The 144,179-nt window shown below is 44.5% G+C and overlaps 1 protein-coding gene and 2 pseudogenes across 1 annotated transcript; 1 reads left to right on the forward strand and 2 right to left on the reverse strand.

Annotated features, from left to right (window-relative positions):
- Positions 1-19,207: 19,207 nt before the first annotated feature.
- LOC121139023 lies at positions 19,208-36,078 on the reverse strand (annotated as a pseudogene).
- Positions 36,079-47,822: 11,744 nt separating this feature from the next.
- Pmaip1 (phorbol-12-myristate-13-acetate-induced protein 1) lies at positions 47,823-55,017 on the reverse strand. The gene is made up of 3 exons (XM_005074714.4): positions 54,772-55,017; positions 52,236-52,394; positions 47,823-50,200 (listed from the first exon to the last, which is right to left on the reverse strand). The coding sequence occupies exons 1-3, from the start codon at positions 54,821-54,823 to the stop codon at positions 50,094-50,096; spliced, it is 318 nt and encodes a 105-aa protein (XP_005074771.1). The 5' UTR covers positions 54,824-55,017; the 3' UTR covers positions 47,823-50,093.
- Positions 55,018-55,065: 48 nt separating this feature from the next.
- On the forward strand, positions 55,066-85,039 carry LOC101826801 (annotated as a pseudogene).
- Positions 85,040-144,179: the final 59,140 nt, after the last annotated feature.

Here is a 144,179-nt window from a genome sequence, read left to right on the forward strand (position 1 = left end):
CCACCCCACCCCTACCTCACCCCCACCCCACCTCACCCCATGCCTGCCCAGATGGGAGCCCGGCTGCTGGCAGTTCAGGCCTCAGTCTCTGGGCCTGTATTTAACAAGGTGGCTCCCAGCCGCCTGTCTGTCTTGATCCCCTCTAATAACCTGATGCTTGAGTAGGAATTTGCTCACTGGCATTGGTAATGGTGGCTCTAAGCTGTAGTTTTGTTATTTACACAGCCCTGCCCAGCTTTAGCTTCCTCACTTAGGAAATAAGAGTGGTGAATACAATGCCATCTACTTTACAGAAGAGCAGCAAATACTAGCTGAGGTGACTCCGGAGGTAGAAGCAGGCTGATCTCTGTGAGTTTGAGGCCAGCCTGGTCTAAAGAGAGAGTTCCAGGACAGCCAAGGCTACAAAAAGAGACCTGTTTTGAAAAACCAAATACCAAAAACCGAAAATTAAGACCAAAGGGAGAGTCATAATTAGATTTCCTCAGTTAATAATAATAATAATGTGCTTTACACGCATTATTTAGAAAACGAGTCTAAGTATGTAGTCTCTTGAAGGATGAAATCTGGAAGGCGCATCTGCGTCTCGGCTAGAACACGACGCCAGTCTTTAAATTGTGCTATTCCAGAATCCAGGTCTTTCAAACTTCAGAAGCCATCCGGTGAAGCGGGAGACACAAAGTCTAATCACCAAGACCCATTTCCCTCTTTGTGGCTCTGCCATTTTAAAGGCTGTTTACACCCCAGGAGGGAAATTACAGAAGCTATTACCAAAAGGTTTCTTCCGGACCCCCTGCTCGGCTGGCCCTATTTCCGGTCAGCAAGCAGCAGCTGCTCTGGCGATCCAGTTGCCTTCGTCTTTGGCACCTGCCCGCCTCCGGCCAGCGGAGAGCCCTGGCAACCAACCAGCTCTGGCTCAGAGGGAGCCTGGCAGCCTTCCAGGACCCTGGTATTTTGACAGTGAACACGTTCCTACCCCAGCAGATGACATTCAGTACAGCCCGTACAGGATGTTAATGAAGCCCCTCAAAAGGAATTTAGGAAGAACAGCTTGGTGCAAGGAGTGGGTGTTAGCAGACCCCGAAAAAGGGAGGCTGAAGCCATCGTGCCACGAGCTCGTCGTCCTTCGCACACTCTGACCACCGCAGTGTGTTTTACGCTATCCCAAGTCTGTCATTAATGTTACTCCGTCAAAAGTAAAGAAAATTTTATACACGTAATCATGTGGACGGACTGAAAACAGTCGTAAGTGAAATAAGCAGAAACAGAAGGATAAAAGCCATGTAGTTTCGTGTAAATGAAAACCTAAAAAAAAAAAAAAAAAAAAAGAGGCAGAGATTGAAGTAGAATAGAGGGTCCCAGGGCTCATGGGAGAGGGTAGTTATTGTCTAAAAGGGACAGAGTTCATTTGAAGAATAATCAAAGAACTCTTAATATAGTTAGTGATGCTGGTCAGGCAACATCATGAACATGTGTGATGTACTCGTCTGCTTACAAACTATTACATGGTATAATTATGTTGGGTCTAATTTGCCTCAGTTTTTAAAAAGGCAGTGGAAGTGCAATGGACAGGGACAAAGAGAGTTTGTTAAATTCAGTTACTCAGAGGAGCAAGCAGCTTCAAACCCAACTGGATCTGAAGCAACATGGCCCTGTGCATGCTTGTCACACATTAGCCAGCTGTGACAGACAGCTCCAATGTGTGTCTCTAACACTCAAGTGGTGGAGACAAGAGGAAAGTGAGTTCAAGGCCAGCCTGGTCTACATGACAACATTACGTCTCGAAAGAAAGGAGGAGGAAAAAAAACCCAACAACCACACACGTCAATATCAGTTTTCATAAGGATAGAGAGCAAATGAGCAATAAGAGTTTCTTTGACAGCCGGGCGTTGGTGGCGCACGCCTTTAATCCCAGCATTTGGGAAGCAGAGGCAGGCGGATCTCTGTGAGTTCGAGGCCAGCCTGGTCTACAGAGTGAGTTCCAGGACAGCCTCCAAAACAATACAGAGAAACCCTGTCTCGAAAAACCGAAAAAAAAAAAAAAGAGTTTCTTTGACTATTCTTGTCACTACTTTTGAAAAAAAATCTAAACAAAATAGGGCAAAATGTAGTCATTTAATCTCCTGGATGTTTGCAAGTTTTATATAACTTTTATCTAGTTTAATTTTTCACATCTTCAGTTCCTGCCTCAAATCTTGATCCTTCCTCCCCTATATTCACTCTTTCGGCCTGGTTTCTTAAGCCAACAACAGAGACACTTTCAAAAGCCCCCACCCCCTCTCCGCCCACCTGCCCATCAACGTCCGTAGCGCATGGAGTCGCCCACTTGTGTAGAGGGCTGGCAAAGCAATCAGTATTTACATGCAAGACCCATCACCGTTGTGTACACAAGACCATCTCTGCGGTAACCCTTTGGTGCCTGTCTTTTCTACTACAACATGTTTTCCTTAAAGCCAGGGATTGTACCCACATAGTTAGTTCTCTGACATGTCCCAAACACGGAGATGATGCGGACAATCAGTAGATGTTTGCTAAATGAGTGCATGTGTTTCTTCTCTAAATATTTAGAAAGTTTCAGTATCTTACCAGTTAATATACTAATGATATTGATAACTAATAGTCTCTGAACAGATAAATATAACCTGAGGCCTAGAGATACAGTGTGACAAAGTGCTTATCTAGAATACAGGAAGCCGTGGGCTCAGTAAGCAGCAATACAAAAACCAGGAGTGCTGGCACCAATCTGAGATTGCAGCACTCGGGTGGAGGGAGGAGGATCAGAACCTCAAAGTCTCAGCTACCAGCAAATTTGGGGCTGGTTTGGGATAGATGAGACCTTGTCAAAAAGAAAGGAATTTTAAAAAGGGAGGAGGTGGGGGAAGGGAGGGCAGAAAGAAAGAAGGAAGAGAGGAAGGAGGGGTAATAAAAAGGACTTGAACACATGAGATATCTGAACTAATTCTGCTTTATTTTTCCCATAAACCATTCAAACGGCACCGAAGTACTAGTATTTCAACGTCTGAGCTGGTAAACAAATGCATGTTCCCATTGTTGTTTTAGAAAGGGAGCTGGAGAAACGGCTCAGTAGCAGAATTCTTGCTACCCTTGCAGAGAACAAAAGTTTGGTTCTCAGCATCCACGCCAAGTGGCTCACAACCACCGTTAACTCACGCTCCAGTGGGTTTGACACCTCTTCTGGCTTGCAGGCACCACACAGACACAGACACAGACACAGACACACACACACACACACATATATATTTAAAAATTAAATCCTAATGGGCTGGAGAGATGGACCAGTGGTTAAGAGCACTGGTTGTTCTTACAGAGAACTTGGGTTTGATTCCCAGCATCCACGTGGCAGCTCACAACCATCTGTTAACTCCCATTCTAGGGGATTCCAGGTGTGCTGCTGGCCTCCGATGATATCAGCATGCAAATGGTTCACAGACATGCAAACAGGAAAAACACCCACAGTCAGAAAGTTAAAAGAGCAAAAAGAAAAAAATTCTCCCCATTCCTGTGGCAAGTAACTCTGAGTCAAGAGACTCAGTTTACAAGGTATCTATTCTAGTCTCAAAAAAATGTGGCCGGGCGTTGGTGGCGCACGCCTTTAATCTCAGCACTCTGGAGGCAGAGGCAGGCGGATCTCTGTGAGTTCGAGGCCAGCCTGGTCTGCAAGAGCTAGTTCCAGGACAGCCTCCAAAAGCCTCAGAGAAACCCTGCCTCGAAAATCAAAAAAAAAAAAAAAAAAAAAAATGTGAATGTATTCTCAGAGCAGACAAAATGAGAACCAGCAGAACATAACAGGTCAAAGCTCAAATCACCTTTTACCTGTTTTGATTCTTGACTCTGTGTAACAAAGTCTTGTTACATAGCCACAGACTCTCAATTCTCTTGTCTCCTAGGCGCTAGGATCCCAGGTGTCACAGTGCCCCACTGGACGTTGCTTTTTATTGTTGTCCTTGGATGGTTGTCATTTTAAGACAAGGTCTCACCATGTAGCTCTCCTGCCCTAGACCAGGCTGTCCTGGAACTCACAGAGATCTGCCTACCTCCTGAACATTGGATTTAAAAGTATCAAACCACACCTGCCTGGATGTTCATGTTTAGAACAGAAATTTTTAAATTCAATTCTGCATGGATAATTGTAATATTAGATATCTTTATTCTAAGTTAAACATACATGTTGTTTCTTAAAACGATAAAGTAAACCTCCACTTATAAGAGGACTGAACATGGTCTCCACCAACACACTGACTGCCGTCCAACCAAGGGACAATTATTTTCCAAAATACTTTTCACCAAAAGATTTTTCCTTATTACTTCCTTAAGAATACTGAATTGACTTCTATATAGTATTCTAGAACTGCCAGTGTTTACTATTAATCACGAAGATAAACAGAGCACACATCCAGGGATATCTACTCAGCTACACCGAATAGGAGCTTTTTCTTCTAGAACCTCTGCTGTAGGAACAGCCGACATGTCTTAGTGAGCCAAGGTGCTTGCCACGAAGCCTGATATCCTGAAACTGATCTATGGGAGACAAATGGAGGAAAGAACTGATACCTACATGCTATCCTCTGACCTCTACATATCTGCTGTGGCATATCCCCACACATATACTCACAAAAATAGTAATAATAAACAAAGAAATGTCTTAAAACGTTAAAGCATCTCTACTATAATAGGTGGCTTGATTAGCGTTTATTCCTGAGCTAGTCTTTTATAATACACTCTAATTACCATTAAGAGCCTTCATAGGCTGAACTATCATACCACAAATCCGAGAAGCATAGTTATCAGGAGAAAAATTTTAAATACTTCTTCCCTTTAAATCACAATATAATATTTTGGAGTCGGGCAGTGGTGGTGCACACCTTTAACCCCAGCACTTGGGAGGAAGATGCAGGCAGATCTGTTAGTTCAAGGTCAGCTTGGTCTACAAAGCGAGTTCCAGGACAGGGACAGCCAGAACTGTTAACACAGAAACCCTGTCTGGAAAAACCAAAAATAAATAAATAAATAAATTGCAGTGTTCTGATATTATAGAAGTTGTGTGTGTGTGTTTTGAGAGCAAGTATAAAACTAAAATTAAAGAACAGAATGTCTTTTCCAACCGATATGTTCTCTGACCTAATTTAGGGGAAAACCAGACCCAGGGGCCACAACAGCTTGCTAAAACTCAAGAATTCTAATAATTTCTCTGGGCTTATCCTCAACCTACAGCAATAACACTTCACTGGGCTCAGTTTCTGTTTCTAAAGAGGGAAGCACAAATATCTCTATGTATATATTAATGCCTCCATGTAGATACTAATGCTTCTATGTAGATACTAATGCTTCCATGTAGATACTAATCTTCTATGTATATATTAATGCCTCCATGTAGATACCAATGCTTCCATATAGATACCAATGCCTCCATGTAGATACTAATGCCTCCATGTAGATACTAATGCTTCTATGTATATACTAATGCCTCCATGTAGATATTAATCTTCTATGTACATATTAATGCCTTCATGTAGGTACTAATGCCTCCAGGTAGATACTAATGCCTCCACATATAGACTATTGCCTATCTGTATATACCTAGGATCTCCTTAGGGATACAGCCAATGTCTCTGTGTCTCTGTAGCCACTCAGCCCTACAATAATGCTCAGGATTGACATCAAAGCTGAGGTCAGGAGTGGAGGAGGCAGGTAGCACAGTGGGCAAAGTGCTTGCTTCCTACGCATGAGCAGTGTGTTTGCACACCCAATACCCACATGAAAAGGTGAGTACAGCCCTGTGGGGGCAAAGGTAGGCAGAGCCCAGGGGCTCACTGGACAGCCAGTGTGGCTGAAACAGTGAGCTCCAGGTTCGAAACACACCCTGCCCAGCATTGACCTCTGACCCCCACACACACACAGGGGTTGAGGGGGGGTGGAGATTGAAGTCTGTCCTTATCTATGTCACCAAAAGGATTTATGTTCATGAACTTCCTTGTTCTGAAAACAAGAATGAGTAATTTTTATTGCTCTTTTATTGGAGCAAGTCAATATTTACAAAGCACATTTTCATGTTACACTCATTGCAGCATCAAGCAGAGAAAGTAAAAACAGTTTCTGTAGATGATGGCATTCCGGTTTTTTTGTTTTGTTTTGTTTTGGTTTGGTTTTTCGAGACAGGGTTTCTCTGTGGCTTTGGAGGCTGTCCTGGAACTAGCTCTTGTAGACCAGGCTGGTCTTGAACTCACAGAGATCCTTCTGCCTCTGCCTCCTGAGTGCTGGGATTAAAGACAAGTGCCACCACTGCCCGGCTACCGAAATTTTCTTTTCAAAGTGCCTTCAAAATCAAGTGTTTATTTTCATGCACCCAACTCAAGTGAGACATTAGAAACCTCCTCAAGCTTGGTTATTTTTGTCAACTGCCACAAAATAAACACTTACCATGCTTTCATAAATAATTAATAGATGAAACAGGACACTAAAATTAACAAGTTAATACTGCCTGTTAAGTTGACAACCACTTCAGATGGGTGATTCGATAAATCATCCTATGAAAGCTGTAATGAGTCATAAGCAGACTTTGTGTTTACAGTAGTACATTTTCAAACAACGATTGCTAAAATTACTACTAAAATTCCCTGCTCAGGTTGACACAGATCACATACATTCATTTTCATATCCCTGAAAATTAACCAGGCTTGGGGCATCACACTCAACAGTAATATACACTCACTGGGTGAAAATGTAGGCTCTCATTGACATTGGCAAACAATATGGGAACCCTGGGGGCCTGGGGATGTAGCTCTGGGTAGAACATTTGCCTGACACGTTTGAGGCCCTGGGTGCAATCTCCATCACTGGAAGAAAAAGAACTACGTCTTTCAAGGCTGAGGACTACAGCTGGGTGGCAGATTATTTAACTAGTATGCCTGAGGCTCTGGGTTTAATTCTTGGTATTTAAAAAAAAAATCTAGCTGGGCATAGTGGAGCACACCTTTAATCCCAGCACTCCAGAGGCAGTTTGGAGGCTAACCTTATCTATGGAGTGAATTCCAGGACAACCAGAGCTAAATGGTAAAACACAGTCTCAAACAAAGAAAAAAAAATCTGCCCCACTTCTTAGCTTGAAATGCAGTTTCAACACCAGTTTAATTTTGGAAACTTGGCCTTTAACACACTTCTTTTCAAACCATTTGTGCTGTTGCTTTTGATGAGGGCCACTGGTGGATTCTGCTTTTCTTACCTTTCTCCTTATGCTACCTAGGTCTTCCTCAAGGACCACTCTCCCACGGATTGCCTTCTCTCCATAGCGGCCTATTCCAGTCAGAGGTGTCCCCAGCCTTCTAGAAATACAACAGCAGAATGGGTATCATCATTCCTGAAGAGAAATGTGGGCCCAGAGCCTTCTCAGCAGAGGCAGGACTGATGGAAGTGCGGAGCTCTTGTGAAGTGTCAAGACACTTTCTGCTTCTCACAGTGCGAGAAAGTACCTCCCTCTCTCCAAAGGCTGAGGCAGGAGTGAGTGAGTATAAGGCCAGCCTGCCTAACTTAGTGTCCAAATTGAGAAGCAAAGAGAAGGCTGAAGGAGAGCTCTGGGGATGTTGCTTAGCAGGAACAAGGCCCTGGGTTTAATCTCAGTACAAAAGAAAGAAGGAAAGACAGACAGACGGACGGACGGACAGGCAGAGACAGATAGAGACAGAGACAGAGAGGGGGTAAGGAAGGAGGGAGGGAGAGAGCCCAGCTTAGTAAATAAACCTTAAAAAAAAATAAAAAATAAGCAAGGTGGTGCAAGCCTTTAATCCCATCACTCAGCAGGTAAATCTCTGTGAGTTCCAGGCCAGCCTGGTCTACTGAGTCAATTCCAGGACACCCAAGGCTACACAAAGAAACCCTGTCTTGAAAAACAAAAACAAAAAACAAAAGACAAAAAAAGAATAATAAGAATTACTCAACGGCCAAATTTTCCCTTGGCACCTCTGTCTCTGAAGAGATAAGCTAACATTATATTTTAATGTGTGTGATCTCACAAACTTCTCAAGATTGCATTTCAAATGACCCTAAAGTCCCTTCCCTTCTGTCTTGCCTAGAAAGCGAGGCACACTGTCAGCTGTTCATTAGAAGCGACACTTTGTCTGAGCTCTCCACCTCAGAAACTTCAAGTGGACTCTTTCGATTTTGCCTCAGAAGCATGGCTTTTTCAAACCATCTGTTTCTAATAGCTTTTCCCAGAGTGGTCTCTGTGTGTGGAGACATTAAAATCTACTGTCAAATCAGGCGTCAGTTTCAATGAAGAAAAAGAAAACGTATTGACCTGCTTCTGAGAAGAATATTTAAAATCCACATCTTGAAGAAATTAAAACATTCTATGACCTGCTTTCCTGCCACATATGGTTCAATCGTTTGCATTCATAAAAAAAGCAAATTCATCTAGAACCATGTTTTGTAATACAAATAGGAAGGATCAATGTGGTTAAACACCAGCGAGTTCTTGAAAACCCTGTGTGAGTCAATCTGAGAACTGCCAGTCATGCATTCTAAATGGAGTTGTCTGTCACCGTTGCACTTGAAGTTCTGAATGTTCCAGCACCAGTCCCACAAGGGGGTCAACAGAGAGTCCCCAGCAAACTCCTGCCCAGAGTTTGTAAGGAGTAACAATAAAGCTACTGCCTGAAGCCATCCTGCACAGTCACACTCACTCTGAGTGTTCACAGCCACTTCCTCCAGAAAAACCTTTGACATAGTCACTAACATTTACTATATTACACTTTTATAAGTATAGACAGCCACCTAAGAGGAAGGGGGTAATGAGGAGCATACTGGACAACAGAGAGCATGGAGGGAGATGGATATTATCAAAGCATATTTTATACATGTATAAAGATATTGTAATGAGGAGTTGGAGAGATGACTCAGTGGTTAAGAGCACTGACTGCTCTTCCAGAGGACCTGGGTTCAATTCCCAGCACCCACATGGCAGCTCACTGCTGTCTGTAACTCCAGTTCTAGGGGACCTGACACTCATGGCAAAACATGAATGCACATTAAAGAAAAGAGAGATTGTAATGAAATCCACTACCTTGCATAATATATATATATATATATATATATATATATATATATATACAGTGACAGGAAAGAAGAAAGAGACATCCCTTCCATTGCTTCTAGGACTAAAGATCTCAACTATAATTATGAGGGTTGACTAGTTAATTCAACTCATTGTAACATGTAACACTGTAATACTGTGCACACATATTTCAAACATTTATCTATTTTATGTGGATGTGGATGTGCCTAAGTCTATGTGTATGCACCACAGGCATGCTGCGACCATGGAACCAGAGATGGGGTGGGATCTCCTAGGACTCTAGTTACAGGCACTGGTGAGCTGCCTGTGGGCTCTGGGAATTGAATCCAGGTCCTTTGCAAGAGCATAGGGGATCTCAACTGCTGAGACATCTCTTGAGCCCTAAACAATTTTTTTAAGGGCAGGGTCTCACTGTCTGACTCTGACTGGCCTGAGACTCATTAAGTGGAGAAGTATGACCTTGAACTTCTGATCTTGCTGCCTTCCCCTCCTAAATACTAGGACTAGAGGCCTATGCCAGCATGCTCTGTTGATGTAGAGCTGAGAGTAAAATCCCTGGGGTGTTGTGCATGCTAGACAAGCTCTCCACCAACTGAGCTATACTCCCAGCCCCACTATATTACCAAAAAAAAAAAAAAAGAAGAAGAAAAAAGAAAGAAATCAGACTTCCTGAACTATTTAAGTTTAATCTAATGAGATATATTTAAGTATGTTATGAAATACGACTTCCGTTTTGAACTTGAAACTCAGTTTTGTAACAGTTAACATATGTTCTAATCTCTCAAAGATTTTGACCTAGGTTGCCTGGGCTCTCTTGTTTGGTTCATTAATGATTATTACATCATAGGCCAATTTAAAGTTTGAGACTCCTTTCAAGATAGCAGCTAGATAAACTGTCATAGGCTATTTTAATCACCTAATCAGCAGTTCCTACTTACTGGTCCCTTCAAAAAGTAATGCCACCTAATATTTCCGTTGAACATGATTACTATAGCAAACCCATCTGTTGCTGCACAGCCCACAGTGGTGCACAGGGCCTTTATTTTGATGAGAGGATCAAGACTCAGATTGGAAAGCACAGAGCTCGCCCTTACTCCTTGGTCTCCTAACTCCTGATTTGTGATCTTCCCATCCTACCAAACTGGTTTTCAGGTCAATGAAGCCTCCCATGAGGAGACTTGCAGGACTTACTCCCCTTGACTTATGCCTTTGTTCCTGTAAGTAAAACCAGGCAAAGCCAGGCCTGGTGGCCTAGATCTGTAATCTCAGCACCTGAGAGAATGAGGCAGGAGAGTCAGGAATTCACGGCTAGCCTTGACTGCATAGTGACTATGAGGTCAGCCTGGCTGAATGAGGTCTTGTGGGGAAGGAGTGGAGAAGGGATGTGGGGAGCAAGAGGAGGAGAGAAAAGAGAGTCAAAAAGAAAAAAAGGCTGAGTGGTGGCGGCACATGACTTTAATCCCAGCACTTGGGAGAGGCAGGTGGATCTCTGTGAGTTCCAGGACAGCCAGGGTGACACAGAGAAACTGTTTCTTAAAACAAACAAACAAACAAACAAACAAACAAAAAAGGCTAAATACGCAATGTATTATCACTCCACATAACTGATTGTGAAATTTTTCAGGTCAGTAAGCAACATTTGTACCTGTTATTAAAATATAAACTGCCACAGTGGTTTGAAGAATGTAACCATGGGCTTGGCGTCTGTGCTCTGACTATATCACCATATTGTTTGACACTTAGCACTACTCCAGTCAGTTCTGAAGTGGGACTATGGGTGACCATGCAAACTTCATCAAGATCATGTAATTAGATGGCATAGAAAATTTACAATGAATAAATTGTCTTATGCCTATAATCCCTGTAGGGAAAAGGAGCCAAAGAAACACACCCTGAGCAGAGTCAAAGAAACACACTTTGGCCCTGCAACCAGAACCAAAGAAACGTACCCTGACCCTGAAACCAGTGCCAAAGGAACACACTTTGTCCCTGGAATCTGAGTCAGTGAAAGAAATGCACCCTGGCCCTAAACGACTGAGCAGAGGCGACCCTGGGCAGAGCAGAGCAAGCAGGGCTGTAACACTTGCCCGGGAAACCTTCCCTTGGCAAAGCCGAGTTGTTACACTCCCCTTCCCAGGAGCAGAGCTGAACTGGAGAAACCTCCTGCCGGAGCAAAACTGCTACACTAGGCGAACTTTCCCAGCTGGAAGACCCTGCCCTGTCAGAGCAGAGCCAGAGCTGACACACTGGGGAAGCCTTTCCCTGAGGCTGGGCTGTAAGCAGCTAAGCTTACTGGACCTGTGGTGGTCCTTGGCTCCCGAGCTCCAGGATACCTTTCTACCTGAGCTGTGTAACACTCAGTATCCTGTGGCTACCAAGTTCCAGGATACCTTTCCACCTGAGCTGTGTAACACCCAGGATTCTGTGACTCCCGAGTGCCAGAATACCTGACCCACTCCTGTCCCATCCCGATCCGCCCGGAGACGCTTACAATCCCAGCGTTCGGGAAACCGAGATTTGAATTTAAAGACAATCTGTGCTACATAGTAAGATGAAAGCAAGCCTGCACTGCAGACCCAAACGCTGTCTCACAAATAAAACTGTACAGGAAAGGAGGCTCTTTCTTCTATTTGCTAACAGTGGAAAGGTCTTGTTCCAATGTTGTGTCACTGGGACATGGCATGGTTCAGTGAGATCCTGAAATGACAGAGAAAAGTGGAAGTGAAATTATTTTTTTAATTAATTTTACTTTATGTGTATGAATGTTTTCCATGCGTGTCTGTGCAGCACGCACATGCCTGGTGCCCACAGAAACCAAAAGATTCCTCTAGAACTGGAATTACATATGGTTGATGTAAGATTCAGGCATTATGCTGGCCCGCCCTGTCACCTGGCAGAATGCACTCAGGCGGTGCCCTGGTCAGCCCAGGGTTCCATGAGTATCAGTCTGCATGCAGGTGCAAAGGACCCCTTTAAAAGACAGGACCCCTTTAAAAGACGGATCCCCGCCCACTCCTGCTCCCTTCCATTCTCTTTCCTGCTATTCCCCGGGGGTAGACAGACTTTTCTTGTCTCCCTCTTCTGTTCTGTCCTCTCTCTGTCTCGGTGTCTCTTTACTCTTTCCTCCCCCCTTCCCCTTCCCTTTCTAATAAAACTTCTCATTAAGCTCTATCTGCCTGGCATGTTTGTCCTCCACTTCTGTCACCATTGCCTGCCATGGATTTCCGCCAAGGTTTCCCTCGGGCTTTATCACAACAGTTGTGAACCACCATATGGGTGCTGGGAATTGAACCCTGGGACCTCTATATAAGCGTCAAGTGTTTTTTTGTTTGTTTTTTTGTTTGTTTGTTTTGGTTTTGGTTTTGTTTTGGTTTGGTTTGCTTTGGTTTTTACGAGACAGGGTTTCTCTGTATTGTTTTGGAGGCTGTCGGTCCAGCCCGGCCTCGAACTCACAGAGATCCGCCTGCCTCTGCCTCCCAAGTGCTGGGATTAAAGGCGTGCGCCACCACTGCCCGGCTGCGTCAAGTGCTCTCTACTGCTGAGCATCTCCCCAGCCATGTAGATGACTTGGGAGCAAGGCAGGAGATAGCAGGCAAAGAGACACTTCCCTCACTATGGTGACATCAGTTTCACTTCTAACATTACCTAGGACTAGCAAACAGGACTGGCCTGACATTCCTGAGGCTGTATTTACCTACCTGCTCTCTGGAGATTCCATCCTTATCTCCTAGTAGATTTCTTGTGACATAATTCAATCAGCTGATACCTGATACGACCTTGAGGGAGAAAGGAAAAACTTGAAGATTTTTCACTAAAACACAAACCATTTGCTAATTTTTAGTGTTTAAGTCATTGCTAACTTTTTTTAAGCTCCTCTAAAATATTTGTGTTAGCTACCGGATGCTTATGTTATCTACATTAAAGTTGTTCTTTTGTTTGTCTGCTTTTTGTTATTTTTGTTTTTTGAGACAGGGTTTCTCTGATACCCTGGCTGTCCTGGAACTCTTGCTGTGGACCAGGCTGGCCTCAAACTCAGAGATCCTGCCAGTCTCTGCCTCCAGAGTGCTGGGATTAAAGGTGTGTGCCACCACACAGGGCTTCTCTGAGTAACTCTATACAGTGTAACTCTATGAGGTTGAAGAAGGCTAGATTTTATTTTCATCTACCTCCCAGACAGAGTTTCATTCATTTTAGGCTTTGCTAGAATGATGCCTTAACTTCCTGTGTTGTAGTGCCCCGCCCATTTTTTACTTATATAAGCTCATAAGCATAACCTGGAAAGGGCTACATAGCTTAATGTCTTTCTGTGTTTTTAGAAGATTTAGAACTATTTTTCCCAGCACTGGGAAATTATTTATAAAAATTTTATAGGCCAAATCCACTTAGTAATTATTTTTAAATACTTCTCAAACCAGTCACTGAACAGCTAGCTGATAGCTAAGAGAGTATGTCCCTGAGGCACAGTCACTAGATGGGCTTTCCCTATAGAAACAAGTCAGAAGAAAGGTCACCTTTGTTGGTACCACTCCTCACTTTCCTGACCACAACCCGATTAACTTGCAGTGCACCCCTCTTGGATGGCACACCTCACCTCTGCCTTCTCGTTCTCCTCATCCGTATTTCTTCTTTGCTTTCAGTCGTTGGCCGGGCCTATGCACGCCTTTATCTGAATGCACCTTTGCAGGCTGCTAGATGAACCTCCCTTCCCCAGTGCATTGCAACTTGACATCGAGACGACGTGGCAGCCTGATTTTGCCCAGGTCATCTGTTCCCCTCAAGCTCAAGTGGCCACTGTCAATCAGCTCAGTTTTTCTGGACCATCTGCTCCAGTAGAGCAGACACTGGAGCCAACCACCCAACATCTTCTTCTGGGATGCACAAGGAAGCCACATTTCTCAGCTTCTTTGTGTGTGATGCAGTCAACAAGTTCTGTCCATGGAATGGTATAAGCCGAAACAGCATCCCTCTGGGGATGGACCAGAGCTGCCTAGGTAACTATGTGCTCTCTTCCCCCTCAGTGCAAGGGGATGCTGATCCTGTGCAGACTAAATAAGCCACCACAGAGGGAATCATAGGCGCTACAGGCATGTGCCAGAGAAAGTCGTGAAGTAACTCCTCAGGACCCCCAAACACTCATACCTCAAGAGACATGCGTCCCCCGCACACACACAAGAGAACACAGTAGCTACAGTTACAAGTCACTAACCCATTAGCTATGCATGGCCTTACTTTCTGATCTACTGAAAAAGAAAAGACATAAATGCCCTTGGCTTTATCCTAAGTGACTGAGACTGACTAAAGCACCTGAGTGGTTAGGGTTTAACAACTAGGCTTAATTACTTAATTCTTGGGAGGCTAGACTTTCCTAATTTGAGAACACCAGCCACTGTGCAAATCCACAATCTCTAAAACTTAACATCTGCAGAGAGAGAGGAGGGACCAGGACAGGACCTCCTCCACAGGGTGCCTTTCTATGCACCCCAGAGAGTTGGACCCTAATGTGATTGATGCATTGTGCCTGAAAGTCTCTGATCTTTCTTGATTCTATTTTAAAAATAAAATAAAATAATTCCTTTGATGATAAATTTTGTATTTATTTTCACTTGTTTTATAGACCTGTGAAAATTTTGGTCACATAAATAAAAATAGAAGGAATTCAGGTATAGAAATGCACCTAATCTCTGCCTAATTTCCCTGATAAAGTGATTTTGAATGGTTTATTATTTAAAAAAAATAAGTCATACCAGTTACTCTATCCATCTATTACTAGACAAACCATTTTATATAATTTATTTTTATTTTATGTGCTTGGTGTTTTGCCTGCATGTATGTTGCAGACAGTTGTGAGCCACCATGTGGGTGCTGGAAATTGAACCCAGGTCCTCTGGAAGAACAGCTAGTGCTCTTAACCTCAGAGCCATCTCTCCAGTCCCATACCAAACCATTTGTTAGTTATGAAATTAAAGGTTAACAATGATTATTTCCTCCTGCAAATGAAAACTCTCTAATTTGCAAAGGAGCCCATTAGCACAATTGAGCCATTCACTCACAACAATTCCACCTTAACTTTAGTTTGCTTTCATATACAAAGTGGTTACACCCAGGAACCATAACCTCGGAAGGGTTACAAAAAAGGGACTAGGAGAGTAGATACAGAGGCAGTCCTACAAGTGAAGCTTGAAGGTGAAAATTTTAGGAAATATACATATGAAAGTTGAGATACCGCACCCCCCAAATCATCTCTTAAGACTATGCAAACAAGCTCCTATGTGCCCTCTTGGCCAGACTTTGCATGCCTCTAAACTGACCCCTTAGAACGAACTGTGTTCTCCTAAGTATGTAAGGCATCCCAGTCTTACATACATGGATGGGGTGAGGTCTGGAAACTGTGGAGTTATAGCCAGTCAGAATCAAGGGAGTGGCATCGTAGGACTTTCAGGTGATGTCTAAAGTAGGGACAGTCTTATAGGATGTATAGTAACTCAATGTCAGTGCTTTGTTGTAGAACTGATTTGGATTCTAGATCACCTATTCGGTGTCCAGAGACCTGGAGAATTTATGTGAAAATGGGGTGTCAGCATGCTGTAAATAAAACTGTGACAGAAGCCAGCCTCTGCAGATATCAAGTAGCTGTGGAAAGCGGTTCATTTTCCCAGGTCATTCCACAGGACCAGGTGAGGAGGAAGACAGCCAGGCCCTGGTTCCCCACCCTTCACTCTCAGACTGAAGGCAGCATGCACACTGCTCGTTTTTACTCCGGCTACCACAAGTTTTTCTGTAAAGAAAGGGAGCAAGCTTGCCTCTATTCTACCCCTGGAACCAGCTCTACCGGGATCCACACATTTTTCTCCACACCTACTTTTCACAGAACAACACTGAGACTGAGGAATCACCCATTTCCCCGTTATCCGGCACCACAGTGTCCCTGTGTAGCGCATCGCGGAAGGACACCACAATGGTTACATGCACGTGTTCACATCACAGTGAAACTGGGGATGATGCTGGGTCGTCACATATGTAGGACCCTCCACCACATCTCCACTCACAGACATAGCTCATATTTCATGAAGGAGACTGAGCCGTTCCTCCCACGCAGTCCGGTTAGAAGACAGGAGGAAGGAGTCTGCCCTGAGGAAGGAAAACTTCCAGTGACTGGGAAGGAAGAACGGAGAGTTGGCAGGACAAGGTGGCCTTCAGTTTTCGGTCTCTTAGATATGTAATCCACATCATGCCAGCATTCCTACTGTGTCTTCTCTCCTGCCCTGATGTCCGCCACCTCCCACTGTGACCAGCCTGGCAGGAATGAAAATGTTCCTTCCAAAGAGAAAACTGTCTCTCCATCTATCAGGCTATTGAAGTAACGAACCCCACATAAATGGGAATTCCCACCAAGAATCTCATGCTGGCAGAAGGAAAAGGTGCCAGCCAGAGGGCATGTTTGTCCTTGAAAGGAGATTTACACCTTGTAGCTCAAACAAGGTGGGTGGTGGGCAGGCCCACAGCTTGATGGATCAGTGGTGGGAGGGGCCACAGCTTGATGGATCAGTGGTGGGCGGGGTCACAGCTTGATGGATCAGTGGTGGGAGGGGCCACAGCTTGATGGATGATCAGTGGTGGGAGGGGCCACAGCTTGATGGATGATCAGTGGTGGGAGGGGCCACAGCTTGATGGATGATCAGTGGTGGGAGGGGCCACAGCTTGATGGATGATCAGTGGTGGGAGGGGCCACAGCTTGATGGATCAGTGGTGGGAGGGGCCACAGCTTGATGGATCAGTGGTGGGAGGGGCCACAGCTTGATCCCCCTGCTTAGATGAGCCTATCCCTAGCCCTCTATTTAAACGTTAATCTCACCTCAGGACCCTGATGATGAACTGGAGTGGGGTCACTGGACTTCTTTCCAATATGGCTGCTTCAACTGACTTTTAGAGGCCAGATAGCTGAGCTTGGTTTCTTGGGATACAGACTGTACCCCTAAGTTTGTTAACACCCCAATGCACTTTACTCTCAGTCCTAGACTCGAGGTCATAGACACTCCCACATGTACCTGGGCAAACCTTGACCTCAACCTTATCTGCTCGAAGATTAAGCTTAGTCTTTCTAGCCAATTACAGTGTCCTTTCTCTGGTTAAAAAAAAACAAAACAAACAAACCCTCCACTTTTGCTCAGAATGGAACTTCAGTACCATGTTCCAGTCTTTCCCGTTGATCAGGTTTGAAGCCTTGCTGATTAATGGCTAGCTGCATGGCATCCCTGGATTGTAAGTGTAAGTCTTCCCTGAAGGAATAGCATTCTGCAGCAACTGTTAGGAGACATGCCTGGGCTTGTGGTTCTTATTTTCTTATTTCTACCTCTTGTTCACTTGTCCCCTGATGGAAAATAGTATTCTTGGTATTGCACAAAGAAACACATAAACAACGAATTGAAGGTAACCCCACAAAGCAGTTTCTTTTTGTAAAAAAAGAGTATACTATGACCCAAACCAGGCTAGCAAGCAACATACATGACCAAGATGGCATCTGCCTTTTAGCCCTAACGTAAGTGGGAGGACCTTGGCTGTTCCTCATTGGTGGAGACTCATTTCACAGTCGATCTCTGACTGGCTAATTTATAAAACTGCTCAAAGAGAATGGGGAAGGGGCCTGCAGCTCTGGGAATACAGCAGGGCCTTTCCATACACAAAGTTTTAAAGGGTTTGAATTCCTTTGTATACAAGTTTTCACGGGTGTAGGGAGATTTATGGGATATTGGACCAGCTGGGGCTGACTACGTTTGATAAAAAGCAAACAAAACAAAACATTTCTCATGTCCCCATTAGTTCTTATTAGCATGCTAGCTTTCTTCACACTGATAGTTTCTGCCCTTCCTGGGAAATACAGAACTCACACAGAAAAGCGGGAGCAGGAGTGTGTTCTTGGGAGATGATAAAGCCTCTGTGTGGGGCTGGAGAGATGCTCAGTGGTTAAGAGGTCTCCTGTTCAGTTCCCAGCACCCACAAGGTAGTTCACAAGCCCCTGTAACTCTGGTAATTCCCTGTAATTTCAGGCGATCTGATGCCTTCCTTGGGCTTCCTCAGGATCCTGCACAAATGTGGTGCGCATATGCATACACAGACATAAAAAATAAGCAAACGGGCTGGAGAGGTGGCTCAGCGGTTAAGAGCACTGGCTGCTCTTCCAGAGGTCCTGAGTCCAATTTCCGGCAACCACATGGTGGCTCACAACCATCTGCAGTTCAATCTGGTGCCCTCTTCCGGCATGTAGGCAGAACACTGTATATGTAATAAATAAATAAAATTTTTAAAAAAGCAAACAAATATTAAAAAGAAAGAACTCTCTATGGGAATTGATCGTGTGATTGGCAAATGCAGAAAGGCATTACTGTGTACCAGGCATGGATGAGATCCCTTCCCACGTTAATTCCATGTACCCACACCGCATCCCTGTGAGATCAGCTCATGAATAGGAAAAGCAACCACACCGAGATAAAGAAGCATGCCCAGTAAACACATGACAGATCTGAAACAGAATCTGCCATTGGCTACCACAGCGTTTTATTTTCCATTAGTGTGTTTCTAATGGGGTTCAATGAAAACAACAGTGTCAGTGCGAACCTTAATCCAGACTCCAAGAGCCTTTCATTCCCCTAGCAGGTATGTTAGACGTCCAAATAGGACATAAAAATATGAAAAGAGTTCTTTTATTTGTTTTGTTGTTGTTTTGTTTTGGGGGGTTGTTTGTTTTTTGAGGCCAGGCTGGCCTTGAACTCTGCCTCCAGGATGTAGGATTAAAGATGTGCACCACCTCCTGGCATGCTCTCTCTCTCTCTCTCTCTCCTCTCTCTCTCTCTCTCTCTCTCTCTCTCTCTCTCTCTCTCTCTCTCTCTCTCTCTCTCTCTCTCTCTCTCTCTCTCTCTCTCTCTCTCTCTCTCTCTCTCTCTCCTCTCTCTCTCTCTCTCTCTCCTCCCCTCTTTCTGTTTCAAAAAGCTTTATTTTTACTTGGTCCAAGACCTGGGAGGGGCTCCAGGGCGGTTACAAAGCTGCCTAGTGGCTTGAGAGGTTCGGGTGAAGGTCCTGAGGCTGGCTGGTGCAGAGCAGAGGCAGCCCCTTGGAAGGTGAGACCTCCTAATCATGCCTGAGAGTGAGCCGCTCAAAGAGATGCTCGCCCAGGGACGGCTGGGGGCACGCCAGTCTGCACTGGCTGGGGCTCTGCCACCCTACGGATGTCACAGAGATGAGGATCTGTGCGACCAGAACCCAAGGACTGAAGATCCAAGAGGGCCCGGTTCAGGTTCTTCTCCAGGGCCAAGGCAGCTTCCATGGCTTCCTGGGTTTTACCCCACTCATCCTGAGGTCATTGCTTCTGCACATCCTGGAAAACTGTGCGGCCCCACGGACATTCTGAAACTTGAGGAGACTCTTGGCACCCTCGTGCTTCTCCTCAGCCAACTCGCGGAAGAAGCAGCCTACACCCTCCAGAGCCACGTCATCCCGATCAAAATAGTAGTCCAGAGAGAGGTAGGTGCAGGAAGCCGGCAGGTGCAGGTTGGCCAGGCGGTTCACAGAAGTTTCCACTTCAGTGGAATAATCCTGACGAATCTGGGAGGTCGTGGCTGATCTGCTGTATGGAGCTAACCACAAAGGGAAGGTGCTGGCTGGTCCTAGGAGCCCAGGGCGGCGAGATGATGGTCCCAAAGACTGTGACCAGAGAGTCTGAAAAGCGGCTGGAAGCTAACAGAGAGGGAGTCCCCGGGTCTGTTCAGTCCAGACACTGTTGAAGTAAGACACAGATCCACGGAACCTCCAAAGCTGCTCCAAGCCTACTTTTTTAATGATCACAGTACCACCAGCCCAAGGATGACACCACCCACAATGGGTTGGGCCCTCCCCCATCAATAACTAAGAAGAAATGTCCACAGCCAATTTTTTAAAAGATTTATTTGTTTTTATGTCCATGTACAGACTACATTTATATCTGTGTGAAGATGCCAGATCCCCTAGAACCGGAATTACAGGCAATTATGAACTGCCAGGTGGATGCTGGGAATTGAAGCCAGGTCCTTTGGAAGAACAATCAGCGTTCTTAACCACTGAGTCATCTCTCTAGCCCTATAGCCAGATCTTACGGAGGCATTTTCTCAAAAGAGGTCCCCTCCTTCCAGATAACTCTAACTTGCCTCAAGTTGACGTAAAACTATCCAGCACAGACCACGTCAAAAAGAAAGAAAGAAAGAAAGAGAGAAAGAAAGAAGAAAGAAAGAGAAGGATTGTGCTCCCCTCCCCAACTCTGAAGAAGGACTAGACACCATAGACAAGAAGGCAGCTAGCCCATTATATTCTGTCACAGCTTTTGAGATACTGTAGTATGGTTCTATTTTTTTCTTTAATTTTTTTAACAAATGTGTTTTTTTAAGATTTATTTATGTATTATGTATACAGTGTTCTGTCTGCATATATGCCTGCAGGCCAGAAAAGGGCACCAGATCTCATTACAGATGGCTGTGAGCCACCATGTGGTTGCTAGGAACTGAACTCAGGACCTCTGGAAGAACAGTCAGTGCTCTTAACCTCTGAGCCATCTCTCCAGCCCCTTTTCCTTAATTTTTAACTTTAATATTTTCTTCACTGTGATAGATACTACCTATACCATAGTGATTAAAATATACATTAACAACTCAAGAATAGTTATATCTGAACTCTTACCAACCTATTAGGACTGGCCACTGGATGATGGACAGGGGCTCTAAGTGGGAAAGAAGCACACCACACAGTCCCTAAAAGTTAGTAAGTGGAATACTCCCTCCCGTCATCTGTTTCTAAACAGAGTCTTGTGGATACCCAAGGAAGACCTCATACTTTTGATCTTCCTGCCTCCTACTTCAACTGGTAGGAATCCCAGCTTTCCTGGTGCTGCCTTTGTAGACTCCAGGCAATCGTGCCTAAGCTTTAAGCATATCTTTAAAGAAAACACTCACACCAAGTGGCGGCGCACACCTTTAATCCCAACACTCTGGAGGCAGAGACAGACAGGTCTCTGTGAGCTGAAGACCAGCCTGGTCTACAGAGCAAGTTCTAGGACAGGCTCCAAAGCTACAGGGAAACCCTGTCTCAAACAACCAAAAACAAACAAACAAACAAAAAATAAGCAACAACAACAACAAAAAAAAAAAAAACACTCATGTCCTGAAATATTGAAAAGCAGAACTAACATGAGTTTGTGGGGAACATAGTTCAGCATAGTGTTCGTGATATAAAAATATGTGGGTACCACTGTATAAAAGGATCATAGGCTTTAAAGGGGGTAATTGGATTCTATTTTTTTTTTCGGTTTTTCAAGACAGAGATCTGCCTGCCTCTGCCTCCCGAGTGCTGTGATTAAAGGCATACACCACCACTGCCCGACTCTGTAATTTGACTCTTAATCAAAGTCTTGATATGCAATTTTCCATGAGCCAGAAAGGCACTTTTAGCTTTTGTAAGCCAGTTACATTTTAAGATAGTTTATAGAAGCTAGCCTAGGGGACTGGAGAGATGGCTCAGCAGTTCAGAGCACTTGCTGTTCTTCTAGAGGCTCGGGGTTCAACTCCCAGCACGCATATGTTAGCTCACAGCTGTCTGTGGCTCCAATTCCAGGGACTCTGGCACCTTTACAGACATGCAGGCAAAACATCAACATCAATGCACATAAAATAAAAACAAATAAGTCTAGAGAAAAAACAAAAAAACCCACAACTTAAATAAAAAAAGTTAGCCTAAACTGACTAAGAAAAACTCATTCATCTCCCTACTCAGATCATCACATTGGGGTTGGCTGGGATGAGAAATGGCCCCCACAAATTCACATACTTAAACACTTGGGCCCTGTTGCAGGATCCCAATGGGTTCCCCTGGGGGTGGGGGAAAGTAGGTACAACACTAACAACACAAGCATTTAGAACAAGTTGAAACACCAACTCAGTTTATTCCAGGAAGAGATAAGCCTTACATACTCCCCAACCCTGCCCAAAGGAGGAGATCCACTGAGCTGGCATCTGCTGAGGTGACATTGTTGCTGTCCATAGGTCCACGTCATCTCTTGTCTGCTGTTCTCAAGGCCCTCTGGTAGACCCAGGCCGGCTGTCAGGAGATATCTACTGGGCATGCTCTAGGCCAGCTGTCAGACCCATGAGGCTTAATTTTCCCATAGGGCTCCGGTTGGCTGTGCTGTTTAGAGAGGCTATGGAACCTTTAGATGATGGAACCTTGTTGGAGGGAATACACCACTGGGATCCAGATTTGAGAGTTTACAGCCTTGATCCACTTCCAGTTTACTCCCCCTGCTTCCTGTTTGTGGCTGAAGACGTGATCTCCCAGCTTTCTACTCCTGCTGCTGTAGCTTCCCACTGTTACGGACATCTAGCCCTCTGGAACCGTGACCCCAAATAAATCCTTTTTTAAGTTGCCTTTGACCATTGTGGTGATTTGAATGAAAATTTCCCCCATAGGCACTACTTGGAGGTGTGGCCTTCTTGGAGGAAGTGTGTCATAGGGGGTGGGCTTTGAGGTTTCCAATGCTGAAGCCAGGCCCAATGTTGCTCTCTCTTCCTGCTGTCTGCCAGTCCAGATATAGAACTCTCAGCTACCTCTCCAGCGCAGTCTGCTGTGTGCTGACATGCATCCCACCAAGTACTACACCTCTGAAGTATAAATCGCCCCAATTAGCCAGGCGTTGGTGGCGCACGCCTTTAATCTCAGCACTTGGGAGGCAGAGGTAGGCAGATCTCTGTGAGTTCAAGGCCAGACTGGTCTACAGAGCGAGTGCCAGGATAGGTTCCAAAGATAGACAGAGAAACCCTGTCTCGAAAAAAAAAAGTCACCCCAATTAAATGTTTGCCTTTGTAAGAGTTGCTGTGGTCATGGTGTCTCTTCACAGCAATAGACAGTCATGGTATTTTGTCACAACTGCCAAGCGTGGCTCACAGGCAACCTCCTATAAAGGACCTAAAGAGAGCCTGCCATCTATAGAAGCTCCATGAAGGCCCCTTGGTTGCTTCCAGGCACAAGGGAGGGTTATTGCTGACTTCAACTGAAATCCCTGGCCTGCTTGTCCCCAGAGTCACTGAACTTTCCCTGTCCTAGAGTCTTTTTGATCTTGGATAGTTCATCTAATCTTCAATAGTGGGAAAACTAACACTATCTGACCTCCTATCCTCTTGAATCTTTTGCATCTTAACACCAGCTGTTGGCTTTTGAAATTCAAAGCAAACTGCATCAGTCTCACTTGGCTAGGACAATTTTCCCTGGAGGTTGTTTTTTGTTCACTGCACAGCAGAAGGTGTGTAGAATTAGTGGCACTATCACTTATACCTAAAACCCAGCTAAGGTAACACTGCCAAGATAACCAGCTGGAAGAATGTTACCTTCATTTATGTAAGGTTGAAGAAAAAAAAGAAAAGCCTTCATGTTACCTAAGACAATAAGGAGAGTCAAAAGCAAGCTGGCCCCTATGGGAATCATGAGCTAAAAACTAGGCAGGGTGATGCTGTCACACTGTAGGCCACACATGTGATCAAGCAAAAGGAAACACCCTTATAGACAAGCAAGTTTCGTGAGTTACTATACAGTCACTGGTTTCCCCTTACAAACAACACAACCACCTTTGGAGATACTCCAAAGTCATATGTCATCTGGCCTGTTGAGGTCATACCTACAGCTATAAAAAGGGATTTTCCCATTCAGATTACAAGAAAATATAGAATAAGGTGGGCATGGTAGAACTTGCCTGTAATCCCAGAACAAGGGAGGTTGAAGCAGCAGAATCATCAAGAGTTTGAGGCCAGACTGGGCTAGAGGGCAATAATTTTTTCCTAAAAAAAAAAAAGACGGTTCATTTGGTAAACACACAAGCTAAACAGTCCTGATGGTCTGGACTCCAACCCCAGAACCCATGCAAAGGTAAAAGAAGAGAATGGACTGCACAAAATGGTTCCCTGATGTCCATACCATGTGTCGGTCCCCTGATGTCCATACCAGGGCAGTGGCACAAATCTGCCCTCCTCCACATCATCATCATCACCACCATCATCATCATAGTCATCATCACATGCAGCACGGACTCTACAAAGTGGTCCCTTGCCCTCCACACCATGTGCTGGTCCCCTGATGTCCACACCAACGCAGTGGTACACATGTGCCCTCCTCCACATCATCATCTACAACAACATCAACAAATAAAATTTAAATTTACAAGGATGAAGAGAAATAGAACACATGTTTAAGCCTTAGCCAGAACTAACGTGTTTCCCTGTAAACAGAAGGTTGAACTAGAGAAATGTCAACCTCATAGTTGCTTTATTTGTTGGTTGATTTGGAGATGTTGGGGATTAAACATATGCATGCACACTACACTCTGTGAATGACCTCCGAATGCAGTTAAAGCATTGAAAACTTAAAACCATACACCGCTATCAGCAACTGGCTTTACTTCGAGAATAGAACATGGCAGGTGGTGATGGCGGTGGTGCTGCTGGTGGTGGTAGCACCGAATGCCTTTAATTGCAGCACTTGGAGAGACAGAGGCAGGTAGATCTCAGAGTTTAAGACCAGCCTGGAGCCGAGCGGTGATGGCACATGCCTTTAGTCCCAGTACTCAGAAGCCAGAGGCAGATGGATCTCTGTGAGTTGGAGGCCAGGCTGGTCTACAGAGTGAGTTCCAGGACAGCCTCCAAAGTCACAGAGAAACCCTGTCTCACCTTCCCCCCCAAAAAAACAGCCTAGTTTATGGAGTTTCATGACAGCCAGGTTGGCACATAGAAACCCTGTCTTGAAAAACAACTAAATAAGCAGAACATTTGAAAAAGTTCATTTGTGTTTACATATAGAAGCCATTAAGCAACTACCTATATTTGACTCCAGCTCTGTGGAATACTTGTATATTGTATGAAAATGTATTGCTCTGATTGGTGTAATAAACAGCTGAACGGCCAATAGCTAGGCAGGAGGTATAGGTGGGTTTTCCCGGCAGAGAGAGAACTCTGGGGGGAAGAAAGGCAGAGATGCCATTGAGACACAGAGAGGAAAAAGGAGGTGCAAGATGGAAGAGGGTAACGCCATATGGCAGATATAGATTAATGTAAATGGGTTAATATATATAAGTTATAAGAGCTAGTTGAAGGTTGAGCGTTCATAATTAATAAGAAGTTTCCGTGCCACTATCTGTAAGCTGATGGCCCAAAGAAAGTCCGACTACACAACTCAGAGTATTCTGCTTCATAGAAAGGGTGAGGCCTTCTATGGAGGATCATCAGAGTCTGTCACATCATTTGGGGCTGGGCCTAGGCACTTCACCATGTGTCTAGGCTGAGAGAATATCCCTCTATGGGGAATGGGTTCCCGTCCATTCGTACTAGGGATAAATGCTGTTCTATTACCAGAGATCCCATAGACTGCCCAAGCCTCCTAACTGACACCCACGTGCAGGGAGCCTGGTTCCATCCTATGCTGGTTTCTAAGCTGTCAGTCTGGGGTTCATGAGCCCTTTGTTCAGGTCAGCTGTTTCTGTGGGTTTCTCCAGCCTGGTCTTGACCCCTTTGCTCATCACTCCTCCCTCTCTGCAACTGGATTCCAGGAATTCAGCTCAGTGCTTAGCTGTGCGTCTCTGTTTCTGTTTCCATCATTATTTAAGGTAAGTTGAATCCTCAGATGCTATACCTTTTGTACAGATGAGATATTTGAGAAAAAACTCTTCTTTGATTCCTAACTATCCAGAGACTGACGTGAGTACACAAATGTCCAGGGTAGGTTATCTGCTGGAGTACCAGGGAACAAGAACAGAATACAGGACAGGTTGCTTTTCAGTGGTTAGGGCAACAGGTCTATTCTACTGACAGGTGGCTAATTTGGTTTAGTTCATGCTTACATTCAATTTACAGAATATGTACAGTGAGGACTAGTTTGGAACCTAGTACCCATGTTAATACTGGGTGAGTGCAGTGGTCCGTATGTAATTTCAGTACCCAGAAAGCAGAGATAGGGGATTCCCAGAGATGACTGCTTATGTACACTAGTTATATCACTGAGCTCTAAGTCTAACTAAGAGGCCCTGCCTAAACAAATAAGATAGCAAGAAACCGAGGAACACATGTACACATGTAGCATACCATATACACAGATACACACAAAAGACTATGAGATAAAAAAAGAACATTGGCTCATCCTTGCCATTAAAACACTCTTTAAAATCACACTAAAAACATCCAAATTATGTGATGGTGCTGGCTGTTGTGACACTACTGGGACTACCAGCATGAAAAACCTCTCTTTAAATACCTTCTTTATTTTGAGTCCAACACACACAAAATGTAATTAATTTAAGAAGGGTAGATTGGGTAATGAACATGTCAAAAGAGGTCAAGTGTGGAGTGGCGCCTGTGTCTGCTAGGTGTTAGGCCCTGGAATTCACAGAGCATAGAAGAGTCAAGACGCTTAGGGAGATCAGGCTGTCAACCAACCAGCAACTCTGCCTCGGTTGCTGCGGAGCAGCAGCGGGATGAGAAATGAGTGAGACTGGGTGCCATCTACAAAGCAATGCTCAAAAGGGGCTTCTCTGACGGGTGGTATTTGGGCAGGGTCATCAGACAGGAGGTGAGGGGGCTCTGAGTGGGGTGGAATAGATACGGGGAATAGTCTGTCCATATGTGGAATATGCCGCTGTTAGGATTTGGTCACATGTGAGGCTCAGGGAAAAGTGGTATCAGACAGGCATGGTGGCACATACCTGTAATCCCAGCATTCAGGAGGGCAGCTTGAGCTGTGTACGTTCATCTGGAAAGAGAGGGGGAAGAATATACAAAGAAGAGAAAAGAGAGGAGAGAGAAGGGGAAAGGGGAAGACTTGAGGATTGGGGAGGGAGGGGATAAAAAAGAAATCCCAGCAGGTTGAAGGTAGAAACTGAAAGATGAGGAGTTCAAGGTCATTCTCAGCTACTTAGAGAGTCTGAAGCTAGCCTGGGCTCCATGAGATTAGGAGAAAGGGAGAGAGAGAGAGGTGAGTGATATGGAAAGGCAAAGGAAGGAAGGAAGGAAGGATGGAAGGAAGGAAGGAGGAAAGGCATCAAGGAAACCTCCAGAAGATCTGAATTTGCTCTGAGCCTGTTGAATCTGAGTCAGTCTGTTCTACTAAAATCCATACTGAAAGATGAGCAAAGCTTCTGCTTTTGGGTAAAGTAGCACGTGGGACTTTTCAAGACACGGTCTTCACTCTTTCTTGTAGACTAATAAGAATCTTGTTATTTCTGTTTCATAACTACACATATAATGACATGGCAGGATTAATAACCCTGCCACGGCCACAGCACTCGCCAGAGAGATCTGGGTGCCATGAACACTTCCCAAGTTATCTGGGGACTTCTCGAGGCTCTTGACTCCTAGATAACATCAGTCATTTATTTCAGGGTTATGTTCTCTGCCAGACCCAGCGAAGCATGTGGCATGTCTTGGACCCTCCGCAGATGCTTCCTGGCTGAAGTCCTCACAGCATCTGTATTCTGAGTGTGAGAACACAGGCTTTAGAATAAGACCCATCTCAGTTCTGTCCTGACTGCTGGTCCTCTGACTTTGAAAGCTTCTTTGATTTCAAATTTTCTCAGTCTTAAAAAGGGAAAGGAGGCTGGGCGGTGGTGGCGCACACCTTTAATCCCAGCACTTGGAGGCACAGGCAGGTGGCTCTCTGTGAGTTGGAGGCCAGCCTGGTCTACAGAGTACCAAGACAGCCTCCAAAACAATACAGAGAAACCCTGTCTCGAGAAAAAAGAAAAAAAAAAAAAGAAAAAGAAAGAAAGACAGACAGGCATAGTGGCACATGCCTTTAATCCCACCACTTGGAAGGTAGAGTCAGATGGATCTCTGTGAGTTGGAGGCCAGCCTGGTCTACAGAGTGAGTTCCAGGACAGCCTCCAAAGCAACCCTGTCTCAGAAAAAAAAAAGGGTGGGGGACAGGGTGACTCAATGGTAAGGCATATGTTGGGCATGCTCAGGAGACCTGAGCTCCATCCTTAGCCCCACCAAAAGAGAGGGAGGGGGAAAGAAAGACGGGGAGGGAGGGAGGAGGAGAGAATGAGAAATAAGAGAAGGGTAAAAGAAATCCAGGAAAAAAAAAGGAAAGAAGATAATCATACTTAGTCCTCAGAGATGTTAGAGAGATTTTGTGAAATTACACTTATAAAGCACTTAATCCGGGAGCTGGCATCCACTAGATAACCAGAAAGTATAAAAACCAACACTAGTCAGCCGACTAGTCAGACCATCTTCAGTTGCTACAGGTTAGAGACCCTGGAACTTAAAATAGAGCCCTTGGGGGAAACTGTGTCCGGGTCCCACACTGCAGGCAGCTGTGTTGGCAGAGAAGCACAAGCTGAGTCATCACAGCTGCCCTGGGGTAATTTTAAGTCCCACTGGGCTGCGGCCCTGATCATATCCCCAGCACACCCACATCTAGCTTTCCTGTCTGTGGAGAGAAAAGGGCAAGCAGAGGCGTCTGCGTACTCAGCTCAAGTGTCGGTCTTATCTGCATCCATCCATCTTGTCTGCTGTCCCTCTAGCCTTGACTTGTGGGTGTGTCAGTGCCAGAGAGACACTGGATTTTGTTGTCAACAAAGGTGGACAAGTGGGAATCCAATCACCTTGTTATTTTGTGGATAGTTAAGGAAAAAAAATATTAAGTGATAACTTAAATCCTATGTCTAAACCTGATATAAAGAAACTAAAACTTTTTTTTTCAAATCCCCTCACTAAATTCCCTTCACAGTCACACTGAAAAAAAGAAAAAAACCAGAGCAGGCAGGATGGTTCAGTAGGTAAATGCATTTGAGATTAATTCTTGGAACCCACATGGCAGAAAGAAAATTGATTTCTAAATGTTGTCCTCCAAACTTCCTCTCTCTCTCTCTCTCTCTCTCTCTCTCTCTCTCTCTCTCTGTCTCTCTCTCTCTCTCTCAATGAATAAAATATATGTAACACACAAATAATAAAATATTTACTGAACATTAACCAGAGGAGCTCCCACCCTCCAAGACAGTCTTAGCTGGCTCACTCTCCTGACTCACAGTACATGGCTCTGATCTCACACTACTCACTGGCGCCATCTTTGCCTTTGATACCAATCCAGTCACCCGAAAGGCTTGCCTCTTCTTGCATTTTCTCTTAAAAAGCCCCTGGGAGCTATGTAGCCTCTTCTTTGTTTGATGACTCTTCCTAACAACTCTTCAGGAGCCAGCTACCTATCCCAATTCGGGAAAAATTTCTACCCAAAGTTTACACGAAGGTCAATACATGCCACATATACCTACCAGAAACTTCCTTAATTGTAACAGTCATGGTCTACACACACTCTCCCCCCCTAGGACATGAATGACAGTGACTGTTTGATGGATGTGTACTTTTTGTTCCAAGAGCAGAGGGCATGAAAGTCTGAACTTCAGTGCTCAATACTGGTGGGGGGGGGGGGGGCAGGGTCCAGGAATCTTTTGGTGTTAGGGTTCCTAGCAGCCACATACTATGATCTCCTGGAAAAATAAAAGTACGGAGGCCCTGTGTCAAACCAGCGGAAGAATCTCTGGGGCTGGATCTCACAGTTTAAGTTTTCTCATTGCAATGTGGAGATGTAGAAAATCCTGTTCAATGGCACTTAAACATTACTTTATAAAAGACTCCCTCAACAGCTGGGCTGTGGTGGCACAGGCCTTTAATCTCAGCACTCAGGAGGCAGAAGCAGGCAGATGTCTGTGAGTTTGAGGCCAGTCTGGTCTATAGATCAAGTTCCAGGGCAGCCTCCAAAGCCACAGAGAAATTCTGTCTCTAAAAAAAAACAGTACAAACTGGGACTGAGAGAATGGCCCCATGGTTAAGAACACTTGTTGCTCTTCATAGGACTTGAGCTCATTCCCAGAATTTATATCAGGCAGCTCACAATAATCTGTAACTCCAGTTTCAGGGGATCCAATGCCTCTGGCCTTGAGGGCACCTCCACTCATGTACATATAACTTACACATAGTAAAATAATAATCTAAAACAAAAAAGCAATAAGATATGACCCCTTTCCTCTGGTGGGAGAAATCTTAAACTTAATTTCAGAGAAAACCCTGAGATTCTTTTATCCACATAGTCCCTTTTCTTTCTTTTTCTTTTTTTTTCCTTTCCTTTTCTTTCCTCTCTCTGGCAGAGTTTTCATGCATCCCTCCCAGGCTAGCCTCAAATCCTTTATATAAGTCAAGCTGACCTTCTGCTTCCATTTCCCAAGTGATGGGACTGCATGCACGTGTCCTCTCATGCAGCACTGTGCTCGATCTCCTCCCTCTGCAGGTAAATGACACCAGGAGCACTTAAGGCACCCCAGTCCAGCTTTATCGGGGAGCACGGGGCAGCAAGGGCATGACCATCCTAGTTTGCTTTCTATTGCCCTGATAAGCACTGTGACCAAAAGCAGCTTGGGAAGGAAAGGGTTAATTTAAGTTTACACTTCTCTGTCACAGTCTATATTAAGGGACCTGGAGGCAAGGGACCGAAGTAAGGCCCACAGAGGAAAGTTGCTTACTAACTTGCTTTCAGAGCCTGCTCAGGTTCCCGTCTTACATATTGCAGGGCCATCTTCTAAGGGATGGCACCACCCACAGTGGGCCCTCCCACATCAACCCTCAATCAAGAAAGTGTGCCCTCAGACTTGCCCACAGGCCAGTCTGCTGGAGACAATGCCTCAATGAAGGCCCTTCTTCCCAGATGACTCCAGCTTGTGTCAGTTCATGAAAAACAAAAACAAAACAACCAGAACCAGCCAGGACACTGAGTAGTATTCTCTCTCTTTTCTTACTGAAGAATACGGGACAGGAATACTTTTGTCTGACCAAAAATAACGGGAAAGGAAATGACTGCCATGTGTCTCACCAGTGCTTTTTTTTTTTTTTTTTTGGTTTTTTGAGACAGGGTTTCTCTGTGGCTTTGGAGGCTGTCCTGGAACTCGCTTGTTAGTCCAGGCTGGTCTCGAACTCACAGAGATTCGCCTGCCTCTGCCTCCCGAGTGCTGGGATTAAAGGCGTGCGCCACCAACGCCCGGCTCACCAGTGCATTTTTAAGGCATGTCTCAGACAAATCACCCAGTATCACTACAATTCACAGCCTGATAAAATGGTCTTTAGTGATCTTGCTAATTTTCCTAAACATTTCTTAGAGTGGGTTGAATTGTATTCCCTTCCCACACACCCACCCCTGCAAAGATAAATTAAAATTCTAAGTCCTAATACTTAGGAATATGACATTAATCAGAAATAAAATCTGTGTAGCTAGAAACCAGTTAACATTAGGATGGACCCTAAATCCAGCATGAGTAGTGTTTTTGTAAGAAACACGTAGGACCACTTGAAGACCTAAATTCGAAAGAGAGTTGGCCATGATAATGGGAAAACAGACTGAAATTATATGTCTAAGAGCCAAGGAATGCCAGGCAAGACCAGCAAACCCCTGGAAGCGAAGCACAAGGAACAATCCTCCCCTACAATCTTCAGAGGGAGCATGGCCCTCATGGTATGAATGAAAGGAACCACCAAGGGCTTGAGGACACAGAGCAAGAGGGGGAAGGCTGCAGAAAAGACTACATTTTCCCTTCAGTTCTTCTGCTTGAGGTTACCAAAGACATTTTCATGATTCTCTGCTGTATGACAAAACTTTTCCTAAGAAGATGCAACACACATGTCTATTCACCCCAGATAGGAACCCTAGACAGACCAAAACACAAATACAACCAAAGTCCAACTTGGTGAACTGCTATAGAATAATCTTTCTGTACACTGTGTGAATATATGTTGCTATGGTTGATTTAATAAACATGCTAGCTGGCCAATAGCTGAATAGGATAAAGCTAAGTGGGAAAGCCAAACTGAGACCGATGAGCAGAGAAAGGGCAGAGTCAGAGGATCACCAACCAGATGCACAAGGAGCAGGACGTGTACAAAATGAGGTAACAAGCCATGAGTCACATGGCAACACATAGGTTAATAGAAATGAGTTAATTTAAGTTTTAAGAGCTAAAAAAAAAGTTTTAAGAGCTAGCTAAAAACCAGCCTGAGCTATTGGCCAAGCATTTATAATTTTTATTAAGTCTCTGAGTCAGTTATCTGAGAGTGGCTGTGGGATGGGAAAACTTGCCTACAATGAACCAATGAGTTTGTTTTGAGTCAGGAGTTACTTACTGGAACAGAAATGACTCACAGACAGCTACATGGGTGACTGCTGACAAAAGCTGGGAGAAGCACACTGCACAACCTGCAGGTAGCTCAACAGGCTAGACAGTGTCCTTTTCAGGTGTCTGAGTTCGTCTAAACATCAGCTGATTCTGCTTCTGGTCTAAGAGTCTTCTTTGCAGCTCAGCATCACTCAGCTTTTGTTACTTACCCTGGCTGGGAGGAGCCTAGTGAATCTTGTCTGTTTCAGGGACTTTCTGAAGCACTTGAGTTGTTTACCTTATGAAGCTTAAGGAATTTCCATGCAGGATGGAATGTTTCAATCTTGGAGGAAACTGATAACGTGGGATTCTCAAATTTGAGATTAAATCGTGTCTGCCCTGTCGTGCACCCCCACCCCCATCCTTCAAAGTTCTGTTTCTATGTTTTCCATGAGGAATTTCTCCCTGAGGGTTCACAAATATGTGAAAAAAGTCAACCAGTTTGGAACTAGAGACATGGCTTAGTGATTAAGAACCTATAGTACTCTTTTGGAGGAACCAAGATTATCCCTGAAGGGACTCTAGCCAGCCTGAGCATGGCATACACAGCTCTAGCAGGCCTTACCCTGTAAGCATTTCGACAGATCAGATAGGATGGACAGGGATGGATCATAGCACTTGGGAGCCAAAGAATATTGAGTGTTACAGCTCAGATGGAAAGGTATTCTGGCACTCAGGAGCCAAGGAATACCACAGGTCACAGTAAACATAGCAGCTTACAGCCCTGCTTCAGAGAAAAGCTTCCCTAGTGTATCAGCTCTGGTCTGGCAGGAGAGGGTTTCCACTGGCTAAGTTGTTACAGTTCAGCTCCATTCCCCTCAGAGAGTGTAACAACTTCAGTTCTCCAAGGGAAGGTTTACCCCAGTGAAAAGTGTCTGCTCTGTACTGCTCTACCCAGGGTGGTCTCTGCTCCCGTGAAAGAAGGTGTCACCCAAACCTCATTCAAGAGATTTATTGGGAGGGAAGAATCCAGGGGAATGGCTGCCCTCTGCCAGGGTGGCAGAGGACAGCCGGGCAGCACAAACAACCACAAGATGAACAGACACAGGGATTCTTGGTGGGGGGGTAGAGTTTTCCAAGGTGGGGATTAGTCAGATTTCAATCCCTGAGTTTAAGATGGCTAGAACTCCTGCTCAAGGGATTGGTTAGTTTTTCGCACAGATTTGGCTCTGGTTTCAGGGACAAAGTGTGTTTCTTTCTCTGGTCCTTTTCAGCCTTTTCGCTCTAGTTTTAGAGCCAGGGTGTATTTCTTCCACTGGCTCTGATTCCAGAGGAAAGTGTGTTTCTTTGGTTCTGGTTGCAAGGCCAAAGTGTGTTTCTTTGACTCCGCTCAAGGTGTGTTTCTTTGGCTGGACCCTTTCCCCTATATACCCTTCTCCCTTATTCCCTCTGCCCTGCTAAAAAAACATTAGGTTACATTCCTAAAGCTAGCTACTAAGGTCTATTCCCTTATTTGACCAACTTCCTCCTCTTGAGGCTGACTACAAAGGTCCAGTTATCAAAGTATTGAAGTCCAGCAATCAAAAAGCCCCTTGGCTCACCTAAATAATGTGTCCAATTAAAATTAAACTCTTCCTAATGGGCTTTCCACTTTTACCTTTATAAACTACCACTTTCCTATGGGGAATATTTGTCTAATCTCTATCCAGAGGCAGTCCTTTATCTCCCTCTAGGACAACTTCCCCCTCTCTCTTGTTCCCTTCCCCTTCTCCCTCATCCTCTATCTCCTATCTTTGTCTCTTATTCCCTGCCCTTTGTCTCTCTGGGGCAAATAAATCTTTGTGCTGAGAACTTGGTCTTGGAGCATCCTAAGCCTGTACCAATCCTTTCAATCCCAGTACCCAAGTCAGATAGTTCACAAACTCCAGAGGATCTGACACTCTCTTCTGGCTTCTGTGGGCACTAGGAATGTACATAGTATACATGCATACATGCAAGCAAAACACTTACATACATAAAAATAAAAACAAGCAAATCTTAAAAACACTAATAGGAAGGGGCAGGATAGTTGGCTTGGTGGTTAAGAACACTTGTTGCTCTTGCAGAGGACCTAGATTTGGTTCCCATCATCCACACAGTGGCTCACAACCACCTGTAACTCAAGTTCCAGGTGATGCAACACCCTCTTCTGACCTTCATGGATACTATACATAGAAGTGGTGTGTATCCATACATACCTACAGGCAAAATACACTTATACATAAAATAAAATTTAACAATCTAAAACTAATTTTTAAGTTGTCAGTTTTTTAGGAATGAAACTCAAGATTGACTTCTGGTATGCGCATGCAGTGTTCATACACACACACAAACACACACACATATACACAAACATACAAATACAATGTGATATGGGGATTGTCTTCGGGTTCCTGTTCCTGTGATGAAACACCATGACCAAAAAGCAAGTTGGGGAGGAAAGGGTTTATTCAGTTTATGCTTCCACATTGCTGTTCATCATCAAAAGAAGTCAGGACAGGAACTCAAGCAGGCAGGAGCCTAGAGACAGGAGCTGATGCAAGGCCATAGAGGGGTGCTGGCTATTGGCTTACTCCTCATGGCTTGCTCAGTCTACTTTCTTATAGACCCCAGGACCACCAGGTCAGGGATGGCACCACCCACAATGGACTGGGCCCTTCCCATTAATCACTAATTAAGAAAATGCTCTACAAGCTTGCTACAACCCAACCTTGTCATCTCTCTCTCTCTCTCTCTCTCTCTCTCTCTCTCTCTCTCTCTCTCTCTCTCTCTCTCTCTCTCTCCCTCTCCCTCCCTCTCTCCTTCTGTTGAAGGCAGGGCTGCTTACTTTCCTTGTCAGCTCTCCACTGCTGGCTGCACACCCAGCCCAAAGACAAAAGCGTCTTCCTGATCTGAGCAACTGGCAACACCTTCTCAAAGAAAATGGATTTTGGCATGGACCTTGACGTTTAATGAAGGTTTGAACAGCAAAAGTGAGAAGAAAAGAAATCCAAAGTTGGTAGAAAAAAATGTAAGCAAATCCCAGAAAGAAAGACAAGAAACAAAGGAGGGGGTGGGAAAGCAGATTGGAAATCATCTTAAAGAGGCAGGAGAGGATTTGAGGTGTATCTCTCTGAGGAGAATTTGCCAACATTACAAGAATAAGAGTTGGATCCCCGAAGCCACAGAAAAAGAAAGAAAGAAAAAAAAAAAGAAAACAAACAAGATGAAACATGTGAGAGCTCTGTGATTGAATAACATGGTAAAAAAAAAAAAAGCAGAAACTGACATTTCAAGAACACAGGAAAGAGGAACTTGCTGGAGGACTGAGGCACACGGAGCTACACACTAACCGCTTTACATACATTTGAGGGAGCTGGTGCTCAGAGCAGAAATAAAAGAGCTGGGTGTTGCAATGAGGCCAGTAGTGACCTTTAAAAAAAAAAAACCAGCAACTGTAAAAGAGCCGCGATGATTAAAAATTACACCGTTTGAGGAAGTCAACTAAGAAAGCCTCCTCTTTTTAGAGAAATGGTCCCAATAATAACTGGCAGACTTGCCTGGTGAGATTTGAGTCACTGATGATTTCAATGGCAAAACAACTTATCTGAGGGTTAAGGCAAACCACTTGTTTATTTGAAGTAGAGAACAGTGGATGGTGCCTGACCCTGCCTGGCTTCTGATGACCTACCTTCTTGGTTGAGAGCTGCGAGCTCTGGACCATCTCTACTGTCTCATCCTTCATGATCATCTGTCTAGCATCTGTAAGGCAGGGGGCTGCTTCCTTCATCTCTTCACTCAGTAGGAATTTAATAATCCCAGGGACAGCTGTGACGACAAGGGGCTCTCGTAATCCTCTGAAGCATTTGAGGGGGCTGGCCTGGCCAAAAGCCTGGCTTCCACAAAACCCTTCAATCTTTTCTCAGTGACGCTGAGAAGTGACGCTGCTGAAGAATTGTGATCTCTTTCTCACAAATGACTTGAAAATAAGGGAAAGAAGAGAAAAGGAATGTAGCTTGTCTAGGCAGCCATCTTTCCGCTTAAAGCTGCTGTAGGTAAGTTTGAGATGTTGTTCAGTCAGGAGGGTGCTTACATACTTCATACTCAGTCCTGGCTTTGATCCCCAGCACTGTATAAATAAAGCATGGTGGCCCATGGATGTAATCCTAGGATACTAAAAGTCGTGGAAGAAGGATCATGTGTTCAAGACCAGCCTCATCTCATACGGAATCCAGGACCACCCTGGCCTATATGAAACTTTGTCTCAAAAAGAAGGAAAAGAAGCCGGGCGTTGGTGGCGCACACCTTTAATCCCAGCACTTGGGAGGCAGAGGCAGGCGGATCTCTGTGAGTTCGAGGCCAACCTGGTCTACAAGAGCTAGTTCCAGGACAGCCTCCAAAGCCATAGAGAAATCCTGTCTCGAAAAACCAAAAAAAAAAAAAAAAAAAGAAGGAAAAGAAATCTACTACCAATGCGTACAGAATCATGTTAGCACCACACAAGGGTGACCAACCAGTTTGCCCAGGACTACCAGTATTTCCAAAACATAGCCTCTTCCATTTAACCTCAGGATAGTCCCAAGTAAGTCAGGACCAAAGAACTTTCCGTATTCTTCCAAGATAAAACTATTAAATGTTTCCATGAAGACAAAGGCAAATAGCTATTGCCCACCTGCTACGTGTGTGTGTGTGTGTGTGTGTGTGTGTGTGTGTATAATGTGTATGAATGACACATAAAGACAAAACTGTCCCAGCCATACATATATGTGTGTATAGTTGCATGTTTATATACATATGTGTGTATATAAACATACAATTTATTTTTTAATTTTTTAGAGAGTGCTGGGTATTAAACTCAGAGACAACTAAGCAATTGTTCTTTCCCTGGGCCATACTTCCAGCCCAAATATATATGTATATTTTCCCCTGATAGTCTCACTATGTAGATCTGGCTAGCCTGGAACTTGATATGTAGCCCAGGGTAGCGTCAACGTCACAAAGTTCTGCCTGCCTCTTCCCCTGCAATAATTTTTTGGCCAGATCCCACTCTAACTGTAAGATGGTTTGGGCAGCCAGGCCGTCGTGGTGGCACATGCCTTTAGTCCCAGTGTTTGGGAGGCAGAGACAGGTAGACAGATCTCTGTGAGTTTAAGACTAGCCTGGTCTACAGAGTGAGTTCCAGGACAGCCAAGGTTACACAGGGAAACCCTGTCTCAAAAAAACAAAATGGTGGTTTGAGCAGGAGAATGGCAGGATCATTACAGTGTATTTTAACCCATATATCTCTGCTCATTAGTCCAGCTATCTTCTTCTATAAATAGTATGAATGGCAAGAATATACACACATGGCATTTTTCCTGTTCCACTTCCTTGTGTGAGTTAATTTAAACCTTCTCATCTCAGCTGGGTACTTTCCAGGCCCCAGGGAAGGTCCCCGGCTCCCTGGCAGCTAAGAAATCAGCTGTGAAGAATTAGGCTGGCTTCTTTATATTCTTTTATAACTACACTTTAAAAGCTGAAGTTTTAGCCTAGACTGCAATGCTTAACCTGTCCTATTTCATGTAATTCCAGTAAAACTTGTAACAGGGATAACGGAGCCATTTTATCAGTCTGGTTCCTGGGACGACTTTGTCTTTTACATGGGTCTTTTCTTCACTGGAAGGAGGTGTTTCTCTAATGAGCTGCTATGTGTTCTGACGACACGGCATCTGGGAATCCCTTACTAAAAAGTGAACTTCATGAAATAAGATTTCATAACACAGCCATCTGTGGCTCCCTGCTCCACCCCAGCCCTTGCTGATGAATCATCAACAAGGCCAACTGGAGAGGGTGGATGGTGTCTATTGTGCACTTCAAAACACAATGGTAACATTTTCTGTCTTCCTTCCTGACTTCTGCCTGGGCCTCGTGCAATGAGACAGACAGGGTGGGGAAGGCTCAAAGCCTACAAATTGCTGCTTTGACATGCTCCTTTTAATCCTTTTCTCCCTCACTACAAATAACTCAAGCAGGTCTGTCTCAACGGGGAGCTGCTTGGCAGTATATCTTTCAGGATTAAGTCTAACCTCTTTTATGGCCAAATCCCTCCCAGGGATGAGAAGAATTTACCCCATGGCTGGCTCACTTTGGATTCTTGGAGTGTACTGTGACAATTTCCTTAGGTCCCTTTTATTACTGGAGAGTGGAAAGCCCCTGCAAGGCAGGAATGTGAATGATGCCCTTATCATTATTTCTTCACATATCAGCTGGGCTTAATAATCAACTCTTCACCCAGAGAAAACCCAGGGGTGTAAAACTCTGCTGAAGTTAGTGAGGCTCTGTTCTGAAGACACAGCAGATTGGCTGAGGGGCAGGGCCTCTCCCTAGCCCCACAGCAGGGAGTAGTGAAGGGAAGTAGTTTTGAAACTAGCTCCAAGTTCAAATCCTGCATCTTGACTTTGAGGGGAAAGTGATTTTTTTTTTAAAGATTACCAGCCACAGCTTCTAAGTAGGAGTATTCTGTACAATAGTTGAAATAAAATTGTGTTTTAGGTACCTGGTGCATCAGAGGTGAACAAACAGTTGCATATATGACTTAAGGTAGTTTTGTTCATCTGATGGATTCAACAAACCCCTGTGGGTGAATGTGACCCTGACTCCCCAAAGCCAAAAACAAAATCAGATGAGATCTGACTTCTGCCCTCCAAATGAACAAATTCTTGCTCCCAAATTGGGAGTCCTTCAAAACTCCCCATTAGCTGGGCAGTAATGGCACATACCTTTAATCCCAGCACACAGGCAAAAGGATCTCTGTGAGTGTGAGGACAGCCTGGTCTACAGAGAGAGTTCCAGGATAGTCAAGACTGCTTCACAGAGAAACACTGTCTCAAAAACAATGGCGCAACTCCCCCATTAAAGCCAGGCATGGTGATCCGTACCCCTAATCCCAGAACTCAGGAGGCAGGGCAGAAGGGTAACCATGACTTTGAGTCTAGCCCGGGTTACATAGTGAACTCCAGGCCAACCTATGCTACAAAGTGAGACTAAGTCAAAAAGAAAAAGAAGTAATCCCCACTGGGAAACTATCTCATCTGAATGTAGCCTTTCTCAAATCCAACCTAGAAAAGACTCTCTGGCTTATATTTGTAGTTGTTTTTTTAACATCTTGGAGTTGTTTTATGAAAATCAAGACCTGAAATTTCTTTATGGCTTTGTTGCATGTATTTATTTATTCTGTGTGGGGGAATGAATGCGGTACATGTTAAAATCAGGGGACAAACTGCTGCGGTCAGTTCTCTCTTTCCAACCCTCAGGAGCCCGGGGACTGACCTCAGGTTGTCAGACTTCAAAGCTAGCGTCTTTCTTTTTTGCTTTTCTTGCTTTTTTTGGGGGGGGGGTGTTCCTGAGATAGGGTTTCTGTATATTGCTTTGGAGCCTGTCCTGGAACTCATTCTGTAGAGAGGCTCGCCTTGAACTCACAGAGATCCGCCTGTCTCTGCCTCCTGAGTTCTGGGATTAAAGGCGTGCGCCACCAACGCCCGGCTGCCAGAGTCTTTCTTTACCCACTGCACCTCTCCCCACCGCCTCCACCTCCACAGCCTCACTTCCCAGGACCTGAATTTTTATGTAATTACACGCAGTGGTATTTGGACATTTAAATATTGTGCCCAAAACCTATGATCTACATGTGTCAACAAATGGTTTGCCATCACTAAGGGTTCACAAATGAAAACCAGATGCCTCATCAAAGGGGAAATGGCCACTTCCCCTTCAGATCTACAGATCCATCACTGTTCTGCCGCCTCCCTTCAAAGGGTTCCTTTTAGTGTGGTTTTCTTTCTTTTTGTTCCTTTGTTTGGGTTTCTCTGTGTAGTCTTGGCTATCCTGGAACTCCCTCTGTAAACCAGGCTGACCTCTAATTCACAGAGATCCACCTGCCTCTGCCTCCCAAGTGCTGGGATAGTGTCATCTTCTTGATGGGGTGAGACATTCCCCAGTTCTGCAAGGAAGCTCATTTCTAACCCTCCATCTGGAATGGAAAATTAACTGACATTTTATTGACACTGACTCTGAGCTACACATGATGGAGGTTATCAATGCACGTCATTTTCATGGTGGATTGAAACTGATATATTTATATCCTTCTATGAGAGAAAGTGGATCAGAAGGCAACTGACAAAGTAACAGGCAGATTCTAACAGAGAAGCAATGAAGACTGTGGTGCCAGGGACACTGTGATTGTCAAAATAGCTGAGAGAGCTGGGCATGGTAGTATATGCCTGTAATCAAAACACTTTAGATGGAGCTGCAGCAGGGACATTACTATAAGTTCAGATCAGCCTGAACTGCATAGCAAGACCTTACATTTGGGAGGAGGAGAGGTGAGGGGAGGAGAGGAGAGGAGAGGAGAGGAGAGGAGAGGAGAGGAGAGGGGAGGGGAGGAGAGGAGAGGAGAGGAGAGGAGAGGAGAGGAGAGGAGAGGAGAGGGAGGAGAGGAGAGGAGAGGAGAGGAGAGGAATGTGGGCTGTGGACTCTTGAGGGCAGTGAAATATCTCTCTGCTTTTTGTGAACTTCACCCAAGAAGCTTCTGTTCCAGAAATGCAGCAGTGACTTCTAAGCTCATTGTCTCACATCCAAAAAATATAAGGAAACACAAGCAAGGAGTGATTAGAGTAACTGAATTAATCAAGGAAAAGTGAGAAAGAACTCAGACTGGGTGGGGCTGCAAGGAAAATCTGCCAAAATAAACTAGTTGCCCTGCCCAGTGGGCTTTTACAGATCTGGGGTGGGGGTGATGTAATCTCTCTCAGGATTGGTAATTTCTAAGCACACCATGAACACAGCCAGGAAGCAGTCTATCTGCCCCTGTGTGTGTTTCCTCAGCCCAAAGACATAGCTTGTCCATTCAGGGGAGGGGTCACATTTAGCTCATGATTCACGGCCTTGCCCTTACAAACTAAGGAAAGCTAACTGCTGTCTCAAGAACACCTGAGTAGAAATAGGACATTGGAAATGGGCAAAGCTCATAAGAGCATGAAAAAAAAAGGTAGAAACCTTTTGCTATATGCTGTATGGCATTTTTCCTGGGGAGATGTGACAGAAATGTCTACTTACCCCAGAAAGGAAACCTACTTGGCTTTGTTGTTTGCTTTTTGGTTTTTGAGACAGGTTTTCTCTGTGTAACAGACTGTCCTGGAACTTGATTTGTAGACCAGGCTGGCCTTGAACTCACATCTACCTGCCTCTGCCTCCCAAGTGCTGGGATTAAAGACATGTGCCACCACTACCCAGAGAAAGGGAACCTACTACTGCCAATGTCCAACTTGATGAAGCAGTAAGTTTGTTGACATTATTTTCAGGAATATGGACAGCTCAAAGGTAGCTGTGTCACTAAGGTACACTCCAGCATGGGTGATGACTCTACAAAACCAGAATCCTGGAGCTGTCTGCACTAATTGCAGACAACTGGATAGGTGAGCGCCTTCTCTCTTCAGCAGTCATTTCTGCTTATATAGTCTGGGCAGCGGGGAGAAAAGCCCGTGTATCTAGTTAATTTCAGGAACTTCCTAAAGCTTATGAGTTGACTTAAACTCTTTTGGAGCTTCTCATTAGAACTTCCTGAGTCCTTGGGAGCTAGAGAGATAACTCAACAGTTAAGAACACTGACTGTTCTTGCAGATGACCCAGGTTCAATTCCCAGTACCCACATGGCAGCTCACAACTGTTTGTAACTCTGGCTTCAGGAGATCTGACACCCTTACATAGACATGCATGCAGGCAAAACACCAATGCTCATAAAATAGAAATAAATAAACCATTTTGGGAAGGAAGGAAGAAAGGAAGGAAGGAAAGAACTTCTTGAGTCCCAAGGAGCTCCCCTCCAGGAAGGAGTGCTAGAGTGCTAACCTTTGGAGGAGATTGCTACCGAACACTAGATGCACATGCCTATCTCTAGGCTAAGAAAAAAGAAAGAACAGGGACTGTCACAGTGCTATTTCCCATTTTGTTGTTCTATTCTCTCATTGTGCAATGAACCCAAGACCAGGGTCCTGTGAAGTTTCTAATAACACAAAACTGAAGGAGAGTGCCTCCCTGTGTAGGGAGGGGGACCCAGAGCATGGTAATAACATAGTAAACACACGAGTCCTGACTCCTATCTGTAATCCTTATCAGCTCTCCCACTTCTCCGCCATTTGAAAAATAACGCATTTGGAGACAGACATAAAGAAAAAGAAGTTGTGGGCTAATGTGACTGTTGCACCACGCCAAATCAATTTCTCTAAGTCCTTGAAGGAGCACCTGCTTCGCACTGACAAAGGTTTTGTTCTTTAACTGTGACCTACTAAGCGAAAATGCTCCTGATTACACAGCAGGGTGTGTCCTGTCAGGTGGCTCCTTCTATTTTCAGCTGCATATAAGTAGCTCTGCTAGCGCTGGGGAGCCAGCACACACCCAGAATTCTCATTTCCAGGATAATGGTTTCAAAGCCAAGGACTTACGATTCAGAACTAACTAATGTTTTCCTTTCCTTTCTTTTCCTTTCCTTTCCTTTCCTTCTTTTGTTGTTGTTGTTGGGGGGGGTTGTTTTTTGTTTTGTTTTTTGTTTTGTTTTGTTTTGTTTTTTGAGACAGAGATGAACACCGGACTTACTGGGTAGCCAAGGATTACCTTCCTCTTCATCTCTTGACCCTCCTGCCTCTACCTCTCAGGGGCTGGGGTGACACGTGTGTACCCCCAGTCTATGTGGTTCTGGGGCTGGCAGAATCCAGGGTTTTGTGTTTGCTGCACAAACACTCTACCAAATGAGCCTGCGAGGGAACCAGTGCTTCTAAACACGGGAGAATGGTTCAGAAAAAGAGGTGGTTCTTTCGAAACGCCATTATCTTGCTTCTTTTTTGAAAACTGTTCAGTTCCTTTCAGTGCTGTGGGCCAGGAGCTCTGCGGGGACTCTTTGGACAGCAACCAAGCAGGAGTTCTGGTTCCTTTGCCATCTCAGCTTTCCAGTCAGACTACAAGGGACTTGATGATGGTGATGTGAGCCTCTTACTTTCCCAGTAACTCTGACTCAGTTAGGTTGCCTGCCCATGGGCATGCTGTTCAGTGTTTCTTCTTTGTGAGTCCAGGAGCCGAGCAGTGTGTCCCTGACTACGTTATAGCATTGCCTGGCCTGTTGACTTGACTTACTGTGGTTTTGTTGGGTTTTGTGTGGGTTGGGGGAGGGGATGGGAGGTGAGACAGTGCTTCCTTAGGTAGTCCAAGGGGGCCTCCAGCTGAAGAGCCCTTTCCCTCTGCCACCTTAGAGCTGGAACTGGAGGTGTGTGCCGGTCCACCCCCCCTCCAGCTTAACCACCTAGGCTTTAAGATACCAAGCTATCTTTCTGGTGGATGGTCCTCTGACAAAGATTTGAGGAGTTTAAAGAGATTTTTCACCATTTATGTTGCTCCTGTGTGGGTATAGGGGAGGGACCACAGTTATTGTAAGAGAGTCTCAAACCCACACCACAACAAACAGAACTTCCATCTGAAAAACAATTTATCAGATGATTTAGATAGAAGATAGATACATAAATGGTAGGTGACTAGATGACAGATAGACAGAAGGATAGAAAGATGAACGAGAGATGGATAGACACCTGTAAGTAGTTTTCAAATGTACAGAGTTGTATTTTTTAAAAGAGGAACACAGTCTGCTGTGGAGGCAGACATCTATGATTCCAGCAATTGGGAAGTGGAATCAGGAGATTAAGGAGAACAAGACCAGTCTTGGCTACATAACAAATTTGGAGACCAATCTGGGATACAACAAAATACTCTGTCTCAAGAAAACAAAACAAAAAAAAAAATGTAACGTAAGCCAGGGCACAGTGGCCCAAGCCTGTAATCCCAGCACTCTGGAAGCAGAGTCAGCACAAAAGAGATTTGCCCCTATGAGACAAAGGGCAGGGAATAAGAGACCGAGCACAAGGGAGAAGGAAACAGGAACAGGGAGAGGGGGCAGGGATATTTGCCCAGGAGGGACAAAGGACTGCCTCTGGATAGAGAGGAGACAAGTGTGGCTCATAGCAAAATGGCAGTTTATAAAGGGCAAGGGGGAAACCCCATGTTAGTATGAGTTGCTTTTGATTGGGCATGTTAATTAGGGCAGACAAAGGGAGATTTTGATTGCTGGACTTTAATCCTTTGATAGCTGGACCTTGGTGATCAGCCTTAGGAATGAGTCTGGCATAAGAGAGTGACCAAAAGAGGGAATAGACCTTGGTGGCTAGCTTTAGGGTTGTAATCTACGGTTTACAAGGGAGAGGGAAGGGGGATTGGCACGGCATGCCAGTGTCACATTTGCCATGCTGGGACCTGCTAGAGCCCCGTCAGACATCCTCTTGCCCTAGCCTCCTAGATGCTATATGATAACAGGCATATCTTATCTGGCTCTTTGCAAAATGTTTTAAGCATTGAAATGTGGTTCTCATAGGGCGTGGCATATGCCCCATCGGTGCAACCCCAACCCTGAGAAAGCTGAAGCAAGAAGATCCGAAGTGCAAGGCAAATCTGGCCTTGCAACATAGTTAAGACTGTCTCCAAACTATCCAAGACTGGAGAGGTGGCTGGGCGGGGAAACGTAAGCTTGAGGATCTATCTAAGTTTGGATGCCAGCACCTATGTAAAAAGCCAAAATGAGTGAGTGAGTGAGTGAGTGAGTGAGTGTGTGTGTGTGTGTGTGTGTGTGCGCTCTCTCTCTCTCTCTCTCTCTCTCTCTCTCTCTCTCTCATACTGGAGGAGGATAACTAGGATTCAATGGCTCCAGGCTCAGTGAGACACCTTGTTTCAAAGACAGATAGTGGGACCTCCTCTGGCCTCCAGATTGACACACACACAAACAAAAATTCACTCATGTCAAGCTTGTGGTCTCTATACCAAAGTCTCTGCTTGTTCCTTCTGTCATGCAATTCTAGCTGTAAGAGCTCGGAAGCCAGGAGTTTCTCTTGCGATGACCTACACACACACACACCCCCACCCGTGGGAGCCTCCTTCTCCAAGGAACTCCCAACCTTGAGGGAGCTGCTTCCTCAGAGTCTCCCCAAGCAACTCTCCATCCCTCACTTCCTTTTTAAGGGGGCAGTTTTCACTCTCTCCCCTCAGGTCATGAGACTCTTTGAGGGTAGAGGCAAAGATAAGGCTTCTGCAGTCTGTTTCCTAGTTCCCACATTCAAAGAGGAAGGTCACCAACACGGTATGCCTCCTTCTGCACATGACCGCTTGAGGATGAAGCAATCCTTGCAGTTCTAGGGGTGGAGGCAGAGGGAGAAGAAGGAGGCCCGTACAACCGGAACCACACAACAGCTCAGCTGAGGCAAGGGGCAGGGAAAAGTGGGAGGCCACTCTTCTTAGCCCACTAGGCTCAAGTCACCTTTATCACTCGAGTGTTGTTGTTTTTTAAGACAGGATCTCTCTATGTACCCCTTGAATTCCCCAAGTAGACCAGACTGGCTTTGAACGCAGAGATTAGCCTGCCATTGCCTGTCCAACACTGGGATTGAAGGTGTGCACCTGCTCTCAAAGAAAAACACCAAGCCAGCCACAAACCTTTTGTCTACAGTGATGTAACTGCCTGCAAGAACTGCTCTGGCAATTGTGGCACAAAGCTTGTGGGTGTAACCAGTAACTGATTTGACTTAATGCCCACTCCACAAGATGGACTCATTTCTGACACTGCTTGGATGACCAAGAACCTCAGACTAGATGGCCCAGGGACCTAGGGTAAAACCAAATAATAATCTAAAAGAGAAAATGCAATGATAAAATGACTCCTAAAAATATTCTAAGCTGGGCAGTGGTGGTGTATGCCTTTAATCCCAGGATTTGAGAGGCAGAGGCAGGCGGATCTCTGTGAGTTCTTGAGGCCAGCCTGGTCTACAAGAGCCAGTGCCAGGACAGGCTCCAAAGCTACACAGAGAATCCCTGTCTCGAAAACAAACAAACAAAAGATATTCTTCTATATTTGTACATCAGTGCCTTGTTCAGTTATTACCAGAGGAGCTTCCTCCTGCAACAGATAAGAGCACATATGGAGACCTGACTTTGGAACATAATCCTTCGAGCTCAGGTAAATACCCCCACCTCCTAGCCACTCAGAAAAGGAGTCAGAAAGACTCCTAAGAGTCAGAGGGGATGGAGGGCACTAAGAAAAACAAAGCCCAGCCGGGCGTTGGTGGCGCATACCTTTAATCCCAGCACTTGGGAGGCAGAGGCAGGTGGATCTCTGTAAATTCGAGGCCAGCCTGGTCTACAAAGTGAGTTCCAGGACAGCCTCCAAAGCCACAGAGAAACCCTGTCTCGAAAAACCAAAAAAAAAAAAAAAAAAAAAAAGAAAAGAAAACAAAGCCCTCTAAACCAATGTAAGCAAGTGGGCATGAACTCACTGTGGCAGCATGCCAGGGCCTGCACCAGGTCCTTTGCACGTATATGGCTTGCAGTCTAGTGTTTTGTTTTGTGGGATTCCTGAGTGTGCAAATGAGTGGGTCTCTCGATTTTTTTTTTTTCAGAAACAGGGTTTATCTGTTTAAAAGCCCGAATTGTCTTGGAACTAGCTCTGTAGACCAGACTGGCCTTGAACTCAGATCCATCTGCCTCCTAAGTTCTGGGATGAAAGGTGTGTGTCACCACCAACCAACCCTCAGGTCTGCTTCTTATGCCTTTTCTGAGGCTCTTTTTCTATTGGTTTGTCCTGTCCAATTTACATGTGAGTTTTCTTGTTTTTTTTTTTTCCTTGTTTTTTTAAGAAAGAACTTAAAGTTGGGTAGTAGGAAAGGGGAGAGGATCTGGAGGGACTTGGGAGAAGGGAAGGATATGATCAAAATATTTGAAGATTGTTTTAAACAATAAAAATATAAATAATAAAACCAAGAGCTGAGCATAGAAGCTCACCACTGTAATTGAGGTTTTTTTTTTCCTTGTTTTTTTAAGAAAGAACTTAAAGTTGGGTAGTAGGGAAGGGGAGAGGATCTTGAGAGGTGAATGCCTGGACCCTGCTAACCACTAGTTAAGGTTCAGTGAGATTCTATCTCTAAAAATAAGGGAGCTGGCTCAGTAGGTAAAAGTGCCAGTCACATACAGCTTGAGGGAAAGAGTACCAACTCCCGAAAGCTGTCTTCTGTGGATCAACAATATGGGTTAGCAGATAAGGGCACTTGCAGCCAAGACAACATCGAGCTCCATATCCCTGGGGACCACAAAGTGGAGGGGAAAGCACTGATGTCCAGATTGTCCTTTGACCTCCACACATGAAGCATCACACACACACTCAGATAAAAGTAACTTTTACAAGTAGCATTATAGTTTCTACACAAGCACCATAGCATGTACACACCCACACACATCCATTAATATTTTTTAAAAGGTGGAGTAACTATTGACCTCTGACAACACCTTCCCACACAAACATGCACTCACACACACACACACACACACACACAGACACACACACACCAGATGTCTGTCCGTATGTGTTAAAACAGACAATAAACTTCCTAATTTATGGAAAACACACAGGAAGACTGGTTATTTTTCAATAGCTGCTACAGTATCCAACTTTATTTAATAGTTCAGACTTCAGTATCAGTCTTCAGAAACATACATATAAATACAGTCAGACTATAAATACCCATCTGGTAAAATGTCTACCTTTGGGCCAAGGAGGGAGGGGACACCTTCAAAGTAAACAACCTTAATGCCAAGGCCCACTAACTACTGAGGTAAGTTCTTCCAAAGTGACTTGCTATATGACACCCTTCACAGTCTCATAACAAAAATGAAACTGATACACATGTTCAAGCGAAACAAATATTTCAATCATAAATAAGTAAAATAAATAGCATTCCTGGTAAAACTCAATAATGAGATTGTTTCCCTTTTTGGAAATTTTTTAGATTTAGTTAACAGATGAATTAAGTATATTTACAGGGTTGAGTTCCAATACATGGACACTGTGGGGAAACAGCAGAGTTATTAGCATATCACAGCATCACTTCTGGTTGACATCACTTCCTTGTGGTCAGAGCAGGCAACCTCCCTGACTTGCTGGAGACAAGAACATCGGAACTCCTAGTTTTGCCCTCATTCCCCACCCCACAGCCATCATTCCTATTTGCTGACTTGGGTTTTTTGTCAAAAAAAAAAAAAAAAAAAAAGAGCAGAGTATTGCCTTCAGAGGACCCGGGTTATCTACCATCTAAGTTTGACAAGTAACATTTCCTGCTTTCTAAGGCTCAATTTTGTTTATATTTCCACTTTTAAACCCCTTTCAGCCTTTGATAGTCTCCTAATCTTAGCTAATACAAATAATAAAAAATGAAGACACCTCTTCAGCAGAACTCAACACCTTTACACATACACTTTGTGGTCAGACAGCTGTTTAGGGTGGTTCATTCCTTAGTTTTAAAGGAACCTCAATGCTGTTTTACAAAATAGGTGTCCTACTTTACAATACTAAGATATGCAGAAATTCCTTCTCTTCTTGAGTCCTTACCATGCTTGTTACCTTTCACTTTTGGTAACAGTCAGTCCAGCAAGTATAAGATCATCTCATGGTCATTCTCATTTACATTTCTGAGTCATGTATCTGTTGACCATCTATGTGCCTTTTAGGGGATGTCTAGTCAAATCTGTTGCCTTTGTTAACCAGGATTGATTTGCTATTGAATATTGAGTTTCACATTTATAGCCCAGATTAAAATTGAAACTTTTAAAGCTGGGGTGGGGGTGTAGCTCCAAGTTTAAGGCTAGCTTGGTCTACAGAGTAAGTTTCCAGGACAGCTAGGGCTACAGAGAAACACTGTCTCAAAAAAACAAAAACAAAACAAACACAAAACTCTAGGAAATACTTGTGGCAGGCTATAAAATCCTAGGAACTTCTTTTGAGTCTTTTACTAAGTTCTAATTATATCAACTTTTAAATTTTTCTTGTTTTTTGTCTCCAGTTACATAAGATCCCAACTCTCTTTATCACATAATATTCAAGCTGCAAAAATTTTACTGTCACCAAGTAACCTTGCTATACTTCTGATTTTTTTCAGTTACTTGGTAGTTTTCCATACTATCTAGTTAATGCTTACAGAAACACACTGAAAAGTCATCTAAACAGCCAGGCTTAGTAGTGCATGCCTTTAATCCCAGCACTAAGGAGACAGAAGCATGGGGATCTCTGTGAGTTAAGAGGCTAGGCTGATCTACAAGAGTTCCAGGACAGTCAGGATTGTTATACAGAGGAACTCTAGTCTCAAAAGACAACTTCAAAAAAAAGTCACCTAAACAGACACAATATGTTTGTCGTGACCTATGAAGTCAATATTAACTATAACACTCTATGTTAACAAAAATGAAATGTTTTCTCTTACAAGATTATGGATCAAACTAAATAGTACACATTATTCTGGAGTTGCTGTCAAAAGGGAGAAAATCATTCCCCCTTCCATGTCATCATTTGCCATGCCCCTTTGCATGACTTCTGGCAGCAACCTTTCACAGAAACACCACCAACTCTCAAAAGACAGATGTATTACTAGTCACTTCCCTATTTCCATGACTCCTCTAGCCTTGTTTTAAAATACATGTGGTTTCACGTTATCACATCTCAAAGAGCGATTTCTGAAAACTTTCCTGAAGAAATCCGTTTCCATCTCATTCTTCACCCATGCTCAGGGAACCAAAAGAAAGAGAGCGTTTCTCCTCATCTCTCTCCATCACACGGCAGTCCATCCTATAAGAGACATTTGCACCAACCGGGGGAACTTCCTTTCTAGGAGTCCCTTCTTGAAGAAGCTTTTGAAGAACTCAGGTTACTAAACTAAAGAGCTTGGAAATAAAATTCAGAAGTTTCTGCCGCAAATTCTGTTTGTCTCCAATCCTCCGGAGTTGATGAACACACTCGTCTTCCACATCTGAAAAGGAAGTCAAGCATAAATGTGAACTTGGACAACAGTCCCAACTATAAACCATCAAGAGCTAGTACACTGTATGTGACAAACCAAGGCTCTCACAGACTACTTCTTCAACTTTAGAGCACCTGACTTTCCAACATGGTGATATTCCATACATAGATCAGGTAAGAGTATGAACATTTGTTCTGATTTTTTAAAAGCACCCTGGATAAGTTCAGTTCTCCAAATATAGAAATTACATGTATTAAATTTTTATCAGCAGTACCATTGGTCAGCCTTTTACTGTCCCACATGATGTCGTTCTTTTCTCATAGGGTCAGGCAGGAAACAAAAGCCAAATTCCAATCACTTGTGCTATTTCCAAGTAGACTTGATCTTCAAAGGGCTGTATCTAACAACTCATGCCACCCTCACAGCAGACAAATATAAACATAATTTTTAGGGACTCTTCTCTTCCCCCATAAGAATCATAAGAGCACCAGGTGGTGGTGGTGGTGGTGGTGCACGCCTTTAATCTCAGTACTCAGGAGGCAGAAGCAGGCGGGTCTTTGTGATTTTGAAGCCAGCCTGGTCTACAGAGGGAGTTCCAGGATGGGCTCCAAAGCAACACAAAGAAACCCTGTCTCGAAAAACAAAAACAAAAAACGAAGAAAAAGGAATCTCATCTAATTGAACCTCCAAGTAAGCTTTATGCTAGATAAAATAGATACTGCTCATATCTTCAATTTTCTTTCATAATTTACAGAGATCTTAGGAACTGTTTTGACCACTTTGATGCACTTGAAGGCAATAATGACAGCTTTAAAACCCAGGCTATAAACTCAACTCTGATAGCATTTTCAAAAATGACTTTGGAAAGACCCTATGAAGGCTCAAAATAAATTTTGAGCTGTAACTATGTGGTCAAGAAAACATTTAAACCTACATTTCAGCCTACAGGAGGCAAGTGAGCTCTTCTTTAACCCATGTAGATGTCTTTCTTTGTGGGCTTCAAGGCTAAATGTGGTGGGGAAACAGACATTTCTTTTCAGGTCAGTGGGTCATATTAACACATAGCCCTCTAAAAACATTAGGGCTGTGGGTCAGTTGGTGAAAGTGCTGCCTAAATGGATGTAATGACAGACAAGCTGTAATCCCAGAGGTAATGACAGGAGAATTAGAAGCTAGAGGTCATCTTGTACTAAATGAGTCCCTGCCCCTCCCCCTCCAAAAAAAAAAAAACAACAACAAAAAACAAACTATCCACCATCCAATTTATAAACAGGAGCAAAACTCCCGAGCATCCCAAAAGGTGGACAGAATTTCTCCCATCCATGTAAGCACCAGAAGTTTACCTAATGTCACTTGAGTCATGTCACACTACTACGCTAACACTTTCTCAGCACGCCGACTGTGAAATAAAAGAGCGAAAGGGCTAACTACAGGTGTCAGAAGAAATAGCAGTCTGTCCTGAGAGATTTCCAACCCGTCTGATGGCATTCACAGAAAGGTGTGCTTGGGCGGGAAAAAAAATGGAGTGGGTTGACAACAGAAGTGAAGGGACTGGGAACAAGGGAATGCAAAACAGAGCTCCTCCTCACCGGCTAAACCCCGTCCCACTCTCCTAACCTCCCAGCAGGGACAGTTAAAATGCTAACTAAGGAGGAAGGCCTCCGGCTTTCACAACTCCGGCATCCCAACGGGGTGTATCTTTAAACCTTAAACAGCCCAGAATGGTAGAACTGGGCCCAGAAGCAGCTTAAGAACTGCTTTTGTTAGTCCTGGGAGTAAGGGAATTCTTGGTGACAAGTCCTCCGAGCTGCCTCCCTCGGCTTGCCAGTGACTGTCTAGGGTGACCTCCTGCAACCCCCTCCCCCCACGCAAGCTGTGGAGATGGGCAACGTGCTGGCTCTAAAAGAAGCCCAGAAGCCTGGCTAACATGCAAGCTGCTGCTTCGAGAACTTTCTGATGGTGTTCCTAGGGCACGCGCCAGGAAGGCGCGAGCTCCAACGGACTAAGTCCGGCCTCCGCAGTCCCGCAGCGCCCAGGCCCGTACCTGTTGGGACCCGCGTTGGGCTCGGAATCCTCGTCACGCTCTTTCGAGCCTTCTTGCCAGGCATCTCCGCCAGCACCGCAATGATGTCGGGTTCACACCACTCAGAAGACAGTTTGTCTCCAATCCTCCGGAGTTGAGCTATGAACTCAGGCGCTAGCTCTAAAAAGGAAGGAACCCCTGGAAATTAACACCGACTGCAATCCAACCGGCGACCCCCAAATTATCACACCCACCTAGCCAGTACCCTAGGATGCTACTTGGGAGAGCTTGTTTCACAAGTGTGAGAAGGACTTAGAATTGTGTGCACCCACACACCAACTCTGACAACTCAATTAAAAAGTTATGAATATAAACGCTCACTTTAACCAACCCAGCGAGGTCTCCCTTTTATCCCTCACTTAAAATTGACCTGGGAACGGAAGCCAGTTTCTAAAACATGCGCCATAGATCTGCTTTTCTATAGGTCATTGCTCAACTCTGGCCTCTTTAAAAAGTCTCATAAATTTTACTAAAAGAATTTAAAATCAAGCTAGTTTTCCTACAAGCCTACTCTGTACCAATTCACATCTATAGAAAAGAAACAGAAGAAACGTTAAATTCATGTCTTACTACCTTTAGAATTTAGGTATTCTAATAGCTGAATAGTAGGAATAATTCAATTAGTTGAATATTATGAAAAGTGTTACAAGTAAAATTAATATGCAATCAGTCTACTTTTAAAAAATATTTCAAAGACCAATTCCAGTTGTTATCATACTCCTCAAGACTATGACCAAAATTATGAATACACATAAAAAAGCTGGTCTACGGGACTGGAGAGATGGCTCAGAGGTTAAGAGCACTGACTGCTCTTCCAGAGGTCTTGAGTTCAATTCCCAGCAACCACATGGTGGCTGACAACCATCTACAATTCAATCTGGTGTATATGTAATAAATAAATAAAATCTTTAAAAAAAAAAAGCTGGTCTACTTTGTAACCAAGATACCTGCGGCTTCGGCTGACAGTGATCGAGAACATAGTAAAATAAGCTCTTAAGCCTATTTTTGGATAAATTTCTGTAATGGCTGAGTGAAACCAGAGGCCCTAAGAGATTACACAGTGTGCCGTGTTTTAATGAGTTCCAGGGTCAACTATTTTCAGAAATATTCACAAAACATTCTTTAAGGTGAAATATATTAACACGAAGGCTTTAAAAATTCAACATAAAAACTTAGAAGTCACGATTTCTAAGAGCAATTAGTGCTTTGTCAAAAGCGGGAAGAGGCAGAAAGCAGCTCAAAGATCCCGGGCCACAGTTGTGCTGGGCATTGCTCTACCACTATACTCCACCCTACTACCTTGATTTGGGAGGGGGAACAAATTTTTTTAACCGGGATCTCTGTAACAGTGTCCGGCCTTAAACTATACAGTCCAGGCTGATTCTCCTGCCTCAGTGTCCTGTGCGCTGGGGTTAGGGATAAGCACGCCTGGCAACGTAATTTTATTGTAGTTACACATTCACCACTTGACCTCGAGACTCCCTGCTGCTTTTTAAATCTGACCCGACAATGCCATCTTCATGTTGGACCTTCCAGAAACATGGTCAGAACACTTGGACACCACACACACACACACACACACACACACACACACACACACACACACGAGACGGGCACAGCTCCTCCATCCAGGTCCTGGTTAACTACCCTCATACTTGCAAAGTACCACTTCTGCATTACCCCTTGGCCTTATAAAACCTTAGGAGAAACTGGTACTATAACTGAGTAAACATTGATATGCCCCGCAAAGTTATTTCCGGACCACAGCCTTGCAATCCCTTAGAAGGTGACTGCCATCTTTGATTAAGATTACAAAAAAAGGGGGGGGGGAACCGACCCAACAGTTACTGGGAGTTGCAAGAGTGCCAGGAGTGGGAGGAGTTGTTGATGGATGAATAAGATTCCCCTGCCTTCCCAATCTGGACAGTTAAAAAGCTCAATATCAAAAGTCTCAACCCCACGCCTCTATAGGTTCAGGGTGTGAGAGCTGGGAGAGTCTGAAGTTTGAACGCTACTTTACTTGGAGTTGGAGGTGGGGCAGCAAGGATCGAGATGAAGGGAGGCTCAATGATGGCCTGAGGAGGAAGAGGGCCTGCCAGGGAAGCGCTAGGCCAGGAGGCCTCTCCCACCTCCACTGGCCGCTGAAACTATCTTCCAGTCCACGGCCTGCACAAGTATTTTTTTTTTCTCCTTCTGGCCCCTAAGTAGAGCAAGTAGAGACCCACCAGACAGACAGAAATGATCCTTTCTGGCCTAAAATGCACCTGCATCTCAAAGACGCGATGGGCTGAGCTCCCCCCGAGGCCCGCAGTCCTGGCAGAAGCCCTTAAAGAACTTTCTAGGTGCGTCGAAGGCACGAGCCGGGGGGGGGGGCGATTTGGCCCGAACATGCAGGCGCGTACATTCTGGCCCGAGCCCCGAAGGGCTGAACCGTCCCGACCGTGACCTCGACCCTGACCTCCACTGGGTGTCCGCGGGCCGAACTGCTAAGAGGTACCTGCCCGCGCTGGGTTCGATGGCGCGTTCTGACGCGCTACGCTCTGGAGCATCTCCTAAGCGCCGCGGCGATCTCCGCTGCGCACAGGGAACTAAGGTCCCCAACCTGGGCTCTGGGACTCCCACAGGACTCGGACTGCGCGAGATGGACCGAGGGTGCCGCGGGCCAGACGCACCGAGCTTCTGTGGGCTGGCTGCACGAGCACAAGAATTTTCTCTTCTGGCGCCCACGCCTGCTCTCCGGTCTTAAGGACCGGGAACTTCCCCGGTGACGTAATCTGGCGTCGGCCCGCCCATGTCCCCGCCCCCGCGAGCCGACGCCGCGCGGGAACGAAGTGGAGCAGGTCGCGAGTCGCCCTGGAGCGCAACCTGCCAGGACAAGCCGCAGACCGCCGCGGCGCCGACCCTCAGCGGGGGGCGCAGGGAGGGCAAGTCCTGCTCAGCCCCCAAATTGCTTTCTTAAAACCCGAAGGTGGCAGAGAAGGATCAGTTTTGAAAGGTCGCGTCCACCACGGTGGCAGTGGCACCCTCCTAGAGTAGCTAAGAAAATCTTACTGGGAAGAAAGTTTGGGGGCGGGGTGAGACTGGGCGCCTCGGCTTTATTCTCCTCCAGTTAGAGACAAATGTAAACAACCCGAGAAAGGAATGGGGAAGGGAAAACGCTTCGAATTCTAAAGTGTGGATCGTTCCAAGAAGTGATAAAACGAGGTCTTTACTAGACCTCACATGAGAAGAGTCCCAAGTTCGAGTACAAAATTAAACTTTGGAAAAGCTGCGTAATGACTGCGGATTGCTAAGACAGAGGAGGAAGTAGGGTCGGCGCAGGGCAAGCGCGTGCCGGTGTGGTCCCGGGCTCCGGGCTGGTCCTCCCTGGCGGGAAAGGAATTGTTGAAAAGCTACATACATTTCTTCTGGATGTATTGACTCTGCACAGAGAAGGAATCACCTTCGTCTATGAAAAGTCTAGATCCTTTGTGGAGGGAGGGAGATGGGATCTCTGGGAACAGGAACTTCTTGGCTCACTGGCAGGCGTTTAACAGGCATGGGAGGCCTTCATGATAAAGGCTTAGGGTTTGCATTTTCTCGTCCAGTCCTCAACCTGACGCTCGGACCTTTGGCCACTTTTCAGATGCAAAAATAATTTGATAGAGATTAAATTGCCCAAGTTTCCTTATGCATGCATCAAACGCCCTTCTGAAGTGAACCCAGGCAGGCCCACTGGGAGCAAGTGCTGTTACCCAAGAGGGCTCTGCTACCAATCACAGCTTTCGGGAAATAGTGCTTTTTGTCTGCTGTGTTTTAATGCGGACCTTCTATGTTCGAGGCAGGCAGCTGCATAGACTTCGGAAAGTGTTCGAGTTGTTCACAGTAAGTTAAGCCCAGGTTGTTGGAATCTTTTGTAAAATAAACTACAGTAACTCAGAACCAATTTTTCAAAAGAGCCGTGTAAGCTAACAACAGCGTGGGAGCCAGGGTTAGAGGTAGCTGGGGCCCCCAACGTCCGCTGCTTGCCTTTCTTGTTTACATTCAGTGGCTCCTGTATGCCTCTGAGCCTATTTGTTTTCCTTCTTAAATCGTTCAATCTGCACGAGCTAGCAAATATTTATTTATGGCTTGGCCTCAGTCGACACTAATGAACTAAACTACTAGGGTTAGCAACTTTGTTTTAAAGCTATTGTTGGATGTTTCTAATTGAGGTAAATACGGAGGGGCAAGTATGTAACAAATTGTCTCATGACCAGAGTCTCTCACTGGATCTTACAGAAAGAGGGGTGGGTCCTGTGTTCCTCAAACCTCTCTCAAAGCTCACACTGACGTCCTTAGTTCATTTATTGATTGCATCAACTAATAAACCTAAGTTTAAACCACGGTCCCTGAAGTGTAATAAATTCACTCAGTGAGAAAAGCAAAGTAAACATTGTTTGCCACCGGGCGGTGGTAGCGCACGCCTTAAATCCCAGAGGCAGAAGCAGGCAGATCTCTGTGAGTTTCAGACCAGCCTGATCTACTAGAGCTAGTTCCAGGACAGCCTCCAAAGCCACAGACAAACCCTGTCTCGACCCCCCCCCGTCAAAGAAAAAAGCAAAACATAACTTTGTTTACCCACAAGACTTGCCTGTGGCAATCCTGCCTTCTTCCATTATCATTATAAAGGACTGTTGATCCATCTAGGATATAAGTCTTAGACAAACCTGATCCTTTAATGGAACTACAAGTTAATTCTACTTAAAAAAACAAAAGGAAAGGATTTGAGTAGGTTTCAGACTAGGTAAAGCAGGCCGTTGATGGATGACATTTTAAGGATTCTCATTTAAAACAGTCTGTAGAATTTTGTTTTTCTGGTATACTGTTCTATGAAGAGAATTAGAAGCCATGTGTGAAAGGGCCCTCCCTCTTTTCTGTGTACCTCATAAAATACCACTGTATGCTGGCCATACAAGAATCGCCGGGCGTTGGTGGCACATGCCTTTAATCCCAGCACTAGAGAGGCAGAGGCAGGCGGATCTCTGTGAGTTCGAGGCCAGCTAGTTCCAGGACAGCCTCCAAAACAATAGAAAGAAACCCTGTCTTGAAAAAAAAAAAAGAACGAAAGAAAAGAAAACTAATCACGGAGCTACAGGAGCTAATGAAATTATCATTGAGTATTCTAATCTCCTACAACCCATGGGAGGAACAAATGCAAAGGAGCAAACAAAAAGCAATGATAAGGACGATCGCTTTTAAAATCATTACCAAAGACCAAGCTCAATAGTTCCAGCTGCAGGTATAACTTGACTGGTAGAGTGCTTGTAGAAAGCCCTGGGTTCGTTCCCTGGCACTGCACAAACCAAGCTTGGCATAAAGGGTACTTGTTTTTAAGATGTCCTTGTGTGCATGTGTATGCATGTGAATGCAGGTACAGAGGTCCAAGGATACAGGCAAGGAGAAAGCTGTCCCACATGGGTGCTGGGAAGAGAACTCGGGTTCTCCAAAAAGAGCAGTGAGTAGCAGAAGACACTGTGATCCACACTTGTGATCCTCCTGCCTCCACCTCCCTAGTACTAAATTCCGGGATGTGCACTACCACACCCAGCTGTCAATGAGCTTTTGTTTCTGTTTTTCAAGACAGGGTTTCTCTGTATAGCTTTGGCTGTCCTGGAACTCATTGAGTAGACCAGGCAGGCCTCAAACTCAGAGATTCCCCTACCTCGGAGATGCCACCCAGCTTAACAATTTAAAGAGCTAAAATCAAAAGTATGTGACATTCAGAAGAGTGAACATTTCTCCTCATTCAGTTACAGTGCACGACATGTTCCAGGCTCACAGGCTGCTTGACCTGAGTCATGAAGAGCTGAGCTGTGTAAGTCAGGTAGCACTGCACATGTACTCACAGCCTGGGAACGTCTCTGTGTGCTTAGGAATCCAGCAGTTTCAAACATGGATATGGAGTTCTGAAAAAGTATTTTCCAGATGCATCCCTGTCTAACTATAGTTCCTCTCAGATGAAAATGGGTAATTAATATTAACAATGAGTCAAAAATTCTGTTTGGGTATGTAAAAGCTCTGTGTGTGTGTGTATGTGTGCGTGCACGCGCACACGTGTGCGCATGCACATATGCATGAGCATGTGCTCACACCCACAATTAAAAAAAAATCCTACCACAAGAAGCTTGGTTAGGAATGGGATAATCATTCATATATTTCAAACACAAAGACTGAAGAGCTAAACATGAGAAAGGATTTCAGGGATATTTAAAGGAAGCCTTTCATTAAATATGCAATTTGTACCATCTGTTTACTTCCAAGTTTCCCTGGAAAGTGTGCTTGTGAGCAGGAAGTTTGCCTGATGTTCTGAGCAGTGGAATCTCTACTATAGGGCAGACCCCTGTGCAACACTATCTAGAAAGTGTTCTCTGGCCCTGTGGGATCTACAGTGGATAAATTCAGCTTCCTGCCTTTAATCCCAGCACTCCGAAGGCAGTAGCAGGTGGATCTCTGTGAGTTCAAGGCTAGCCTGGTCTACAGAGCGAGTTCCAGGACAGCCAGGACTACACACAGAGAAACCGTGTTTTGTTTTTGTTTAATGGCTTGAAGCCATGGTGACTCACATTAGTAATTCTAGCATTCAGAGCTTGAGGTCAGAGGACTACCTCATAGTGAGTTCCTGGACAGCCTGGGCTACATCGGAAGACCTGTCTCAGAAGAAAACCTTTAAATAATGAGAAAGACAATAATGATAGCTCTAAGTTGCTATTGCTTTGACACCTTTTTAAAAATACTCAGCAGCCTGGCAGTGGTGGCTCATGCCTTTAATCCCAGCACTTGGGAAACAGAGGCAGGCACATCTTGTAAATTCAAGGCCAGCCTGATCTACAGAGTGAATTCCAGGACAGCCAGGACTCCACAGAGAAAGCCTGTCTCGAAAAACCAAAATAATAATAATATAAATAAATAAGCACAGCTGATTCCGGAGCTCTGGTTGGACCTGAGACTGCATCTTTAACAAACTCTGGTGATTTTGGTTTGTGGACAGTACTGAGTTATAGACTAGAAGGGACTAGAGGGGGCCTTGGATGCTAACCTGACAGGTGCAATAAATTTCACATTAATGCTGTGCAAGGAAAGTTGTGGTGGATCATGGGACTATCTGTGATGTCAGCTAAGCCACGGGAAAGGGAATCTGTACCTAAACCTGACGTTTCAATATGAGTCAGCCAGGCAGTGAGGAGGCTAAAGGAAAAAGTGGGACCAAGGCAGAAGAAGGGGGAGGGTGAGAATCTGTTAGAGGAACTTGATATTATTGTCAGTGCTATAAGGAAGCCACAGAAGGTTTTACAAAGGTGGGTGATGCACCCAGATTCTAATCAGGTCACCCTGGCTGCAAAGCAGTCAGATCAATTGGACTGAGCTCTGAGACAAGCATGACTTGGGACAACATATGGCAATTCTCATACACAATGGCAGTGTCAGCAAGGACAATGACAGTCACCTTCCAATTCCAGCAGTCTGTGCCCAGGGAAGGACAGCATTCTATTAGCGTATATCATGTTTTTCACCATAAATATAATTGATGTTTTTATGCTATATTTGCTTTCTAGGGCTGCAGTGATAAGATACCATAGACCCAGAAGTTGAAAACAATAGAATTTTTTCTGTCTCATGGTTCAAAAAGGTGGAGGTCTGAAATCAAGCTGTCACCGGGGCTGTGCTACCTCTGAAATGTCCAGGCAAACTGTTTGTCTCATCTAGTCTCCAGGGTCTGCACTAGATCCTTGGCATCCCATTACTTGTAATGTGGCTCTCCGGTGTTTCTGCCTTAGTCAGCACTTTCAATTCTTCTTCTGTTCCTAGCAATCCTCCTGCCTCAGACTCCTGAGCACTCAAAGTCCAGGTGTCGGCCACTACCTCCTATCTCTTCTTGTAAAGGTGTCTCTCACTGTGTTGGGGCTCACTCCAAACCAATATGACCTCATTTGAATGGGGTTACACCTGCAAAGACTGTTTCCAAAGTCATATTCACTATTTGGAAGGCCTGGGACCTTGATTGGAGGAGGGAGGTACATAGCTTAGAAAACTAACATCTCCCTTTATCAGCTGTCTTTAATAAGAACAAGAACAACAACAAAACAAAACAAAACAAAACAAAACAAAAAAAAAGGACTGGTGAGTTAGCTCAGTGGGTAAAGACACCTACCCCAAGGCCAAAGACCCGAGTTTGATACCCAGGACCCACCTCCCGAACTGACTCCCACAAATTGTTCTCTGCTTTTACTGTTTTCATTGGATCCTTATGTAGTTTCAGAACCCAAAGCTGCAGTCTTCATTTTGTTCTCTTTTGATATCTGTTTTTCTGGAATATCACAGGCATAACCACCAAACGTGTTTGTGTTTCTTTTTATTTATTTGTTTTTAAAAACTACAAAAAAATATAATAGTGTATTTTCAAAGGGCCAGTGAGGAGTTCTGAATGGAACTGAGTGGCAGGGCACTTACCTTACATGTAAAGGCCCTGGTTCATCCTCAAACCAAACCAAGTACAAGCACCTGCCATTAGATTACTGGACACAAGTCAGGACTGCCTGAATCTTTATGGTAGTATGACTGATTTTCAACAAGTCCAATCAATTAATGGGATTCATTGGAGAGACTGTTAGTCACCGCTGTGTTTATCAGAACACCGAATGCTGACAAAATGATGTCCCCATACTTACTACTTATGTAACCTGTTCTCGTAGACAGACAACACAGAGATTACCTAGTGTGGTCTGTGCCAACCTCAGAATTAACTGATAAGTTTATGTGAAATGCAGGCCTGTGTTTCACCAAGCAACTCGTTTTAGGAGCTTCCTAGGACCCCCTGATGGGAGGGGAGAGGAGAGAATGGTGTCTGACCTTGGGGGTCAGTCCACCTAAAGAAAGTGTGTATGAAGCCCCGTAGGTTTGAATGAGACATCCCCACAGTCCTCAGCATTTAAATTCTTAGTCTCCAGTTTGTGTCACTGCATGGGGAGGTTTAGAAAGGTGTGGCTTTGCGGGGTAGTGGCACTGGTCTTTAATCCCAGCCCGCAGAAGCAGAGGCAGGCAGAGCTCTGTGACTTCAAGGCCAGCCTAGTCTACAGAGCAAGTTCCAGGACAGCCAAGACTACACAGAGAAAAACGCTGTCTCACAAACCTCCCACAAGAAGGAAAGAGGTGTGGCCTTGCTGGAGCAGGCATGTCACTGGAATTGGGCTTTGACAGTTTAATGACTCACCTTTCTGAGTTCACTCTTCCCCTTTCGAATTCACTCTCTGCTTCGATGTTATGATTCCAAATGTGAGTCCTCAGCTTCCTGCTGTTACACCACCTTCACGGACTCTAACCCTCTGCAACTTGAAGCCCAAATAAAATCTACAAATGATCATGCATTGGGCATGGCGCTTTTAGCACAGCAATAGAAAACTAACTAAAACGTCTCATATGTCTATAACCCAGCACTCAGGAGTCTGAGGCAGGAGGATTGCCAAATTTTTGAGGTCAGTCAGACACATGACTGTGTTTCAGAAAGACATGAGAAGGAGGAAGAGGCTTCGGCAGCTTGGTTTGGTAGCAATAATAGAAAACCCCTGATCTTGGACCATGCTTTTTTTTTTTAATAATTTATTTTTATTTTATGTGCATTGGCGTTTTGCCTGCATGTACGTCTGTGTGAGGCTGTCAGATCTTGAGAGTTACAGATGGGTGTGAGCTGCCATGTGAGTGGTGGTAATTGAACCCAGCAGCCAGTGCTCTTAACCACCGAGCCATCTCTCCAGCCCCCTTCTACCAAAAATAAACAGTTACGATCCAATAACAATTGATCCAGCAATAATCAGTAGTAAATACAATTTCAGAAAGTCCTGTCCCAGCTGGCTGTGGTGACTCACACTTGTAATTTTAGAAACTTGAAGCAGGAATATCAGCATATACTACAGACCCATATAGTATATTCCAGGACAGCCTGAGATACAGAGTGAAAATTGTATCTTAAAAAGAAGAAAATAGACTGGGAGGTGGTGGCGCATGCCTTTAATCCCAGTACTCAGGAGGCAGAGGCAGGTGGATCTCTGTGAGTTCAAGACCAGCCTGGTCTACAAAAGCCAGTTCCAGGACAGCCTCCAAAGCCACAGAGAAACTCTGTTTCAAAAAAAAAAAAAACAAAAAGAAAAGAAAAAAATAGAATCCAAGGCTGGGGAGGTGTAGTTCTTCCAGAGGACTTGACTTCAATTTCTAGTACCCACATTGTGACTCAGGGCCATCTCTAATTTCAGTGCCAGGGGGATCTAATGTCCTCTTCTTGCCTCTAGGGGCGTCAAGCATGCACATAGTATACACACATGCCAGTAAAACACTCATCAGTGTGTGTGTGTGTGTGTGTGTGTGTGTGTGCGCGCGTTGTTTGTGTAAATTGTATTTTGAGACAGAATCTTACAGTGCAGCCCTGATTGGCCTGGTACTTGCTTTGTAGATCATGCTGACCATGAGTTCACAGACAATCTGCCTGATTTTGCCTCCTGGGTGCTGGGATTAAAGGCACATGCCACCGTGTCTAACAAAAAATATGTAATTATTTTTAATACCATTTGTAACAACAAAAAATGTAAATATTATATATATGCTTATTCATATGCAAATCCTAAGTGAAGAATCCTGTTCAATGCTAAAATATATATGGAAGATTCAGTCTTCAGTGGGTGGTCTTTTGGGCAAATCTATAAATGCAGTGCAATGTCATTTACTGTCATAAGGGAACTTTTTTGTTTTTCGTTTTTTTGTTTTTGTTTTTCGAGGCAGGGTTTCTCTGTGACTTTGGAGGCTGTCCTGGAACTAGCTTTTGTAGACCAGGCTGGCCTTGAACTCACAGAGATCCACCTGCCTCTGCCTCCCGAGTGCTGGGATTAAAGGTGTGCGCCACCACTGCCCAGCATAAAGGAACTTTTTTAGTGGTGTAAAAAACAGTGGCAAGGGGGCTGGAGAGATGACTTGGAGGTTAAGAGCACTGGCTGCACTTCCAGAGATCCTGAGTTCAATCCCCAGCAACCACATGGTGGCTCACCACCATCCCTAATGAGATCTGGAACATATACTGTATACTGTATACATAATAAATAAATAAATCTTTAAAAAAAATCAGTGGCAAGCTGGTTGTAACATGTATTAAATGTTACAAAGTAAATGTCAAGACAACATTATAAACACAAATAGCCATGAGAGGAGAGTTAAACCTACAGACCTCAAATCAAGGAATGAAGCACATCACCGAAAAGGCCTTTTCATCAGGGGCCACAAGATGGATTATTCAAAGGCAGACTAGGATGACTGAACATAGAGTCAGGAATAGCCAATCCCTGCCTTACTATTTGCATCAGAACAAGTCTCAGGGCTGCTGAGAAGACTCAGCAAGTAAAGGCACTTGCCCTGACCTGAAGCCTTACTACCAAAACTCAATCTCTGGGATACACAAGATGGAAAGAGATACCCACTTCAACAAGATGACATATAATTGCCTCATTTGTGTGTGTGTGTGTGTGTGTGTGTGTGTATGTGTTTGTGTGTGTGCGTGCACACGTGCTCAACACAGATAAATGGATTAAAAAAACTAGAGATAGGTTTAGGATTGTTGAAATGATTACATAAACCTGATGATCGGAATTCAATCCCCAGAACCCACATAAAGATGGAAGAAGAGTATTGTTTCCACAAAGTTGCTCTCTGACCCCCACAAGCACACCTTTGCATGACCCGTGGAGGCCCTCCATACCACACATTCACACAGTAGTAGCAAAATGTTCAAAAAGAATTAAATGTAAACACATAAAAAAAGTACTAGAACAATTGTAGACATTTTCACAATCTTGACATTGGAATAGCCTGTGAAAACATCCTGTTAAAACCACATCCTAAGAGCACATTTGGGTTCCTGGAAGTCTAAAAGCTTGGACCAGTGAAACAACACCAAGAACAAAGTCAGAAGATGAAGGGCAGAAGTGGAAACAAAGGTTGTTCAGGCCCTCTGCCAGCCGGCACACTAGCTGTGAACACCCGGGCAGACAGCTGAATAGGGTGGGGAAGCATGAAGCCAGACAGAAATACCAGACAGAGGGTCAACGCAGGCTCCAAGGGAGACACAGCACTCGTCCTTCAACTACCCTCTTGGACGTGTGAGGCACTGACTAGACCCTGGGGGCTCTCCCCTGCTCACCATCTCCTCTTCCCTCTGCCTCATACTCGGTTGTTTCTTTGAGATAGGACACAAGAGCCCAAGGACTTTAGAGAGGGCTTATGGGTTCACAATAACAGCGTCTGGCCTTTCAAATCTACTTTTGCAGAAACCAATGAAGTCACTATTCATCTTAAGTTGACTTCTGTGCCTGGCTTGATGTCTTTTTTGTTTGCTTGTTTGTTTAAAATAGGGTCTGGTGTGTCTCAGGGCACCTAGAACTTGAAGATGACATTGATCTTCTTGCATCCTCCCCAAGTTCTGGTAGCACAGGTGTGAACTGCCAGCAGACAGTTCGCTGTTTGTTTTTTGACTTTGTTTTGTTTTGGTTGGAGTGCTTCTTTTGTTTAGTTTCGTTTTCAAGACAGGGTCTCACTATGTAGCCTTGGCTGTCCTGGAACTCACTCTATGGACCAGGCTGGCCTTGAACTCACAGATATTTTCCTGCCTCTACCTCCCAAGTGCTGGGGTGAAAGGCATGCACCATTAAGCCCAGCTGTTGTTTAATTTTTAAAATTCCATTTCCTTATTTATTCTCTGTGTGTATGCATTGCCCAAGTGCCACGGTGTCCGGTGTCCGTGCAAAACACAGAGGGCAACCCCAGGGAGTCCATTATCTCCTGTAGGTCAGGGGATCGAACTTGCCAGACCTGGCCGCAAGTGTCTCTATCCACTGAGCCATCCCTCCAGCTTCCTATTTTGTTTTGCAGGGGAGAATTGGGCTGTGGTTCACCATCTGCCTGCTTCTGCCTCCCCCAGTGCTGAGATTACAGATGTGCACATCCTCACCTCTTCTTCAGTACTGTGTTCAAATATTCAACGTGGCGTCTTCCTTTAGAGAGTGCCTTTCTTCCTGTTTCTTTATGCTGCTTGTCTTGTTGACACTATTTTATTTGATTAGATGCTTTAGTTGTGAGTCCTTTGAAACTCTTAATCCCCTAAAATTAGGAGTAAATTCTCAGAGAATTATAACATATATGTTAAAATCCGGTTTGCTGGGACCTATCTCAGTAGGTACAGCGCTTGCCTTGCATGCCTGAGGTATGAGCTCCAAGCCCAGCACAATATAAAAACAACATAAAATGGTGATGCAGGCTTGTAGTCCCAGTGCCCAGTGTTGTTCTTTTGCTTAAGTTAAAATTAGAAGGGCAGGAGAGGAAGCAAGCAAGAGGGGAGAGCAGAGAGCAAGAGTGAAGGCAATAAGAGAGCGTAAGTGGGCGGGGGCCTGTCTCTGAAAAGGGTCCTTTGCACCCGCGTGCAGACTGGTTCTCATGGACCCTGGGCTGGCTAGAGCGCTGCCTGAGTGCATTTTGTCAGGTAACAGGGGCAGGCCAGTATGATGCCTGAACCTTTCACCCAGCAGGTGGAAAACAGGAGGATTAAGAGCCCAAGGTCATCCTTGCATAGCAAGTGTCAGGGCAGCGTGGACTCTTTCCCTTTTTTGTTTGTTTTATTTTTCGAGACAGTGTTTGGTTTTTGAGACAGAATCTCATTATGAAGCTCTGCCTATCCTGGAACTCACTCACTCTGTAGACCAGGATGGCCTTGGTACCACAGGGCTTCAAACAATGAAAATGAAGATGTGCATGACTGGCACACCTTTAATGCCAGCACAGGCAGGGGGATCTCTGTGAGTTCAAGGCCGGCCTGGTTCACAAATTAGTTCCAGGACAGCCAGGGCTACACAGAGAAACCCTGTCTCAAAAAACAAACAAAATAGGAAAATAAAAATGAAAAAGCTCAAAGAAGGAATGTATGGAGCTAATGTGTTTGTACTTGAGTTTCACTTTTCTTTGCGATGTGGACATCTGTATAGTGTTCGACTCCTGTGTTCATGTTCCTAATTTGGAGAGTAATAATAGTAGTAATAACATTTTCTATTGTTTTGAGACATGGTCTCTTATAGCTCATGCTGGCCTTGAATTTGTAGCTGAGGGGGGACTTGACCTCCTGGTCCTCCTGCCTCTATCCCCTGAGGGCTGAGATTACAAGCATGCCACACCTTTTCAGTTTATGTGGCAATGGGGTTCAAACCCATCGATTTCTGCCCACTAGGCAAGCACTCTGCCAGCTGAACTACATTCCCAGCCTGAGAATTACTTCTTTACGAGCCATTTTCATGCTGAAAGGGATTTGTGCGTGCCAACAAGCTCCCAGGTGTCCCTCCCGCCAGGGAGGTTCAAACTCAATGACCTCACCCACCAATGACAATGGCCAAGCTGAAGTGAGTTTAGCAAGTACGTGTGACCAGTCCAGTGGGGGGGGGCTGGAGTATGCAAAGGTGAGTGAGACACCTACTCCTGGCTATGGAGCACAGAAGCCCAGCTGAGAAGCCACAGTAGGAACCTGACAGGCCCAGCGGCACACAGTGGGTGTCATGGCCGAGCTTCTCAGTGAATGGAAACCGGTGACAGGTAGAGAAGGGAAACTAAAAGAAGAGAAAGGAATCATGGGAAATGGTGACAGGCAGAGAAAGGAAATTAGATTTGTTGACAAACCTTTTACCTGCTGAGTCATCTAGCAAGTTCCTAGCTTTATTTTTATTTGTTTTTATGGTAGCTCTTCGGGAAAATGCAAGACCAAATATTCAAATTCATCTAACTGAACAGAAAATAAACATGGAGTTGCAAAGCTTCTTTGGGAAGGATTGGTGTTCCCTTTCCCTGTCAGGGTCCTGCTGAGCCTTTGTGACAGAGCTCTGCAGACCAAAGAAGTAGTTCTTGTCCACAGGCTTCTGCAAGTTTCGATGGAGCAGCCCAGATGAGGTGCCAGCTGCCTGCACATTGCCACATCCAGAGAGTCCCTCAATTCCTTCTCCAGAGAACTATATTTAGTTTTAGAGCCAGAAAACCAGTAGTGATGCACACCTTTAATCCCAGCGCTTGGGAGGCAGAAGCAGGTGAATCTCCATGAGTTCAAGGCCAGCCTGGTCTGCAAAGTGAGTTCCAGGGCAGCCAGGACTGTTACACAGTGAAACCCTGTCTCAAAAAGAAAACAAAAGAAGAAGAAAAAGAAAGAAAGAAAGAAAAGGAAAGAAAGAAAGAAAGACCAGATTCTCTCCCAACTCTCATCAAAATTCAAAATAAAGGATTTGCCTTTCTGGATCCAGTTGTTAAGAACCACCTTTAAGTCTACATCCCCCCCTGAGTCTGGGACATTAGCCAGTGAGAAGCCAGGTGGACTTGTGGTGCACACCTGCAGTCCTGGGAGGTGGAAGCAGAAAAATCAGAGTTCAAAGTCATCCTCGGCTACATAGCAATTTGGAAGCCAGCATGGATTGCATAAGGTGCTGTCTCAAAAAAAAAAAAAAATGAACAGAAACACCAGTGACAGGATAGCTACAGAAACCAAAAGAGAAATGTGCTGCATGCATGTAGGGGATGTTTTAGTATTTCTAGGAGAACGGCTGTTAGGGTGTGGTTTGAAAGCTGTAATTATAACTGACAAAGCCAGGTGCTTCCAAGAAAGAAAAACCGACCCCACATGAAACCACAGACAGTGTGCTTCTTAAAAGGAGAAAGAAGTGATTGGTCAACAGCTAGAAGGGACAGCTATGTTTTACTGCACTCTCTAATGTAACCTTTAAATCTTTCAAACACGTGTCACATTAGTTGTCAGAAGAATTTGCATATAAAATTCAAATATATGCAGATGGCAATTTTCTCCCCCAGGTATACAACAAAATAGAAGTAGGTAGCCTTGTTTGCCAAGAGACCCAAACAAATGTTGATAGCAGCACCATCATCTATAGCAGTCCAAAACTGGAAATGGTCTAAATCCCAGAAAGAGATGATAAGCAAATTACAGCCCATTCCCACATAGAAATATTGCATGTATACTGCATTTATAGCACTGCAATACAATACATGATCTACACGCACAGACAGCAGCTTCAATAAATAAATATGGTGAGCAATGCAGAGAGAGAAGGAAATCTGGAACAAGAGGACCCACTATGTGCTCTTGTTTGTAAAAAGCTAAATCTAGAAAACTGACACGTGCTTGGCATCAGAGGTCAAAGCTGGATTTCTGAGGGTGCTGACATTCATTTTTTGTTTTGTTTTTAGAGACAGGGTTTCTCTGTGTAGCCCTGGCTGTCCTGGAACTTGCTTTGTAGACCCCAGAATGGCCTCCAACTCCCAGAGATCTGATGCCTCTGCCTCCCTAGTGTTGGGACTGAAGGTGTGCACCACCATTGCCTGGTGATACTCATTTCTTGATCTGGCTGCTGCTTGCATGGTGTTTCCAACTGGAATATGTATCACATTCATGTCTGTGTGCTATATGTCAACTCATATGTCAAATAAATGTGTAAGGTGTCCCAGTGTCCCAGGCCTGTGATACAAGCTAGTCGGGAGGCTGAGACAGGAGATGCACAGGTTCAAGTCCTGCATAGGCTACAGAGTGAACTCAAGGTCACTCTGGGCAGCACAATGAGACTGTGAGTTGAAATGAAAACTAAAAGCAGTGGTGGCGCATGCCTTTAACCCCAGCACTCAGGAGGCTGAGGCAGGTGGAGCTCTGTGAGTTCAAGACCAGCCTGGTCTACAAGAGCTAGTTCCAGGACAGCCTCCAAAGTCACGGAAAAAAAAAAAAAAGCAAAACCAAAACAAAAAAAGGAAAGTGCAGGAATAGAGGGTTCACCTAGCCAGCATAAGATCCCAAATCTAATCCTGCAAAAAAATCATAAAAACGTATAGCAGATTAGATAAAATATTGATAAATAGATGGCAGGCAATACTAGATAGATAAATGATATGCAAACAGAAAACAGGCTGATAAATTAAAATGATTGGGTAAGTGCAAGAGGGACCCTAATGAGACTGACCAAAAAAACCAACAAAATAAATCTTAATGGGGCCTTTCCAGTAATCCGAAAATGGTACTAATTCCACATGATGTCTTACCGGGCAGGGAAGAAACTCTTGGGCCACAGAGGTGACTCAGCAGTTTAGAGTACTAGTTGTGAACCCTCAGGGGAAGGAACACTTACTGCTGCCAAGTGTTCACATCCAACCAGATGTCAAGTCAGTAATTCAACCTTCCATTCTACAAGAGAAAGAATGAACTAAGCCCAAAGCAAGCATTCGAGCAAAAAAGAAAGTGCTTCTTGCTCTTGCAGAAAACTAGGGTTCAGCTCCTAGCACGCAGGACACGCCTCTCTGGGAGTCTTCCAACTTTAGTCTCACTCTTCCTTAGTAACTCCACATCTACTCTGAGGAAGGGGGAAAATATCTTCCAATGACGTCACAGAGGTAAACAACACTGAACTAATTACGTGTTAGATTTCGGAATGGTCAGTCTGGGAATCACAGACATTTGGGAACTGAAAAGAGAAAGCAACACTTCAAGGTGACTAATTCTAGTCTCCAGAACAGCTGGGCAAAGGATGTTCACCAGGGTGTCTTAGGCCCCAGGGCTCTGACTCACAGGTGTCAGAGCTGGCAGCTTGGAAAGTCAGGATTTGAACTCAGGTCTCCAAAGTTCCATATCCAAGTACCTTGACCTTTTGTCAGAGACTAGGTGGCTTGTGCCGCAGCTTTCGTTCTCAGGCTCTTGAACTTCATTTTTTTGTGGCTCTGAAGATGTGTAGATCAACCCCCACCTCTCCATTCCTCCACCCCCCCACCCTGTCCCCACCCCACACCACCCTGGCATGCGAGGCAAGTACATCCTGATGTGTTTTATCTTCAGCCCTACATCCCTCAGTTTGGGGAGCCAGGTTTCTGCGAGCCCCCGCTGACCTAGAGCTGCAGCTGACTGTGGTTGCCTCCTGCCTGTCACAACTGGGGGTGGGGGTGGGGGTCCTCGGAGCAGCTTCTTCCCCTAGAAATGAACGCTTGGACTGAGCACCAGAAATGTTCCCTCATCTAATTCAATCATGGGTGAAATGAATTCACAGCAGTGTGTGGATGGCTTGTGACTGCTCCCAGGGATGGTGCCATTTTAGAAGATGTTGGTCACTAAACTCTCCTTGAGGCAATCAGGCAGTGGGAGAGGAGGGAACAAGGGACCTATGGCAGAGATGGCACGCTTAGAAGCTGAACCTGAACTTCCCTCTCTGTGAGTCACCTTCCCTTCTAGTTCCTGCTTTCCTCAAGGCCTCTCCTTTCAACTCAACTTCAAAAGAATCAGTTAGCATTATTTTAACTATTCTCCAACTGCTATATTAAGGAGAATCACGGGGCTTCTGGGACTTTCCACACTACCCGAGATACAAGCTGGGCCCCAGGAAATCCCATCCAAAGCCAGATGCGATTCTAGAAACCTCAGGGTTACCAAGTTCGATTTCCAAGTCCAGGGCTCTTCCTAGCTGTCAGACATGGGGGCCTTTGCTTATGACGTGGTAAGCCTCTCCCCCTTAAGTCCCCAATTACTCATGTTGTTGTCCTCTAGAACTGCAAGTGTCTGCTCTACCGGGAAAATGAGTGTCTGGACAGCAGGGACAAAGGTTGGCTCAGAGAGCAAACAGAGAGGAAGCACTAGATGTAATAACAACATTGCCCACAGCAGCAAAAAAAACAACAACAAAAAAAAACAAAACATTGAGTTTTGATCAGGGTTTCAGAATGGCTCTGTGCACAGGCTTTCATTTAAATGTTTTGATATAGTTGTTATAAAATCTGCAGGAGGCTCCCCTTTCCACCCCATGCTTCAAACACACACACACACACACACACACACACACACACACACACACACACACACACACACACCTCTAATCTGAGTCCTCCAGAACCACTCTAGCCTAGGGCCCAGGCATTAACCCAGCTGATTCCAGCTACTGATGAAAGTGAGGGTACAGTTGGTCCCTGCAGAGGGTCCCCACCCTTGTTTTTCTCAGTGGCTATCATTTCTCTCCTGGCTGCTGGGCTGGGAGATGGCTCACTTTTGATGCCTGGGCAATATCTAACTCTAAAGGATATGCTGTCATCTCGCTGGGCATCTGCCTTTAGTGCTTGCCTGCCTCAAACTGCAGTGGCAAGACTTCACTGTTTTTTCAGCTGGTGCTTTCTCTCAACTCTCAGAATTCATCCCTCCTCCCTTAAAGCTTTGCTACCAGGGGAGTTTGCCCAAATGAACAGCTTCTAAGCCAAAATGTGCTAAATTCCACCTTGGGAATGGAATCACATCTTCCCACCCCCAAATTCCAGACATCCAGGCAATTTCTGGGACAATGGTTATTAATTACTACATTCAGTAGTTCGAAAGCAGTCCAAAAGCAGAGGAAATTCAAACACAAGATTTGTTGGTATGTAGGTCAGGCATGATGGCATAAGGCCTTTAATCCTTGCACTGGGGAGGCAGAGGCAGATGGATCTCTGTGAGTTCAAGGACAGCCTGATCCACATAGTGAGACCTTGTCTCAATGGAAAAACAAAAAACAAGCAGAAAATTTGTTAGTAGCATGTGACTTGGAAACAAGTCCCCTTTTGCAGTGTCAATCAAGGAAGGAAACAGTGCACAGCCTACAGAGAAAACCAGCCACCTTTCTGGGCAGATTTTGTTTTATACATTTTTGCCTCCAGAACAGAGCTAAAATCTGGTTCTAGGTGATAGAATTTATGGCCTCCTGTATTAGCCAGGGTTCTCTAGAGAAGTGGCTTTCAACCTTCCTAATGCTGTGACCTCATGCTGTGGCAGCCATAAAACGATTTCTGTTGCTTCTTCAGAACTGTAATTTTGCTACTGTTAATGAATCATAATGTAAACACTTGTGTTTTCCAATGATCTTAGGTGAAGGAGTCATTCTACCCCCAAAGGGGTCACGACCCACGGGTTGAAAACTGCTGCTCTAGAGAAATAAAACTTAGGGAATGGATATATATGTTCATATATATATATATATATATATATATGTAATGTAATAGCCCATATTATACAGCACACACATACATTGTTAGAGTGGCTTACAGGCTGTCCAGCTAGCCCAGGAATCGCTGTCTAGCAACAGACGGTCCAAAAATGCTATAGGTGTTCAGTCCACAAGGCTGATGTCTCAGTTGGTCTTCAGTATACACCGGAATCCTGAAGTAGCAGGCTCTAATGCCAGAAAAAGACAGGACTTGCCAGTGAGAGTGAGGGCCATCAGGCAAAAAAAAAAAAAAAAAAAAAAAAAAGACTGCTTCCTTCCTCCATGTCCCTTGTAAAGGTACCACCAGATTAACGGTAGATCCTCCCATGCCAAAAAGTCTGGATGAAAAGTGGCTCATCCCATTTTCCATGATTTAATTAAGAAAAAAATCCCTCTCAGTGTCCCCAGCAGGTTGGGTTTTAGTGATTTCCAGATGTGGTCAAGTTGACAACCAAGAATAGTCATCACTCTGTCCTCTTAGGTGCCGAGTGTAAAATCAAGGGGACAGAAAGCACCTGTATCTTGTGTCTGCTAGTGATACAGAGTCTTGTCTTCTTTCACTGCCGAGCCTGTGCCTGCCGTCAAGCAAGACTCCCAGGGTAAGCCTAGGCATCCAATGTCACTTAGGATTTTGTTTGCTTAAGACAGGGTCTTGACCACTCCCTCAGTACCAGCCTGATCTTATCTGGTCCCAGAAGGAGCTGACCTGGTTGGTTAGTGTGTGGCTGGAAGATCTGTCTCGAGAAGCACCCCCTGCCTCCCTCTGCACATTAGCTCAAGAAGCACTGACTATGTGCAGTGTGGTGGTGGCACATGCCTTTGGTGCCAGGACTGAGGAGCCAGAGGCATTGGATCTCTGTGAGTTTGAGGCCAACCTAGCCTACAGAGTAAGTCCTATTACAGCCAGGGCTCTTATTTACTGTTTGGCTGCTCTTGTTTTTGTTTTTCATCACCCACATGGCAGCTCACAACTGTCTGTAACTCTAGTTCCAGGAGATCCAACACGCTCACACAGACACATGTGCAGGCAAAACACCAATGCATACGAAATAAAAACTAAATTAAAATGAAAAGAAACAAAGACAATGTTGGCTCATCAGGCAAAGGTGCTTACTATGCAGGCCTGGCAAACCCGGGTTCGGTCCGGTCCGTGAAAGCCAAGGAAAGGTGAGAGGGGGCACTGACTTCCTGATGCTGTCTTCTGACCGCCACACCCACTCGCCACAAACTCGCGCTTGCGTACACCTGCAAAGACAAGAAGTAAACGGAGGCTGGAGATGTGCAGAGGAAAGCACAGCTGCCCTTGCAAAGGCCCTGAGTTCGCCTCCCGGCACCTGCATCATCAGACAGTTGGGCATCTGTCTATCTGGTGGAAGCACTTTTTAAATGACCGCGATTTTAGACAATTCCCTGTGGTCATGCAGTGGGAATTCAATGCCTTTGAACTGGATGTTGAACTTCTGTTCTGACTCACTGGTTAGTTTACTTTTGTGTCTGGGAAATTGGAGATAGTTTGCAAAAGTGCATAGGAGTGTGAGGAGTTGGAAGAGTTGCCCCAGTAACTCCAATTTAAAATTGAACATGATTTGGATCTGCTTAATTTTTGAAACAGTTAAGAGCACTACGTGTTTTTCTCGAAGACCAGAGCTGAGAAACCACTGCCCTTTCCTTCCCTTCCTTCTCTTCTTATTTGAGATGGACACTTGCTGTACTTTTCAGGCTGTCCTTACACTCATGATCTCAAAGAATTCTCCCATCTCAGCCTCCCCAGGAGGTAGACTACAGCTTCCATCCTTGAATAGGCTTAAGTTCTGTCTTTTTAAAAATTGTATTTAAAATTCTTTTAGATTAATTTGTTATGTGATTTTATGTATATGTATGTGTGTTTTGCCTGCGTGTATGCTCAACACTCGAGCCTTGCGCCCAAGGACAAGTGCTCTTGACTGCTGAGCCAACTCTCTAACCCCAAATTTTCTTAAATATCAACCATATAGGTTGATAATCCCCAACACTCAGGAGGGAGAGACAGAAGTTCCAGAATAGTCAGGGCTACAGAGAAACCTTGTTTCATTGTTTCAAAAAAAAAAGAAAAGAAAAGAAAAGAAAAAAGAAAGAAAGAAGAGAAAAGGGGTGGTGCTGGGAGACGGCTCTGAGAGTAAAGGAGCCAGATGCCCAAGTTTAAAAATCAGAGTTCAATTCCTGGGACCCCCATTATAAATAAATAAATAAACAAATACATAGAGATAAATCGCAAGCCTAGTGCAGTTACACACATCTAAAATCCCAGGTCTTTAGTGACAGGACAGGTAGAGAAAGGGGAACCACCCAGTAGTTGCCGAGTTACCTGGCCTGGAGAACGCAACCCAGCAAGAGACCTTCCCTCAACAAGCAGAGAGTGAAGACTCCAGAACGTTGTCCGCTGACCTCCACACGCATGCCCAGCACTCTTGCCTCACACGATGAATGTGTAATAATGACTATTAAATGATACATTTATTTTGTTTAAAATTTATTTAAAAACAATAAATAATAAATGTACACTATTGCCGGGGGTTGGTGGCGTGTGCCTTTAATCCCAGCACTCAGGAGGCAGAGGCAGGTGGATCTCTGTGAGTTCGAGCCCAGCCTGGTCTACACAGCCAGTTCCAGGACAGCCTCCAAGACAATACAGAGAAACCCTATCTCGAAAAACCAAAATAAATAAATAAATAAATAGATGTACACTTTTTTGTTTATTTTTTTTGAGACAAGGTTTCTTTGTGGCATAAAATAAAGACATGATGTACTCGCACACGCACATAATGGGATACTATTCAGTATTAAATAGTAAGATAGAAAAGGAAAATTGGTCAGTCATTCGTTACAAGACAGATGTACATAAAGGACATCCTGTTAAGTAAAATAAACCAGACCCAGAGAGACAAGTACTGTACGTTCTTATAAATGGGAACTGGAAAAGTTAAATTTATAGTTAGCAGAAGCCAAGGAGTTAGAGGAAGGGAGAGACAACTAAAAGAAGACATGAATTAACCCACACAAATTTGTAATTAGACCACAGGGACAGGGCTGTTAGACTGGTGCCTTAACATTGCATAGCAAGGTGACTTCACCTAATGGTAATGTATCTTTCAAACAGGTAGACAAAAGGTATTAACTGTGTTCCTAACAGTTATTGGTAATAGCAAATATCCACAACATCATCTGAAAATAAACATGGCTTGAAACATCACATTACACCCTTTAGAGGCATAAAACTCAACTAGTTGTAGTTCAAAGCCTAGCACTCAGTGGGTAGAAGTAGGATCATGAGTTCTAGGCCTCCCTGGGCTACATAGTGAGTTAGTTGTAAGCCAGTCTGGACTAAGAAACCCTGTCTCAGCCAGGGAGTGGTGGTGCATGCCTTTAATCCCAGGACTTGGGAGGCAGACAAAGGTAGATCTACAAAGTGAATTCCAGGACAGCCAACAGAGAAACTCTGTCTCAAAAAAACCAAACCAAAAACAAGCAAAATACCCACAAAACAACAACAACAAATCCAAAAAACAAAACAAAAAACCACTTCTCGCTAGGCAATGGTGGCGCACGCCTTTAATACCAACACTCAGGAGGCAGAGGCAGGCGGATCTCTGTGAGTTCGGGACCAGCCTGGTCTACAAGAGCTAGTTCCAGGACAGCCTCCAAAGCCACAGAGAAAAAAAAAAAAACAACAACAAAAAAGAAACCAAACCACTTCTCAAAGCCATAAACAAATTCAGTCTACCATTTCAAACTGCATGATTGTGGTGCCTAACTTAACATGTAAGTTTAGACACTGGACTGCTCCTATGATTAACATTAGGTACACTGATAAAATATCTGTCCTTTATTTGTAGCTTAGAACACCACTTCATAAACTGTGACTCCTGTAGCCTACTGTGACCCAGCACATGATACTCCTCTACCCATAGGCATCTGTAGGTACTACCTGGTAGGTCTTTTGACTTCATTTATTTGGATCTTTAAGTAAATAAATTTTCCATGTCATTTGAATTTATTTTTCATAAACTTCAGACATTGAAGTCAATATAACTCAGTCATAAATGATATCTGATTAGAGTCTGGGACATTGTCATAGCTCTGTGTGGAGATTTGGACACAATGTCCAAGATCACTCTGTACAACAACATAAACAATTCACACAATTTCCAGATAAGGAATCCACAACAGACCAAAGTACAGATCTCACTAAAGTGTAAATTGGCAAACCAATTAGTTTTTTGTTTGTTTGTTTGGTTTTTCAAGACAGGGCTTCACTGTGTAGTCGTGGCTGTCCTAGGACTGCTCTGTAGACCAGGCTGGCCTCAAACTCAGAGATCCACCTGCCTCTGCTTCATAAATGCTGGGATTAAAAGCATGCACCACCATTGCCAGACTGAACCAATGAGTTTTATTAAGGTTACCTACAGTGAAGGATTACTCCCAGGAGAAAGGACTTAAAGACAGCTGCATTTAATGCCAGGGCTGACCCCAGCATGAATGACAGTTCACAAAAGCTGGGAACTTGGAGCACATTATACAACTCAACAAGTTGGAGAGTGCCCTTTCCAAATATTTCTGGTCTAAACCTATTTTAGGCAGTTCAGCTAGTTTCTGCTTCTTCCAGGCAGTGGTCTGGTCTCAGAGTCAGAATTCTTTGAGGTTTGGTTTTTCTGAGTCTTCTTCACAGGGTTAGGGTTAGGGTTAGGGTTAGGGTTAGGGTTAGGGTTAGGGTTAGGGTTAGGGTTAGGGTTAGGGTTAGGGTTAGGGTTAGGGTTAGGGTTAGGGTTAGGGCTAGGGTCTTCTCTGCTGCTTTACTCCACTCTCGCAAGAGGGACTCCCAGATTTTATTGCTAACTCTTCAGGGAGGGATTTAGTGAATATGGTCAATTTCAGGGACTTCCTGAAGCTTTTTTGAGTTGTTGACCTTCCTGTTTAAAGTGCTACTCTTCTGGATAAAATGTTTCAATATAGCAGGAAATTGTTACACAGCAGTATAATCCTTAAGTAAATGGAAATGGCTTTGTAAGAAAATGAGTGTCTTTGCTTGATTGTTTTTGAAGCAGAATTTTTTTCTATGTAGCTCTGGCTGTCCTGAACTTGCTATGTAGACCTGGCTGGCATGTAACTCAGAGGTCCACTTGCCTCTGCCTCAGGAGTGCTGGGATTAAAGGCGTGTGTCACCAGGTCCAGTAGGAATGAGCCTCAATTCCTGAATTAAGTACTACTTCTAATGAGAACAGGAAATACTTTATACTACTGTGCTTTCTTGGAAACTTGTAAATAATATTAAAGAAATTAATATTCTTAACTAAAATAATGAGATGTTATAAGCAGAAGAATGGCATGTGGGAGGCCTTGGAATGTTTGTATAACTGCAGGGCTTCTTAATTAGGCAAGATCTAGCAAAAAGAAAAAAAAAAGAGGAAGAGCTCTATTCTTAGTGCCTTGGATATCCCTTCACATTAAAGAGGAAGAGTGAAACCCACCTTCCTCTTGAAAGTGTAACTTGACCTTAGGACAAGTAAATAGGATTAAACATGCTGTCCCTATGACTTCTCTGTTTAGACCCCTTTTTCTTTTTTCACTATGATGCTGTAACCTAAATGCATCGAATGTTACGTGTTTCTGGAGCTGCTGAAGGTCAGTGTGCAGCCTGCAAGGCACTTTGTCACCTACAGCTGATCACACCACTCCAAACGCACCCGGTCTGATTACAGGGACTTTGAGTCCTGAGCACACTTCTGAGGAACCGAGGCCAACACCTGTTTTCGAGAATCTGAAAGCCACTCCTGTCCTCTATCAGCTCCCCTACCTTGAAAGGATTCTTGGAGCCTGTGGTTTGTGACTTCTGACGTCACTTTCCAGTGGGAGGGGAACCTCAAGGATACACTATTTTTAGGTGGAGCTTTTTTTTTTTTGTACTTAAGTCACAAGGTTTTGTTCTTTGTTGTCTCTTGGGTTTGCTCTTTATATAGTGACTCCAGGATAACTAAAGATCAAGCAGGCAGGGTTGATTTGCAATGTCAAGGAATTAAGTCTTTTCATGCCTTATTTAATTGTCACTGTCACCCTGTAACTCTGTACCAGGTAAGAAAACTGCCACTGACCACATGACTCTTTTTATTTTTTATTTTTCTTCCTTAAGATGGGGTCTTACTATTTAGCTCTGGCTAACCTGGAATTCCCTCTGTAGATCAGGCTGTCCTCAAATGCACAAAGGACCATTTGTCTCTGCTTTCTGTGTTGAGTCCTGGGATTAAAGGTATGCACTACTCATGCCCTGTGGTTACATAACTTTCTTTTTAAGATTTATTTACTTTTATGTACATTGGTATTTTGTTTACATGTATGTCTGTGTGAGGGTGTCATATTCCTTGGAACTGGAGTTACAGACAGTTCTGAGTTGCCGTGGAGATGCTGGGTATTGAACCCAGGTCCTCTAGAAGAGCTTCTAGTGCTCTTAATTGCTGAGCCATCTCTCCAGCACTGCTACATAACTCTTAAAAGTGAGGTAAAGTTGGGCCAAGTGGTGGTGGCCCTTGCCTTTAATCCCAGTACTCAACACAGAGACAGGCAGATCTTTGTGAGTTTGAGGCCAGCCTGGTCTACAGAGTGATTTCCAAGACAGTCAAAGCTACACAGAGGCTGGGAAGTGGTGGCGCACACCTTTAGTCCCAGTACTTGGGAGGTAGAGGCAGACAGATCTTTGTGAGTTTAAGACCATCCTGGTCTACAAGAATGAGTTTCAGGACAGCCTCCAAAGCCACAGAGAAACCCTGCCTCGAAAAGCCAAATAAATAAATAAATGAGCACGGATGAGTCTAAAGGACATTATGTTTCTCTATCTTGTAGAATTGTACAAGTGCAGAGTAGAACAATGTGTCCAGAGGCCAAGTTTGTGAGGTAAATGGGAAGATGTTGGTCAAAAACATAACTTAAGATGAGGAAGTTGTGGTAATCTACTGCTCTTTCGGGGCCTGCAGCTACAGCTTCTCCACTGTCCACCTGTGATTCTCTAGGAGAGGTGACGGTGGCTAGTGTGGTGATAGGCTCTGGTAACTCTGCTGTAGCAATCATCGGACATTTTGTTTTTGTTTCAGTCTTTCTTTGGTGAGGGGAGGGGATGGCAAGTTTCATGTGTAGCATGCTGCCCCCCAGCTCGCTATGTGACTTAGGGTGAACGTCTGTTCTCCCTACTTCTACCTCTGGAGTGTTGGGATTACAGACATGAGCCAATATAGGCAATCTTCATTACAATATGTACATCTCAAATCATCACCTTGGACACCTTGAATATTGTTGTAACAATGTTTTAGGCTACATCTATTTATTCATTCATTGTGTTTGTGTGTGTACCCACATACTGTGTACGTGGAGGTCAGAGGGCATCTTTTGCAGGAGTCAGTTCTCTTCTACTGTGTGGGAGCCTGGAACCAAACTCAGGCCCTCAGCCTTGGCAGTAAGTCTCCTTATCAACCAATCCATCTTGCTGGCTCACGAGTCCCATTTGTCAATTATGCCTGCAATAGAGCTGAAAGGAAATTAAGATTAAGTATAGTGGTTTGTGCCTCTAATCCCAACACTGGAGGGTTCTGTGTCTAAGACAACAGCAAACAGCATAACTAATTATTAAATATTCAAGATGCTAAAGTACTCAGGGAGCAGTGGCTTGCATTATAATCTTGGCACTATGCAGACTGAGGCTGGGTAATTGCTGAGAATTACAGGCCGGCCTGGGCTATAGAAAGAGAACCTGTCTCCAAAAGAGGAAAAGAAGAAAACAAATTAGTCATATCTTTAAACGGTGTAATGAGGGCTGGGAAAGTGGCTCGGTGTTTAAGAGAAGGACCTAAGTTGGGTTTCCAGCCCCTATGTCAGGCAGCTCACAATTGCTTGTGACTCCAGTTCCAGAGCATCCAAAGACCCTTTCTGATCTCCAGGGCACCTGCGCACACATGGTGTATATAAAGTCATGTAGGCACACACAAATATAAGTAAAAGCATAATTAAAATTTTAAAAATTTAAATGGGATAATATGCCAAAGGTGTACTCAGTAATACTTTCAGAAAATAAATATTTGTTGTTTGGTTGGTTTTTTTGCACAGAACCCAAAATGACTTCCAACTTACTATGTAGTCAAGGACGGCATTGAAGACTTGGTCTTCTGGCCTTCACTTCCTGCATAATAGATTACAGGCTTAGGCCACTCTGCTAGGTTTTCCCTTTCTTTTTTTTTTTTTTTAAAGATTTATTTATTGATTATATATGCAGTGTTATGCCGGCACACATGCCTGCAGGCCAGAATAGGGTGCCAGATCTCACTACAGATGGTTGTGAGCCACCATGTGGTTGCTGGGAATTGAACTCAGGACCTCTGGAAGAGCAGTCAATGCTCTTAACCGCTGAGCCATCTCTCCAGCCCCGGTTTTCCCTTTCTTAACTGACAAATTAATTGCTTTACTCTTCTTTGCTATAGAATGGCTATAACTCAGGAGTATGGCGGGAAAAACTTGCCTAGGTTTACACTGTGGGTACCATCCTGATAGACCTTGATAACGTGGATTTTTTTCCTTGGGATATTTAAAACTGTTTTGGCTGGGTGCGACAGCACTAAGTCAGGAAACAAAGAAAGGAGGATTGTTACATGTTTGAGGTCAGCCTGGTCTGCATAAGGAGTTCCAGGCCAGCCAGAGCTACATACCAAGACCAAGGCCCTATCTAAACAACAACAACATATGGGACGTAGGATGTAGAGATGTTGAGAGTACTAGTTGCTCTTCCAAAGAACCTGGATTTGATTCCCAGCACCTACATGGCAGCTCACAACTGTCTGTAACTCTAGTCCCAGGGGATCTGACTACCTTTTCTGGCCTCTGTGGGTACCAGGCTTATATGAGGTGCATAGACATAGATGTAGGCAACACACATACACACACACACACACACACACACACACACACACACACACACAAATAAATGATAATGCAAATAATAATAATAGTAACAATAAATTGCCTTAGTTAAGGTCTATTGGTACAATGAAACACCATGACCAAAAAGCAAGTTGGAAAGGAAAGGTTTATTTATTTGTCTTACACTTCTGTCTCACAGTTCATCATCAAAGGAAAAAACTCAAGCAGGGCAGGAGCTGATGCAGAGGACATGGAGGGGTACTGCTTACTGACTTGTTACCCATGGTTGTTCACCCTGCTTATAGAACCCAGGACCATGAGCCCAGGGATGGCACCACTCAAAATGGGTTGGGCTCTCCTTAACTGATCACTAAGAAAATGTCTTATGGCTGGATCTTTTTTTTTTTTTTTTTTTTTTTTTTTTGGTTTTTTGAGACAGGGTTTCTCTATGGCTTTGGAGGCTGTCCTGGAACTCGCTCGGTAGACCAGGCTGGCCTCGAACTCACAGAGATCCGCCTGCCTCTGCCTCCCGAGTGCTGGGATTAAAGGCGTGTGCCACCAACGCCCGGCATGGCTGGATCTTATGGAGGCATTTTTCTCATTTGAAGTTCCTTCCTCTCTGATGACTCTAACTTGTGTCAAGTTGCCAATACACCAGCCAATGCAATAATAATAAATAACACATAAAGTTCAGTTTTGAGTATGTGTATGAGTGTGTGGTGTATGTGTGGGTGCATTCACCTATGTGTATGTGTAGAAGGCAGAGCTCAGAGTTCAGTGCCTTCCTCCAGCTGGCCTCCTCCACTTTGTTTTTTGAGATAGGGTCTTTCACTGAATCTGGAGCTCACTAAATAGTTACAATGGCTGGGCAGCCAGTTCCTGGAACCCTGTTTCTATCTCCTAGTGCTGGGATTACACCCATGTGCCTCCATGCTTGACTTTTTACATGGGTTCTGGGAACCCAAACACAGGTCCCCACGACTGTATGCCCAGTATTTAGTCCCACTGAGCCATCCTCTTAGTCCCAAGTATACTATTTTTGACTGGCATGTTGTCAAATTCACTGTGTAAGGGGGATCGACCTTGAACTCCTAATCCTCCTGTGCTCACTTCCCAAGTGATGGAATTCCACACACAAGTACCACCATCTCTTGCTTGTGCCTTTCTTTCTTATTAGGTTTAGCTTTAGTGTTATTCTGAGCAAATCTGACTTCATCAAATTCATGAAAAGTATCTTCTAGCACTGGAGAGATGGCTCAGCATTTCGGAGCACTTGCTGCTCTTTAGGGGGATGGGAGTTTAGTTCCTAGAACCCTTATCAGATAGCTCCAGGGAACCCAATACCTTCTTTTGGCCTCTGCAGGCACTTTCAAGCATATGCACACATACATATACACATAAATAAACAATAAACAAAACAAATATTTAAAAAAGTATATCTCATCCATTATTTCCTACCAATATTTTCTTTTGTAGTGTTGAAGCTGCCCATGCAGCCCATGCAGGTATTTCTTTGACTGGCCAGAGGGAACCTATTTGAAATATAGTCTAAAGTTCCTCCAGGAAAGCTATACCCTCTGTCTTCTAACAACAGTAAATGAAAATACAACTTCTAAATTTCTCAGCCATACCGCATATCATCTTCTTTTTATATTTGTCAACCTGTTAGAAAAAGAGTGTCCCTACTCGGTGGTGACAGCATACCCCTTTAATCCCAGCTCTCTGGAAGCAGAGGCAGGTAGAGCTCTGTGAATTTGAGGCCAGCCTGGACAAACAAACAAACACAAAACCAAAACAAAATGAACCCCCCCCAAAAAGTGTGTCCCTTGTAATACATTGCTCATCTGCTTTGCTTTTCATGAAAGAGCCATGTAAGAAAGGTGTCTTTTCTGTTATTGTTGTTTCTGTTTGTTTTTTAAGATAGGGGTTCCCTAGATAGCCCTGGCTGTCCTGGAACTCTTTGTGTAGATCAGTCTGGCAGAGAAGAAGATCCACCTGCTTCTTCCTCTCCAGGGTTTGGGATTAAAGCATGAGCCACTGTGCCTAGTGTCTTAAACTGGGTGTGGTGACTGGCTCCTGCTTGTAATCCTAGCACTTGGGAGAAGCTGGAGGATTCAAGGTCAGTCTGGACTATATAACTACATAAGGAATCTCAGGCAAGCCAAGAGTGAGACTCTGTCTCAAAAAAAAGAGGAGGTGGGGAAAGATATATATATATATTTTTTTTTAATTTGTTTCTTCTTTTGACAGTTGTTCATTTATGAACCTCGCATGCCCACCTCCCTACTTTGGGTTTAAATGAGTTGCTTGTAAGACCTTTTATATTTTCATATCCATTCACAGGATTCAGAAAAACAATGAGAGTCAGAGGGTTTTGTTGTTTTTCTTGAGACAGGGTTTCTCTGTATGACAGCCCAGGCTGTCCTGATCTTCCTTTGTAGACCAGGCTGGCCTCAAACTCACAGAGATCCTCCTACCTCTGCCTCCAGAGTGCTGGGTTTAAAGGTGTATACCACCACACCAGGCTTCAGTGCCCTTTTAAAATAATACATGGTGGAGACACTTTAGCTGTGTGACAGCCTGGAGATGATGCTTCAGACAGTTATAACAGAGGTTAAAAACAAAACAAAACAAAACAAAAACAAAAACTCAAAAAACCCGAGCTGGGCTAGGTTGATTGTGTAGATCATGGTAACTACTGAGGGTCTAAGAGTCAGCTCAGCAAAACCAGTCCCCAGGAAACAATGCATTCAGTGCTAACATTTACAACCCGATAGGGCCTTGCAAGGGGTGTCTTCAGATACAGCTTTCTGGGCTTTGGTGGTTCAGGACGTGGCAGTCAGAGGTGGCATCTTAGGGTCCTGGGGTCTAGAATGCGTCAGCCTGGGGCCCTCTAGAATAAATAACTGGTTTTGGATCTCTCAGCAGCACCACGGCGGTCGGCGAAAATAAGCTGAGGACAGGCAGCAAGAAGGGAGCCAAGAAGAAAGTTGTTGACCCATTTCCTTCTGGAAAGACTGGTGTGACGTGAAAGCCCCTGCAATATTAGAAACATTGGGAAAACACTGGTCACCAGGACTCAAGGAACCAAAATTGCATCTGATGGCCTCAAGGGTCGTGTGTTTGAAGTGAGCCTTGCTGATCTACTGAATGACGAAGTTGCATTTAGAAAATTCAAGCTTATTACTGAGGATGTTCAGGGCGAAAACTGTCTGACTAACTTCCATGGCATGGATCTTACCTAGGACAAAATGTGTTCCATGATCAAAAAGTGGCAGACCATGATTGAAGCGCATGTTGATGTCAGGACAACCGGTGGTTATTTGCTCCGACTGTTCTGTGCCGGTTTCACTAAAAGACGCAACAACCAGATACTCAAGACCTATGCACAGCACCAGCAGGTTCGCCAGATCCGCAGAAGATGATGGAAATCATGATCCGAGAAGTGCAGACAAATGACTTGAAGGAAGTGCTTAATAAATTGATTCCAGACAGCATTGGGAAAGACATAAAGAAGGCACGCCAGTCCGTTTATCCTCTTCATGATGTCTTCGTTTGAAACGTAAAAATGCTGAAGAAACCCAAGTTTTAACTGGGAAAACTCATGGAGCTCCATGGTGAAGGAGGCAGTTCTGGAAAAACTACTGGTAATGACACAGGTGCTAAAGTTGAACGAGCTGATGGATATGAACCACCAGTCCAAGAATCTGTTTAAAATCCAGATTCTTAATAGTGACAAGTAAAAAAGTCTTATTTGTGAAAAAATAAAAACTGGGTTGGTGGGTCAGCCTATACTCCCATCACTTGTGAGAGGGAAGTAGGAGGATTACTGTGGATTTGAACCTAGCTTGGCCTCACAAAGTGAGACTGTGTCTCATAAACTCTTCCTTACAAAAATGTTACAAGAGGAAGCAAGGGAATCTGAGGGTCCTGAGGATTCTGAAGATCCCAGGACACTTGGGAAATGTCATGAGCCAGACATGCATTTTGTTTCTGCTTTGATTTAGCCACATGATCGATGTGTGCTCCATACAACAATTAAAAATACCAACTACTGGCCGGGCGTTGGTGGCGCATGCCTTTAATCCCAGCACTCCGGAGGCAGAGGCAGGCAGATCTCTGTGAGTTCGAGACCAGCCTGGACTACCAAGTGAGTTCCAGGACAGCCTCCAAAGCCACAGAGAAACCCTGTCTCGAAAAAACAAACAAACAAACAAAAAATACCAACTACTGTGCGGTGTAATAGACACATGTTTTATTATTTTGCTTTTTGTTTTTTTGTTTTTTACCTTAAACTACAGATCAGGAACCATGGGGGAAAAAAGTTCAACTTGAACTTCTCCCTTTGCATATACCACTGGCAAACAGAGTCCAGTGTATTTAACCCATTAACCAATCAGGTCAACCTAGAAAGGAAACCCTGGGGCTGGAGAGATGGCTCAGCAGTTAAGAGTACTGACTGCTCTTCCAGAAGACCCTGATTCAATTCCTAGCACTCACAACTGTCTATAACTCCAGTTGCAGGGGACCTGACACCCTCACACAGCCATAAATATGGCAAAACACCAATAAACATTAAAAAAAGAAAGAGGACCATTCTATATGGAGAAATGCCTTGCTCAGCCTAGACGTAGGGGTGTGTGTGTGTGGGGGTGGAGAGGTGCCTTGGTCCTGCCTCAGTGAAATGATGGGACAGACTTAGTAGACTTCCTAGGGAATCCTGCACCCTCTCTGAGGAGCAGATAAGAGGTGGGTTGGGAAAGTGCAGAGAGCCAGGGAGAGGGAGGAGAGGAGGGAGGGGAAACTGGGACTGGAATGTAAAAAATAAATTAGTAAATTTTCAAAAAGATGAATAGAAAGAAAATGTTGTCCAAAACGCTCAAAGTCTGAAAATAAGACTTTGCATCTGACTGGAGTCCACAGCTGCAGGATTCCTATCGTATGGGAACACGGGGACACTAAGTACTAAGAACATCGTGTTTCCCACGGCACTGCTTGGATATCTCTACAGTCCCTCACTGGTAGGCAGCTGTACGGGGCCTATCTGCTCCTCACACTTGCTGAAAGTGCACAGTCTCAATTCATTTATGATAGTGCTCCTATTTGATCTTCGCCACCCTACAGCACACTTTGTTTGCCGGGAATGTACTGGTACCACCACTTATCTAACACTCTGATTACTGCAGAAAAGCTGAAGAAATTTCAGTGTAACTACCAGTGTGTTTGTGGGCTTATGATTAGTTCACATCAGCATCCCTGCTGTCAATCAAAGATCCATTGCAACCCCAGAACATCGTTAGCCACAGCTAACCCACCCACCGGAGTGCATTGTTTGGCCTCAGAACTTATCACCCCCCCCCACACACACACAGAGTACACACTTATAAAGTAAACAGAATACCCTCTTTGTTTGGAACCTTCCCCAGAAGGTTCCTGGAACTTAGAAGGAAAGAGTGACCTCTTCAGATCAAGAAGTTACTAGAAGAGTTTGGTGGCCTCTCTGGGCAGTTACAAGGGAGCGCACCATTACCTGAGTGGTCTGTATTTATTTTATTCACCGGTTTCCCTTGGTGCTGAATTGTGATTGGTGTTGCCTAACATCAGGATAAGATCAGAGAAGGAGCCAGGGTAGAGGTATGGAAGGACCGCAGAGTGACTGACTGGTGGAGTCAAGTTCATAGAATATTCTAGAAACCTTCCAAAAAAGCTGTAATTCTACAGAAAGCTACACAACTAACAAGGAGCATAAAGACCTGAGTTAGGTTCCTGGCACTCTTCTGACCTTCAATGGCATCCCCCAAACAGACACATGCACGTAAATTAAAACATAACAACAAAAACCCCAAGTTGGGTGAGATAGTGTACGCCTGTACTCCATACAGTTAGGCTGAGTTGAATAGATCAAGATCAGGACATGCAGAGAGTTCTGGCCAGCTTAGGCCGAGTAAGGCCCTGTCTCAAAACATCTCCCCCTCCCCAGCCAACACATGAGCACTCGAGTGCACATGCCCATGCACACACAGCACACACAACACACACACACACACACATACACACACACACACACACACACCCTATTTGGTGCCAGCAATGTAAAAATCAAGGATAAAGGCAAGTTGGAGAGACATCCAGCACCTTAAGCAAGCACTCTGTAGCAGAGCTACACACCCACCATCCCCACTTTTCAGCAAATGGTTTAAATTAAGGGTACCCAATACCCAATTTCTTACACCTCTCAGCTGTAAGCTTTGTACTTAGACTGTTAGGCTGGCATTGAACTCCCTATGCAGGCATAGGTGACCTTAAACTGTTGCTTCCTTTGTTGCCACCTCCCCAGTGCTAAGTATTGCAGGGGTGCACCATCATGCTCAGTTCTATGGTTGAACCCAGACTTTATGCACGTTAGGCAAACACGTTACCCGTGGAGCTGTACCCTCCCTCCACTCCTGTAGCTTTTGTTCATAAGGTATGGCATCTGTAGCTCAGGCTGGCTTGGAACTCACTGCATAGCGCAGACTGGCCTCCAACTCTGACTCCACCTCTTAAACGCTAAGATGATAGGATCGAACTACCGGTGACAGAATTTCAATGAGTCGTTCTGTATTTTGACACTCCAAACTTCCATTTTCTTTCCTGACACCACCAGGAGCCTCTCATGTTGTTCCTCTCCTTAGACGGTCAAATAATCACACAATCACTTTCTAAGGAGGTCTTAGGGAGGCTTTATCAGCTTATCTCACATGGGGTTTGCTGTTGTTTTGGTTTTTCCAGACAGGGTTTATCTTTGTAGTTCTGGCTGTCCTAGAACTCACCCTATAGACCAGGCTGACCTTGAACTCAGATCACCAGCCTCTGCCTCCCAAGAGCTGGAATCCAAGGTGTCTGCTGGGTTTTGGAACGAAGTGTTTTCCGTGAGGATTTAGAAATCAAAGACTTTGACTTAGAGGTTTTCTTGGTCTTGTTTTTTTTTCCCCCTTTCCTTTTCTTTTCTTCACCTACTGACATACTTTTGTCTCTTGTCTGACCCTGCTTAGATTCACGTGGAGTCAGTGAATCATTTGCAGAAAACAGGGACCTTTAATGAGCTGGATTTTTAAGAAGAGTAATCTAACCCGTGATGTAAATGTTGTTTACCAGAGTGTCTGCTCCGAGCGGAGGGAGCACTTCCCGGTAGGCTCTGCATGAATCATTGAGGAAAACAACAACACACCCCGGAGCTTCCCCGGCCTTGATTCATTGTCTTGTAAATGAAAGTGTGCCCCAGCACACGGGGGTTCTCCAGCATCCAGAATATGCAGAAACCACCCTGGCTTTTGTGAGTTGCCTCCAACTGGTTTGGACTTTCCGAAGTGGGCATTTGTTCAGTAACAGTCTGGGACAGCTCCACCTCCCCTCGATGGTTCCAAAACATTATTTACTCCACTCTTCGGAGAGATTTCCTGGGACTGGGCTTACAGACTAAACTGCCACGGCAGGGATTGAACCTGGAACCTCTGGGAGGACAGCCAGTGCTCTCAACCACTGAACTATCACTCCAGCCCTTACAATTTGGAGAGCGGAGCTTACTAAATTGTCCATTGTGGGGGCTGGAGATAGCTCAGTGATTAAGAGCATTTTTTTTTTTTTTTTTTTTGCTCTTGCCCCAAGACCTGGATTGGGCTCACAGCATGCACAGAGTGGCTCACAACTATCCATAGCTACAGTTTCAAGGGATCCAAGCCTCCTTTTAAACTCCACGGGCACTGGCACACTGGTGCACATGTATATAGGGAGACAAAAACACTCATGCACATAAAATTTAAAAGATGGTAGCCGGGAGGTGGTATCCAATGCCTTGAGGCAGAGGTAGGAGGCCTGCCTGATCTACAAAATTAGTTTCAGGACAGCCAGGGCTACACAGAGAAATCCTGCCCCTGAAAAACCAAAACCAAAACTACCCCTCACACTGCTAAAAAAAAAAATAGATGTCTAAGCTTGGTGGTGCATGCCTTTAATCTCAGTATTGGGCAGCAGAGGCAGGTGGATCTCTGTTTGAGGCTAGACATGTCTCTACATGTCAAGTTCCAGATCAGCTGAGGCTACATAGTAAGACTCAGTTTCAAACAACCCCCCACCCCCCACTCTCCCCACCCCCACTCTCCCCGCCCCCCCACCAAAAAAGGGTCAAAGGTCTAGGCTGGTACATTTAGGATCCTCCTTCCCTCAGTCCCCTTAGTCTCTAGGATTACTGGCCTGTGTCATTAGGCCAGGCTTTGGCAATGCTGCTTGCTTGTTCTAAAATAACATTAATTTAATCTGTCTCTGTATCTGCACGTTCCTATGTATGCCACAGCATATGGAGGTTAGGGGACAATTTGAAAGAGTTGGTGCTCTGGCCAGGCTTTGGTGGTGCATGCCTTCAATCCCAACACTCCAGAGGCACAGGCAGGAGGGTCTCTGGGAGTTGGAGGCCAGCCTGGTCTACAAGACCTAGTTCCAGTACAGCTTCCAAAGTCACAGAGAAACCCTGTCTCGAACCCCCCCAACCCCCCGCCAAAAAAGTGTTGGTGCTTTGCTTCAACCACATAGGTCTCAGGGATTGGATTTATGTTGGCAAGCTTGGTGGCAAGCACTGTTACTCACTGAGCCATCTCTCAAACTGTTCTTTTTTTTTTTTTTTTTTTTTTTTTGGTTTTTCGAGACAGGGTTTCCCTGTGGCTTTGGAGGCTGTCCTGGAACTAGCTCTTGTAGACCAGGCTGGCCTCGAACTCACAGAGATCCACCTGCCTCTGCCTCCCAAGTGCTGGGATTAATCAAACTGTTCTTATAAAGACTAGTTTCTTTTAAAGAACAGTTTCTGGTTTGCAACAAAATGGAGGTGACAATACAGGGATGTTCCTGTAGTCTCTGTCCCCTCAAGCATGATCTCCTTGACTGGTATCAGGACCACCTACAGACAACAGTTTACGTGATGATTCCCAGTGCTGCGTATTCCGATGGCTTTGGAAAAGTGTGTCCTGTCATCTGTCACCACTGCAAAATGCACAGACCTCCTGGGGGGATCTGAACCTGAAGGAGAGTGCCAGGTATTGACCTCTTTCATCCTGGTATAGACAAAGTGGGCACTGAAATGAGAGGGAGCATTTCTGACTAGTTTATATGGAAGTAATAGCCACCGGCTCCTCAAATGAGACAGAAGTGGTCACAGACAGAGGCCTGGTCCTGATATAATTACACAGCTCCTGCTCAGAAGGCCAGCTCAGCCCCAAATGCCCCCAGAGACTAGAAGGCCCCAGGTTCTCTTTTACTGGAGGTGCCAGATGCCTGTCTGCTGGAGCTGGCAAGATAAGCAGCCCCTGCTCTCAGGGCTTTGTTTCCCTAATTACCGGCTCTTTGGGACTTTGGCTCTGCGGGAGCCACAGCGGCAAGCCTGTTTACTCACCACCTTTATCTGCCGCTGCAGATGCTCATCTCATTTTCACTTTATTTACAGCCTATTGCAGTCCTAAGGGGTCCAGTCATAGCTGCTGTGCTAGGAACTTCAGTTCCATATGGGAGGGATCTATGTCCAGGTGGTCAGAACTGTGCCCAGGAAAGAGAGGCCAGCCAATGTGGATCCAGCGAGTGATGAGTAAGAAACACTGTGAGTCTTTAGGAAGATGAGCAGGACTTATGGGTTAGTGGTTGTTGCCACTGGTTGATCTTCAATAATCTATCATAAAAGATACCTGCCTCTAGCCCATGCTAGATACAAAACTTTTATGTAATTTTATTGCTAGACAAACCCTTTTTTTTTTTTTTTTTTTTTTTGGTTTTTCGAGACAGGGTTTCTCTGTGGCTTTGGATGCTGTCCTGGAACTCGCTCTGTAGACGAGGCTGGCCTCGAACTCACAGAGATCCGCCTGCCTCTGCCTCCCGAGTGCTGGGATTAAAGGCGTGCGCCACCACCGCCCGGCTGCTAGACAAACCCTTTTATCAACTGGGCTACAACTCCAGATAACAAAATCCTCCTTTTGACAGTATAAGAAAACCAATCAGAGCAACCATGCAACTTGTCTAAAAGGCACAGTGAAGAGTGCAAGTCCTCTGTTTCCAAGTTTCCTGCAGCATCAACCCTGAGAGTTATTAGAGAGATGAATATGACGCTGCATCTGGGGCCATTCCGTCAAAAGACCCGGCCTCATAAAACGGGACAGTGCTGAGAAGGTGGTGTGGGTTGGGTTGGGTGGAGTGGCGGAAGGGTGACTTCATCCTGGAAGTTTCTGCAGAGAGAGAAGTGTATTGAGAGAAGGGCCTTGGCTGCTGGCTTCCCTTAGCTCAGGTGTTGGATGAATGGGGCTATTCTGAAGGGTTCCTCTCTCAATGCTGTCAGTCAGTGCACTCTGCCTGGCATGCTCAGGACCTCTAAACAGCAGGACTGAGGGCCAGGAATGTTAGGAAAGGGCTTAACTAGCAAGTATAAGTCCTTGGGTTTGATCCCCCAGCATCACATAACACAGGGCACAATAGCTCACACCTGCAATCCCAGCTCTGGGCAAGTAAAGGCATTGAGGAGGCTAAGAATTTCAAGTTAAGCCAGGTGATATTAGCACAAGCTTCTGATCCCAGCAGAGGCAGGTGAATCTCTTGAGTTTGAGGCAGCCTGGTTTACAAAAACACCCCCCCAAAACAAGCAAAAAGCAAACAAATAAAAAACCTAAACACAAACAACCCACCACCGGGGGCTGGAGAGATGGCTCAGAGGTTAAGAGCACTGCCTGCTCTTCCAGAGGTCCTGAGTTCAATTCCCAGCAACCACATGGTGGCTCACAGCCATCTGTAATGAGATCTGGTGTCCTCTTCTGGCTTGCAGACATGCAGGCAGAATACTGTACACATAATAAACAAATAAATCTTTAAAAAAAAAAACAACGCACCACCACCACCACCCCACCTCCCCAAAAAAGGAAGGAAAGGGCCATTTGAATAAGTGGCTCAGCATTTGAGAGCACTGACTGCTCTTCCAGAGGACCCAGGTTCCATTCCTAGTACGCACATGTGGTGGTGGTGGCAGTTCACAACCTTCTGTAACTCTAGTTCCTGGAGACTGGACACCCTCTTCTGGACTCCATCGGCACCAAGCATGTATATAGGTGTACAGACATATATGCAGGCCAAACCCTATACACAAAATATTTAAAAATTTGTTTGTTTGTTTTCTTTCGGTTTGTGACAGGGTCTCACTCTGTAGCCTTGGTTGGCCGGGATCTTGCTATGTAGACTGGGCTGGCCTTGAATTCATAGAGATCTTCCTGTCTCTGCTGGGATTAAAAGCATGTGTCAAGACTGGGGAGGTCATCCATAGCTACAAGGTAAGTTTGAGTCTAGCCTAGGATACGTAAGACACGGGAAGCTGAGGCAGGAAGATTGTTTTGAGTATAAGTCCAATTTGGACTACATGGTGAGTCCCAAGCCAGTCTGGCTACACAGTGAGACCTTTTGTGGGGAGAGAAATTGTTGAACAATAACAAAAATAAACACCAGCTGGGTGGTGGTGGTGCATGCCTTTAACTCGAGCACTCGAGAGGCAGAGGCAGGCGGATCTCTGTGAGCTCTAGGCCAGCCTGGTCTTCAAAGAGAGTTCCAGGACAGCCTCCAAAGCCACAGAGAAACTCTGTCTCAAAAAAGGAAACAAAACAACACCACCACCACCAAACAGGAGTTGTTTCTTGTTCTTGTCATCTCTTGTCCTATACAACAGTTTGAATTCTTTTTTTTCTGTGATGTCGCTATTATTCCTTCCATCTCTGCAGCATAGATTTAGTAATCTCCTGTAGTGTGGTTTAAAACAAAGAAAGATCAGAGCAAGTGAGCACAGTAGGAACCTCTTCTATTGCTTAACTGCACACAGGCATTAAGCACAGGCACTTTTGCAAGTCTCCCGTTTTGAACTACAAAATTTTGAGTTAAAAAACAGAGAAATACATACATACATATATGCATGAATACATACATACATACATACATACATATGTGAAGGTAGCACTTGTCTTTAATCCCAGCACTCGGGAGGCAGAGGCAGGTGGATCTCAGTGAGTTTGAAACCAACCTAGTCTACAGAGCAAGTTCCAGGACGGTCTCCAAAGCTACAAAAAAAACAAAACCAAACCAAAACTCAAAAACTCAAAATGAACAAACCAACAAACAAATTCATTTTGGAGCCCAGAGTCCAGCTGAGTTTTCAGGGACAGATCCAAGGAAGAAAGGGAGGGAGAGAAGAGGTGTGTGTGTGTGTGTGTGTGTGTGTGTGTGTGTGTGTGTGTGTGTGTGTGCTGGTGGTGGAGCACTCCAAATATGGAAGGACACATTCTTTTCACCTTACGTAGGGAAGAACTGAGCTTTCTGATTCCCTCCTGTTTGGAAGAGTTGAACCTAACACACGGTTTGACTTTAACTGGTAAGGGAGCATGCAGTGGTGTCTGTATCTACTGCTGTTTTCATTAAAGCAAGCGGCCTGTGAAAGTTGCGAAGAAAATCCCTTGAGAGGCTAAGGAACACGTTTATCTTTGGAGACAGTCTGATAGAGCCGGAGGTACCGTAGCCAGAGTGAATGAAGGCGGCATGGCCAGGGCAGGAGCCTTCCTACCTGGTCCATCGTTAGTTCTGATTGTCCCACTGTGGCTAACTCAGACCAATAAACCCTGCAGGAAGCTTTCCAGGCCACTTTACTCAGAATGATGGAGGTGCCAACAGGTTCTGCCTTATAAACCTGCCTTATAAACCTGCTTTTATTATTGCTTGGCTGAGCCGGGTCTCCAAAGGAGCTGTATAATTGTATGGTTTGCTTTAACAAGCTGCCTCTGGGAGTCAGGATTTGGTCTGGGTCAAAGTTCTCCCCACTCCCCAGGACAGTGGTTCTCAACCTATGAGTCTCATTTGACGTTTTCACAAGGGTCACATACATAGCAGATGTCCTGCATATCTGAAAATTGCGTTTCTATTCATAATAGTAGCAAAATTACAGTTATGAAGTAGTGTGGTTAGGGAGTTGCCACATGAGGAACTGCATTAAGGGGTCACAGCATTAGGAAGGTGGAGAACCACTACGCTAGGAGCTAAGTCACTCAGTCCTGCCATTGGTGGATTGGTGGACTGAGGTTGAATAGTGTGCTCATTCACTATAGCAGAGTGCCAGTGTCACAGAGGACACTTGGTTTTTGCTTTTGTTTTTTGAGACAGGTGTAGACAGAGTTTCCTCAGAGGGCTTCTCTGTGTAATAGTTCTGGTTGTCCTGGAACTCACTCTGTAGACCAGGCTGGGTGAACTCACAGAGATCTGCTTGCTTTTGCCTCCTGGGTGTTGGGATTAAAGGCAGGCGCCACCACCGCCTGACAATTACATCAGTTTTCTGTTTGGCCTTTTATTGTTGTTGTTATTTTTACTGTTGTAGTTTTCTAAGTCATTTTAGGGTTAGTAACTTGGAAATAATATTTTCTCATGTCTTTTTCTTTTGGTTTTTCGAGACAGGGTTTCTCTGTATTGTTTTGGAGGCTGTCCTGGAACTCACTCTGTAGACCAGGCTGGCCTCAAACTCACAGAAATCCGCCTGCCTCTGCCTCCCGAGTGCTGGGATTAAAGACATGAACCACCAATGCCCGACATTCTCACGTCTTTTAACTATTCCTTTTTATTATTAGTGACTCTTACTGAATTTCCTTCCAATTAATTTATTGGCCTTCCCAAGGAAATATAATTTAAACACATTCAAATTATTTGGATGAGGGTTAGGGTTCATGGACAGAGTACATGTTTAGCCCATGTAAGACATTAGCTTTGACCCTCAAAACCAAGAGAAATAAGGTAAATGTAAAGGGTAGAATGGGATAGACTACCTGCTACTGAGCTCTGGAAAAACAGTAATTCGGCTGAAGAACTCAAGGCACAGGCTGGGCGATGGCTAAGCGCACAGCAAGTGACAAACTGAGTTTGATTGCTGGAGCCCTCAGAAGGAACCCTAATGCAGTGACATCAATCCGTAATCCCGGCACTGCTATGTTGGGATGGGAGGTGGAGACAGGAGGATTGCCCCAGTGACTGCCTGAAGTACTTCAGAACCACAGCAGAAACAACAGAGACCCGGCTTGTGAGGGTCGCCCTCTGAACTCCACATGCCTTCAGAGCATGGGTATCTGGAACTCGCTCTGTAGACCAGGCTGGCCTGGAACTCACAGGATCCAATTGCCTCTGCCTCCCGGCATTAAAGACATGCAACGCAATGCCAGGTCTCTACGGGCTTCCGTAGCCTGCTACTCCTGAGAGGCAGACCAAGCAGAGCTCCTCCCTGATAAAAACAAGGTTACTAAAGGAGAGAGGTAGAGGGTGATGTTCCTATTGCAAGCTAGCACTTGCCAGTGATTAAGAGGCTGTGATGTAGGGTCATTGATAGAACACGTGCATTAGATTCTCAAAGCTGGGGTTCAATCCCTAACACCACATAAGCTCTCAGCGTTTGGGCAGAGGCAGAAGGATCTTTTTAGCAGTTCCAGTCTTCTTAACCCTTAGGTGATGGCTTTTTTCATCACACTGTGCGTCTGGAAGCCATCTCAGCAGCAGGAACTCTCTGACATTTTCACTGTGCTGGTGTGTGGTCCTTGCATGCCTCTAATCCCAGCACTCAGGAGGACAGATAGAAGAAGCTTGTTGTCTTTGAAGCCAGCCTGAACCACATAATGAGATCCTGTCTTAAAAACAACAGTAGTCCAAACCACACACACACACACAAACTTTTTATACCACAAAAAAAATTAAAGTTCACCTTGAAGTAATGTATGTGCACTTTATGGCGTATTGTCCTGGACAAAGTGTAACTTGCGGATTGCAGTGAAGAGCGTATTTGTGGTCACATCACCCAGCTAGCAGTTAAACCCTGTTCAGCTGGGGTTAAATCCATTTTATCCTTTCCCAGTCTCCTTCTTGCCTTGCCTCAGGCAGTCACTCTCCTGGCAGGTGCCTAATCTCCCGAGTGAAGGAGGTCATCTCACTGCAGAAGGTCTCTGCTCATCTCCTTGGTCCTTTACGAGTGAGGAGAGGGCCTGGGCAACTGTGGGAGGCTTCTTCATGGTGGGGAGTGCGGTGCAGGCCACAAGCTGCTGCACTGTAAGGTAACACTCCAAAACCCCCAGTTCTGTGTTCAGGGTTCATCTGTGGTGTCAGTCCTTTCCACAAAACATCTAAGCACCGCCCACAGGTGAAGACTATCTTGTGGGGATGAGGGGTTCCCCCTCCTCCCCCCAAAAGATCCCCACTCATAGTGGTGTTCAGTTACACATTAGGTCACCCAAAGTTTGCTCCAGGGACCTGCGAAGTACGGGCTTCTTTCAACTTCCACCGGATATTACTGGTCCAGACTTGTTCCTGCCGGCTGGGACTCCGGTCCTGCTGTGATAAAGGGAAAGGATTAAGGAGGACTACTCCGTATTTGAACTGTTCTTTAATGATTTGGCTCTCCCTGCCTTGAAGGAATGTTTTGACTGGGAGCATTTTCCCAGCCCTGAGGAGAGGAGACGTGGCAGAGCTGGAACTCTTGCATATCTATAGTGTCTGGGATCTAGGTCTTCAACAAATGTGACGTGGCACTTTGAAAGGTCCTTGTTATCCTTTTACAAATGAGGTTCAACTATGCCCCCAACCCCACCCCATCCAAATCCATGGGTGGATTGTTTTTATGACTTCTATAATTACTGTTTAATTCTGAAATTCTGCTTTGGTATACTATATCCTATTGTTCTGTTTTTCCTTTGTTTTTGAGACAGTCTCATCTAGCACAGACAACTTGAATTCAATATGTAGCCAAGGCTGTTCTTGAACTCCTGATTGTCCAGCCTAGCCTCCGCCATGCACTGGGGTCACCATGCCCACCATCCTTAGCATTTTCATTTACAAACCATTCATTTGTCAGAGTGAACTTTTAAGATATATCATATTCAGGAATTTATTAAGTCCATCAGTGGTTAACAGTTCATGAGTTTTCCTTAATTCTGTTCCTGTACACACCTCTCTCTCTCTCTCTCTCTCTCTCTCTCTCTCTCTCTCTCTCTCTCAGTTCACTGCAAACTGTGTCAACCATCTGAACATAACAACTTTCCATGCATCAAGGCAATGCTCTTATCCCAATTTAAGATTATGGAGGGCTTTTGAGAAGGCTCAGCCAATAAAGCTACCTGCCAGCAAGCCTGAGAGATAGATCCATCCCTTGGACACTCATGGTGGCAGAAGAGAACCATGAATCATTCTCTTTGACCTCTGTGCATGCACCATGGCACATGTGCATGGACATACACATACATGAATAAATGTAAAAAAAATTACACACTACCACATATACAATAACGCAATAACCCTTTTTAATACAGAAAATTGACATTAATTCTTTATTGTTTAATATACAGTTCAGATGCCCCAAGTGTCTCTGAAAAGCTTCCATTGCTTTTAATTTTTTCCCCAAGATCCAATCAGAACATACACTTTGTAGTTGTTTTTAATTTATTTTTATGAACACAAGTGTCCACCCAAAGTCTTTAGTATATACCTTCTATTTTCTTTTCTGGACACTTTTGTGTAAACCATTTATGTTATGGATCCATTTCTCATGAGTAAATCGAGGAGTTTTTATATCAGATCTTCAGAAACAGATTCTTTCCTTCTCTGGATTATGCTGGAGTTACATTAGGCTAGACAGAGTGCTTAGATAAAGGAAATTCTTCAGAAATCGTTGGACTTCTCTTCTGTAAAGGCACAATTGGTCTATTGCAATCAATAAGGGTTCTCCCTCAGGACTCTGTAACAATCCTATTCCCAAGTGGTTACTCTCCCTATGGTTTTGACATCCCTAGAAACTCTGAAGAATAGCCAGGCCGTGGTGGTGCACACCTTTGATCCCAGCACTCAGGAGGCAGAGACAAGCAGATCTCAGTGAGTTGAGCCCAGCCTGATCTACAAAGTGAGTTCCAGGACAGTCTCCAAAGCTACAGAGAAACCCTGTCTCAAAAAACCAGCCAGCCAGCTAACCAACCAACCAACCAGATAAGCAAAAAAACCCTGAAGAACCTTTGCAGGAACATTTAACACTAAGGACTGTGAAATGGCAAGTTGTAAGGAGAGCTCTAGCTCATCCCTTCCATCTTTATCAGCTGTGCAGTGTTATACCTGCCATTTCTCTGTGTGTCAGTAAGTCTCATCAGGTGCCAGGGACCAAGCTCAGTATCATTGCTTCTAGTTCTTGCAGGTGACAGAGCTAGGAAACATGCATGCAGGAACCTGTGCAAATACACCTACCTATGACAGAGCTATGATGTATATGTGCATACTTGATCCTCTGCACATATACCTGCCTATGACAGAAGTAGGAAACACATGTGTGTGAACCTGCTGCATATAAGCCTACCTGCCTACACATGTTTATGTGTGTATTCATAACATCTCTATTAAGCTAATCATGATTCGTGGACCATTCTCAGCTTCCTTGCCTTGTTTATCTGTGACTTTCCACTCCAACAGTTTGAGCCCCACCCTCCCTTACCTGAAATCTGCTTGCTGATGTCTAGGTTGACTTTCTAAAGCATTGGAATATTAATACCATCTTTTCAGCTAACCTTTAAATAATTTTTATTGCATCTATTTACTCTCTCTCTCTCTCTGTGTGTGTGTGTGTATGTGTGTGTGTAGGACAGCTTGTGGGATTCCATCCTCTCTGTGCACTTTGTGGGTCCAGGGTATTGAACTCAGCCCCTTAGGCTTGACAACAAGAGCTTTTATCAGCAGAGCCCTCTCAATCCTTGTTCTTCTGATATTCTCTAGCTGTTGCGAGTTTGGCCAGTGCGGGTAGAATCTCTCTGTTTTTCTCTCTCTAACACAGGGTCTCATGTATCACAGGCTGGTCTTGGGTTTGTTATGTAGCTGAGGATAACGTTGAACCTGTGATCCTTGACTGTACTTCCACCTGGGATACAGGTGTGAGCCGTCATGCTTGATTATTTGGTGCTAGGGACAGAACCTAGTGATTCATTCACACTAGGTGTGCACTCTGAGCTTCACCCCAGTCCTCTCTTGTGATGTGTTCTTCTGCACATCTGCCAGCCCTTGACTGCTGCCTCCAGACACCAGATTTCTAGACCCCTGTGCTGTGTCACGTAGGAAATCAGTTAACCCAGTTGTCACGAAAAGGTTTCCTGGCCTTCTTGCTCACACCATTGGAAGGAACCCAGTTGTCATGAGTAAGTTTCCTGGAGGTTTTATTCACACCACTAGAAAGAGACACTGCATTTTCTCTCTGGTCTAGACTGGCTATCGTGTCACCTGTTGTCCTCTTTCTGAGGTCATTTCTACTCCAGAACTCCAGCTCATTCTGTGACTTGCAGGAAACTTTCCAACCAAGGCTTCACATAGAAAACACATTGCTAGCCTGCCCCGCCCACTGAAATGCCACTCCCAATTCCTCTCCCGTGCTTCTGTGTAACTTTTTCCTTCCTGTGGCTGTCACACTAGTCTAGGCACACAGAACTGGCTGTCCGTGTTCTCCTTGATCCAGTTAGTGTACTGTGTTAGTATTTATCTGGCTAGCTTTGTTTTGAGAAGACCCTTGCTGGTCTGGAATTTACTACATAGACTAGTCTGGCCTTGAACTCAGAGATCTGCCTGCCTCTGCCTCTGTGTCCTGGGATTAAAGGCATGGACCACCACACTCAGCACGTTTGTTTAGTCATGTAGTCTTTATTTACTTGTGGATAGGGTCTCATGTGGTCTAGGCTGATCACAAACTCCCTACTTTGGATGGCGTTGCACTTCTGATCTAGAGTGTTAGGATTGTAGGTATACACTGCTTTATCAGTTTGGGGATTGAACGAAGACCTCCATGAATGCTCCGGCCAGCTCCAGCTTTTGTCATATTATTTTAGTGGTGATATTCATTGACTACTCTAGGCTCTTGTTACTCAGAAGCCTTTGGGATCCTGTGGCCTGGGGCTCCAGAGGAGGCAGTCACACAGTCAGGATGTGGTGATGACACGGGCCTCTGAGCCTGGACAAGTGGCCAACAGCCGCAGTCTTCCCAGCAGTGTGTGACTGAGAGCCTTGCTACTGATTACAAAGTTCCAAAGTCATCTAAGAACAAGAGCAGATTTTCATTCAACATGACTTGGTCATAGATTATGAATCAGGAGTAAACGGAATGTAATTTGAATGATTTAGGTCAACATGCTGTACACTTCTAAACAAAATACAGTTTGAAGGTATCTTTTTTTGTTTGTTTGTTTGTTTGTTTTGAGGAGCCAGAGAGATGTCTCAGTGGGTAAAGTCTTGGAGCCTGATGAGTTTAGTTAACCCTTGAGACCTACATGGTGGGAGGAAAGAACAAATTCTACAAATTGTTCTGTCCCCCACAGGCATGCCAAAGAATGCATGTACACACACACACACACACACACACACACACACACACACACACGTAAACATAAAATAAACCGCATTTAAAAAAATACTGTTTTGAGAAGTTTTATTTTTCTTCTTTTGTTTGTTGAGACAAAGTCTCACATGTAAGCCTGGATGACTTTGGACAATGGTATGTCAGATGTGTATGTCAAAGCACACACAGCTGCTTTGAAGAAAACATGGTCTATTGTCACAACAGTAGACAAAGAATCCCTGCTTATTTATTTGAGTGACATCTTTAAGCAAGACAGCCTTACTAATGTGCTAATTTTTATCTGGGGTTACTATCAAACAATATGGAGTAGACCTGTTGTCCCAGCTCTGTGTGTGTGTGTGTGCGCGCGCGCGCGCGCACGCGTGTGTGTGTGTGTGTGTGTGTGTGTGTGCGTGCACGTGCGCCCCTGTGTGACAGACTCCATGTATATCTTCAAACTCATAGTCATTCTGCTTCAGCCTCCTAAATGCTAGGATTACTGGTGTGTGTCATTGTCTCCTGGCTCCAGCATAAATTCTAACATTTATTTATTTGTGTGAGACATCAGGAAACAACTTTCAGTTTCCACCATGTGTGTCTGGGGATGAAACTCAGGTTGTCAAAACCTTTACACAGGGAATCATCTCCCCAGTCCGGCAGTCTCTTGTCACGTGGTAAAGGAGCCCCAATTGGAAGTATATTTCTGTGGCAACTGCACCCTCTAGTGGTAAAATAGTTCCTGGAGAAAGGCAGGCTTTGGAGAAATGTACTCAAAAGAACCTGGTGACTTAACACTGGAGTTTAAAACCAGAGCTAAAAGGAAGATGCTTAGTGTCTTAACCACAGTGTAGACATGGTTTGCCTGCTTCTGCCTGGGATTAAAGGCTTGTGCTACCGCCTTCTGTTTCTCTCTTAAGACAGGGTTCCTCGCCTGGTCTACAGAGCCAGTTCCAGAACAGCCTCCAAAATAATACAGAGAAACCCTGTCTCGAAAAACCAAAAAAAAAATAAAAGAGGAGGAGGAGGAGGAGGAGGAGACAGGGTTTTTTTTTTTTTTTTTTTTTGGTTTTTCGAGACAGGGTTTCTCTGTGGCTTTGGTGGCTGTCCTGGAACTCACTCTGTAGACCAGGCTGGCCTTGAACTCACAGAGATCCGCCTGCCTCTGCCTCCCAAGTGCTGGGATTAAAGGCGTGCGCCACCAACGCCCGGCAAGAAGACAGGGTTTGATCGACATGACATTGCTATGTTGACCTGGCTAGGCTGACACTTGATATACTGCCCAGGATGACCTTGAACTCAAGACAGTACGTCTACCTCAGCCTCCGAGGTCTGGGGTCACAGGTGTGTATTACCACCAAGATCAAGATCCATTTTGTTTTTTTTTTGGGTGGCAATGTTAAAGGTTGGCAAAAAGGAAGGCAGAGAAGGGAATGAGTGATGTGAGACAGTGCAATCTTTTAATTTTGGGGGGCAGGGACCTGCAGAAGGGGGTCTCTGTAAGAGTCAGAGTCCGACCATGAGCCTGCTTACAAGATAGGGGGCTTGAAAGGTTCCCCCTTTTTTTAGCTCACAATTGTCCATTGCTAGAAGTAGCCAGTGAGTAGTCAGGTAAAGAATGTCAGGTGGTCTCTGTGAGTTCAAGACCAGTCTGGTCTAGAAAAATAGTTCCAGGATAGCCAGAGCTGCTGTATAGAGAAACCCTGTCTCGACCACCCCCTCCCAAAAAGTTAGATGATCCATAAACATCTTTTCTGGAAGCTATGACTTGAGTTCATCAGGAATCTAGATGCAAGTTGACTGACTTCTAGAGACCAAAGTATTATAGTTGCTGGGGTTGCCAGAGTTCAGCCAAAATGAAGGAGCTGAACAAAACTGCTTGGCCCTGGATTTATCCTGTGGCCCTTGTAGCCCATAGTGGCATTGAACCTCACATTTCTGACCCTCTTGTCTCTATAGCCCTGCTGCGATCACAGACAAGGGTTACCATGTCTGACTTACAAAGTACTGGGGATTGAGGTAAGAGTTTCATGAATGCTAAACAAACACTCTACCAACTGAGCTGTACCCCCCACACCCAGCTTCCCCAAATTCTTTTATTTTCCTTTATTGAAAATAGATTTTTCCATACAATATATTCTAACTATAGCATTCCCTCCCAGCTCTGCCTCCCCTTTCCTCCCCTCCTGTCTGGATCTTTCTGTCACTCACTAGAAAACAAATAGACATCTAAGGAATAATAATAAAATAAGATAAATAAAAACCAAACAAATTGGAATGTGATAATATAAATATACAAGAAAAAGAGCCAAAGAAAAAGCACAAGAAACACATAGATATAGATACACACAGGTTTGGACACTAAAGAATCCCTCCACCCAACAAACCGTTTCAGAAGCCATAATATAATAATATATATGCAAAGTATGCAAAGAACTTGTAGGATGCAAAACCAAAACCAAATGCCATCATGAGGCAAAGATGCCCCCCCCCCCCCCATCAAGATGCTTCTGAGTTCATGTTTCTTTGGTCATCTAGTGTAGGGCATGCGGCTGACACTTAAGAGTTGTGTTATTTTTTTTTTGTTTTGTTTTTTTTGTTTTTTTTTTTTTATCTCAGTTGGAGCTAGCTTCTTGGTTGGAGATTGGGACTTTGGTACACTTCTGTTTTCATCCGTAGGACGCCATCTGGTGCAGACCTGTGCAGGAGCTGTGCATGCTGCCTCAATCAGCGCAACTTGGTCCTGCCATGTTTAAGAGATTTTGATTCCTTGGTGTTCCTCCACCCCCCTATTAACGCTTCCTGCCTTCTCTTCCACAGGGTTCCTAGCCCTGAGAAAAAGGATTTGATGGAGACATATCTTTTAGGCCCAAGTGTTTCAAGGGCTCTTGTGAAATATTAAAATGGCTATACTGGCTTGTGAAGGTTCCTTCGATTGATATACCTTTTGTCTGGTGTTCTGTGTTGTGAGATCCATTCAAAGAAGAGTCACCCCAGAATGTAATTTTAGGTTCTCTGGCAGCAGGGAGGAACAGTTTCTGTGAAGTGAACCTTGAACCTCCATTCAAAAACGTATTTATTGATTGTACACAAAGGTTGTGTTTGGGGGACAACAAGTTCCTCATACCAAATCCCCTTTGATTTGTTCTGTATGTTCTTTATGTTACAGGATATGGATAAGTCCATTAATGAAATGAATGAAAATGCACACAATGGGATGAAATGGAGAAAACAGTTCAACCTTGCAAATGGAAATAGAATCAATAAAGAAAAAAATCAATAAAGACAAACAGGAAAATATGACAATGAAGAATTTAAGAACTCGAGGCAACGAGACTCAGAGGCAAGTCTCACCAACAAAATACAAGAAAGAGAGAGAATCTCAGGCATTGAAGACTCGATAGAAAAAAAAATTGATACTTCAAAGAAAATGTTAAATCTAAAAAACTCCAGACACAAAACTCCAGGAAATCTGGGACACTATGAAGAGTCCAAATCTAAGAACAATAGGAATAGAGGAAGGAGAATAAACCCTGATCAAAGACACAGAAAATATTTCCAACAAAATCATAGAAGAAAATTTCCCCATCCTAAAGAAGGAAGTGTCTATCAAAATACAAGAAGCATGAAAAACACCAAATACACTGTACCAGAAAAGAAATGGCAACACTAAACATACAGAACAAAAAAAGAATACTAAAAGGCTACAAGGGAAAAAGACCAAGTAATATACAAAGGTAGACCTATTAGAATAACACGTGACTTCTAAATGAAGACTCTTAAAGCCAGAAGAGCCTGGACAAATGTTCTACAAATGCTAAGAGAACACAAAGCCCTCCACCCCAGACTACTATACCCAACAAAACTTTCAATCACAATAGATGAAGAAAGAAAGACATTCCATGATAAAACCAACTTCAGGCAGTATTTATTTAAAAATCTAGCCCTACACAAGGTGCTAAAAGGAAAACTTTAACCGGAAGAGGTTAACCACACCCAAGAACACATAAGGAGTAAATAATATCAAACAGCAAATCAAAGGAGGGGGAAAACCCACACCACACAAAATGATGGGACTATATGAACACTGCTCATTGACAACTCTCAATGTCTCAACTACCCAATAAAAAGACACAGAATAACAGAATAGATTAAAAAACAGGACCCATCCTTCTGCTGTATCAAAGAAACACACCTTAACATCAACGATAAATACTACCTCAGGGTAAAAGAATGGTAAAAGGTTGTGGTGTGAATCTAGTAGAGTCATTGTATCTAGAGAAAACATTAGATGTAACAGTTGTTTTTGTATCTAGGGTAACAGTAGAATGTATTAGTGTTTGTTGAAGGTACCTAGACCTTGAAATCCTTGTAAAGAACAGTGATTGGATTGCTTTCTATGACTTGTAGAATTTTTCTGAAGGGTTTTCCATCTGTTGCATGACTTTGGTTACAAGACTATCCAGTCACACTTGGAGGTCTTTCAGCATTGGGTACTGCACACGGGACACAATAAGTCCTTGTCCTGTGTTTCAGCTATGTTACATTTCTCAGGGCCTACTGTAGTAGTGTTGCTGAGCTCTAGTGGAGACATACTGTCCTGGCTGTTCTTGATTGTGTTTTCACACTGATGTCTAGGCATCTGGGTTTGGGATGATTATAATAATTGTGGGTGCTAATATCTGGTCTTGTGTTTGTTTGTTAGGCGGGTGTTCTGTTCTTTGATTCTGTTGTCTTTTTTTTTTTCTTTTTTTTTTTTTTTTAGTTTTTTGAGACAGGGCTTCTTTGTGTAGCTAGCTCTTGTAGACCAGGCTGGTCTTGAACTTGCTGAGATCTGCCTACCTCTGCCTCCAGAGTTCTGGGATTAAAGGCGTGCACCACCACTGCCCCGCTCAAATTAGTTTTTACTTTTTTAAATACATTCATTTTTGTTTCATGTGCATTGATGTTTTGTTTGCATGTGTGTCTGTGTGAGGGTGTCAGATCCACTGAAACTGACTGGAGTTACATGCAGGTGTGAGCTCCATGTGGCTGCTGGGAATTGAACCCAGGTCCTCAGGAAGAGCAGCAAGGGCTTTTAACCATTGTGCAACCTCTCCAGGCCCCACCTCAAATTCTTAAGAGTAGTATCCTACTGGACTGAAAGAGGATGTGGGGAGACACAAAGGTATTTTATTTATTACCCTAAGTAGTACATGTGTTACAGTCATGTAGTTGAGGACACACTCTCGAGAAGTTTTCTTTTCTTTAGGGAACATTCAGTTTTGAATACTGTCCTTAGTTGCCAGACTCCTGTCTAACACCAGGAGCAATTCTCTTTTACTTCCATAACAGCACTAATTTGATCTTGCATTTGGAGATGGGGGAAGCTGTGCATCTATGACTAGACGACCCCTGGACTTCTGCTGTTTGAGTCGGCAGGCCAATGACTGAGTCTGCTATGGTATATCAGAAAACATTTTCAATGTAAGTCATTTGAGCATCAGTATGTTATCATTGCTGGTCAGGGCCAGGGCTGGCTCATTCAACAGCTGGGAGCTGTCTTCTAGGTCAAGGACTTCTTGACTTCATTACTCTGTCTTTGTCAGTAGCTGATTTTCCTCTAATTGACTGCATTTGGATCTATACGATTTTAAGTACTAGATTTTCTTTTTTTTTAAAGTCAGCTTTCAAATTTACATGCATTTTTAAAAAAGCTTTTGGTCTGTCTTCTGTCCCCCAGCTGGGCTTTGGACTCCTGCTCCTGCCTATGCCTTGTAAGTGTTAGGATTACAAGTATGCACTACCAAATCAGTGTCATTCAATAACTTATCTTCAATAGGGTTCAAACTTTGTAGTTGTACATTTCTGTGATTTTTCTTTTGAGACAGGGTTTCTTTGTGTAACAGCTCTGTCTGGTTTTCCTGGAACTCTCTTTTTGTAGATCAGGCTGGCCTCACAGAGATCCTCCTGCCTCTGCCTTCTAAGTACTGGGATTAAAAGTGTGAACTACCACTACCCAGCTAGTTCTATGAACACAGTCATATAGGTAGCATATGTTCTGTGACAGGGCACAGTGGGCCTGAACCTGGTAATACAGATACCACTTGAGCACAAAGCCATAATGAGCACCACCAAAGCATAAACAGGTGGAGAAAGAGCCATTGCAGTAGCAAGGATAGCAATGTTATATCCAAGGCAGGGTTTTCCTAGAACAAAGGAACCATGGGATGTTATTCAGGGAGTCTATACAGTAGCCTTATTCTGAAGTATCCCCTCAGTTGGGGAGTATGACACCGAACATGCTCAGTTTAAGGTCATAATTGAACAAAAGATAGTGGACCTGTTTGGGGGATGTGCTTTGTTTAAGGTGATAGAGCACAAGCGTAAACACGGAAGAGATGGGGCCATTGAACTGGCTCAGTGGTGCCACCAGCACTGAGTACATGAGCTCAATTCCTAGGTCCCAATAGGTGGCAGAAAAGAACACTGTCACAGGTTGTCCTTTGGACGTCACACATACACACTTACACATGCACATGTATACACAGATTAATATTTTTTAAAAACCACAAATTTAGGGCTGGGTGTTGGTGGTGCACACCTTTAATCCCAGTCTGGTCTACCGAGCGAGTTCCAGGACAGGCTCCAAAACAATACAGAGAAACCCTGTCTGGAAAAACCAAAACCCAAAAAACCAACCAACCGACCAAACAAACAAAAAACCCAAATTTAAAGTGATGTATGGGAATGCCTCTTTCATCATGGACTTGGCTGAAGTGGAAGGAAAGGACACTTGGAAGTGTGTCACTAGAACTCTGCTCTTGAGCATGCCTGCCTTGCTTAGTGGCTACCAGGTCCACACAGCTAGCCCTCTAGGGACAGGACAGTTCGTTCCACCTTCATTCCAGGTCCTCCTCTCTGAAATGGGAGGTGCGCTTGCAGTTTGGGCAGCTGTGAGAGAAGCGGCTCCATGACAGGCAGAAGGAGAAAGCAGATAGACATGCAGGAGAGCTTGCCATAATCTATACAGCAACCATTGCAGACGTTTATTTTTACCAGGGTCTAAGGTTCTTATGCTTTGTGGATCTGGAAATCAAGGCTCTTAAGAATCTGGTTCTGGGCCTGGCAGTGGTGGGGCACCTTTAATCCCAGCACTCGGGAGGCAGAGGCAGGCGGATCTCTGTGAGTTCGAGGTTAGGCTGGACCGACAGCCTCCAAAACAATACAGAGAAACCCTGTCTCGTAAAAACCAAAAAAAAAAAAAAAAAAAAAAAAAAAAGGTTTGGTTCTGTGCTCCAGTCAAAGTTGAGGGGAGCCTTGAACTTGGGTCTTACTACAGTAGTAGTTTGGTTTCCAGAACCACGTGGAAGACATCATCAGAAACTGAACTTAAGAAAGACTTATGACCGGGCTGGAGAGATGGCTCAGAGGTTAAGAGCACTGACTGCTCTTCCAGAGGTCCTGAGTTCAATTCCCAGCAACCACATGGTGGCTCACAACCATCTATAATGAGATCTGGTACCCTGTCTGACCTGCAGGCATATATGCAAGGAGAATGCTGTATACATAATAAATAAATCTTTAAAAAAAAAAAGAAAGACTTATGACCAAAAATAAGAGTGAACAGGGAACTTTCATAACTGGCAATGCCTAGACGCTTCTGCCACAAACGAACCATTAAGTTAGGAAATTGTCCCCAAGACTCATTCAATAAAAAATGTAAATATAGGGCTGGGGACATGGCTCCTTTGAAACAATGTCCAGTATGCATGAAGCTCAGGATTCAGTCATCAGTACCACATAAATTGGGCATAGTGATATTCTCCTGGAATCTCAGCACTTAGGAGGTGAAGGCAGGAGGATCAGGAGTTCAAAGTCATCCTCTGCCTCTTAAGAGCCCAACGTTATTTGGAATGCAGGAGATGCTGTCTCAATATACACACATACATTTGCATACATTAACATTTGATTATGATTCAAATATTTACTTGATATTCTGGAGTAGCACAGAAAAATTTCCTCCTTGAAGTGTAGGAGTGTGCCTTTATATAATTAAAAAATTGTATTTATATTTTATGTATGCATGCTCTGCACGTATGCCTGCACGCCAGAAGAGGGTATCAGAAAGAAGAGGCCATCATATCCTATTACAGATGGGTGTGAGCCACCATGTGGTTGCTGGGAATTGAATTCAGGTCCTTAGGTCCCTTGGAAGAGCAGCCAATGCTCTTAACCACGGAGTCATCTCCCCAGTACTACCCCTGTAGAATTCTAACTACAGCGTGGCTAAGTTTGAGTCCAGTCTGGGCTCCATGAGACTGTCTCAAAAAAGAAAGCAAAAGAAAACTAACTTCATATTATTATTAGCAGACACTATCTTTTCTTTCTGCGTCCCTTGGAGTCAGAAACGAATGAGGAAACATTCCTTAAACTATATAAATGTCTGAAAGATTAATTAGTGCCAGGCGTTGGTGGCCTACACCTTTAATCCCAGCACCGGGTAGGCAGAGGCAGGTGGATCTCTGTGAGTTCCAGGCCAGCCTGGTCTACAGAGCGAGTTCCAGGACAGCCTCCAAAACAATATAGAGAAACTCTGTCTCGAAAAACCAAACCAACCAACCAACCAACCAACCAACCAAACAAACAAACAAAAAACAACAAAAAAAAAAGGAAAGAAAAGAAAAGAAAAAAAAAACAGAAAGGAAGGTCAACTAGCCCTGTGTTTTGCCATCCAGGGTCACTGGGCTGTCCTTGGGTTTCTGTCTGTTCCAGTGGGCACTATAAGATTTTTCCTTATGGAGTCACCCAGTGGCTCATGGGAGATTCCATGATGTCGGAATCCAAATCCACTCTCCAGCAGGGTGAATAACTGAACGGAAGGCCGTCTTTACCGGGATGTTTTCAACAATAGCATTTGCAGTATTCTGCGACAATTTCATGCGTCTACTCTCCAGCGCTACAAGTGTTAGTAACTGAGATACCTAAAGATGGCGCTGTGGTCCAAGAGAAAGAAAAGGCACTCGGTCGGTGCCTGGGCCAGCCTTCCTGATGATCTGGAAGTCTCAAAATGCATTCCCCTCCACCCCACCCCCACGCCGATTTGCTTAAAAATGTCAGAATAAGCATATGCTTAGAAGAATCATTTTCTTCTCCGACCCCCCACCCCCAGTTCCAGTTCCTGCCCCCAACCTGGTAAAAAATTGCAAGGGGAAAGGATCTAGCCAGGATGGGTGGATGGTGACATACACGCGCCCTTTGAAGCTGTCACTGTCATACGTGACAGCCTGGCATTAAGGACAAAGCTGGGCGCAAGGGAATGGAGGAAACCAGATGAAGCAAAGTGAGAAGCTAACACACATAATTGACACCAGAAGTCAACTGCCGAGCTTTTTGGAACGAGGTGAGTGTGTTTCCATGTGATGAGCATATTTTTGTTTCTTTCTCCGGCCGTTAATTGAAAGTCAAAATGCTTTGATTCTGGGATTGCCCCAGATCAAAGTCTTCCATGAACAGAATCTCATCTAGTCTTTGCAGCAGTTTTTCATGGTCACGATTTTCTTTCATTCTCAAATTTCACCAACTGTGTTAGAACCAGAGATGCTCCCTTAGGAGAAGAAAAAGAAAGCAAGGGTGGTGGTGGTAGGGGCTCACTGATCCCCAGCACCGCAAAAGCAAGCAAAACAGGGAGATAAAGAGGTCAGAGGGCAAAATAGTTAAGGCAGAGGGCGATGACCAGATCTGAGATGGCAATGGCTGTCTACCAGCTGGTGCATCATCCCTCTCGATTTCAAGGAAGATGTTTGCTAATGAGACTTTCTCCTTTGTCAGTGGTCAGCCTCTCGCCCAGGAACAATGGGTGCGCTTAGCAAAACAGACAGGGAAATGAAGACTCTGGCAAATACACTCAATACTGAGTCCCTGTGGCTTAGTGCTTGAAGGTCCTTTGTCTTTGATTGCTTCAGACCGTTTCCCTCAAGCACTGGGATCCAAAATAGTACAGCAAATATTAATATCTCGAAGGAAGGCCCGAGCAGTGCATTTGTATGGTCGGTGAATTAAAAGAAGGAGCAAGAGAGGGGAGGGAGGGAGGGGAGGAGGGAAGGAAGGAAGGGAGGGAAACCCTCCCCATGTAACCCCCCTCCATTGAACTTACTGTGCATCAGATGATGACCTTGAACCTTTGACGTCTGGTCCCCATATCTTGTCATCTGATTATTGGGATTACAGGCTTGGATCACCATGTTTTTGTTGTTGTTGTTGTTTGTTTGTTTTTGGGACAGGGTCTTACTTGGCTCTAACTTGTTATATAGGCCAGGCTGGCTTCAAACTCACAGAGATCCACCTGCCTCTACCTCCAGAGCATTAAGGATGGGACGGAAAGCTTGTGCCACCACACCCTGCCCACCGTGGTTGGTTTGTACATTGTACTGAGGAGTGAACCTAGGGTTTTACAAATGCCAGGCAAGCACTCTACCAACTGAGCTATAGCTGTAGCCAAGTTCAGCTCAAACTGGCCTTGGATTTATGATCCCTCTGTCCCTACTCCCTTAGGCACGCCCCACCATAATGCTAGCCTTTTATTTTGTTTTTGAGACAGTCACACTATGTTGACTATGCAAGCTTTGAACTCACAACCTTTCTGTCTCAGCTTTCCCCGTGCTAGGAACACAGGCAGGCTGATCACCACAACAGGGACATTTGGGGATGCTCCTTTAAACATATCAAGTGGGTCCAGACATGTGAGCTCTTCTGGTCCTGTTCAACCCGCTTCCAGTGCCCTTCCCAGAAACACATTCCTTCCTTCCCTGTGGCAAGCCCAGTTCCTCTTTCTGCCCTGTGCCAGTAAGGAGCATCTGGTTGCCATTGGCTTGGTGAATCATTAGCTTGCTGAACCGGAAGCATCATCTCTGAATGATTACATGGTCGTCCTGTCCCTGGCAAAGCAACCTGTTTCCTCCTCTTTCATCAGAAACTGTGTCCTTTGGGCTTTTAATGTGACTTTGACAGGGTTGAAGGCTGCCTGAGGCCTTCCAGGCCCTCTTACATGGCATAACCTTAAGCGGCTCTGCATGTCTGTGAGGTCCCTCCTACCCACGCCCCAGACATGGTTTCTCTGTGTAGCCTTGGATGTCCTGGAACTCAGTCTGTAGATCAGGCTGGCCTTGAACTCACATATCCGCTTGCCTCTACCTCCGGAGTGCTGGGATTAAAGGTGTGCACTACCACTGCCCGGTAAGGATCTGTGAGCTTTGACAGCAGTGGACAGAGCCTCTGTGTTTCCCTCTGGCTCCTGGGCTCTCGGGTTACCCATCAGCTAGTCGTTTTGTGACAACCTCCTACAGTGGGAGTTCTTACTGAAGGACTTCTGGGATCCAAGTTCTCTCACTCAGCCCTCAAAAACTCCTCATTCTCCTCCTCTCCTAGAGGGACAGGGGTTTTGGGGGTTTATTTGGGTGCTCAGGGAAAAATATCTTGGAAAAAGGAAACAGTTGGGGCACTCCTTGGCAATCTTTCGAACTGTTTGCAGTGCAGAGATTTGGGAGTGTAAACAATTACAGCAGTCACGGCTTTCCAAGAGAAGACTAGGGTTCAGATGAGTCTGGTGTCCTCCCTCTATAGACGACTTTGTGTTCAGTTTCTTTAGCTTGTGACCTTTTGGGACCGTTTTAAAGCCATATTTCATTTAGAAAAGTCATCAGCATAGAGCGCATGGATGCTCGTCACCTGTTTCCTCATCGGGCAAAACAACACTGAGTCCTTGTGTTTATTTAGTGAGGTCCTTTTTTTTATTTGCTTGTTTCCCTCCACCTCTCTCTCTCTCTCTCTCTCTCTCTCTCTCTCTCTCTACACACACACACACACACACACACACACACACACACACACACACACACACACACACGCCCTGCCTTATTTTGGGGTAGAAATATTGGAAAATAATTAGTCATCATACTTTTACTTCTAGGTGTATCAGCCAGCACCCCCTGGGGATGAGCTGTCTCTAGCATAAACATATGGACATGACTCTTAATGAACTGAATATTAGTTCCATAACATCAGCTAGTGTACAATCCATATGCAAATACCCACACGTTTCCTCAAACGATTTTGTAGAGCTAGCCCATTTTCTATTCCAAAATCTATTTTTCCATTATTTGCCCGGGTATCGTCAGTCCCCAGAGTCTTTTTCAGCCATCCTAGCAACTTTCTATCATCTTTCAAGACTTTGACTTTTTTTTCTTTTAAGGATTCAGGCCAATTGGTCTTGTAGAGTGTCCCATAGTCTGAAATGGTCTGATTGCTTCCTTATGGTTAGATTACAGTGGAAAGAGCCATGCCAAGAAATCTGCACTGGTATTCTTGCTTGGTTCTTACTACATCACATCGGGAGGTCCAAGCGTTCATGCCGAGTTTGATTCCTTTCCTAAGACAATGATCACCAAATACCTCTAAGGCAAGACGCACTTTCTCTGTGTACATGGTAAATAATACATGAGTGGTTTTTGGGATCTGTAGGAATAGCTTGTCCTCCAGTAGGCTTTCATCTGGTGCTCTTGTCTGTAGTTGATCTTTGTGTGAATAATACAGGAGGCTACAAATAGTAATTTTCTAATTTCACCCTTCCTCCAGTTTATTAGCTGATATTGTTGAATATTCCTTTCCCCTCCAATTAATGAGAGGGGTTAGCAGCTGAATTACTTACCCTTCTTGCAGCTGTGATCAAGATATGAATTAATTAAGGGAAGAGGAATTTATTTGGGCTCAGCGTTCGAAGCCATGGACATTTGTGGCAAGGACGACACAGCAGCATAGCTTTCTTCCATGGCAGCAGAAGCTTGTGTCTGCCTCTTCACATGCAGGTGGATCATGACATGCTGTTAATCCCAGAAGCCAGGAGGTTGGATCTCTGTGAAGTTGAGACTAGCCTGGTCTATCAGTTAAGTTTCATACCAGCTAGGGCTACAGAGTGAGACCTTGTTTCAAAACAAAGCAAAATAGAACACATCAAATGTGTGCCTGCACTCACACACACATGTCTCTCTCTCTCTCTCTCTCTCTCTCTCTCTCTCTCTCTCTCTCTCTGTCTCTCTCTCTCCCTCTCTCCCTCTCTCTCTCTCTCTCTCTCTCTCTCTCTCTCTCTCTCTCACACACACACACCTGCACTCAAACACACAAACTGTCAAGTAATTATACATTGCTCAACATGAAAATCAGCTTTTCTCTGCCTCACTGCCCCACAGCCAAGATTTTCAGTCTTTAGATAAAAGCATTTTCACCTAACTGCTTTAGTTATTTTTCCTGGTCTCTATTTCCATATTCTCCATCTGTACATCTGCACATTCTTATACTAATTTAAACGTCATGTTTTTAATATTCTCTCATGACTTCTTCACTCGGAAGATGCTTTGCTGAAACTGCGTCTTCTCTTCAGTCTTTCTTCTCCCGCTCTGCCCTCTTTCTGACCACTGTAAATCTGTCTTGGTGAAATTGATATTCATATGTACAGATGAGCTGTGTACAACTTTCTGTTTTGCTTAGAGATAATAGACATTCTCTTTTCCCATTTGCTTAGTGGTCTTTGCATCATTAATCTACCCTCATCATCTCAGCCAGCAGAATAAACCTTTTAGGATTTCAAACACATCTCTCAAGCCTTTCTGTTTTTCTTTTTGAAAGGTCTCTTCTGGAGTCTTTCTCCTGTGTGTGTTGGTGGCTCCCAAGGCCCGCTGTAAAGCTACAGCCCTGGGATATCCTCTGGCTGTCACTCCGGAATTTTCTCTCCTGGTTCATCTCATTCCCTGGATCCCACAGCATTGTCGTCAAAGCCATTTTCCTTCTCCTCCTCTTCCATCCCCCTCTGTTCCTCCTCCTCCTCCTCCCCCTCCTCCCCCTCCCCCTCCTCCTCCTCCTCCTCCCTCCTCCTCCTCCTCCTCCTCCTCGTCCTCCTCCCTTTTCTTTTGATCCTGGGTCTCACGTAGCCAAGGATGCCACGGAACTCCTCCACTCCCCCAGTGCTACAGTTCCAGGCCTGTGCCCTCATGCTCAGCCCCACATCATCCTTCTTGGTTAGTTCAGTCTTCTAGCTCATTTCGTATTCCAGTGGATTCCTAAGAAGTGATGGTGAGAGGATAAATATTAAAAAAAAACTTCGTGTATAAAATTATGTTAAATAAGTCAGGTATGGGGGCTGGAGAGATGGCTCAGTCATTAAGAGGACTGATTGCTCTTCAAGAGGACCCAGGTTCAATTCCCAGCACCCACATGGCAGTTAACAATTCTAAGATTTGACACCCTAACACAGACATACATGCAGGAAAAACAAGAGTGCAGACAAAATAAAAATAAATAAATTATATAAAAAAATCAGGCATAGTGAAGGACACCTGTGAGCTCAGCTGAAGCAGGAGGTTTGTAAGTTTAAGGCCAGCCTGGGCTGCACAGAATCACATTTTGAAATAATGATTCTAGTTTTTGTTTACTTCTGGGGTTTTATGAAGGTATCTGTTGGCTTTCTACACACTTTTGGGGGTCTTACTTTTGAGTTTGATGTTTTAAAAGTTCATAGTGATTTGTCGGTGTGAATTTAAATAGATGGCTTAGTCCTCTAGTAGGTTCTTCTGGACTATAAATCAGTGTGCTTCAGTTCTGCAGAATTTCCTTGAATTGTTTCTTTTGAAAAAGTTTTCTCTCTGTGTGTGTATTTATATGTCATTTGTATGCAGGGGCCACAGAGGTCAGAAAAAGGCATGAGATGCTCTGGAGCTGGAGTTGCAGGCAGTGCTGGGAAGATAATTGGAGACTCCTGGAAGATCAGGAAGAGCTTTTAACTGCTGAACCATCTCTCCAGCCCCTTGAGTTTTTTCTTTTACATCTCTTCCTCAGTGTTTTCTTTTCCTCGTATACTCTTTTTCCTATTGTGAGGATATTGAGCCACTCATGCTAATTTAAACTTTCCATCTTCCCTACTTGACCCCATGTCTTCAGTTTGCAACAGGCCAGTTTCCTCAATCTCCCTTCCAACCCTGTTATTGTGGTTTTTGGTTTTTAAATTATAAGAACATTAGTCTTTGCTTCTTTCACACCTGAAATCCCATCATTTGGGAGATGGAGGCAGAATGTTTCATGAATGAATTATTCTCTTAGTGTCTTTGTACACTTTATTATTATTATTATTATTTTATGGAAAATGTTCTCTTTATGTGTTGTCCTTTCCTTGATAACTCCTTTATTCACTGAGTTTGAACCTATTTTTATTTATTTATTCATATATCTGTTTTTTCCCTTAATTTCCAGACAGGGTCTAACTATGTGGCCTCCATTGGCCAGGAACTTTGCTGGATGGACCAGGCTCAGGCTGGTCTTGATCTCGGAGAGATCTGCCTCTGGTCAACCTGCCTCTGCCTCCTGAGTGCTGGGATTAAAGTCTTGTGTCACCCATTCTCCCCTCTTTTTCTGAACCTGGTTTCTGGAAGGATCTCTCTTTATAGCCTCTCTTGCATCTGTCTCAGAAGTTAATCTTGCCTTTGCATCAGGCCCTGTGTTTAAGACCACAGTTTCTGAGCTTATCTTTACCGATGACAATGTTATCAAGGGGACACCCAGAAGGTATCGCGTAAGAATGAGGTGACTATAGTTATAATCTGTTGCAAAAGGCTTGATGTTTGACCTTTTGACAGATGTTCTTTTTGCTCCTGGCAGCTGTCAATTACGGCCACCTGAGTGTGGCTGCGGGGGTGCTCTAAGGTGTCATTATCAATGTTCCTTATAATGACAGCTTTGCATGCAGAGCAGTGTCTGGCCAGTGCCGCTTCCTCAGGTTTCATTAGTGTGCCCATCCTGACAAGCAGCCACTAGAACCTACAGGAAGCCCTGTAGTGAGGGACAGAGACGCCCGGAATATGAAGAGAAGCCCTGTGATGGGAGAGGCTTTGCAAGTCGCAGTAGACATTTTTTTTTCCTTAAATGACAGGGTCTCATGGAGTCCAGGATGGCCTTGAGCGAAGTAGTAGTGTGGCCAAGGATGACCTCGAATTTATGATCCTTCTGCCTCCGTTTCCCAAATGCTGGGTTTACAGGTATGAGCCGTCACAGTTGACAGTAGATACTTTCTATCCCGTTGTTTTCTGCTGGGATGTCTGGATTATTAAGAAGGGAAGACACTCAACAAATACTATCTCCCCCTTTTTCTCTGCTTCTGAACTCAACCAAGACAAACAAATGGGGATTAAAATAGGAGCCTTGTTTTATGATGATGCTGACCAGAAAATGAGGTTTCAGATGCTTCTCTTGTGTGATGGCTAATTTTATGTCAACAGGACACAGGCCAGAGTCATCTGAGAAGAGGGAAGACACTCTTCTGAGAAAGTAAGATCAGGCTGCAGGCAAGCCTGGAAGGCATTTTCTTTCCTTCCTTCCTTCCTTCCTTCCTTCCTTCCTTCCTTCCTTCCTTCCTTCTTCCCTTCCTCCCTCCCTCCCTCCCTTCCTCCCTTCCTCCCTCTCTCCTTCCTTCCTTTTTTTTTCAAGACAGGTTTTCTCTGTGTAACAGCCCTGGCTCTCCTGGAACTCACTCTGTCGACCAGGCTGGCCTTGAACTCACATAGATCTGCCTGCCTCTGCCTCCCTAGTGCTGGGATTAAAAGTGTGTGCCATCACCCCTCTGAGTAAGGCATTTTCTTAATTAGTGATTGATGGGGGAGGGCCCATTCCATTGTGGGTGGTGCCATCCCTGTGTTGGTGGTTCTGGGTTCTATAAGAAAGCAGGCTCAGCAAGCCACGGGAGCAGCACCCTCCATGGCATCTGCATCAGCTCCTGCTTCTGGGTTCCAGCCCTGCCTGAGTTCCGGTTCTGACTGCCTTCAGTGATAAACTGTGGATGTGGAAGTGCCATGGTGTTTCATCACAGCAACAATAACCCCGACTAAGACTTGTCAGTTCACACCCTGATAATTAACACAGATGAAAACTCTGGGCTCTGCTGTGCAGACAAATCATGGTGTAAATGTTAACCTCACTATAAGGTGCATAGCAAACCTTAATGAACTTTCTTGGTAAAATGTCTTTTCCCAGAATGATGTTGGAACCTCCATACTCAGTTCCACGGTCCTGGGAGTTGGTGGCAGATAAGACGTGATTAGGTCTTGTGAGCTCTATGGCCATGAATGGACACTAAGATCTTTTTAAAAAAGAAATTACGTTTTATTTTATGTGCTGGCACATATGTCTGTGTGAGGGTGTCAGATCTTAGAGTTACAGACAGTTGTTAGCTGTCACGTGGGTACCGGAAATTAAACACAAGTCCTCTGGAAGAGCAGCTAGTGTTCCAAACCACCTAGCCATCTCTCCAGCTCTTTGTTTGTTTGTTTGTTTTTGAGACAGAGTTTCTCTGTGTAGCTCTGGTAGTCATGGAACTCAAACTAGGAGATCCACCTGCTGCTGCCTCCGGAATGCTGGAATTAAAGGCGTGGGCCACCACTGCCCGTCTTGCCCTCCCAGCCCATCCATTCTCCACTTCTTAAACTTTAAAATGAACTAATCTTCCCCTAGCCAGACTGGGATGCTGGCTCAAAGTGCACTGTAGCTAAAGGTGGAAGGACTGTCTTTCTTTGTTCGTTCTTCCGGGCTACAAGCGTCAGGCTTCACGTTTTACTGTGATATTCAAGATCTGGTTCCAGTTCCTGAGCCCAAACAGAGATATTGGGTTTGGTAGCTCAACAAATACATTCACCCAGCTTTTGAAACAAGTAAGAAACAAGAAAGATGAGCAAGTGCAGACTGAAATGTCAGCAAATGCTAATTAAGCCTAAGGGTGAATGTGCCTTCGGACCAGCAACTTCACTGATAGCTGCCTTTAAACAAATTAGCCACAGCTCGGTGTGCTGACAAACAGACCAGACAGTGTGCTCAGTGTGTCGGCCATTGCATCTGAAAGAGACACATAGAGGTGTGGTGGTAGTGGTCCACGCCTCTGATCCCAGCATTTGGGAGGCAGAGGCAGGGGGATCACTGTGAGTTCGAGGCCAGCTTGGTCTACAGAGAGAGTTCCAGGACAGGCTCCAAAGCCACAGAGAAACCCTGTTTCAAAAAACAAAACAAAAAAAGCTGAGCATGCTCATTTCCTTCTCAGACTTGGGGCTGGTAAATCACTGCTCTCGTATTTCTGCTTGTGAGCCTAGTCTTTAAGGGCTAAGCCATCTCTCCATCCCACATCACTGCTTTTCCTGCATGGAGCAGAAGGACCAGGAGTCTCCTCCGCAGCTTCCCGTTGGGAGCTGTGGAAACACCCTATGTGTGGGACGCATCAGAGGGTGAGGAGGAAGATGTCTCCTCCCGACACTGCTCCTGGATTTCCTCAGTGGAAATCACAAGTGAAAACTGAACAATGTGTTGCTCGGATAGAGGGCCTGTAGAGAGTGCTGGCGAGTTATTCTAGTACTAAGAGGCACCAAAGGGCTGTGCTGGGGAATCAAGGCTACAAGTCACCTGTCTTAAAATGAAGCAGGGAGTCACGGTGGGATTTCGTTACCTAGATCTTCTATTTTTGTTCTGTTTTGAGGCAGGGTTTTATGTAGCCTCAGCTGGCTTTTAGCACGTTATGTAGCCAAGGATGACCTTCAACTCTTCATCTTTCTGCTTCTGCTTCCCAAATTCTTGGATTACAGGTGTACATTTTTCTATTTCAAGTGGATACTTACCAATAATCACACGTCTCCGCCTTGCCCCTGCATTCTTATATCCTCATAGGGAAAGCAAATAGAACACACAAGTGTGTTCCAGTCATTTAGGATGTAACATGTGTTTCAAAATAAATGCTTGTGGAGTGCACAGACGTAGCAGTGAAAGTAGGTAATTTGCAAATTGTGTTCTGTGGTGACTCAGGTATTCCCTCTGTTAATTTAAGATGAAGGACACAGGAGAGAAGGGAGAGAACCACTGATATCACTGGGGAAAATGGAACTCATTAGATTTTGTTTCCATTCGTGCACCGCAGAAAGGTAAAAATATTGAAAACCCTGCCTCCCCCCCAAGAGAGATAGAGATAGAGATAGAGAGAGAGAGAGAGAGAGAGAGAGAGAGAGAGAGAGAGAGAGAGAGAGAGAGAGAGAGAGAGAGAGACTCTGCACAGGGTTACTGACTGCTAATACACCTTATAGTTGGGAGAGATTTTCTATGCTCTCTTTTCACTTCCTGTTTCTTATCTTGTGTTCTTAAATTGAGGCCATTCCTTGGCCAGAACAGCGTCACTCTGCGTGCTCTGCCTTCTGCCTTTTATGAAAACTTTGTCTGATTCTTCTCAGTTAATCAAAACCAGGAGAGAAAATTCCATGAGAGGACAGAAGTTTTTCTTTTTTTTTTCCTGTAAGGATCAGTCACTCTGTGTGTGTGTGTGTGTGTGTGTGTGTGTGTGTGTGTGTGTGTGTGTGTATGTGTGTGTGTGCGTGTGTGTGCATATACAGGTTCACACATGTAGGGGCCTGTGTGGCTGTGTGACGTTGCAGGTGGCACTCGTGTTAAGACCCATAGCAGCACATCCACATGGGCCAGTGGTGTGCAGCATGAAGGACTTTTAAGAAAGCATCGATGTAGTTATCATCTGAGACTCTTGAGGAAGTGACCGCTTGTCCCCTCTGGGACTCTGATGGAGTTATCATCTGAGACTCTTGAGGAAGTGACCGTTTCTTGTCCCCTCTGGGACTATGGTGGGGGGGTTCTTGGGATGGGGAGTTTTGTCAACCTAACCCAATGTAGAATCATGTGGAGAGAAGTCTCAATGAGGAATTCTCTGGATTGGGTTGGCCTAGTGGGCACTCCTGTGAGGGATTTTCTTAGCTGGGTTGTCTGAGGTGCGAAGACTGGCCTTGAATGTGGATGTCACCATGTCAAGGATTGGGCTGACCGTTCCATGTACAGGTTGATTGAATGCTCTCTGCTTGCTCTTGACTGTGGATGTACAACCATCAGTTCTCTCAAGCTCCTAATGCTGTCACTTCCCTGCTATGATGAACCATACCGGAATTATGACCTGGAATGGACCCTTAATCCTCTAAATTGCTTTTGTCAGGGTATTTTATCATCGTAACCAGAAATGAAATGATGACAATATACACGATGGGACCTTTGGTGACGTGAATAAAGTTAACAGACACTAGGCCCACTCAATGGATTTAGCACTGAACTTTTGTTTTTCACCAAACATGTACTTAAGATTTCCATTTTGGGTCCCAAAAAAGGAAATTATTTGACCATGATCCTTTTCTACTAAGTTGAAATCCACCATGCTGAGATAAGGACTTAAACTGTTCTTGTCATAGTGATGGACACATGTCAGTGAGGTCAGCCTGACTGGTCTGCTGGGCAGTGTCCTGACCTGTGACCATCAAAGCCATTGAACACACAGCACACAGTAGCATTCTTTTTTTTTTTTTCGAGACAGGGTTTCTCTGTATTGTTTTGGAGACTGTCCTGGAACTAGCTCTTGTAGACCAGGCTGGCCTCGAACTCACAGAGATCCGCCTGCCTCTGCCTCCCAAGTGCTGGGATTAAAGGCGTGTGCCACCAACGCCCGGCTAGTAGCATTCTTTTTGACAGTTATAGGAGTCCCACTCTTATCCATTATTCTCCTGTATGTGGTTACTTGTGGTCCGCAGATATTATACTGCAATGAGGAATTGGGCTATTATGAGGGAGGCATCCTATACACATAACCTTTATTACTATAATTTTGTCATATTTCATCATTAATGGTTGTATTAATTTTCTTGTTGCTGAGACAGAAGCCACTTAAGGGAGGAGAGCTTTCTTTTGGTTGACAGTCCCAGAGATCACCACCCATAATTCCAGGGAGGGAATGGTGGCAGGATCAGTTTGGTCTGTGGTGGTGAGAGTTTGCAGTGCCTTTTGTTCGTTGTCTTGGTAGATGAGGAAGCAGAGAGCTCTGGTTGGAACAGAAAAAGATAGCAACTCAAAGTCTTCTCACGATGGCCCATTTCTGCTATCTAGGCCACAGACCTGAAGAACCAACATGATCTCCAAAAAGTGCCCCAGCTGGGGGCCAGGCTTTAGTCACCTGAGCCTCTGGAGGCCCAGTGCATATTCCAGCCACACAGTTAGTCATGATAATTTATTGAACAAGTCCAACTGTGGGTTTCTGTATTTGTTCTCAAAACTGCAGAAGGAAGCGTCTCTGGTGATGACTGAGCAAGTCATGGATCTGTGAATATCTATTCTGTCTCTCTTTCCTGGGTACATTCATTCCTTGTCCCTATTCCCTTACTCTATACCTAGCTTCTGTGGTTATACAGATAGTATACAGATAGATTGTAGCATAGTTGTCAGAGAGCTAATGCCCACAAATAAGTAAATACATACCATATGTTTTTTCCTAGCTCCATCCATTCACCTGCAGATTTCATTCTTTTTTTTTTTCAAGACAGGGTTTCTCTGTGGCTTTGGAGGCTGTCCTGGAACTAGCTCTTGTAGACCAGGCTGGTCTCGAACTCACAGTGATTCACCTGCCTCTGCCTCCCAAGGGCTGGGATTAAAGGCATGTGCCACCACCTCCCAGCTGATTTCATTCTTTTAGTGGCTGAATAATATTTCATTCTATAAATATATTGTGTTTTCTTTATCCATTCATCCATTGACAGAAATCTAGGCTGATTCAGATTTCTGGCTAGTATGAATAGAGCAGTAGTGAACATGGTTGAATGAACATGTTTGAACAAGTTCATCTGTAGTAGGAAGAAGCATCCTTTGTGTGTATGTCCAAGAGTGGTATAGTTGGATATTGAAGTAAATCTATTTCCAGATTCCTGAGGAACTGCCACCCTGATTTCTATAGTGGCTGTACAAGTTTGCATTCCTACTAGCAATGAGGAGTGTTCCCCTTACTCCAAAACCTGATTTTGTTGTCATTGTTTTATCAATCAATGACAATTGAATTATAGTTTGTTTTTATCAATCTTGGCCTTTCTTCCTAGTGTAAGATGAAATTTCAGAGTAGTTTTGATTTGCATTTCCCTGATGATTAAGAGTGTTGAACATTTCTTTAACTGCTTCTCAACCATTTGTGTTTCTTCTCAAGAATTCTGTTCAGTTCTGTATCCTGTTTTTAAATTGGGTTATCTGTCTCCAAGGGCTGAGATTAAAAATGTCTGCCAACACCTTCCAACTGTGCATTATATACTAGATAATAACTCTCTACAGGTGGTGGTAGCACACACCTTTCATCTCAGTGCTCAGGAGGCAGAGGCAGAGGCAGGAGGATCTCTGTGAGTTTGAGGCCAGCCTGGTCTACAGAGTGAATTCCAGGACAGCCAAGGCTACACAGAGAAACCCTATTTCAAAAAACAAAACAAAACAAAAAGATAATAGCCCTCTCTCAGATGTGTAGTTGGTGAAAGTCTTCCCCATTCTGTATCCTGACACTTTGTGTGATGGTGTCCTTTGCCATACAGAAGCTTTTCAGTTTCATACGTTCCATTTATTAATTGTTGATCTTAGTGTCTGTGCTAATGGTGTCTTTTTCAGAAATTCTTTTCCTATGCTATTCCCCAATTTCTCTTCTCTCAGATTCAGTGAATCTGACCTAATGTTGAGGTCTTTGATTCATTTGAAATTGAGTTTTGTGCAGGGTGATAAGTATATATCTACTTGAATTCTTCTATATGCAGCCATCCAGTTTGACCTGTCCCATTTTTTTGGATGTTTTTCAAGACAGGGTTTCTCTGTGTAATAATTTTGACTGTTCTGGAACTCATTCTGTAGACCAGGATGGCCTGGAACTCACAGAGATCCACCTGCCTCTGTCTCCTGAGTGCTGGGATTAAAGGCGTGCGCTACCACCACCCAGCCACCAGCACCAGTTTTTGAAGATGATGTCTTTTCTCCAGTGTGTATTTCTGGCTACTTTATAAAAAACAGAAAACAAAAATAAAAACAAAACCCAGACAAACAAAACAGGTATTCATAGGTGTGTGGATTTATGTCTCAGCCTTCAATTCGATTCTGTTGAGCACTGTGTCTGATTTTATGCCAACACCCTGCTATATTTTTATCATTATAGCTCTGCAGTACAATGTAAGATCAGGGATGATGGGGCCTCCAGCAGTTCTTTTCTCATTTAGGATTGTTTTAGCTGCACTGTTTTTTCCATATGAAGCTAAAAATAGTCTTCTCAAGTTCTGTGAAGAATTACATTTGGAATCTGTAGATTGTTTTTTTTTTTACTATATTAGTCTTACCAATCTAAGAGCATTTTTTCATTGTCTGATGTCTTTTTTTTCTTCAGTATCTTGAAGTTTTTTATTATACAAGTCATTCACTTGCTTGGTTAAATTCACACACCCCCAATTTTTTTTGAGGTAATTAATAAGAGATATTTTCTTTTCTGAGTTCTGTCTCAATCTGTTTGTCATTTGTATTCAGGAAGGTTGCTGATTTTTGTGTATTAGTTGTGTATCCTGCTAATTTGCTGAAAGTCTTTATCATCTATAGGAGTTTCATGGTGATGTTTTTAATGTCACTTATATATACAATCATATTATCTACAAAAAGGACAGTTTGACTTCTTCTCTTCCTATTTGTATTCCTTTGATCTCTCTCAGTTGTCTTATTGCTCTAGTTAAGGTTTCTAGTACATATTGAAGGCAAAGATAGCAGAAGTGGTGAGCAGGGTTTGGTCAGCTGTGAGCATGACCAGAAAGAACTTCCAGGATTCAGCTTCAGAGAGACAGCTCATTTTATTGTTCTGGGAATATAAGGGTTCTTAGGGTTATGGGTGGGAAGGGCTGATTGGTCCTCAGATAATTATTATATGGGCGGGAGGAAAGAGCAGGGTTTGTGTGCTGAGTCATACAGCGCTGGCAGGTGCTCTGTGCCAGAGTCATACTCCAAATAAGGTCAGGCACCTGAGCTTAGAGACACTCTCCAAATAAGGTTAGGCAGGGAAGGGGAGTCCTGCAGAGAGGGGGAGCCCTCCATTTTGCATCGAGCTCAGAGAGCTATCTGTACATGGAGGATTGCAACCTTAAATGTAGGGTTCTCCAACATCTCCTCCTGTTTTATTTCATGATAGAGAGGTGCCATCATAGGCTTTGAGAGCCTCATAACCTGTATTGGAAGGGTCCAGGGTCTGATAGTGGATCATAACATGGTTGGTGGTTATTCTAGCAATGGTGGTAATCTGTCATTGGAGAAATTGTGTAAGACAGGGAGTAAGCATCAGAATAAAACATAGCATCTCCCAATACTACTCAAGTCCCCCTATGTTCAGCAGTTATTAAATCTAGGCCCTTCTGTTTTGGAGTACAATTCCTGCTAGGGAGGTTGTCTGTCATTGAAGAGACTCAAGGCTGTTTGTGGCTATGGTTAGTAGCCAGGCAAGTTCCTCAGGTTCACATAGGTAGACCTACGGGATAATCATAAGAGTTAATACAAGGGCCAATGGTTCCTAGACACCAGAGCAAGGCAGGGTATCTAACATAGATGGCTTGGTAACAGTGATTTTGGAAGAACACCTGGGATGGGTTTAAAAAAGGGTCCCACAAGGCAGTGGGGGAGGTAGGAGTCAGAAAATGGGAGGTCACAGAGCTTTTGTAGAAGAGGGGGAGTGTCTTGTGAGGGGACGTTAATGGGAACAGCTGTAAGCAATGGCTGAGAAAATGAAGCACAAAAGAAACATCGAGAGGCATTAGGTTGTTGGGCTGGTGGCCACAGGCCTGGGACAGGCTGTCAGTGCTGCCTTTGTGCAAGGGCTGGCTTTACCCTGGGAACGATGCCTGAATTACGAGAGCAGATAGGTAATAGGGACAGGAGTGCTTTATAGAGGGACATATGTTGCAGTGCCGGGCAGAACAAGCAGGACTCTCTTCTGCAGCTGAGAGCTGACAAGGAAGACCAGAGCGGGCAGCTGATAGTGCGTGGGAAGCAGGATGGGGGTGGGCATCTGATGAGGGAGAAGACAGAAGAGGAGGACCACTCCACTACTCATGGAAAAGAACAGCTTATTTCTGTTGCATACACTCCATCTGTGAGCCACAGTTTGAGAATTAGAAAAAAACAAGAACAAACTAAGCGACTACAAACAGCTAAGTGAATGGACTAGCAGTATCAGGTCAGAGCAGTCTGGTTCATCTGTTGTGATGCTGCTTACTTTTCATTTTTTCATTTGTTTATTGTTGTTATTAGAGATCGGGTCTCTTTTTTTTGTAAAGTTTTTTTTTAAGATTATTTATTATGTACACAGTTTTCTGCCTGCATGTATGCCTGCAGGCCAGAAGAGGGCACCAGATTTCATTATAGATGGTTATGAGCCACCATGTGGTTGCTGGGAATTGAATTCAGGACCTCTGGAAGAATAACCAGTGCTCTTAATCTCTGAGCCAGCTCTCCAGCCCCAAGTTAGGGTCTTTTTCGTTTAGATTGGACTCAACTCTTTAGGGAGCTAAGGATGACCTTGAAGTTCTTCTGATCCTCCTGCATCCATCTTCCATGTTATTGATTCATATTTTCTACCTACAAATGAAAATGTTTGCATAATTACACTTCACCTGTAAAAAGGTAACATGGCTGGGGCAACAAGATTTCACACTGTGTAATTTCACACATGGAATAGAAAGGCATGTAGGTGGAGTTTTCCTGTCTTGCCAGTCAGTTCCCAAATAACTACACAGAGACTTAATATTAATTGTAAGTGCTCGGCCCATAGCTCAGGCTTATTACTAACTAGCTCTTACGTGTGTGTGTGTGTGTGTGTGTGTGTGTGTGTGTGTGTGTATTTTGAGGTGGGGTTTCTCTGTGGGTTTGGAAGTTGTCCTGGAACTCACTCTGTAGACCAGGCTGGCCTCAAACTCACAGAGATCCACCTGCCTCTGCCTCTCAAGCACTGGGACTAAAGGCATGTGCCACCTTAGCTCTTACATTTTAAATTAACCCATATTTAATTTATACTCTGTCACATGGAGGTGCCTTTTTTCAATATGGTAAGATAATCTTGCTTCTCTCTGAGTCTCCTGACTCTGGAGACTCTGCCATTCCTCTGGCCCCCAAAATCTTGACTAGCTCAGTCCTCTCTTCATAGCTGACACATCATCATTTTAGCATCTAGCCTTCTAATGTGTCCATCACAAGCAAGGGGACCAGAGACAAACAATGAACCTAACAGGGAAGGGTGAAATCCTGCTCTCGCTAGACTGTCAGACTTCTGATGAGGCTGCCACTGCTGAAGACACTGGCTTCCAGGTAAAGTAGGGCCCACAGGATTCCCAAGCTTTCTTGTTTGTCTCAGAAACATCATGCAGAGCAAGCCTGTCTTAGGTAGCCCATGGTCAAGGCAGCTACCACACAGCTTCTTTCTATGATGGCACACTACTGAAATTCATGTGACACTGAGAGCCACTGTGCAGTAGTCACTCCAAGGCCTCTTACCAGAAGACTTTTCTAATATCCCACAAGTGCTGTAATGCAATTGTTATTGACCATTGATTGTCTTGCTTAAATGTCCCCTAAATAATAATAAAGCTTAATAATAAAAAAATCTACTCTCATTCAGGAATATGTTTCTTGTTAATGGATATATGATATAAAAATAAATTTCCCTCTTGCAAAGAAAAAAAAAGAAGGAAAAACCCTTGCCTATCTATCAGCAAGTCAGCTCTTTATTAACCAATGAGAGTAATACGTATATGTATTGCGCAAACAGATTGCTCCACAGCAGAAACGAGCCTTTTTTTCATTGTACGTTATGATCAATTAAAGGGGTGAGGTAGAAAACGAAACATGTAAAGTCACGGAAGAAGAGCTGAGATGGTAAGGACAGCAGGACTTCCATAGACAGACTGGCGCCCCAGTAGTCAGGCCCGCAGGCTACAAGCAGAGGGCAGGAACACTAGCCACTGTTTTGCATACTAAGACTTGCCAGTGAGGGCTTAGAGAGATGGTGAGGTGATGTGAAAAAAAAAATGGCCCTCAAAGGGAGTGGCAGTATTAGGAGGTGTGGCCTTGCTGGAGTGGGTGTGGTCTTACGGAGGAAGTGTATAACTGGAGGCCGGTTTTGAGGTCTCATATATGCTCAAGCCATGCCCAGCGAGACAGACCATTTTCTGTTGCCTGTGAGTCAAGGTGCAAGAACTCTCAGCTCCTTCTCCAGCACCCTGTCTGCCTGCTTGCTGCCGTGCTTCCAGCCATGATAATGGACTAAACCTCTGAACTGCTACCCCAGTTAAATGCTTTCCTTTACAAGAGTTGTCATGGGCCGGGAGGCAGAGGCAGGCGGATCTCTGTGAGTTCGAGGCCAGCCTGGTCTACCGAGCGAGTTCCAGGACAGCCTCCAAAACAATACAGAGAAACCCTGTCTCGAAAAACAAAAACAACAACAACAACAACAAAAAGTTGTCATAGTCCTGGTGTCTCCTTGCAGCAATAGAAACCCTAACTAAGACAGATGGCTTAGTGGCTAAGACCATTTATTGCTCTTTCAGGGAGTCTGGGTTTGATTCCCAGCACCCATGGGTGGCTCACAATCATAGTTCCAGGGACTCTGAGGTTCTCTTCTAGCCTCGGGGGGAGCAGACATGTTGTTATGCACAGACATACATGCAGGTGTAGTACTCGCACACATAAAAAACCAAAAAGACTTGCCAGTTATAAACGCTGCTTGCGTGGACTTCAAGTTTGACAGGATGATACGCTGGGTCAACACAACTGCTAACCCTGTACCTCTTTTAGAATCAGGCATGAGAGGCAAAAGCTGCGAAGAAACACGACTTTATCCAACTCACGATCCTAGGAGCTCTGAGTTTCAGCTGACTGCCAGTGTCCTTCAGTCAGACAGTTGGAATGCTTTCGAGGTACCATCTCTTCAGTCCTTGGAGATGGAGGATTTGCCTTTGAGAAATATGCATCATGTCATACAAATGGAACACAATGTCCTCAGTCTCGTTGTTCTCTGGAGAAGCAGACTTTGTCATAGGCTCTGCCAAGAATATGAGGGGGTGGTGGAGGCTTCAGCGAATGGACTTCAGGAATGAGAGGTTTGGAGACATTTATGTAGATAACTAGGTTAGGAGTCTGCAAGCTGGAGGAAGCTCTCCTGGGACACTCATATTCAGGACTCAACTCTTAGTTGTTGTTTTGCTTTTTACTATATTCAGGAATCTGTGAAGACAGAACAAGCCAAAAACAAAGAGCTAAGTGGAAAAAAAAAAGGATGAATTCAAGATTCAAGGTCCTTAGAAGCCAAGAGCTCAGCTAGAAAGAAATGGGAAACTAGCCTAGAGAAGAAGTGTAACATTTCCTTTCAAAATTTCCTTTCAAACTTGTATTTCTTCTCTCTCTCTGTCTCTCTGTCTCTCTCTCTCCCCTTCCCCTTCCCTCCCTCCCTCTCTCCCTCCCTCCCTCCCTTCCCACACCCCGTGCCTCCCAGGTAATAGAATTAAAAGTGCATGCCATCTCTCCAGCTGCTGGTTTGATCTTCATATAGCTATGTGTGTCTCCTGATGACACAAATCTACGGGCATGCTGACCTTTTTACAAATCTTTCCCCTGTACTTTCCTTTGGTTCTTAATAAAACTTTTTTTTTTACATGAGAATCTCAAATCAGTCTGTTGCTTGCTTCAGCATAGGTACATGGTGCCAGAGACCCACCAGCTTCTACTTTTTCTTTTAAGAAAGAAAGAAGGAAGGGAGAGAGGGAGGGAGGGAGGGAGGGAGGGAGAGAGAGAGAGAGAGAGAGAGAGAGAGAGAGAGAGAGAGAGAGAGAGAGAGAGAGAGAGAGAGAGAGAGAGAGAGAGAGAGAGAGAGAGAGAGAGGGAGAGAGAGAGAGAGAGAGAGAGAGAGAGAGAGAGAGAGAGAGAGAGAGAGAGAGAGAGAGATGACCAAAGTTTGAGTGCATGATGGGGGTGTCTATGCATATGCCACAGTGCACATATGGAGGACAACCTTGTTGGAGCTGACAACTCTGCTGAGTTTGTTCTCCTTAAGTGGGTTCTAAAAATAGAACTCAGGCCACCAGGCTTACATGGCAAGCTACCTTCACTTGCTGAGATCTTTTCCAGCCCCAGGAATATTTTAAAATTTATTCTATCTCTATGTAACAAGCAATATGGGAAAGTATTCAATGATTCATATTTTGTATATCTGTTTTTTTCAGGACTGGGGGTTGAACCCGGTGCCTCCATAACGCTAAACAAGTGCTCCACCACTGAATCGTGTCCCTAGTCCTGTCCTTTCTTATGTAGATGCTTGAGACTTAGGCATGTATACGAGGGTTAAAGAGAAGGCTCAGGCACTAAGGTGGCTGCCTCACAGTCACAAGGGACTGGATTTGCATCCCCAGAGTCCTTGTGAAGAAGCAGGACGCTTGTAAGCAGCCCTAGCTTTGGGGAGGTGGATCCCTAGGGCTTGCTGGCCAGCTAATCTGGACGATGAGAATGTCTCAAAATAACAGAGTGCCTCCTACTAATAACACCCAATCAGTTCTTAGCCTCTGCACTCCATGTATACATGTGCACTTACACACACACACACACACACACACACACACACACACACACACACACACACGAAAAAAGCAGGAGTATGAAAGTACCATTCATATATCTATTTAACAGATTAAAGGTTAGTTCTTATCACAGATTCAGTCCAAACATGACATATAGGAAACACCCTCCTGAGTCCTGGGATTAAACATGTGTGCCACCACATTTATCTGATGTAACCTGACTCTATGGCCAGGAGATACAGTGTATTCTTTCTCTTTTTGTATCCTTTCCCAACCTCCGCTGTACAGGGCAGAATGCCTGAGTAGAAGTTTTCTAGAGCGTCATTGAATTTAATCCCGGGTTCACAGCAGGCGTTTCAGTAGTGTTTGTAAGCTGTTACTGGGTTCACAGCAGGCGTTTCAGTAGTGTTTGTAGGCTGTCAAACACGAGCTAGGAGCTGGAGCTTCGGCTGCTTCGAGGTTACCCGTGCGTGCGTGTAACCGATGTGCCTAAAGAAGGCGAGCAGCAGGAGGGAAGACAAACGCAAGGCAGAGAACACAATGCAAGGACCACTTGCTTTCACTCACTCGCTCCTCATTTCTGCTAGTAGCCGCTGAGCTCCCACACATGCCAGCTGCTGGTAAGGAGAAGGAGGCTGAAGGGAGTAGGAGTCGCTCCGACTCCCCATATAGCTAGAAAGGAGGCCACTTTGCACCAGCCACTCTGCAATAAAGGAAAACAGATAGACAGTTCAGCATTCCACTCAACAAAAGCCAGAACTGACACGTGCGTTTCAAGGGGAGGAGAGATGTCTAACTGATTTTCTCATTGTCTATACATCAATGGTTCATAATTTATTCTTCAGATGACTTCAGAGCTCTAAGAATATATGACATTGCTAATTTGCTCTGTGTCAGTTTTCGCCATGGGTTCTGTCTACTACACATTCATGTTCAGGTACTGTGCTGAAGGTTACTTCTCCAACCCATAAATTCTTCCCAACACTATCCAAGTGTGGACAGCAGGACCAGATGCTTGAGAAGGCCTAGAGGAACCTGCATCTGAATTCAATATCATCAAAATGAAAGAGGGTCAAAAGTTTAGGAAACCGTATAAAGCAATAACTACACAAGGTATTTTATTAATAAATCCTATCCAGTTTTGACATGTACTGTCATACATCATAAACATAACTGGTACACTTTTCCTATCATTCATGTGAATTTCTGGATCCAAGACTACTTCTTTAGTACAAAGGGAACCAGTGCTTCAGATAGAATTGTGTTAACAATAAATGTATAAATACATTAGCTGTAAAATGTCATATGAAACTGGGATTGGGATGTAAAAAATAAATAAAAAAGAAAAATGGCATATAAAATAACTATATACTTGATACCAACTACTTTCATCTTAAGGTGTTATAACAGTAGTGTATAGTTTTGGTGTGGATAACAATCTCTGTACCTGGAAAAGTAGAAGAACTGAGGGAGAAAATACTTATTGACTGGCTTTGGAGTTTTGAATTTTAAGAAGGTTGTTTCTTACCTAATACTTAAAGTATCCTAGTTTGTGAAGAAATTTTACATTTTCCTTAAAGCCTCCAAAAGTGTCTTTAAATCTATTTTATTTTATATGAAAAATTTTAATTGTGTTTGCATATTTGTGCAGGATAATGTGCTCTTGAGTGAGGTTGCCTAGGAAGCAAGAGGATCTGGAGTTACCTACACAGGTGCTGGGAACTGAACACAGGTCTTCTGCAAGAGCAGTGTGCACTCTTTATTGCTAAGCTATCTCTACAGACTCCTACATTCATTTCTAAATTGTTGCAAACCTGGTGTAATAATTTATATTTTAGGAGACAGTCTGTATCAAATAACAGCATTATATGATGCTGGAAACAGACAAGAACAAAGTATTGGTGGGGGAAGGATAAACTAGCTAGCTTGATTGGGTCTTCCTGCAATGTGGGACTATATACATAAATGCAGTGTATCCATAGATCAAGACATACTGCCGGAAAAAAAAAGACATACTGCCGGGTGGTGGTGGCACACACCTTTAATCCCAGTACTTGGGAGGCAGAGGCAGACAGATCTCTGTGAGTTTGAGGCCAGCCTGGTTTACAGAGCTGAGTTCCAGAGAAACCTTGTCTTGAGAAACAAAAACCAACACAAAAAACATACAATGTGTCCCCTGAATAAACATATCTATGACTTGCCAATCAAAAACAAAAAAGGGTCATGCAAGATGGCTCAGTGGGTAAAGGCACTTTTTCTACCAAACATTACAACCTGAGTTCACTCCCCAGATCCTACATAGTGGAAGGAGAGAACTGACTCCTGAAAGCTGTCCTCTGCCACACATGTGCACCCAGCACCTTTACACACACAAACACACACACACACACAAACAAAGAAACAAACAAATATAATAAAAAAGCCCAAAACATAGAATCCAAACTCAGTGGACGGAGCAAGCCTCTAAGGCTTGGGAGAAGAGGCAGGAATCACTGAGCCCACACCCAGTGTGGCCCAGAACCTCAAAGCTCTGGCTGCTGGAACAGCCTCCAGCATCTCCATTTGCACGAGAGGCTTTTGACTTCCAGTCTGAGAGCAATAAATGCAGATTTATGAATGATCTCACACTTCTCCCCTCCAAGGCACTCAGCTGCCTTTTGATCTCCAACTGGAAACATCTGAGCCATAGTTGCTGTGTGAGACTCCTTCTCCTCAGCCACAGATGCAGCAAAAGGATTTGTTGAGCTGTGGTGCTTGTGCCTCCCAAGGAGGGTCCTGGGGCAGCTGTATTGTCTCCTTCTAAGTTGCACGGTGTTTCTTGAACCTGGGCATTTGGTTGCGTGGTTGTGGTTCCTTCCAGGAGTTGAGGCAGATCCCTGAGGACAGTCCTGTGGCAGATTTATCCACTGAATTCACAGGCAGGTCTGGAATGAAACAGTCCCTGACATCAGCCTGCCCAGGGGAAATCAGTTTGTGACTCTCACTTAGCCAACTTTACAGCAGAGAATGCAGCACACAGACCACCTCTCTCCACTCCAGGTTCTGCTTTCAGTCAAGCTCAGGTAAAGTGTGGGTGGAAAAGAGCAGAGCTAGACCTTGGCAGCAGTTTTGTTTGCTCTGTGTGATTAGCCTGTACAACACAGACTCTCAGGAAAAACTGCTGGAATGAATACACTGTAATAACTACGGATTAGAAGAGAAGTGTTTGGACTAGAGAAATAGCTCAGTGGTGGAGTGCTTGCCTGGCCCTCATAGTCTAATACACCTACACATACATAAATGTGTACATTTATGCATGCATGCATGCATACATGCGTTTTCTAATAGTAAGTACTTGCGTTTCACTATTTATATATTGCTGCATAGTATCAAATTATTGTTTCTAATATTCGCTGTGATGACTTTATTTATTTATTTGTTTATTGCGATGTTTTGTTTTGTTGCCCAGTCTGGCAAGAGTCTCTTGTGTCACTGGGAATGAAGGTTTATTCCATGAAACCCAGCTTGATTTTAATGTTTTGAGCACAGTGCTAAGGTTTTATTAATATTTGTTCTTTAGACTTTTCTTATTCTTCTCTTGTATATTGCATCCCCACCGTAGCTTTCCCTTCCTCCCCTCCCCACAATAAGTGTTGTTTTTGGTAGTGGGAGTGGGTACCTGCAAAACAGTGTAAAGTGGTTCAGCTTTCAGAGCTAAACATCGTTGGTGGGAACTTGATGCTTTCTTGTTTGTTTTTGTCTCTTAACTAAGAAAGCTAGATAGAACACAAGGGCAGCCAGCATCTCTCTCTCTCTCTCTCTCTCTCTCTCTCTCTCTCTCTCTCTCTCTCTCTCTCTCTCTCTCATTTTTCAAGACAGGGTTTCTTTGTGTAGCCCTGGCTGTCCTGGAACTCGTTCTGTAGACCAGGCTGTCCTCAAACTCACAGAGATCCTCCTACCTCTGCCTCCCGAGTGCTGGGATCAAAGGCGTGCACCACCACTGCCTATCAAAAGTATTATCTCTTAAGATGAAAGTTAACGAGCTAGAGCAAAGTGAGCAAAGCAAAGAGGAAACCCACTTCTGACAGCCCTAGGTAAGTGCTGTCCTCCAAGAATCATGTGATTCTGTTTCTGTGGCCCAGAGGTCTATGTTACTAAGGCTGCTGTGGTCTCCCAGGTGAAGACTCTGTCCAAGTGTCCTTTTTACTCTAGTACCAAGAATCCTGGTGAGAAAAGGAGGTGAAATAACTTATTTCATTCCACACAGCTGACAAATAACAGCCTTCCCTTTGGGAACTTAAATGGAGGCTTGTTCTTAACTGAGCTTCCAGCACCCCGTGTGTGAGAGCCTGGCCCTTGGTGTAGAACAAACAGCAGGAGAAAGGGCAGGGAGGAAGAAAAATGGAAAACAGATGGAGAGACTCCACCCCAAATGCTCTGGGCTGTGTCATGTGAACCCCTGAGTCACTTAATAGTAGGAATCCATGCAGGCTTTCCTTCCTGGGTTTCTTCTCTGTCACCAGCATTTTTCAAGTTCTAGAACACTCCCAACTCCTCCCATATCATCACCACTGAGTTATTTTGTCTCATATTTACAGAGGGTCTGCATCCGTTATTCATTAATTTGATGACTTAATGACATGAGGTGGCAATGGCTGCTAATAGCAATCAGTGTTACTCCGTAGAATCATCTTTCCATGTGACCCAGAAGGAATGGCCGAGGTGAGCCTCTCGGGCATGACGGGACAGGCACTGGGTTTCCACTCTGATCACCACCACTAATAAACAACTATCCTTAGTTCAGGTGAGAAGCCCAGCTAAAGGGCTGGAGAAATAGCTGTGTTTCCCCTGGAGAATCCTCTTTGGAGGGCTGGAGAGATGGCCCAGTGGCTAAGAACACTAACTGATCTTCCAGTGGTTGTGAGTTCAATTCCCAGCAACCACATGATGGTTCAACCATCTGTAAGGAGATTTGGTGCCTTCTTCTGTCTTGCAGGGATACATGTTGACAGAAAATAATAATACTAAATAAATCTTAACATGGAGCAGCCTACAATTCCACTGCCAGAGAGTCTGGGAAACAGGGAGGACCCTAAGAGAGATATGTATGGTGCCCTGGAGAAGGGGGCAATGGGACAGGATATCCTGAGTGGATTGGGAACATGGGGGAAGGGAGAGGGAGCAGGGAGAAAGAGAGAGGGAGAAGAGGAGGGGAGAGGAGGACATGGGGGAACAGGAAGGTTGAGTCAGGGAAGAATAGAGAGCAGGATGAGAGATACCATAATAGAGGGAGTCATTATAGGTTTGAGGAGAGATCTGGTACTAGTGAGATTTCCAGAGATCTACAACGATGACACCAACTGGTAATCTAAGCAATAGTGGAGAGGCTACCTTAAAATCCCTTCCCCAATAATGAGATTGATGACTACCTTGTATGGAAGCAGAGGCAGACACCCACAGAACACCACTAAACTGAACTTCTGGAACCCAGTTGCAGAGAGAGAGGAGTAATGAGCAAAGGGGTCAAGAATGGGCTGGTGAAACCCACAGAAACATCTGAGCTGAACAAGGAGGAGTTCGTGGACCCGAGACTGATGCCTGAGAGGCCAGTATGGGACTTATCCAGACCCCCTAAATTTGGGTGTCAGTGAAGAGGCCTCAGAAATCTATGGGGCCTCGGGTCAGTATTTATCCCTGGCATCCAAATGGACTTTGGGAGTTCATTCCACATGGAGGGATGCTTTCTCATCCTGGACATATAGGGAAGGCCTAGACCCTGCCCTGGATGATATGACTTAGGAGATCTCCCATGGAGGGCCTCACCCTCCCTGGAGAGTGGAATGGGGATTGGGTGGGTCTGGTGGGGATGGGGGAGGAGGGGAGGGAGAGAGTGCTGGGATTGACATGTGGAGCAAGCTTGTTTCTAATTTAAATTAAAAAAAAAAGGAAAACCCTCTTTGGAAATAGAAACCCTAGAAACTATAGTTTGTTAGTTTGTTCATCTCATCCTCCTCCACCTCCCTCCCTCCCTCCCTCCCATAGCTCATTTGAGATCCCAGTGTTTTTTTAAATTGTATGTAAGTATGCATATATGTATGCATGCATGTATGTATGTATGCATGTGTGTGGGGGGTCATAGGACAACCTTCTAAAGCTGTTTTTCTCCTTCTATCATGTGGGTCTCAGGAATCAAACTGAGGTCATCAGGCTTGGAGGCAGGCGACTACCAGCTGAGCCATCTAACAAGCCACAGCACATTACGGGGTTCCATTTCTGGATTTCCAAGATTCCACTTAAAGTTTCTTTAAAATTTAAACCCAGTTTCTTCTGTTTGTATCTGAGTGCAGTTGGAGCTCGGCCAGGGAGTTACTCTTCTTGTTGGACATTCGCTTATGCAATAGTGACAGCGATGACGTAGTGCTGTCCTCTGCAGGCAGTATGGCCTCAGTTTCTCCATAGGACACACACGTACTGCTTTGGCATCATCATAGCCCCTTTCTGGACCTGCTCCAAGGTTTCTCTTTATTTCAAAACTGCAAGTGCCTTGTCCAGTAGCTGTGGTTACTGTTTTGTTTGGAAAGCTGCCAACCTGTGTAGCCCAACGGAGCATCTATATCCTCAGGGGGCATGGTCACACCTTTCCAAAGGCTAAAAGTTCAAAATAGAATAAAGCACGATCTCAGACTCTTCCCCCATCCCGGGGATTCCACATAGGACTTTGTCCATGCTAGGTATATACTCTACCACAGAACTATATTCCCAGCCCTCTTTTAATTTCTTTTTTGAGATTAAGTTGCCCTTGCACCCCAGGCTCTGTGTGTGTAGGAAGCATACGAGTGGAGGTCAGGGGGCAAGTAGCTGAGTCTGTCTGTCCTTCTACCATCTGGGTTCTGGAAGTTTGAAGCCAGGTTGTCAGGCTCAGCAGCAAGCTCCTTTCTTCACTGAGCCCTCTCATTGGCCCTGCCTCAGCTGGGACTACAGGTTGGTGTCTCTAGGCTGGAGCAATTCCAGTCTTCCAAGTTTCCCTGAACCTGAGCAAGATCCTCTACTGCCACACTCAGGGGCAAGTGTCTGTTTCAGCCGTCTTTATGTGGTTCACAACTCTTGACAGCTGACCTTGCTTGTTGTCTAATGGGTGCTGGTGAGCGGCTGCTTCATCTTTCTCATTTGTTATCCTCTCCATGGCTTCCAGTGTTCATCTTTAGCAAACAGACAAAATTCGGACTCTAAACAACTGCAGTGTATTTCCACTGCTTACTCAGAGCCTAATCTCTTGTCACATTTTTGAGCCTGCTTCCTAAGCATGGGATTATATGTTGGAAATGATTTTTCTGTGGGAAGGCAGTGCCCTTAGGGATGTTTATGCTGGAGAAATTGGAGTCTGTTCTTTCTTCTTCTTTTAAGATTTAAATTTTTAAAATTTAATTAAGAGAGAGAGAGAGAGAGAGAGAGAGAGAGAGAGAGAGAGAGAGAGAGAGAGAGAGAGAGAGAGAGAGAGAGTACCTGTGTGTCAGAAGATGATACCATCCCCTGGAGCTGAAGAGACAGACGGTTGTGAGGGGCTTGATTGATGTGGGTGCTGGGGGTTGCACTCTGGCTCTCTGAGCTCTTACCTGCCGAGCCCTGCCTCCAGCTCCCACTTTCCCTTCTTTGATATAAGGCTCTCCATGGGGTCCAGGCTGAACTTACACTCTTCCCACTTCTACCTCCAAAGTGCTCACTCAGATCTCAGCTGAACGCCACCGCACCTAACTTGGTCCTCACATTTTAGCAGTTGTTACCACTCCAGGAGACGGTGACTGCCCCCCACTCAGGAGGGAAGAGCTAGCTACCTTAGCCTCCTGGGTAGTTGGCTGTAGCTCTCCAGGAGGGTCTCTGGGTACCACATAGAGTGAGGCGTAAGAATCTCCAGAACTACAACAGTGCTGTGGAAGATGAGGGCTGGGAGGAGCTTGGCTTTCCTTACAGAGGTCGTCATCTCTTTGGGGACGAGTTCAGTGGTCGGGTCCATTGTATGGGGGGCACACAGGCCCTGTGCAGAGAGCAGAAGATCATGTCTCCACTGTCTGACATTGTGCAGAGACCCAAGAGCTCCTCCATTTTACCCTGTATTTTTAAGTGTTTGTTTAAAATGCTCATTCACTTGGTGTGTGTGTGTGTGCATATTTGTGTACTCAGTGCACATGATGGCATTTGTGTGGATGTCAGAGGACAACTTTTTTTCCTCAATATATGTTTTTATTTAAATTAGAAACATGCATGCTTCACATGTCAATCCCAGCTCCCTCTCCCACTACTCCTCCCTTGTTCCTCCACCGGCCCTCCCAGCCCCCCACCCAGTCCCCACATCATTCCCCAGGGAGGGTGAGGCCCTCCTTGGGGGGATCTCCAAAGTCTGTCATTTCATCCAGGGAAGGCCTAGGCCCTTCCCCATGTGTCCAGGCTATAGAGAAAGCATCCCAGAGGACAACTTCTTTTAAAAATTTTTTTAAATTTAAATTAGACACAAGCATGCTTCACTTATCAATCCCATCTCCCTCTCCATACCCTCTTCCCATGCCCTCCCAGTTTCCCCAGCCCCACCCAATTCCCACATCATTCCACAGGGAGGGTGAGGTCCATGGGGGATTTCCAGAGTCTGTCATTTCGTTCAGGGCAGGGCCTAGGCCCTACCCCGAGAGTCCAGGCTGAGAGAGCATCCCTCCATGTGGGATGGGCACCCAAAGTCCATTCGTATGCCAGGGATAAATACTGATCTACTACCCAAGGCCTCATAGATTACCTAGGCCTCCTCACTGATACCCACATTCAGGGGGTCTGGATCAGTCCCATGCTGGCCTCCCAGCCATCAGTCTGGGGTCCAAGAGCTCCCACTTGTTCAGATCAGCTGTTTCTGTGGGTTAAATCAGCCCAGTCTTGACCCCTTTGCTCATCAGTTCTCCCTCTCTGTCGCTGGGTTCCAGGAATTCAGTTCAGTGTTTAGTTGTGGGTGTCTGCCTCTGCTTCCATCAGTCACTGGATGAAGGTTCTGTTTCCCAGACTCTCTAGCAGTGGGATTGTAGGCTGATACTCCACTGATCCATGTCTAAAATCCATATATGAGTGCATACCATGTTTGTCTTTTTGTGAATGGGTTACAGAGGACGACTTTTAAAAGTCAAATTCTCTGCCTCCACTATGGTGGATCCTAGGGATCAATTCCAGGTTAGACTTAGTGGCAAGTGCCTTTACCCACTGAGTTATCTTATCCGTCCCCTTTTACCTTGTAAGATGTCATGATCGGCACTCCAGAAATGTGCTGTCACCTATGTCACTGCAGTGCTGATCTGGTTCAGGATTTAATCCAAGAACTACAAGCCTATTAAATCCACAGTAGACATTTCAAGGATGTCCCCACAGTTTCCTTAATTTCTGAATTTTATTTTGTTTACTTAGTTTTGAGATGGTTTTGTGTATTACAGGCTTGCCTTATATTTGCTATGTGGCCAAGGATGACTTTGGAATTCTGGTCTTCCTGCCTCCACTTCCCTGATATTGGGTCCATAGGTGTACATAAGCTTATCCTGGTGATGCAGGCTGGGGTTGGAAGCCCGGATTTCAAGCCTGCTGGGCGGACTCTCTGCCCACTGAGCCACAGCCTCTGCAGTGCCTCCTGCAGTGGAACACCCCTTCCCAGCTCAGGGTCATTTTGTTCCTTGTCTCCTTGCTCTATAAAGAAAGGTTTCCAAGTCAACTTTGGTTATTTACAACCCTGACACTTTAAAGAATCATGGTTTAGCTGGGCAGTAGTGACACATGCCTTTAATCCCAGCACTCAGGAGGCAGAGGCAGGCGGATCTCTCAGTTTGAGGCCAGCTTGGTCTACAAAGGAGTTCCAGGACAGTCAAGACTACACAAAGAAACCCTGTCTTAAAAAATCACCCCCCAAAAGAATTCTGCCTTGCACACTGGTCATCTGTAATGCTGGCTACCAGGAGGCAGAAGCAGGAAGATTGCCACAAGTATGGGACCAACCTGATTTCCACTGTTTCAGACTGACAGGATTATATAGTGTCCAAATAGTGAACAATGAAAATAACAACAACAAAAACCAATCCAGGTCACTATTATATGGAGTTCCTTAATGAATCAATTCTTCAGTGTTCTCCTATTTCATTCAGAGGGAAATCTTGAAACTGTAAAGCCCTTGGAGGCCAGGAGTCCCATCTTCCTGTCTTTGCCATTTCTTTACTGCTGGCGGCCTCAGGCCCTTTGCACCTGCTGTCTCCTTACATTTTATTATTACTTTTTTTTTGTTTGTTTTTCGAGACAGGGTTTCTCTGTATTGTTTTCGAGGCTGTCGGTCCAGCCTGGCCTCAAACTCACAGAGATCCACCTGCCTCTGCCTCCCGCATTTTATTATTACTTTTTGAGCTAGGGTCTCGTGTAGCCAGGCTGGCCTTGAATTCCCTGTGAAGCTTAGATGACTGAACTGACCTTCTTACCTTTGCATCCCCAGTGCTGGGATTACAGGTATGTGCTACTATGTAGTACTGGGCTCGAACCCAGGGCTAATGCACTCTCTCTGTGTGGTCCACCGGCACCGGCATCCCCATTCAGTCTTTGTGTTTGTACCTCATTTTATCCGATTACTCTTCATCACAAGCGTGCTAACCTCAGATCCGACCCACAGTTCTTTCATTGCTCTGATCCCTCCCACCCTGCCACACTTTCCAAGGCCAGTCTATTCCTGCCCTCTACCCCCAGGGTGCATGTGTGTGTTCAGCCCTGACTAACCCTTGTTTAGAATTAGCCTGTGACTGAAGCTCTCAGAGTGAGCCCTGGTAATTAATTTAGAGGAGGGCTCCACCTAGTGGTATCGAGGACAGCCATTGTGCTAAATGCTATTGCTAGCTCCAGGAACCCCAACAACAAAAAGCCTGCCTGGCTCTAGACTCTAGCTAGAGCAGTGGTCCTCAACCCCTCTGGGGATGAACGACCCTTTTACAGGGGGTCACATATCAGATATCCTGCATATCAACTATTTACATTATGATCCATAACTGTAGCAAAATTACAGTTATGAAGTAGCAACAAAAATACTTTTAGGTCTGGGATCACCACAACATTGTGTACTAAAGGGTTGCATGCAGCATTAGGAAGGTTGAGACCCACTGCAATAGAATCTCATCTGTGACCAGAGGAACCTGGTGAGATCCCTGTTGGCGATGACATGGTCACTAATGGTTCAGATTATGTTAAGATTTGAGTTTCTACCATGTTTGTAAGGATGGGAAGAAGAGAAGCTGGCCCGACTTGAGAATGATGAGACACAGGTGAGTAAGGCAGCCGAAACTCAGAAGGTCAACGGTCAAAAATTCAAGGTCATCTTGAGATACTCTGAGAGCTGGAGACCAGAATGGGATTCATGAAATGGTTTCCAATAAAAATAAAAAATTGTAAAAACATAAATGTATTTTTTAAGAGTCTGATTTATCTCTCGAAGTGAAACCAATGTGCCATTTTATCAAGGGATGGTTCAGAGTTAGGGACGCTAATTTATTAAGTGTGTCCCCCTGAGCAAGAGGTTAGTAAATTCTGCTTTTTATCAGGCTTTAAGAATATTGAGGCCAGGTGTGGTGGCGCACACCTTTAGTCCCAGCACGTGGGAGCAGAGGCAGATGGATCTCTGTGAGCTCAAGGCCAGCCTGGTTTACAGAGTGAGTTCCAGGTCAGCCAGGGCTACCTTTCTTGAAAAACAACAGCAACAACAAAAAGCCTCCAAACCACACACACACACACACACACACACACACACACACACGCACATATATGTCTGTGTGTACATACATATGTTAATGTGTAAATATTGAAACATCTAGAATAATTTTTTCTTTTGAGACAGGGTTTCTCTGAGTAACAGTCCTATCTGTTTTGTAGAGCAGGCTGGCCTCACAGAGATCTGCCTGCTTCGGCCTCCCAAATGCTGAGATTAAAGGCATGCCCCACCACACCTGGCTCCTAAAAGCAAGTTTTTAAAAATGAGAGACAAATGGACATGTTAGTCATTATCGTGGTTCAAAACCTCATTCCAGTAAGTTGGACAAAACAGTGTGCTTCATCAGTCTTCTCAGTGGATAATTTAGGAAATAAAACGAAGCTTAACTCATGATCTTGACCTTCTTTAAATTGTGCTTGTCTCACAATGTTAGCTTTCTTCTCTGTAAACTGTCCCATTTTTTCTCCTAGATTATTGGTCTTTTAATGTGTAAGACTCTTTACTCAGCTCACCCTTTGAGACAGGAGTTGTATGTTTGCTCCAGAATGTGATTTATATTTTGACTTTGCTTATTTTGCCAAGCAAAGATTTTTCTCTCGCTTTCTTCTCTTCCTTTGTTCCTTCCTTCCTTCCTTCCTTCCTTCCTTCCTTCCTTCCTTCCTTCCTTCCTTCCTTCCTTTCTTTCTTCCTTCATACTGGGCATTGAACCCAGGGTATTTCAAATACTAGACAGATGCTGTACCATGAGCCTCCAGCCCCAGCTTTTCTTATTATTTGTGCTTTTGTGTCATAGCTTTCTGAGGCCACAGGAGAAAACTATTGCATGATTGCTGACAGCACTTTCATAGTCCTTAAATCAATATTTGATTAATCTCATGTTTGTAATGGTCTCACTTTAAGCTTTCTTGAATTATTTCAGCATTCTTCATTCTATAATAACCTTTCCCCAGCTGACTTTACATGCTACCTTACATTGCATTATTTCATGCTTTTAGGTGGTAGTTTGTTTTTGGTGCCCATCCATAATGGTATGTAGGATGGAGAGAGCTTTAAAAGGTGTGTGTGTGTGTGTGTGTGTGTGTGTGTGTGTGTGTGTGTGTGTGTGTTTTGTTAAGGACTGCACCAACAGCATAGTTCAGGCTAGGGAAGTACTTTTCCTTTAAGTTATTTTTCCCAACACTTAAAAGACTCATTACTCTAGGATATGGTTAATATGTCCCTTTCTGAAGGTAGGAGGATGGACCTAATGGCCTCTTAGAGTTCCCTGTAGCACCGACATTAGAACATTTACACTGGTTGGATTACTTGGAGTTATTACTAATGTCAAGAGGCTGCACAGCTCATGCCTTGTAGCCAACTAACTTGTAACAGATGAACATTCCCTAGACCATCTCCATTGTAAGTTGTCATATTTGTAATCTGTGTGGTCCCTTTAAAAGGCGGAACTCCACCTACTCCTCTCCCTCTCAATCTCTCTCCCCCAATTCTTTCTCCCTTCCTTTCTCCCACTAAAACTTCCCACATAAGCCCTGACTGCTTAGTGAGTTTGCCCCTTACCAGCTGTGGGGATTCCCACCAGTGTCCCTCTTTTACCATATTATGACTTGAAGACCTCAGCAATGGCACATTTCTTCACAACAGGAGGTCGGAGCTGATGCACATGCTCCATTAGCATGGAGGCGTTCTTCAAGCTCACTGGCTCTAGATCAAATCCTGTTGGTCAAAAACTATGTTGATGCTATGATGTTCCCCAGCATCTGTGAATGCGACCTAGCCGATTCTTTACTGCATATTACATCCCAGTAAGACAATTATCATTAGAGCCGCTTTGAACTGTCACAGGGTCCCCTGTCCTGTCCTGGAAGTCTCTGATGTGTGAACTCGCACTTAGCAATAGTTACACCATGGGTTTCCAACAGCTGATTTCCTCAGGAGCGCCCTTCCTTGCTCACCATCCTCGGTTAGGTTATCTCCGCTATGATGAGGAGGATTGGTCCTGCGGGCCTACACGAAGGACACACTTTTTGATAATGCCTTTGTTCACAGAACCCTAGGCTCAAGATGGAGGAAAGCGCTGCTACAATTATGCGTTCATAAGGTTTTCAACCACGAGCAAGTGATTTGTTGCTCATCCCGTTGCTCTTGAATAGTTGGAGAAATCAGAGGAAATGTGAAGTTAATGGATCAAAGAAGGTTTGGACAGTAAAATGGACAAAGCTACTCGCTTTCCAAAAGTACACTTAAACATTTCACTAGAATCTCTTCCCAGAGTTT

The sequence above is a fragment of the Mesocricetus auratus genome, unplaced genomic scaffold (genome assembly GCF_017639785.1).
Source record: "Mesocricetus auratus isolate SY011 unplaced genomic scaffold, BCM_Maur_2.0 Super-Scaffold_6730, whole genome shotgun sequence".
Taxonomy (NCBI): domain Eukaryota; kingdom Metazoa; phylum Chordata; class Mammalia; order Rodentia; family Cricetidae; genus Mesocricetus; species Mesocricetus auratus.

What these genes read in the sequence shown, in the direction of transcription:
- Pmaip1 (XM_005074714.4), bottom strand. Translation starts at nt 54,823, where the DNA reads ATGCTCCAGAGCGTAGCGCGTCAGAACGCGCCATCGAACCCAGCGCGG. An exon ending in ATCGAACCCAGCGCGGGCAG is followed by an intron (nt 52,395 to 54,771) that starts GTACCTCTTAGC and finishes CTTCCTTTTTAG; the next exon opens with AGCTAGCGCCTGAGTTCATA. An exon ending in CCCAACGCGGGTCCCAACAG is followed by an intron (nt 50,201 to 52,235) that starts GTACGGGCCTGG and finishes CTTCCTTTTCAG; the next exon opens with ATGTGGAAGACGAGTGTGTT.